The sequence below is a fragment of the Manacus vitellinus genome, unplaced genomic scaffold, assembly GCF_001715985.3.
Source record: "Manacus vitellinus isolate BGI_N305 unplaced genomic scaffold, ASM171598v3 scaffold_85_pilon, whole genome shotgun sequence".
NCBI classification, from domain to species: domain Eukaryota; kingdom Metazoa; phylum Chordata; class Aves; order Passeriformes; family Pipridae; genus Manacus; species Manacus vitellinus.
Window position 1 is genome coordinate 794,682 of NW_021940845.1, and position 138,670 is coordinate 933,351.

At 53.1% G+C, this 138,670-nt stretch overlaps 7 protein-coding genes across 9 annotated transcripts in view; 3 read left to right on the top strand and 4 right to left on the bottom strand.

Moving 5' to 3' along the window:
• The window catches only part of CHMP4B (charged multivesicular body protein 4B), a 21,699-nt gene extending 18,804 nt beyond the window's left edge, over positions 1-2,895 (bottom strand). The window contains exon 1 of the mRNA XM_008921096.3: positions 2,457-2,895. Within this exon, the coding sequence (XP_008919344.3) occupies positions 2,457-2,895 (439 nt within the window). The remainder of the gene's footprint in view (positions 1-2,456) is intronic.
• Positions 2,896-7,296: 4,401 nt separating this feature from the next.
• Positions 7,297-25,743, bottom strand: ZNF341 (zinc finger protein 341). The gene is given in 16 exon segments (XM_008921100.3): positions 7,297-8,239; positions 8,241-8,374; positions 9,877-9,947; positions 10,721-10,832; positions 11,759-11,891; positions 13,787-13,883; positions 15,757-15,965; positions 16,966-17,159; positions 18,049-18,239; positions 19,283-19,367; positions 20,562-20,757; positions 22,005-22,165; positions 22,168-22,237; positions 23,133-23,285; positions 24,381-24,568; positions 25,635-25,743. Coding segments are annotated over 16 exon segments (2,481 nt in total). The 3' UTR covers positions 7,297-7,861.
• A 4,265-nt stretch (positions 25,744-30,008) lies between these two features.
• PXMP4 (peroxisomal membrane protein 4) lies at positions 30,009-37,279 on the top strand. The gene is made up of 4 exons (XM_018085687.2): positions 30,009-30,125; positions 30,468-30,530; positions 31,085-31,283; positions 32,338-37,279. The coding sequence occupies exons 1-4, from the start codon at positions 30,010-30,012 to the stop codon at positions 32,599-32,601; spliced, it is 642 nt and encodes a 213-aa protein (XP_017941176.1). The 5' UTR covers position 30,009; the 3' UTR covers positions 32,602-37,279.
• A 5,485-nt stretch (positions 37,280-42,764) lies between these two features.
• E2F1 (E2F transcription factor 1) lies at positions 42,765-46,195 on the top strand (the record flags this gene model as incomplete). The annotated part of the gene is made up of 6 exons (XM_018085674.2): positions 42,765-42,861; positions 43,405-43,624; positions 44,038-44,190; positions 44,315-44,429; positions 44,527-44,731; positions 44,968-46,195. Coding segments are annotated over 6 exons (1,035 nt in total), but the record flags the coding sequence as incomplete, so codon positions are not given.
• A 5,478-nt stretch (positions 46,196-51,673) lies between these two features.
• Positions 51,674-77,802, top strand: NECAB3 (N-terminal EF-hand calcium binding protein 3). Of its 2 annotated transcripts, XM_018085691.2 has the most exons (13): positions 51,674-51,767; positions 56,338-56,362; positions 57,344-57,452; positions 63,414-63,439; positions 63,755-63,852; positions 72,082-72,218; positions 72,394-72,515; positions 72,921-73,000; positions 73,353-73,406; positions 73,984-74,096; positions 75,661-75,738; positions 76,016-76,107; positions 76,931-77,801. In XM_018085691.2, the coding sequence occupies exons 1-13, from the start codon at positions 51,678-51,680 to the stop codon at positions 76,957-76,959; spliced, it is 1,053 nt and encodes a 350-aa protein (XP_017941180.2). In that variant the 5' UTR covers positions 51,674-51,677; the 3' UTR covers positions 76,960-77,801. The 2 variants fall into 2 exon arrangements, with proteins under 2 accessions (XP_017941180.2, XP_029820801.1); XM_029964941.1 differs by lacking the exons at positions 51,674-51,767; positions 56,338-56,362; positions 57,344-57,452; positions 63,414-63,439; positions 63,755-63,852 and adding an exon at positions 69,697-71,060 and having other exon boundaries at positions 76,931-77,802.
• ACTL10 (actin like 10) lies at positions 69,658-71,885 on the bottom strand. Its single transcript, XM_018085690.2, has 2 exons — positions 71,755-71,885; positions 69,658-70,944 (listed from the first exon to the last, which is right to left on the bottom strand). Exon 2 carries the CDS (start codon positions 70,902-70,904, stop codon positions 69,786-69,788), a length of 1,119 nt encoding a protein of 372 aa, XP_017941179.1. The 5' UTR covers positions 70,905-70,944; positions 71,755-71,885; the 3' UTR covers positions 69,658-69,785.
• A 1,445-nt stretch (positions 77,803-79,247) lies between the features above and the next one.
• On the bottom strand, positions 79,248-117,056 carry CBFA2T2 (CBFA2/RUNX1 partner transcriptional co-repressor 2). 2 transcript variants are annotated; one of them, XM_018085689.2, is made up of 11 exons: positions 116,719-117,056; positions 94,968-95,111; positions 91,596-91,837; positions 89,872-89,961; positions 88,979-89,160; positions 88,125-88,378; positions 87,389-87,474; positions 85,842-86,034; positions 84,388-84,456; positions 83,917-84,107; positions 79,248-82,029 (listed from the first exon to the last, which is right to left on the bottom strand). In XM_018085689.2, exons 2-11 carry the CDS (start codon positions 95,083-95,085, stop codon positions 81,742-81,744), a joined length of 1,713 nt encoding a protein of 570 aa, XP_017941178.1. In that variant the 5' UTR covers positions 95,086-95,111; positions 116,719-117,056; the 3' UTR covers positions 79,248-81,741. The 2 variants fall into 2 exon arrangements, with proteins under 2 accessions (XP_017941178.1, XP_017941177.1); XM_018085688.2 differs by lacking the exon at positions 116,719-117,056 and adding an exon at positions 100,120-100,197.
• Positions 117,057-138,670: the final 21,614 nt, after the last annotated feature.

The following is a 138,670-nucleotide window of genomic DNA, read 5'->3' on the forward strand; positions in this document are numbered from 1 at the left end:
ATTTCCCAAGGTGGCTTTAAGCTTCCAGGTAAGCTCCCTGCCCCACTGTGTATTCCTCTGCTGGCTTTCCCACAGCAGCTTCCATTAACATCAGCATAACTGTCCAGCTGGGATCACACCATCCACAGGAGATCCTGCAGGAACAGCAGGGACACACAGGATCTCCCCAGTGAAATGATTAAATCTACTAAGAAAGATTAAATCTACCAGAGAACTAAGAAAGCTTAAGGATTCTTCAAGTTGTATTAAAACAAACAAACAAAAACCCCAACAAAAACCTCGAGTTAATCAGCTTTCTTTTAGTTTTACTTAAAACATTTCAACCATGTGGAAATATTTCCATTAAAAATACAGGCTTTTACATATAAACTCAACATATTTATTTTCACTTAAATTATAGATTTAAAGTGGTTTTGCATAAAAATCACGAAGCTTATGGATTATAAAACAGCCTGAAGTCAGAGAGGAAAATATCCAAACAACGGGATATAAAAAAAATGCACCAGCTCAGCTGCTGACTGACAACTTGAACCCAGAATAGCTGAGCAGTGCCTTAGTGTGTCTGAGGGGAACTCACTTTCCAGCGAGCCACAGACAACTGGCTGCCTTTAGTAACAGCCCAAATGGGGACAGTTTCCAGAAATGGAAAAAAAGAGGTTTCATTTTCCACCAGAAAACCATCCCAGCCCTTCTCCCTTTCCCAGCTCCTTAATTACTCCTCAGGATTGTGTTCTCCTGCAAGCCCTCAATTAGTCTGACCCACAATCCTGCTGGTGAATGGGCAGGTTTTTCTCCTTCCTCCACCTCCGAGGAAATTTAATCCCTCCCCTCCCCTAAGTTCTGAAGGGCAGCAGAGAGGGAGGGATGGCATTACAGTGGAGTCAAAGACCTGAGCAGAAACCAGTAGAAAGAGAAATTAGGAAGTTAAACAGGACCAGCGTGAGCCAGAAGGTGAAGAAACTGCAAAAGATGAGGAAAGTTAGAAAAAGATAAATTTTACTTCTCCTTTTAAGCTCACTACCAAACTAGGCAAGAAACACAGCAGGAACTCACTTATTAGAACTGTTGCAATAAGTATGATTTAGAAGTGACTTAGCTAAGAAGGGAGAAACGCCGAGGGAGCACCATGTCCTGGAGTCTGAGAGGAGGCTCGAAGTGCTGTGTTTGCAGCTCCCTGTACCACGGGCAGAGCCCCTCCTGCTCCAGCCCCGCTGCTACACGGCACAGAAAGGGACACGTCCACACAGAAATCAGGATGTGCTTCCCTGAAAACGTGGCTTTTAGCGGTAAAAACAAGCAAGAAGCTTGTTTTGAGAGCACTGGAATAGGTTAACAGGACAACTGCCTTATCTCCAGGCTGACAGACACACCGAGCACCGCCTGAAAGACAGCCAGACCTGCCCAGGGAAACACCAGTTCCTAACATCCATTTATAAACTTCAGGAGTGTGTGTGGAAGAGCTTCTTGGAGTGGGCGGAGGGGTGGGGATAAACCCCAAACACACGGTGTTTTCAAAGGAATGAACATTTCCATGAGAACACAAGACAAAACAAAGCACAAGCCCAACCCCAGTTCTTCTCAGAAGAGGGAATATGAACTTGCCTGTTTTCAAGAAACCCTTTTAATGGTGACTAATTTTGGCATCTTTTCATCTCATGGACAACAAATAATAACATGCACATTAAAGCCACAACTGGCCTCCCCAACACGCTCAGAACTTTTGATAAAAGCTGACAACAGTGAACACATATATTTAACCAAACCCTCACACTTAAGCAGGGATTTGGTGGAGAGTTTTGTCTGTTAGAATTAAAAAACACCACCGTGGTAAATCAGGGCCTGATTCCCAGGCGATGCCCTGTTTTTCCAGTATATTTCCCTGACCTCTCCCCGAAGTGAGGCGCACATGGGACGGGAAGGGAACACCACAGAGGGGCCGGGCACTGTTCTGACCTCAGAATCACGAGGGAGTGACGCGACAGCCACACGGGACATCCCCACGGGGAAAGGGGAGGTGTCCCCCCTTCCCCGGTGGGGAAAACCCCGGCACAAACCCCGCGGGGAGGGGCAGGACAGCCCGGAGAGGGGGAAATGACCTGTCAAATAATGGTAATAAGCTGAAAAACAAAGGCAAAAGGTAGGAAATAAGAGACGTTAGGGTAAAAAATAAGGGCACTAGGGTAGGAAAAAAAGGTCCAAGGATAGAAAATAAAGATATCAGGGTAGAAGATAAAGGTATTAGGGTAGAAAATAAAGGCACTCAAGTAGGAAATAAAAGTATTAGGGGAGAAAATAAAGGCCCTGGAGTGGGAAATAAAGGCATTAGGGTAGGAAATAAAGGCACTGCGGTGGGAAGCTCGGCAGCCCGGCTGTGTCTGTGCCGTGCAGGCCCCGCCCCGGCCCTCCCGACCTGTTGCCCAGCTCAGGCCCGGCCCGGCGCAGCCCCCCCCGCTCACCGCGCTTGTTCTTGGTGCCGTGCTTGCGGGCGGCCGCCAGCTCCTGCTCGATCTTCTTCTCCAGGAACTCCTGCTTCTTGCTCAGCATCTCCTCCGTGTCGCGGAGTCGCTGGATCGCCTCCTGCGGGGAAGGGCCCTTCCCGCCGCCCCTTCCCGCCGGCGCCCGTCCCGAAACAGCTTCCCCAGGAGCCCCGACCATGGCTGCGCGGGGCCGGCCGAGGCCGGTTGCAGCTGCGGTGCCGCTCCCGCCGCTCGCGCTTCCTCTACGACGCACCACGACCCGAGGCACCGGGAGGCCGCCGCCGGGCGCCCGCGCCCGCCCGCCTCGCCCACGCCGCTCCCGGCGCGCGCGCCATACAACTCCCGGCGTGCCTTTGCGCCCGCCCGCGCAGCGCCCGCCGCCGCCGCCTCCGCGCGCGGGTGCGTGCCGCGGAAGCATTGGAGGCTCGGCGCGGCGGCCGCGCGGGCACGCCGGAATAGGCGGAGTCCCGCCGAGCGGAAACGCGCAGCGGCTGCGGGCGAGTGGACGTCAGAGCGGGTGGTGCACGTCACGGGGCCGGGAGAAGGGCGGGCCGCGGGCTGAGCGGGGACAGCCGCGGAGTGAGGGGAGTGGAGGGGGAGCGAGGCGAGCACCCCCGCTGCCGGTGGGGCTCGCGCCCGGGAGCCCCTCCACCGGGCAGGGACGGTGGAGGGGGCTGACACCACAGCAGGGGCTCACGGCGCCCGGGGGGACCCGGCTCAGGTGGAGGGTCATGGAATGGTTCGGGTTGGAAAAGGGCTCTGAGGTCACCGAGTCCACCCTGTGCCCGATCCCCGCCTTGTCCCCCAGCCCAGAGCGCTGAGTGCCACGGCCAGTCACTCCTGGGACACCTCCAGGGATGGGGACTCCACGACGTCCCTAGGCAGCTCCTTCCAATGCCTGACCACCCCTTCCCGGAAGAAATTTTCCCTGATATCCAACCTAAACCTCCCCTGGCACAGCTGGAGGCTCTTTCCTCTCCTCCTGTCCCTTGTTCCCTGGGAGCAGAGCCCGACTTCCCCCGGCTCCCTCCTCCTGTCAGGGGGTTGCAGAGCCAGAAGGTCCCCCCTGAGCCTCCTTTTCTCCAGGCTGAGCCCCCCCAGCTCCCTCAGCTGCTCCAGCCCCTTGCCCAGCTCCGTCCCCTTCCCTGGACATGCTTTAAGTGACCAAGAAGTGACCGGTGCCAGAGCTGGGAGCCAGGAGTGGGCTGGGTGTGATTCCTGGACAAACCCCTCCTTCTCTAGCTCCATCCTCACTGCTGGAGTGACCCCCCCCTCAGGCACAGCCACCTCCGGTGGCGAGATCGTGTACGGGAAAATTTATCCTTTTAAACTTCCCTTTCTAACTTGCCACCTGTCCCAAAGCAGTTCTTCAATCCAGGGGTATTGTTGCCTCATTGGTGGTGACTATTTGTGAGCTCATTTCCTGGACACTTGAGTCACTCCCTCCGAGCTGGGGAGGCAGCACAGTCATATTTCCATGCTGGAATCCATAATTTCACAGTACCTGTAGACAAAGTCCCAGGAGAAAATTGAGGTGCCTGGTGCCAAGATTTCCTGGATACTTTCGAATTCTGCTCCTTTGTGCTTGGCCTCAACCACCTGGAAGAGTGATAAACCCCCATCTCCAGTCAGCGGGGTTGTGAAAACAAGTTAATTAGTAACACACTTGGACAATAACACTGTTTGCCACTGGAAATGGCCCAAGGAAATCAATCTGGAGCAGGGCTGGAGTAGTTGGTGCTCTGTACAACAGGCTGGAATATACACACCACAGGGAAAAGAGGAAAAATGAACCAAACAAATGCTTGCCGGGCAACAGAGGGTTTTCCCAGCCAGGAGTAAGAGGGAAAAGCACTGCAAGGGAAGTAAAAGGAGCTTCCCACGTACCAGGTGGGAGTTCAGCAGCAGAGCTGTGTAAGGGCTCCTGCCTTGGTCCACCTTGGTAACATTGCCATTGAAGATAGGTGGGAAAGGCAAATAAATACACAGGAGAATCCCACTGAGGCTGATGGAATCACTCCCAGGGCAGGAAAGCTCCCAGCTGACAGCATGGGAGGCTGAGCAGGGTAAGGAAGAGCTTTTACCTGCCTGTTTCTCACTCTCACACAAGCATCTGCTGCCAGCGAGCACCACGGACCTCTGCTCTGCTCCAGTGCTCCCAGGGGATGGCTTTGGCTCTGGAACTTCCAGAAAATGGCAAGATGCTTCTGCTGGTGGGTTTGTAAAGAAAACAGCTGTTCCCAGGACACACGATGGAACCAACCCTGTGGAAAGGTGCTGGGGGGAAAACCAGTGCCCTGAGCAGCTTCGATCCACCTCGGCCCACGCTGCAGCTGAGCAGTGGGCAGGGCTCTTCCAAGGAAACAGAAACAAAGGGGAAATTCTGGGCAGAATTCTTCCCTCCAGGGAGTAGAAGAGCTTGTAGATATCTCAGTTCATGCCAGGTTTGCAGGAGCTGAAGCAACTGGACAAGACTAGGACAGGGAGGAAAATCAGTGCAAGGTTTAGTCTGAGAGGACAATCGTACGCCCAAGATAAAACTTGTTTTGGTTCAACACCACCCCACATGCAAACATGCATCCACCAGCCAGGGTGGCATCTTTGAGTCCCACAGTCATGTTAAGGACACTTCCCAGTCTTGTATTCCTCAACAGTCGCATCCTGGCTGTTTTGTGGCTCTGCTCCCACCCTCTGAATTACACTCAGTGTAGCCAGTGCAGACCAGGTTCCAGCATCCCACTGAGCCTGCGCCGAGCTGGGGGAAAGCAGGATTTGGGAAGGGAAGGCCAGGCCTCCAGACAGTGCCACCATCGTCATCTCAAAATAAACCCGACTGCAGAGACCACATAATGACATGTACAGAGTGGTACAGAGGGAAGGGGAATAGGAAAAGTATATTTAGCAAACTGTTTCCTGATACTGATCCCCTCGTGGGAGAGCTGAGTGCTTAAAACAAACACTGTGGGTAAATAAACTCTGCCCTTCAAGGCAGGCAGGAAGTTTCACAGCACCACAGACACACCCAAGCAGGAAGGGCCACCTGGATGTCCCCAGCCAGCCAGCTCCTCCCCAGCACGTCTGCTCAGAGCAGGATACTCTGAGCAGTTTGGTACTGGGGTCTCCCAGCCTCTCCTTTATTTGACCACCCATGGTGGACTTTTCTTCATATCAAATCAGAAGTTAGAATCATGGAATGGTTTGGGTTGGAAGGGACCTCAAAAATCATCCAGTGCCACCCCCTGCCATGGGCAGGGACACCTTCCACTAGCCCAGGTTGCTCCAAGCCCCATCCAACCTGGCCTTGGACACTTCCAGGGATGGGGCAGCCACAGCTTCTCTGGGCAACCTGTGCCAGGGCCTCCCCACCCTCACAGGGGAGAATTTCTTCCCAATATCCTACCTAACCCTACCCTCCTTCTGCTTAAGGCCATTCTCCCTTGTCCCATCACTCCAAGCCTTTATGAGAAGTCCCTCTCCAGCTTTCTTGTAAGCTCCTTCAGGTGCTGCAATTTGCCACATTCCAACGTGTCCCTGTCACCTCTGGTCCATCCCTGTGCACCTCTGGAGCTTGGCTTCATCTTCTCCACCCCATCCTGTGAGGCAGCAGCAAGACCTCTCCTTAACCTCTTGTAAACCCTCAGCAACCCCTTCTCCAGCCTCCTCCTGTAAGCCCTGAGCTCCATTTCCTCACAGGCAACAACAGCTGGAGGTGCAGAAACACGACAAAAAAAAGTCAAATGAGCAAAAAATGAGTTAGGAAAGTGAGGGAGTGAAGTGCTGGCAGGACCCATCCTGAAGGGAACTGTGTGACAGTGTCCCAGGAGTGACAGTGTAACCCATCATTAGACATCCCAGCCTGGGAGCACAGGAACACCAGGAGACACACGATGGGTACTGCCCTCTGCAAGCTGCTATTTTTGAGATTTAAAGTTTTTAAGATTTAAGCAAGGAGACAAGAAAAGCACCCTGAGGTCAAGCAAGGGCTGGAGCTCAGGCAGGCTGCAGGGTCAGCCCAGTCAGACCAGTTGGCTCCAGTGGCCAAACACCCACCATTTCCCAGAGAGGAAGGTTGGGATTCCACAGCCAGCATTTCAGTACCCAGGACTGACTGAACCCACACTCTGGATAAACAGGCTGGAAATACAGCACTTTGCATCCACAGACAGCTGAGCATCTCATTACACAGATTTACCAGGGGGAAGCCCAGCTCAGCTCACCCACACATGGAGCGGGGAGAAAGCATCCCAGGAGGACCTGGAGGCAGCAGCAATGTGCAGGTCTGGGTCAAGTTCCCTTCCCCAACAGCCAGTGCATCCTGTGGCAGCCTAAAAATGGAGGCTGAGGGCAGCACAGGAGGAGCCTGGCAGGGCAGTGAGACTTTGGGAGACTCCTACTTGGGAAATCAGAGAAGAATCCAAGTGGATAAGGGAATTGTCCCAGTCATACCAGACTTTCTTGCTGTTTAACCACACGAACTCCCCAGTGAATTTGCTGACAACTGGCCCACAGGACTGAGCTAAGGGAAGGTGGAGGCTGGGAAGCAGCTGACAGAGCTTCTTTGCAGCACCTGGCCCAGAGCTGACACTGCAACACCAGCTTCTGGATGCATCACAGGTTTCCTGGACAGGTCACCTCACCCAGGCCACTGTACACAGGGGTCAGGTTTAACTGTTCCCAGGGATTGGCTCACTGATGCCAAAGGCACTCAGAGATCCTTGGATATGTGGACAAACCATGAACAAAACACTGTGGAGAGAAGAGCAACCTGAGAGAAGAGCCAACACACACATGTGCTCCCACACAGACTCCACAGGGCACGTGAGGTCCAGGGTGTTTATAACTCGTGTGGTACAAACACGGTGATCTTTCTACTGAGAGACACAGAGAGAAGATACCAGACACAAGTCTACCAGGGTATTTCTGAACAGTGTTCCCAAAGGATCTCAGGATGAACTCGCTTCCACTAGGAAGGATCAATTGCTTGCTCTCAGAAGGGCCACCCAAATACTGGGCAATACAGCTTTTAGGCCAGAAAAACCACAGATGGGACAGGCTGTGATTTGCAAAGCCACCAGATTTCAGCAGCTCTGTGTGTTGCAGGTTTGCACGCTCCTTCTTCTTACCCTGATTCAGGGATCTTTGTCTTTCTTGCCCTAAGCAGACCCGTGATGCAGAGGGACAAGAAATAATGGAGCTGCCTTCTTCAGTGCCTCGTAGCCACCAGTGGCTTCCAAGCAGTCCTCTGCTCCAGGATGGGAAGACTCAGTGGAGATGAAAGTCATCCTCTCCCATATCCATCTACCTCCCCACCAGAGCTTTGGTCTTTTTCACTGGGATAGATTTGAGCACCGAGTCCAACAGCCACACAGTGGCTCTGGGCACGGTCACTCGGTGCTCTGGATGTACACAGGGACAGCCAGCATGGTGCAGGGCCCGTCCGAGCCCGCCTGCAGCTCTGCCAGGGCCAGGTTGGATGCCATGCTGTTGGGCTGCCCGGCGACAAGGTCCGAGTCAGCAGCTCCTGACCCCCCGACCACGATGGACAGGACAGCATCTGACTCCTGGAAGGGCTCTTTGTCGGGGCCCCCCTCGGGGGGGCTCTCCCCGGCAGCGCCGCCGTCCTTCAGCTCGGCCAGCCCGGGCAGGGCCAGGCCCGCCTTGCGCCCCCCCCGTGCCACCCGCTTCTTCTGGGGCTTCCTGAGCTGCAGGTGTCCTTGTCCTTGGGGCGAGCCCAGCCGGCACTTGTGGTCCTTCATGTACTTGGTGGCGGGTGAAGCCCTTGCTGCAGGTGGGGCAGCGGTACTTGTAGTTGCCGGTGTGGGAGCGCTGGTGCTCCACCATGTGGGCGCGGCGGCTGAAGGACTTGTTACAGTACTGGCACTTGTGGATCTTCATCCCTGCACAGGACAGAGCTGCGTTAGAGACCCTCCAGGGCAGAGCTTCACCTCCTCTCCGAGGAGATGTTCCTTGGTGAATGGGAGGAGATGTCGTGCCAGGCAAATTTGCAGGCAGAAAAGGGTGGGTGGCTACAGCTTAAATGGCTGTGTTTAACTATTGTTTGTAGAATCAGAGAATATCCTGAGCTGGAAGGGACCCACAGGGATCATCCAGTCCAAATCCTGGCCCTGCACAGACACCCCAACAATCCCACCCTCTCCCTGAGAGCATTGTCCAAACCCTCCTGGAGCTCTGGCAGCCTTGGGGCTGTGCCCACTGCCCTGGGGAGCCTGGTCAGTGCCAACCACCCTCTGGGGGAAGAACCTTTTCCTGAGATCCAACCTGAGCCTGCCCTGACACAGCTCCAGCCATTCCCTTGGGTCCTGTCACTGCTCACAGAGATCAGTGCCTGCCTCTGCACTGCCCCTCAGGAGGAAGCTGCTGACTGCAAATAAACATTCACAAAATCACAGAATCAACTGAGTTGGAAAAGACCTGACAGATCATCCAGTCCAACCCTTGATCCAACCCCACTGTGGTTCCCAGCCCATGGCACTGATGCCACATCCAGTCTCACCTTAAACACCTCCAGTGAATCCACCCCCTCCCTGGGCAGCCCATTCCAATGCCTGATCACCCTCTCTGTAAAGAATTCCCTCCTAATGTCCAACCTAAACCTCCCCTGGCACAGCATCAGACCATGCCCTCGTCTCACTGCTGGTTCCTGGGAGAAGATACCAACCCCCACCTAGCTCCCCCCTCCTGTCAGGGAGTTGTAGAGAGTATTCTTGCCTCAAAGAAGAGGATTAAAATACCAGAAAAACATGTCAGGTAATTGTGGTGAAAATGCAAAATAATCTTAAGGTATTATTTTCTCTAAGTGTATTTGGTAAGTAAAGAAATTTTCACTTTTTTTTCCTTCCAAATTATGGGAATGTGCAGTCTGAAACAACCCATAACTGCACTGTCAGCACATCCCATCTGATCCCACTCTGCAGGGCTTTGGGAACAAGGAAAGACTTTATTTTTACCCCAAGAGACAAAAGTCTGAATGTTCCCTAGGGCACAGGAATAAATGATTTGTCCTTATTAGGAGTGGGAACATCATTTTTGGAACACAGAGAGAAGGGAAACAAATCCCAAATCCTTTTGCATGTGAGATGGGACTAGGGAGGAGTGGACAGAGCACTCTGGATATTGATTTGACAGCAAACACACTGAGCAATCAGCTAGCTCTTTTTCAGAGTTTCACCAGCAGGACCTGCCTACATATTGTCTTAGAAAACAGCCCAAAGCTTAGACATAGTCCTAAATACAAGCTCACTTAAACAGGCCTGCAACAACACAGAGAAAAAAAAATCTAAAGCTAATTATTTATTCTTCTTTCTCAGGCTGACTCCTTCCATCACATGCTCCTGCAGCACCACAGCAAATCCCAGTCCCTGCATTCCCAACCCCTTACCTGAATGGGACAGAATGTGAGCCTTCAGCTTGTCAGGCCTGTTGAACTCTTTATTGCAGCCCGTGTGGCTTCTGCAACAACAACAAATGCTGGTGAGCAGCATGAATGGGCTGGGGGTCGATGTATAAACAGATCCTGGACCAAAAACAGATCCATGACCCTTCTCCTTAGCAACACCCAGATGGCTCCCTCAGCAGGAGCTCAGCTCCCAGCCTTTCTGGGGAGGAACAAGGAATAAGCAGGCTGCTACAGGGACACATGGCTTTTCCTCTATTACACACAGTCTGTGTCTCACTATAAATGCTCCTAAAACCAGCAGGTTCAAGATCCCAGCTGGAGACAGAAGTACTTTGGAAGGAGCTACAAGGTGGCTGGAGCAGGGAGAAGCCCATCAAACTTGGTTATCTCAGAAGGCCCATGGCTGTGCCATGGATTTGGATGTGTACCTTCCAAACCTGGGTTTTTCTGGCTCTCACATAAGGTTCTATACTGCCAAGTGCCTTTGGAGAAGTGGCAGCTGGGGAGAGCCCATCATTCAGGCACCCCTGTGCTCCATGGTCAATAATGCTCCTTCTCTGCCCTGGTGCTCCCCAGGTGCTCCCCAAAGCTTCCCATGAAGGCAGGTGTTATTTTGCAGGGCTGATGAACTGGGATGAAATGATGTGATCCCACGGGATGACAACGACAAAGAACTCCTGGGTTCCCAACTCAAAAGCCCGGAGCATTCCCACCTCCCCAAGAAGCAGTGGGTTGGAAGGTGCCTCAGTGTACCCTGGGGTACCTGCAGGAGACATCCCTTCCACCCCAAGCCCTATCCCAACCATGCTGGAGACCCACTACGTACGAGAAGGGACATTTGTACTTCTTGAAGGGCTCGTGGATCAGCATGTGCCGCTTGAGCTTGTCCTTGCGGTTGAAGGCGGCGTCGCACACCGAGCACTTGAAGGGCTTCTCACCTGGGCAAGAGAGGGGCCGAGAGTCAGGGACGGTCCAGCCACACAGGACAGGATCCACCATGGTGGCTGTGCCCAATATAAACTTCCCCAAACTTCCCTGCCCGATGGGTACAATCCATGCTGCACATTGCTCCTGCTCTCCAGGGCCAAATTCCACAGTTCTGCAACCACAGGAAGGGGGGGGAGCCGTAAAACCTATATTATATAAGTTTCTAGTATAGCTTGTTACTACCTTTGTACAAAATTCCTAAAATGCTCTTTATCATTCTTTGTTAAGAGCTTCGATAGAATGAGGTAAAGGGTTTTTCTATCTGTGAAAATGTACTGAGAAAGAGATGTACTGAGAATGAGTAGCTCCAGTCAGAGCTACTCAGGAGCCTTGAAACCACTCCAGAAGGCATGATACGGTGTCTAAGGAGATGAGGAAGAGGAAGAGAAGATGAAAATGGGGTCTTTTTGGGACCTCCGACTCAGATTCAGGAGGCATGCTGGGGGTGTGGTGAGGGCAGGGATATGGAAGGGACAGTTTTGGAATTGGGTGTAACAGATGAGGTGATGTCCAAATATTGTAATTAGATCCTGAATATTGTAATTAGATGACAGTATAAACTTGTAAAGCCTGTGCAACTCAGTGTGTGCAAAATATTCCTGTGCACCCTCGGTGCCATTATAAAGGAGTGCTTTTTGCCTTTTAATACTCAAAAATGCTCCAGAGAATTATTTCTCCTACTCTAAGGCATCGGGGGAGGCCACCTGTGTGTCCCACTTCTAACTGGAGTGGTACTGGGCATGGGGCTGAGGCAAAACCACACACGTCCTGAACTCACATTCCTACAAATGACTCGGAGTTATTCCCGTTATCAGGAAAAGAGCCAGGGGCACAGGGGCACAGAGAGGACAAGCACTGGGAGCTGTGGGAGCTGTACCCGAGTGGATGTGGGCGTGCAGCTTGAGGTAGTGCTCCCGACGGAAGAACTTCTTGCAGATCTGGCACTTGAACTTGCTGCCCCCGCCGTGCGTGGGGATGTGGCGGCGCAGGTACCTCTCGCAGGGGAACACCTGGGAACACACAGGAGCAAGGCTGAGCCAGCAGGACACCCCTGACATCACTCAGCTGGCACTGCCAAGGGAGGTGTAGCCTGTGGAGAAAACATAAGAATCATAGAATCCCCGTTGGGAGGGACCTTAAGGATCAGACAGTCCCACCCCCTGCCATGGGCAGGGACACCTTCCACTGTCCCAGGTTGCTCCAAGCCCTGTCCAACCTGGCCTTGGACACTTCCAGGGATGGGGTAGCCACAGCTTCTCTGGGCAACCTGAGCAGAAAACTCAAGGTGACTGCTTTCTCAGGAAGGATGCGCTGAGAAAACCTTCAGGATTGTATAAGGAAAACACAGATACAGTGCTAAAAACAAACTAACAAATAAAACCCCAAAACAGAAAACAAACAAAAAACCAAACCAAAACAACGAACAAAGCAACCCCCCCCCCCAAAAAAAAAAAACAACAAAAAAAACCCAAAACAAACCAACAAAACAAACCCCCCCAAAAAACCAAACAAAAAACCCCAAAACCAAAACACTAAAAAACCCAAAGCCAAAACTTTCTTATCCTTAAGAAACACATAATCTGATACCTTGCTGTTAATTTTGTACTACCACAGTGCTGAGAACCAGCATTCCAGATGGATGCCCAGTCCCCCAGCCAAGCCAGCACTAGATGTGCTGGGCAATGACCCCCTGTAATTATTACCTTCCCACCCAGTTAACCTCCCTTTCTGCTTCCTCATAATCTGTTACCAAAGATTCCCATTCATGGTCTTTATAAAGCCAGGAAGAATGGCTCCTTTGGCTAATGGGGATACTGGAAACAGCCAGCTGAGGGAATTCCTAATGAACGTGCTGCAAGCACACCTGAGGGGAGCAAAGGAAAACTTCAGAGTTCTGGCACCTAGACTGTGCTCTCAGATCTCTAGAAAACAGCAAGATTAGTATGAATTCAAACAGAAGTAAAAAATACTGCTGCAGGTAATGGGCTCTCAAACCCATCTGCTGCGTGCTGACAGTCCCAGCTGGGCTCAGAAGGGCACCTGTCACCTGGCTGAGGAAGTGAGAGAAGACAGGTAAGAAAGATGGGTTACTAACCATGGCAGGAGTGTGTTTCCCCTTCCTGAGCTACCTCAGTACAGAGTGGTCACTCCTTTGAGATTGTCCCTGCCCCCACTGCAGGATTTTCATTTCCTTTGCTATAAACAGAGGAGCAAGGGTCCAAATTTTAGTCTGGATTTCAAAAAATAATTCATCAGAATTCAAGCCCCACAAAGTTCTGCCCCTCAAACTCCCTCAGGGGCTGTGCTGATGAGAATATTTCCAGCCAAAACCTACCCAGGCATCATTCCACTCCCAGTCCCATCACTCAGACAGGTTTCTCTTTGCCAAGGACCACAGAGCACTCATCCAAAAAAGAGAAGAACGAGGGGGAACTCAGAGACTTGTGTGGCAATGGGAGATGAGGATAGCAATGGAGGTGTAGGAGCTCCCACAGGACTTGGAGCTTTCAGTGCCCAACCCTTCCAGCCAGATATAGCCCAGAATGATAGGTCAGACTTCCCAAAACCAGCCTTGCTCCTCCTGGTACACTTGCTTTTAAGCAGTAAGGACAGCAGCCTAGTGTCCTGTGTTGCTGTGGGAATAAGGGAGCTGCCCTGACAAATCCTGTTCAGTAAACAGGACCCAGGAGAAAAGCCAACACTGCAGGGAGGAACATACTCTGTGTGAGGCCAGAGAACTGGAGGCCAGGGGTGCAACCACCTCTGTCCCCTGGAAAGCAGCTTGTGGGCACCTGCCAGTCCATACTGAGGTAGAAAGGGAGAAGAAAGGGAGCTGAGGGTTCCTGCCCCCTCAGAGCCCCTGCCAGGTGTCCAGGCCTGGCTCAGGGAGGGATCACCCACCCACCTTCTGGCAGTGAGGGCAGGGGAAGTTGTGCGTTGCCGTCTGCAGATGGTGCTCCAGGGCTTCCGGGGTGGAGTATTTATTGACACACTTCACACACCTGGATGGGGAGAGAAAGGACAGAGCCTGTGAGCAAGGCTCCTCAGCAAACCCCACACCACTGCCCAGCCCAGCCACCTTCCAGGGTGATCCCTGACAGGGTTGGTTTGGTACAGAAAATAATCTCTCAGGTGCTCTGAAACCTCAGCAACCCACATGCCAGCTCACACTCACACTCAGCACCCTTCAGAGGGGGAGATGCTGGAAAACTGGGTGGAGAAGCCTTTAAATTCCAATGCTCTTCCACACAGACTGCCATGGGCACATATTCCACACTGCTTCCTCGTGGAGACAAGCCCTAAATACTGACTTCACCTTACCCAAAACACCTCCTTCCACCTTCACTGCTTCCATTTTTATTGCTCCGGTGAAGGAGCTGAGAGGGAGGGTACAGGATGACAGGGTTGACATATCCTGGCAGTATTTCAGCTGGAGAGCTCTGCCAAAGCTGACAGAGAGAAGCACCACCAGCAATGGGAACAGAGGCACTCACAGGGTGTACCCTTCTCCTTAGGTCAGACTAACACCTCCTCAAACAGAAGCAGGGCTCTAATCTCAAGGATCCCCACTAGCAAGCTGCAGGATGAAACTCCATAGTGCAAGGATAACTAGAAACCATGGACTATGCAAGAAGTAGCAGATATTTATTCCATGAAGCTCCTAGGTCACTTCAGTATCTTCTGGGCTTCCTAGTCTTCCTGAACATCTCTACAGGCATTTCAAAAGTTCCAGGGAGGTTTTTCTAGGAGTTCTCACCCAGAAGTAGAAATGCTTCCCAGGGAACAGACCCTTTTGCAGCAAAGGATAGATTTTTTTGGGGCACAGCTTCTACAGCCCATACTCCCTTTGCTGCAGGTGTTAAAGAACCACAGAAAACAAGCTGAGAAGGGGCTTCCCTGGGTCTCTGACCCAGCCAAGAGCAGGTTCATCTGTGCCCATCTTACTCTTGACTGGTGATAAAAGGACTTGCAGTGACAGGATCTTCCCACATAATCAATCCCAGCCTTTCACTGTTGTTCCAAAAGCATTCACTGAATCCCACAATCAACCAGGTTGGAAAAGACCTCTGAGATCATCAAGTCCAACCTATGACCCAACACCACCTGGCCTACTAAACCATGGCACTAAGAGCCATATCCAGTCTCTTCTTGAAAACCTCCAGGGATGGTGAATCCACCCCCTCCCTGGGCAGCCCATTCCAATGGCTGAACACTCTGTAAAGAATTTCTTCCTAATGTCCAACCTAAACCTCCCCTGGCACAGCTTAAGGACGTGCCCTCTTGTCCCACTGCTGGGAGACTGACCCTCATCTGGCTACAACCTCCTGTCAGGGAGTTGTAGAGAGTGAGGAGGTCTCCCCTGAGCCTCCTCCTCTCCAGGCTGAGCCTCCTCCTCTCCAGGCTGAGCCTCCTCCTCTCCAGGCTGAGCCTCCTCCTCTCCAGGCTGAGCCCCCCCAGCTCCCTCAGCCTCTCCTCACAGCACTTGTGCTCCAGTCCCTTCCCCAGCCTCGCTGCTCTTCCCTGGCCCTGCTCCAGCCCCTCCATGTCCTTCCTGAGCTGAGGGCCCAGAGCTGGACACAGCACTCCAGGGGTGGCCTCACCAGTGCTGAGTCCAGGGGCAGAATCACAGGAGCCCTGCTCCTGCTGCCACCCTGTTCCTGAGCCAGCCCAGGATCCATTGGCCTTCTCGGCCACACATTCCAAGTGCTTGGCCCTAGCAACCAGCTGGAGGGGCCCCCCACTTGCCATCTGGGTGCCCAAAAGAACCACAGCCACTAATCACACAGGGCCCCCTCTTCCCTCTAAGGTCCCCACCAAACACACTCTGCACCCACTCACTCCTACAAGCCTTGTGAGCACCGATTGCTACTGTACTTGTACACGGCCACGTCCTTCTTGGGGCTGTGCTGGGGCAGCAGGCTGTGTGAGTACTGGTGGACACCCAGCTCGTACAGGGAGGGGAAGTCCTTGCTGCAGAGGTGGCAGCGGTAGCTCAGCTCCTCCTGGTGGCTCTTGATGTGCTCAAGGAAGGACTCCAGCTTCTGGAAGGTCTGAGCACAGGTCTTCACCACGCACTTGTACACCTGGGAGAAGGGAGAGTGGCTGGAGCAGCACAACATGGAAACAGCCAGGGAAAACCTTCTGCCAACAGGCAGAGTGGCCTTCCTTTTTGGGAAGAAATATGGACTCTCAGGGCACTCCCCTGAGAAAGCAAGGCGGGACAAAGGGGTGTTGGTGTGAGGGCCTGAAACCGCTCAGGCAGGTGAGACCACAACACCCCAGTAGTGACTGTCCCACAACACCTGCACTGAAAACTTTGGACTTCATAGAGTTATCAAATCAGTAAGGCCGGAAAAGACCTCCAAGACCATCGAGTCCAACCTCTGACAGATCACCACCTTGTCAACTAAACCACAGCACTAAGTGTCATGTCCAGTTGTTTGCTGAACACTTTCAGGGATGGCGACTCCCCCACTTCCTGAACAGCCCATTCCAATGCCTGACAGCCCTTTCTGGGAAGAAATTCTTCCTGATGTCCAACCTGAACCTCCCCTGGGCTATCCTAAACCACCTGGCACAGCTTGAGACCATTTTCTCTCATCCTGTCCCTTGTTGCCTGGGAGCAGAGCCTGACCCACCCGGCTCCACCCTCCTGTCAGGGAGTTATAGAGAGCCAGAACGTCCCCCCTGAGCCTCCTTTTCTCCAGGCTGAGCCCTCCCAGCTCCCTCAGCCCCCCCTCATATGACTGAGTCTCCAGACCCTTCCCCAGCATCGTTGCCCTTCTCTGGACACACTCCAGCCCCTCTATGTCTTTCTTTAAGTGAGTGGCCCAGAACTAGACACACTTCACTTCTTTGCTTCTTTTCTAGCCACCCAAACCTGCTTGGTTGACTTCTCACTCAGCAGGGTGGAGGCAGAGGAGCTTTTCAAAGCTGTCCAGATCACACAGCTACAACCCTGAGGGCTGAGCTGCATGGGAAGCACTGGCAGCTTTACAGAGCAAGAGGCTCAGGACAGACCCTGGTGCGCTATATGATGCCCATCCCAACCTCACCACCCCACAGGGCACCCTCTGTCCCTACCTGCTCATTCTTGTGCTGTGTCATGTGTGATTTGAGCTGGAAATAGGTGTTGAACTTGCTGGGGCAGAACTGGCACTGGTAAGAGCTGTCGATCAAGACAACCTGCTTGGCCTCCAGCTTGCCTGCCTCGCTGTCCTCCAAGGGGCTCAGCTCTTGGGGTGGTAGCATGGGGTTCCTCGAGGGCTGAGGCAAACCTGCAGAAGGGGAGAAAGTCACACCCTGACATGAGACAGCTCTGAAGGCTGCTCTGAGGGCCAGGTCAGGCCAGGCTCCTCCTCCCTTTCAAAGACAGATTCTTTAGATCTCAATAACAGGGTGGTTTTAAATTTGTCAAGAGATACATCAGGGCTCTGACTACCGTGTCTTCCTCTCCTTAACCAGTTCCCTTTTTCCATGGATATAACTGTGCTTTGTGGAGCAGTCAGAGAACAGGCCTCTACCAGTGAACCAGAGCCAGATTTACTCCCATTCCAGTAGAAGACAGGAGGTTAAGATCCAGCCAGCTCAGTCCATGATGTCTGCAGAGGGCAGTTCCAGTGAGGCCTTGTCTTAGACATGACATTGTCACTGCCCTTACTCCCCTACCAGGACTGGGGCCACCAGCAGAGAGGGCATCCAGACACCACCAAGGAGCTCTTCTCTGCCTCAGGTATTTTCAGGTGGCTGCTGTGGCAGATCCAGCCCAGGCATAACATGCATGTTGCAATCAAGCAAGGGCACTGGGCTACCTTAAACCACTGGGTTGTCTAGCCCCTAGACCAGAGCTGTCAGAGGTGGCTCATGCATCTGCCAGGGAGTGAGAAGGGGAAGACACTTTGTCCTGTCTGCATGCACATACTGGCACAGAGTTTGGAGTCACTGTCTCCACCAGCACTGAATCCACCATGGCTCGGGGTACAAAAGGATGCACCTGCCAGCTAGACCTGAGCAAATGAAACTTGCTTAGTGTGAGCTGCTAAACCCCACCCAGGACTGCACACAGCACACACACCTCCCCTCCCTCCCCGTGTGGAGGTGCAGGGCCCTGCAGCCTCCCCAAATCATTGCCCTGCCCCACGCTCATGCCACCCCCAGACAGCAAACCTGTGTTCTCCTCGTCCTCTGGCTGGTTGGGATTCAAGGCCATGACCTGCACTGTGATGGAGTTGCGGGAGATGGTGCAGCCCAGCCCTGGAGGCCACACTTTGTGGGTCTGCATGTGCTTCTTCACGTTGGACTTCTGGGCAAAGGCTCGGCCACACACGATACACTGGAAGGGCTTCTCACCTGTGTGGCTGAAAGCAGAAGGCACCAAATCAGCAGCTGGTGGAGACAGGAGGCAGCCCCCAGGCAGGGCCTGTGGTGGGCTGGCTGCTGCAGGACAGTGCTGGGCACTCAGCTTGGCACATCACACCTGGGCCAGCCAAACAAGGGCTTTGAGACCTCATTCACCAGAGTAGGTGGACTGTGAGAGGCCTGGTGAAACCAGCCAGACAAAACACTTGTGGTCTGGGGATGACGAGGGGTCAAAGGAAGAAGTGGGAGAGGAAAAGAGCTCTGCAGCAACATCAAGACATTCACTGTCAGGGTCTCTGCACAGATCTTGGGGACCCCCATCACTTTCTCAGGGGTACAAGCCTTTCCTTCCCTGCCACCCTTCCTTCCCCTGCACACATCTCTTCTAGCTTGCAGACATCTCATCTCCCTGAATTTGCTCTCTCCTGTCCAGGGCAGAAAGGTCTTTCTACCCTGCCCTTCTGCTTCAGGAGAAAGACTGGACTCCAGCACATGCAGTACATCACGTGAAGAGTCCAGGCTGGGTAGGGGTACAAGCCCACCACTTGTTCCCTCTCATCTGTTCTGAGTCCAGCAGACTCTGCTGGGGGAAACTGAAGATTTCAGCTGCCTCCTGCCAAAGAAAAGCTCTCTTATAAGAGCTCCCTGTATAAACACTGAGCTTGGCTTGGTTTGCTAACACCAGCAAACACCAAACACAAGGGCTACAGCTTGCTAGGGAGGCACAGAAAAGGGAAGGGCATGGGCAAGCAGTGGAGATGCTGCTGCTCAGGTGATCAGGTGACAAGGCTGTCAAAGTCTCATCAGTGAGGGAAACAAGCCTCCAGTCCCACCACATCATCAGCACGAAGGTTATATCCATGATGCAGTCTTCACCCCAGTCACTGGGGAGGAGTCCTGGAATGAGAAGGATGAAGAATCCCCTCCCATTGCAGCATAGATTCTGGGGCATGACAAACTGGACTGCACAGACTCCCTCAGCAGAACTGTGCCCAGCTCCACGCCAGCCACCCTGCTGTGTCCAGGTCAGTGGCACTGTTACCTTCTGATGTGCTGCTGCAGGTCAAAGTTCTTGGTGAAGGCCTTGTCACAGTAAGTGCATTTCAGCTTGGAGGACTTGGGTTTACCTGCAAGCAAGAACACAGACAAGAATGAGACCACATGGCACAGCCCTGTCCCCACTGTGTCACAGGGCTCTCACCCCCAGACATGACTACTCAGGACCAAGAAAGGGCTTATGAAAAGGTAGGATCTGCCTGGCCAGACTAGGGAGAGGTTATGGGCACAAACATACATTTAACAAAGCCTGAGCCAACTCTAGTAGCACTAAGGAGTGTAGGCTGGTGGGGCAGGGCATCCCCCTCAGGCATTAACCACTCCCTTTCCACAGACCCTTCTGTGCTACAGAGCACACACTTCAAAGGCATGTTGGGCATTGGGAAAGACACAGGATTAGAGAGAGGAAGGGCCCCAGCTCTGTCTCTGCTGTGAACTCACCAGGTTAGCCATCAGCCAGAGCACATGCACATTCCTCCCTTCCAGAAGGTCAGTCAGTCACATCTTCTATCTACTCTGATGGGGTCTAAACACGCGGGGAACAGCAGAACTGTGGGCTGCTCTAGAAATTCTGGACTGAACTGCAGCATGCATGGCCATTCTCACCTCTGCAAACAAGGTTAAACCCTAGGATCTGTATGGTTGTAACTCCAGAGGCCCAGCCTTCCTGGGGACAAAGGCCACGTGCCTTTCCTCTACCTCACACCTGGGAGCTCCTGTGTCACCCAGCTGGGTGTGCTTGGACACCAACAACGGGTCAGCCTTGGCTCTGGGGCTCCTCCATCCTGGGACAGGGCACACTCCTGTCCTGCCTCACCTGGGGACAGGTGTGTTTTCTTTGTTGACACACACAAGAGGGATGGGCCTCCTCAGCCCTTGGAAAGAGAGTGTCTGGGGCCAGGCCACATCCAGCCCACCAGCCCTGTGGCTGGACAGTCTTCTTGGGGTAGAACGAGCTGTAACACCTTACTTGGCAGATGTGCCCACTTCAGGTGTGATGCAGTAACCTCGTAGCTGCAGAGACTTGGCACAGGTTTGCCCATGCAGCAGCACAGTGACAGTCCTTCCACGTGCACACACGGGTGACAGGCAAGAAGCACATCCACGCTTGGAGCTGCTTTTGGCAGTTTCATGCAGGGAATCCTGTTCCTCCCTCAGAGCTGCACAGCCAGTGCCACCCCTCGGGGCCTGGTGAGCCCGTGGCTCAGCAGCCCCCTCCAGGACAAGCAGGGCGAGTGCAGGGCAGGTGCTGTGAGGACACTCACCTTCCTGCAGCCCGCTCTCGTTTTTGCAGCGTCGAGTTTTGGCAGCAGCAGGGGAATCAAAACCAACCATGGGACCTCCTCCTGTGCTGGTCAGGGCAGTGGGAGCACTGGTACTCTTGGACTTGAACCCCTGCTTCCCAGGGCTGTACACGGGGGGAGAGGGGTACACGGGACTCTCCACACACTGGCTTGGTACCTGTGACAGGGAAATTCATCAGTGGGACAGGTTTGCTACACAGAATTATCCTGTGCCCCAACCTCCATCTCCAGCAACATCAGGCTATTAATCTGGTTGAGTTTTCTGCCCTCTGCCAAACTGGATCAAATTTCCAGTTCACCAGCCCAACAATGTGTCTCTAACCAAAGGTAGCACCTTGCACAGTGTTCCTGCTGAACATCAAAAAGCATCCAGCAGTTATTACAGCAGGAAGAGTACAGCAAAGAAACACTAAAATGAGCTGTCTAGTCCCTCACCTATAAGAGCTTCTTATCCCTCTGGAGCAGGTTACCAGGATTACTGCTGACCCAGTGGCAGGGATCTCCAGTGACCCCAGACATGCATTTCCAGACCCTGTTGCCTGCCCTGGCAGGACTGAATAAGGAAAGGAAGGCACAAGGAAACTCCAGGTGGCAAAGCACAACTGTTTGTGTCAGCACCAAGGTTAGAAAAGGACACTTAGATACAGAGGCATCAGTCTGGGGTGATGTGGTTTGAGGGTGTTCCTGCTGCCCACCCTGATAAATTAACATATCCAACATCCCCATCCACTTCTGACCACTGGCACTTCCAGATCAGATGCCAGCTACAAAGATAAGGATGACAAACCTCAGCTACACCCAGTAGTTTCTGTTGTGAATGGCAATACAAATGTGGAGACTGCAAACAGCTGACCCACCAAGGCACCACTCTGCCTGTGCCTTTCTTTAGGAAAACCCACCTTGTCAAGCTCACTGAGATTCAGACTGAATTTTTCTCTCCACATAAGCCTGCAGTGTGCAGGGTGGTGCTCTGTACCTCTCTGGGAGGTGAGATCCCTCCTCTCAGCTCCCCCTCACTCCCAACACCTGCAGGTATTCTTCAACTACAACAAACACTCAGGTCTCCTAAGCCTGTGCTGGCCAAGTCTCTGTCCCTCTTAGCTGTTTCTCCTCAGAATCCCCACCATCTTGCTGACACCCTTCTGTTTGGTACCTTCTCCCAGAGGAAGTAAACATTGTCAAACAACCTAACACATCTTCCTACACTCTAATTCCACATTCCTGAAGGCCACGTTGGACAGGGCTCAGAGCAACCTGGTCTAGTGGAAGGTGTCCCTGCCCATGGTGGTGGCGGGTGGAATGAGATGACACTTAAGGTCCCTTCCAGCTCATGATTTCTAGCCCGGGTGACTCCCGAGCAGCCTCGCTTGTCAGAAGAGGACGGATCCCTGGGGGCAGCCTTACCTCCATGGGCGGGTAGGGCTGCATGCCCAGCGTCTGGATCTCCACCGTGCTGGCTGGTGCCATGGGAGGAGGGGCACTGTACACTTCCACCACGCCAGTGGTGCCCCCGGGCTGCCCCGGAGCCCCCAGGCTCGGGGGGGATGGCGGGGGCTGAGGAGGGGCGGCGGCGGGGGAGGCGGCGGCGGGGGGGGCTGGGACAGGTATCCAGCCCCGGCGTGCATACTCATGCTGCTCTGCAACCAGACAGGGAGAGACACACAACACCTTCAAAGTGCAGCAGTCAGGAGCTGGAGGGGCTGCTCCCTCACACACCTTCCCAATCCCAGTTCAGAACAGCACCTGCTGGTGCCTCGGCACAACACAGCGTGTCCAGCTCCAGGCTGGAGCAGATTGTGCTGGAGGCTTGGCATGACCTACAGGTACACACTGTCTCCTCCAAAATCCAAGGGCTTTTATTGCTTTGTTTTTAAAGCTTTTAATCCTTCCTGTTACAAGGAAGATTTTCAGAGCCATGGAAAGTGTAGACAGCCTGGGGAGAGCCTAACCACAGGAGGAAGGGAATCCCTGGAGCAAACTGACAAGGGTCTGGAAGCCAATCATTATATAGGGCCTCAACAAAAACTGGAGAGACCACGTTACAAAGATCTGATCAGCCAGCAACGAGCAGGTTTGCCAACAACACCAAAGTGTGGGGTGTGGTTGACACACTGGAGGAAGGCACAGGGCACCCAGAGGGACCTGGAGAGGCTTGAGAGGTGTGTCTCTGTGAATCTCATGAAGTTCAACAAGGCCAAGTGCAAAGTGCTGCACCTGGGTCAGGGCAATCCCAAGCAGAAGTACAGGCTGAGGGAGAATGGACTGAGAGCGGCCCTGAGGGCAAAAGGACTTTGGGGGTGTTGGTGGATGAAAAGCCAAACATGACCTGGCCATGAGCACTTGCAACCCTGAAAGCCAACTGTGTCCTGGGCTGCATCCCCAGCAGTGGGGCAGCACCCCTGGAAGTGTTTAAGGCCAGGCTGGATGGGGCTTGGAGCAGCCTGGTCTAGTGGAAGGTGTCCCTGCCCATGCAGGGGGTTGGAACTGGATGAGCTTTAAGCAAGACTCCCTGGGCCCACATGTGCCCCTTACCTGCACCGGGGGCTGCACTGCAGGCATGGGCTGGTCCAAGGATGCAAAAGCAGACATGGCTGACATCAGCACCTCATCACTGACCAAGATGTTCCCCTGCACCAGGGTCTGGATCAAAGGTGATGGGGGAACAGTGATGTATGTAGAGATTTGCTGAAAGGGAAAAAGGATGCACTGTTGGGCAGCAACAGGACAAAATGATAACCAAAAAAAGATGACGCTGCTTCTTGCTGAACCTCAGTGTCCCTGCTCTCACAGCCTCTGGTCAGCAGTGAGCCACAGTAATTATCTGCAGCTTCCTGCTGAGCCCGTGGGAGTTTCTAGCCATAACAACAAAGCAGCTTCAGAAACGTTCTTCAGAAAGGAGGCAAAGAATACCACAGCAGCTGGTGAAAGTGGCCACTAGCTACAATTCAAATCAGGGGTTATTAAACAAGATATGCAGGACAAACTCCTCACAGACAAGTTCAGGCCTCTCCTGGGTGCTTGCCCCAGCTCAGGAAGGTGGAGAGCTGAGGGAGGCTGCTCTGATTGCAGATGGTGAACATTCTCATCTCTTTGGACTGGACTCAGATTATAGGAGGGGAGGGTGCCTGTCACAGTTTTTGGGGTGGAAACAACCTGTGTTTGCAGCCCTGGGAAGAAGCCATATCCACTGGGACTATGTTAACTTGAAAAAAGCAGTTGGTTTGAAAGCATTTTGGAAACCATCACAATTGCAGGCACAGTACATGCCCTGCAGTAGGGAATCACTCTGGAGAATTCTCTGTGGAAGGAGTTACTCCAGAGAGGACATTCCCTCAATGCTCATCACACTACATTATGTGGGTTTATTTCTGGAATCTTTATTTCCAGCCATGATGATGATGTGGGCTTATGTGTAGGAATGTGAGAGGAGGGATGAAGCTGCTCTCTTCTTCTGCCCATGAGCCAGACTAAAGCCCAGGGGACAGCAGGAGCCATGGCCACCTGAGTACTGTGCAGTGTGACACTGGGGCTCTTCAGCACAGCCAGGAGATGAAACCCCTCCTGTCCTGAAAAAGGGCTGTCAGACCCTCATGCTGGAGGACACCTCGCTGCAGGGGACCTCACTTCAACCACACGGTGAGAAGCCAACAGGACCACAACTGAGCCTCCTAGAAAAGAGGTCAGTCACGAGGCACCACTGGATCTAAAAGCCTCACCCCAGTGTCCCTCCCTCCCAGAATCCCAGCAGCAGGGCAGAGGGGCTCTGCCTGCACTCGGTACCTGCCGGCCGGCGCTGGGAGCCTGCGGCACCGAGGTGATGGACGGGCTGTACGCGCTGTTGGTGGCCAGAGACACTGTGGACAGGGACGGGGCACTGCCCTGGCACTGCTCCCTCTTGTGGGTCATGAAGGCAGGCAGAGAGTTGAACTGCTTCTTGCACTTCCCACAGAGGAACACGTCTTCGTCATCTGCAAGGAAGAGGGTCAGATCACTGCTCCAGGCCTTCTCCTGCTACACCCAACAACCACAATGTGGGAAAACTGGCACCTTTTGGATCTCAGCACCTCAAGGACATCATCATCCAGAGAGATCAGCTGCAAGGGCCAAGCTGTCCCTCCTCCCCAGTCCCAAGCTCTCCCTAAAGACAACTGATGTGATTGAGCCCATCTCAGCCCTGCTCCCACATACAAAACCCACCGTCTCCCTGGGACACACTGAATCCCACTGTCTGTCTTCTCACCCCAAAGACAGGAACAACCAACCCAGCCTTGCTCCTGAAGCACCCTCTGCTTTTTAGTCAAAGCAGCTTCTTCCAAAGCACCGACATTCTGCTGGCTGAGGCAGATTTTATTACTCAGGTTGCACAAAGGAAGAGAAGTAACTTGGATCAGGCACAGACTCACTGTCAGCTTGTCCTAAAGCCACCCTTCCGTGGGACTGATGGTTTTTGGCACCTCTGCTTGACACCCAAAGCAGAAAGAAGACAACCCAGTTACACGTCCTAGCTGAAATCTGCAGCCTTAGCAAAGCACACACCACTTGTAAACGATCCAGTTGGACTCACAAGGCTGTTTCTCCTGATTCACAGCCTGAAGCAGAACGTTCCTGGGGACACAGACTGTAAATCCTCTGGAGGATAACTTGGTGTCCACCCAGCCAGTCCTAGTCAAGCACTGTGAGTACCCATGTGCACATAAATGACCAGTTCCCACATTCACTCACACAGATGAGATACTCAAGGGCTGGAGTATCCCCAGGGGATAAGGAATGGCTAATTGAATAAAAAATGCGAACAGTAACAAGTAGTGGTGGAGACAGTGGCTTCTCCCTCCCTCTGTGACTTTATTGGAAGCACATGGTCAAGTCTGTTGTCATGACCATCTCCAAAAGCTCTCTCAGGCACTTGCCCCTTCCTCCTGCTCTGGTCCTGCTGAGGGCTTCCAACACTTGTAGCAGCCCCTACACATCCAGCTGTTCTGGGATGTGCAGCACTCCCACCCCTCTCCTCTCTCTCCCAGTGCCACCAGGACTCACCCATGGGCTGGATGGCACTGGAGGAGTTGACATTTTGAGCCGATGGATCCGTCACACCTCCTTGACCATCCAGTAAGGACTGCACAGCCAGCACTGTCTGATTATCCATTCCTGAAAGGAGACACAAACACGGATGGTGAATTGAACACAGCCAAACATGGAGTGCTTGGGCACTGGGAGCTTGCTCCCAGGTCATGGAGGGAAGCAACTCTGCAGCTGCTGCTCTCTCCTCCCACAGAGCCACTCTCACCTTCTCACCCTCTACTCCACAGCATCAACTATCACACCACAGCAACGCTCCCACCTGCCTCCATAACTCCTTTGGCACAGGAAGAAAAGGGAAGAAGGGCAAGAAAAGCCAAAAGAGGGCTTGGTTTGCTCCAGAGAGGAAGGATGTTTACAACCAGAGCTAAAAAGCAGGTATTGGGATGTCACAGAGCAGCAGTCTGGGTGGATCTGCCTGGGGACACAGCGTGATACAGCACAGACAAAATCCTTGTGTGCAGCAACTCCCTCAGCAGCAGTGCTAGAAATGCCTCCCTGTTTTCAAAGGCAGCATTCCCGGATCTGACCAGACCCAGGGCACACACCCCCCGTCAGATCTGTTGTCAGAATCAGCTTACTCACTTTGGCACAAACATTTTTCACTACAGCTAAAATGTTCTAAAATATTCCAGACAAATACAGGAGATGGGGACTGCTCATCTGGGGAGACAACCTGGCCAGCAGCATGTGACCAGTGGATTAAGCCTGAGACACTCTTTCTTTATAGAAATCAGATGTAAAGGACAATCTGATTTGGGGATTTTTATGCTCCACTCCTCCCTGCCATTCCTTTATGACAAGGAACCCACAAATAAAACAAATGGCATGGCAGGGTTGTATGTGATACCTTGTGGATTAAGGGAGAGAAGACAAGTGGGGGGTTCTTCAGTTGCTTTTCATTTTTCTTCATGGTCTTTGCAAACTAAAACTGCAAAGCTCTGAGCTCAGAACTATGTGCCCCAGTAAAAGCAATTCTGTTGCTCTGATTATTCCCAAGCAGGGAGGTGCAGACCATTCCTGAGGTGAGGACTGTTCCTGAGAAGAGAACAGCACCAGGAAGGACAGTGGAACAACGTAGCAGAGCCCAGCACAAGGGACCAGCACAGCAGGAGAACCCACCACTCCAAGTTCCTCTCGTAATTCTAAAATTTCTCCTGAACAACTGGGATGTTACCTTCTTGATGGGGAGTGCCCATATAATCTGCAGCCTGTTAAAGATACCCTAAAAACTTGTTTCTCTGGCATTTCCAGTGTGAAGCAAGTAAATGAGACTCTGTGAACACCTTTTCCATCGTTTCACTGAGGAGAGGTCACAAATACTGCTGATGTTCCTGGCAGGGAGCAGAGCACAGTCCTCCAAGGGCACAAGCAGCTACTGGAAAGCAGCAGATCCCACAACATCTCACACTACCACAAAATTCCCACCATGCCTATGGGAAGCCTTTCACATAAATCACAGGGAGGCACAGCAAAGCTGCAGGTCCAGTTCTGCAAGCCTTGGCTTGCCTGGAGAGCTGGAGCCAGCCCTGCAGGTCAGCCCCGCCGGGAGAACACCGCTGGAATGCTCCTGGAGGATCCCAAGCCTTGCTCCACAATACACCTCCTCTAATAACCCCTGGGCAGCTGCCAGGGCAGCACTGCAGGCTCCTGCTGCAACAGCCACACCAGAGAGCGAAATGGAGCAGCCCTTCTCCAGCAGAAATAAGCTAAAAGGAAAAGAAGGATCGAAAACTCAGCTTAAGTACAGAGTGGGGATAATGGGGATAATTAAGAAGTTCGTGCCAGGGGTGCCACTCTTGATGGGCCTGGCACTGGACAATTGGGTTTCTCTCTGGCACACAGTCAGATCTTCCAAAGAAAAAAGCCAAAAGACTTGATCCCCTTAAGAGGAAGAAGCTTGAGGAGAGGCCAAGACCTGAAGACAATGATGCAGCAAGACTGTCAATGCTGCACTCAGCCTCTTGATGGGGAAAAGAGGCCCAGGACAAGAGAAATATGCTGCCCTCATTTATTTGGCAATTCAGGCAAATGCCCCCAGAGTCCCTGTTTCACAGGGTAACTGCACAACACCACACTTCCCAGAGGGAAACCCCCGAGGTCAAGGTTAGTAACCCACGAACACAAGCTGGCAGTTACTTGGTTAAGCAGATGCTGTTCTCAGCCACCCACAGACTTCCAGGAGAAACCTTTGGATGGAGCCTGCCCTGCCTGCAGCCAGCACCAGTATGCATCATGAAACTTAAAAAACCCAGCCACTTCTCTCCTGGCACAGCAGGAGCTGAGGTGCCCAGAGCCTGACAACAGCAGGGTGATTTGGGGAAGCTAGGATAAAAGTACAGGACTACTGATTTGTGCTTTTTTTTTTTTTCCCTTTCAAATTCCTCTCAGCTCGAGGTGAAACAAGAGTGTCCATTTCACCCAGGTGCTACTTTTCCATCATGCATTGACCCTTCTCTGCTGACACCAGCACCAGGTGCTTTGGTGACAGGTGAAGATGCCCCTGTGCCCCACAGCCTGCTCTCAGCATCCACACAAATGCCAAGTCACCATCTACTTGTAATCACATCAACAAGAGAAAACAAACAAGCTCAGACACCAAAAGCTGCTAAAATTTGCTAAAAGGTTTTGCTCTCCTGAATTCTGTGAGGAAATTCACACCACGAGGAGCTGATTGCAGTGAGGAAACAGGGACCTGATTCTGCACAGGGTGCTGCCAAATGCACCAAGTAACCTCACAAAACAGAGAAATATATCTTCTCTGCTCCTCTCTCTGCTGCTGCGATCACAGGGGATGTCTGAAAGCGTGGGTGACAATCATGATGCCAGGCCTTCCACGTCAGCTGTGCCCCCACATAAGGGAAAATACATCTGTAATCCAGATTAAGAAATCAATGCCTGGGAAATAGTTTTTCCCCAAACAGGCTCAGACTGGCACAGCTTGACACGTCCAGGAGTCCCCCTGGGATGGCCCCTGCCTGTGACAGTGTCCCAGTGCCAAACTGAGATGAATTTGAGCACAACCCATTCACCCACACAATGGGCGTTGTCTGGGCTGTGCAGAGGGCACAGACACCTCCAAAATACACATGCAGGGGCCATCACTCCCTGGGCACCATCCCTGGGGCTGGCAGGGAGCGTGGCACAGCAGTGTGAGCCCTGGGCTGAGGGGAGGATGGGGGACCCCAGCACGCTGGGCACAGCGACAGGGGGCAACGGAAGGGGGAGAGGCACACGAGTCACACGGTGCCCTGGGGATTGGGGATCCTGTTTCCTGGGCACAGAGGGGAGGGTGGTGGGAGTGCCCCGATGTGCAGGGCAGAGGGGCAGGGAGGGCAAGGGGTGCATTGGGGCATCGGGCACAGGGACAGGGATGGGATGGGGTGCCCTGGAGCGCTGGGCACAGGGACAGCGATGGGATGGGACGGTGTGCCTCGCGGTATCGGGCCCTGGGGCAGGGAGGGGCTGAGGTGCACAGCGTCCGTGGCCAACGAGGGCTACCCGGAGCACAGGGCACAGGGATGGGCAGTGCGGGCATGTCTCGGCGCACAGGCAGGAGGTGGCACCGGGCCGGGGGTCCGGAGGTGGCAGGGACACGGCAGGGAGCAGGGCAAACGGGGATGCCCGGGCTGCGGCGGGGGCTGCGGGCGGGGCTGCGCGCCGTCCCCTGCCGCGGGAGCGCGGGGCACAGCCGGGGCTGCCGGGAGCCGCCCCCACGCCGCGGCCGGGCCCGGGGCTGCGGGGCGCCCCGCCCGCGTCCCCCCGCCCTCGCGGCGGCAGCGCCGGGCAGCGGGAGCTCGGGGGGCGCCGGGGGTCCGCAGCCCGCGGGTGCCGGCGCGGCCCCGGCGCCGGCCCCGTTACCCTCCAGCGCCTCGAAGATCGCCTGCGCCATCCTTGGAGCGGCGCGGGAGCGGCCGCGCCGCCCCAGGGGGCGCCCATCCGCCCCGCAACGCGCCCTCAGCGCGGGAGGGGCGGAGGCGCCCCGGCCGCTGGTTTTGGGAGGGAAGGAGCGTTTAACTCGGTGCCGCCGCTACAGCCCGCGGAGAAACTGGGCCAGGCACCGCGTCGCGGGCTGCCCCCGCCCCGCCAGGCCCCGCCGCGACCCCCGCGCCATGACCGGGGATGCCGGGCCGGGCCCTCACGCACCACAGGGAGAGGGTGCGGGAACACATGCGCGGCGCTCATTGGCTACCGGGCGGGCGCTCCCGCGCCAATGACGGTTGAGATGGCGCATCCGCGGTGATGGACAGGCGGAGCAGCCTAATGGGCGCGGCGGGCCGGGGCGCGGCCCCGGAAGCGGCAAGGTGGCGGGGTGCCAAATGGCCGCGGGGCCATGGCGGGTGGGGATGGTCCGCTACGCGCTCTGCTCCGCGCCGCCAACAAGCTCCTGCAGCAGCGCCGCTACCATGCCGCGCTCGCTGTCATCAAGGGCTTCCGCAACGGCGCCGTGTGAGTGCTGGGCCCCTGGGGTGCCTGGGGTATCGGCCCAGCCCGGGCTGTGCGGAGGCCGGGGATGCGGTGGGGGGGGTACGAGGGAGGTTGTTCCGCCTCTCTCAGCTGCCGTCGGGGTGGTTTTAACTGGTTTTGGGGTCTCCTTTGGGCCTGGTTCGCTGTGGTGTGTGTGCTCTTCCCCCTGGGGCTGGGCTCCTCCCGGTTTGTTGTGCTGCTGCTGCTGGGTCGGCTTGAAAGTAATATATATTTGTTAAATAACGTCTTTAATCTGTCAGAATAGCAACACAATTATTTCGTAGTATAATGCAAAAACTCTGAAGTGTCTGTCTGCTCTTGCAGCTATGGAGCCAAAATCCGTGCCCCTCATGCCCTGGTGATGACTTTCCTGTTCAAGAGCGGAAGGTACAGGCCCTAATTCTTGCTTTTTTTCCGTCACTGCTTAGAATGTTTTCACTCCAGCTGTCTCTTTTTCATGTTTCCAGGGGTTTTAAAAAGAAGAAACGTACGTGAGCCGTGGTTGAGCCTGCTCTATTAGTGAAGCACACACAAATATACATAGTTGGGGGGAGTTAACTGCTCATAGGGTGGTTGGTGAGGACCAGTGGATAGGGGAGGAATTAGAAGATGCCAACAGCAGTGCTCTGCTCCCATGGAAATATGGTAACCTAGAGTAGAGCAGAGCACGTTGTGGCTTTCTCTGCTCATGCCAGAGGTTTGCATTTAGGCAAAAATTTTAAAAAAAGGACTGTTTGACTGTTCAGAGAATGAGACAGAGGTACAGTCTGCACTCTGTGCTCTGATTTGGGGATCAGAGGTGAGGGGATTTCTCCTCCCTCACAAGATATTCCGCGGGCTGCCCAAGCTGTCAGTGTAGGTGAGGGGTGTAGTGACCAGGCTGAGTTGAGTGCAGGGGTCGTGCCTTTTCCCTCTCCTAATTGTCTGTTCCTTTTCTTCAGTTTGAGGGAGAAGCTGAAGGCCATTGCTCAGGCCACCTACGCCCACTCCCGGAACTTGGCCTACTTCGTCTTCACCTACAAGGGGCTCATGGCAGCACAGTCCCGCCTGCAGGGGAAGAAAATCCCATTCCATGCTTTCCTTGCAGCCTGCATTGGGGGCTGGCTGGTGTTTGGTGAGAACAATCCCATCAACAGCCAGGTAAATGCACTCGCTGGAAGTTTCTTTGACCAGGAAAAACAGCAAGTGTGCCAGGAAGTGGTTGGTGGCTTGTTCCAGGCGGTTCTGACCGTGCAGCAATTACTCTTATATCATGTTCTTTGCACAGATTCTTGTTTTGCCTGCTCTGCACTCCAGTCCCAGAGGTGGTTGTGTCCCTCCATGAGCAGTTGGAGTGCTAAAAGCTCAGATTTACCTTCAGAGCTGCACTGAATTCCTAGGGAGGCAGGCAGGTGATCCAAAGCTTTTGGGTTATCCCAGCTGTTGCCTGAGCTGTGGTCACTGACTCTGCTCCTGGTCTGCCCATTGCAGGGTTAAACCCTTGAATCTGAGTGCTGTGAGTGTGGAACATGATCAGTTACTGAGCTTCACTGAACTAAACTGGTTAAACTGACAAGGAGTTGGACTTTGATGATCCTTGTGGGTCCCTTCCAACTCAGAATATTCTGGGACAACTAAACAGGTTACACTGACAAAAGCTGCTCAGGGGACACTGGAGTTAAAGCTGGTTCTTAACACACAGTCACAGATTAATGACTAAAACACAGAGATGCAGATTAGTCCAGAGTGTTCTTGAGCCTGGTTTTAGCTGTGTCCAGGCTCCTGAGTTCAGATCTGCTTGGCAGGTGAACAGAGCTGCTCTGGGTCTATTCTGAGGTGGCATTAACTGAGCAAAGAAAAGTTTGTGCAACTGCCAAGATGTGTTGCATCAAGTTTAACTTGTCAATTGCTGAATTAGAGCAGCAGCAGAGAAGCAGGACTTCGAGGATGCAGAGAAGACAACAAACACTTGTGGTTTTACAGACTGTTGGTGTGTGAACCACAGCCTGTTTGCTTTTAAGTCGGGTGAATCGCTCCCGCCCCTCTCGGGTGGATTATGGCTTCTGAATCTCAGCCTGGCTGCTGTGTGAGCTCAGCTTAGCCTGGCTGCTGTGTGAGCTCAGCTTAGCCTGGCTGCTGTGTGAGCTCAGCTTAGCCTGGCTGCTGTGTGAGCTCAGGCTGCTCACCCAAAGCTCTCTGGGTTTCTCCCCTGCAGATCATCATGTACCTGCTGTCCCGGATCCTGTTCGGCCTGTCCCGGCTGGCTGTGGAGAAGGGCTACATCCCACAGCCCAAGCAGGATCCCTTCCCCCTCGTGGCTGCCCTGGTGTGGGGGACAGTGCTGTGGCTCTTTGAGTACCACAGAGAGACTCTGCAGCCCTCCCTGCAGTCCTCCATGACCTACCTGTACGAGGACAGTGAGGTGTGGCACGACCTGTCTGACTTCCTCCTTTACAACAAAAGGACAGACAGCAAGTAGGTGCTTCCCTGCAAAGCACCTTTGGATGGGATGGGACCTCTGGGCAGCTGAGGGGAAAAGGTTATTCTGTTGCTCTTGACCTGGGATTTTTTAAATTAACATCTATCAAGCAGAGTTGCCTCTTGTATCCTGGCCAAAATGTTCTGATTAGTCTCTTGGCTCTGTTTAGAGCAAGTAAACACCCCACAGAAACTGTCTGCAGAAACGCACACCCCACAGAAACCTGCTGCAGTCTTTTTTAAGAGGCCTTTTTTTCCCCTCTGTGTTTGGGTTTGGGGTTTTCTGGGTATTGTTTTTTAAGAAACTAAATATAACTTATAAAGAGACAGCCTGACAGTAAGTGGAGAGTATGAAAACATGTTTTAGGGCTCACCTGAATGCTCACAAGTGTTTTTTCTCTGTGCTGCTGTGCTCACCGTGGTGTGGTGGGAGTGGGGGACATCATGAAAGCAGGGATGTTATTTTTTCATTGCTGTGGATGGCTGGAAATCCTGCTTAAACTGTTACAAGGACACATTACAAGTTGTGTGCTCCTTGAGAGAGTTTATCTGGACCTTTCCCTCTGGGAGACAATAAAATATTTGAGAATAAAACTGTTAAGATTGTCTTGTACAAGCCTGGTAAATCATGCTTGGCAGGACTATTTTTGCTCAGTTTCTCCCATGCACTTGGGCTGAATCTGTGCCTCTGCAAAGTGCACTAATTAATACCTTGTAATTATTTTAAACTTACTTGTAAAGTTTTTAAAAGCTGCTTGAACTAAATACCAAAATCAGTTATGCAACTTGGGCTCCTCTGCAAACAGGCCGGGGCGTGTTCCCGCCCTCAGATCTCACACTGAGCTTTGAAAAGGCACTTTTATTTTGGGGGAAGGCACACATGGGTTTCTCTTAGGGCCAGGATCTGCCCTCCACAGGAGTGGCAGGGGTTGGCTGTAATCAAATTGGAATGTACCTGTAGTTTGTGCAGGTTTGCTGCTGAGCCAGGTTGAGGCCATGGATGAATGTATGAGTGACTCTTAAAACTGCTGAGCCCCAGGATGGTGCAGCACACCCTGGGCTGTAGCAGAAGATTGACTAAACAACTGAGAAAGCACAAAAACTGCTTTAAAATTAAATTAATAAATTCAAGCTGTTAATACACTGCCATATGACACTACACGGTTCACTCGATGATGTGCATTCAGATAATTCCTGACGCACTGGTTTGATGTGGTGAAGTTTCCAAGGGAGTCATTAAGTTCCCTGTTCCCTTTTGGCTTGGCTGGGACTGTTTTGTTTGCTCTCCCTGTGTCCATTTGCTTGTTCCTGAGCTGCTCATGTCATTGCATAATCGTGCTGATGCTGTTTTCATCATGTTTTGAACTCTCTTTACCTTCCAGGCTCTGGCAATTTGTCCTATGCAAAGGTACAACTGAAACAGTACATTGAACTTCAGGTGGCTTCTGAGTAGAAAAAAATTCCCAATTTCTTCTTAAGTGATTTTTCCTTGTCCTCCTAAACTGTTTTGTTACTCTTATGCATATTCAGAGTGCTGCTTTATTTTTTGTCTTCCCACTTTTCTTTGAGCTTGTGCCATGCAAACCCCTGATTGTACATGGTGTCCAAAAAACAAGATACTTCTTTGCCATAATAACTGTCTGAGGTACCTTTAACTCCTAGTTTCACCTGCTATTACAGTCTGGACTAAATACTTCAATTGGAACATTAATCAGCATTTAATCAGACCCCAGGAAAGTTATAAAAGTCAGGAATTGGGTTTGTTTCTTTGTGGTTAAATATTTTTCTTGGCATAGATAAGCTTAAAGATTCAGATACAGAAAAACTACTGAAGCTACAGATCAGGTCTGACTCCTTTATAAACATCTTTATTTGCTGGGTAGCTGAAGCATCACGATTTTCCTGTCAGAAGCCTCAGTGTTGTTCCAAATGAGAACATTTGTATTCTGCTAATATTGCTGAATTCCTCCAAGCTTTGATGGGATTTCAGAAAACCCTTCCACAACCTGACAGCTGTGGCTTGGGAATTTCTCTCTAAAACTATTAGACTCACAAATCCTTGACCGTGTGTAATTGTTGCAGCCAGAGATGGCACGGGGCTGGTTCCGTGAGAAGTTTTTAATCTCGTTTCATTTGTAGCTGGTGTTTTCTTCCTCTGAGAAAGGCTTGTGATTCCCTTAGAGGGCGAAATGATTTCCTTTTGCTAGTAGTTGTAGCACTGCAACCGAGTGGCTGCTGCTGAAGTTCTGAAGGACAAGTGGCCTGTCCTTTGTACCCAGACGTAGAGTCTGCGCTCTCTGGAAGGTGAATCCGAGCCAATACCCAGTTTACAGGATCAACCTGGCAGCAGCGACTGTGTCACTGGCTCAAAGAAACACCCTTTTTCTCCTGGGAACGTCCCCCCAGTCTCACTTTGCGAGCACACTGTGCCCCAGCCTCCAGCCATCTGCACTGGAGCCCCAGGAAGCAGCTGCCATCCCTGTCCCTGCCTGCCCAGCCGGGCGCTGGGACCGTTGGTGTTCCCGCTGGGCCGGGGGCAGGACGTTAAGCTGCAAGTCACTGCTTTCCCCAGGGAAGCAATTGGAACAGCTCCTTAATGACATCAGCCCCCAGTGCTGTCCCTGGGACCAGATAGCTGGGGATGAGCCCCTTCTGCCGCCAAGGTGTCGGAACAATGCGGGCGTGTAGTAGGGAAGTGAACTAGAAGTAATTTGTCTGAGTCAGACTTTTGGGATACGTAAGTTACACTCCCTGCCCTCCCCCAGGGCATTGTGTGGGGAGTTGAGCCCCCTGTTTGGGTTCCTTTTTTTATTAGCATTAAAACTAGGAGAAATAAAGAGACAGTTGGGAAGCCACCTGCGAATCAGCCAAGTGCTTAAGGATCACAAAGAAATGCCATTTTCTCCCCCCCACCCCCAGCCCTGACTGGTTTTGAATTTTAAGATGAACATGGGTTTGTTTGTCTACACCAGTTTATTTTCTCCTGTTATTTCTTCTTTGACACCTGGCTTATGCTGAGTGTCTCTAAAGAGGAGCAGAGTGTCTCAATCTTAGCTCAGTTCATAAAAAATTAGGATTACTGGATAAAAGTAATGTTTAAAATGATACTTCTTCAGATTTTAAGCCTCTTTTAGAGGCAGTTTTAAAGGTTAATGAATCAAACTGATCAAAAGTTTTCAGCAAGCCTGAGCTTCTCAAGCAGGCTGACTATCCTGAGCTATTAATCATTTATTTTATGGAGGAACAAAGCAGGCTCGGGGTTGTTTACTGATGCTGCCTGCTGCCCTGGCATACCCACTGTGCTTCCCTTCCCTTTGGAGGACACGTTGTGTACTGGTGCTGGCTCTCAGGATGGCTGGAGAACCATTTCCGGGACAATTACATTATTTAACAAAGGTGAAAATTAAATGGGTGCCTGACATTTGGGTTAGCTAAGGTTTTCTGTGCTGTGTTTGATCCTGTCAGCTAAGGGGAGTGCATTTCTGAAAGGAAAGCCTGTGCTTGTCCAATAAGTGCCACAGAGAATCCCTTGAAAAGGTGTGAGCCTGTGTTTGTAGCATGACAACAATAACCAGATAAATGTCCATGTTCAGGACAGGTGTCATAGAATCATGGAATGGTTTGAGTTGGAAGGGACATTAAATATCTACTCCAACTCCCTGCCCTGGGCAGGGACACCTTCCACTAGCCCAGGTTGCTCCAAGCCCTGTCCAACCTGGCCTTTGGACACTTCCAGGGATGGGGCAGCCACAGCTTCTCTGGGCAACCTGGTCAGGGTGGAGAGGCTGCAGAAGAGCTTTGATGTCAGTGCTGTGAGACTTCCTTGCCCTGGTAGAATAGATCAAAGCTCTGCTTTAGACCAGGTTGGGTGTGGGTGGAAATGCAGGGATGATCCCTGGCTTGTGAAAGAGAGCCAAGCCAGGCATCCATGGGGACCCCCATGACCCCCTGTGCACACTGAGCTTGTGGAGTGACCAGAACCCTGTGGAGATACCCTCACACAGGAGAAACTCCTGGGATTCCAACTGATTTTCACTGCATCAGCACAAATGTGACCTTTGGATAATACCCTGAGCCCTGTGCTGCTTCCTATTGCTCAGGTTGTGTTTGTGTTCCTGGCTCGTGCCAACCTGAGCAGAATGTGTTTTCTGATGCTGCTTTTGAAATCCAGCAGATAAGGAGGGGGAGGGAAAATAAGGCATAATGTCTGTCTGCCACTGTTAATGTTTCAGGGGTGCTAATCTTGAATTGTCAACCTGTGTGTTCGTTCCAGATTGTTGGAAGAGGTAACTTTTTTCTTTGCTTAGAAGAATTTTCATCTGTCCCTGGTGATGAGGAAAGGAGAAAAGCAAATTAAAAGCTCTCTAATACAAGTATTATTACCTCTCTTTTTGGCATATAATTTGTGCTCACAATTGCTGTGTAATCCAAGCCCTGATTTTCTGATGGTGTAGAATAAAGTTATAAACTCAGGTAACTTGTATGACACTGATCAAAATGCTTGTAGGAATATCTCAGTTTTTGGTTTTAAAACATGCAAAAGAGGGGGCAGTGTGTTGTTGATGTAGCTCTGTCTACTCTGAATTGATTTCTTATGTGGATTTTATCTGTATAATCACTCTTTGAATATTACAATACCATGCTTTCTATAAGAATAAAAAACCCTAATTTTTGGTGGGTGTTTTTACTGTCATCATTATTAAGCTAAAATATATGAAGTGATGCTTGATTATTGCGTGTCTCTGGTCCTGTATGTAGAAGAGCAATGCATGAGGTGCATTTTTGGCATCACTTTTGCTCCTGTGTTACCAGCATTGACCACACATTCAGATTTACCTCCTGCAACGCTGGCTGGGATAAGGATGCCAACTGCAGGAACAAATTGGGGTGGCTGTCATCCCTTACCAAACACTCCTCTTTGGGGCAGGAGCCTGTGGCAGGACCCTCTGCCAGAGCAGGGCACAGGTACAGGGCACTGGGCACGAGGTTGTACCTGGTCTGCCCCTCAGATAAAATAGGGACCTACACAAATATGGAAAATAAGGATGTGTGTGGGTGATCTCACTGCTTCTTCCAAGCTGTAAAGGTAACTGCTATGGGAGTGGGGATGAAGCAATCCCTGTGTGAGGAGCTCCCTATGGATGGCACAGGCAGGGGAAGGAGGTCCCTCTTGCCAGGGGAGCACTGAGTGTCTGTAAGACAAAAGCTCCTGCTTTGTAGCTGCTTTGTGCCTGTGAGAAGCCAAATTAACACCCTCAAATTGATGCCAGTCCTGCCTTGAAGTGATTTTTTAGCTCCTCACAAAGCATCACACTCTGTCTGAGCTCCTCTTCTGCTCCCGGTGAAGCTCTGAGTCACCTACAGGTTTTGCTCTGACTCTTCACCTGCTTTTTGGGTTCCCAGTTCCAGTGACCGTGCTCTGAGCCTTCTGGGAAGGGAACTTGGGCTGCTTTGTCACTAGAGCTGAGTAGAAGCTGAAGCACAGAAGGCAACATCAAGGGGTATGTTCCCAAATTACTCCTTGATGACTCCCAAGAAGCACTTCAGCCTCTCCATTCCTCCACAAGGCTTGAGTGAAGGAAATGGAAGAGCTCTGTGGAATGGAGTGGCTTTTAGCCATGGGGCTGGGAAGTGTGTGTTTGTACTGCTCTGCCTCACACAGGCTGGGACAAAATTGTCCTGTTTGGGTGTGAAGAGCAGAGTGGGGGGTGAATGAGCTCTGTGCCCCTGTTGCTTCCACTGAAAGACTCCATGGATTGGTGTGAGCTCTGATAACAGATGCCATCCTATGAGAGGAGGAACTAACACTGCTGAGTCTGTTGTGCCCAGCATCCAAGAGAGTAGCTGGTGTAGTCATCTGTAAACAATGCAAGGGAATAGGCAGTTCCTGGCTCTTGGGACTGGGCTCTAGGAGGAGACACCTTAGCCAGGGATGCTGTCCTTCTGCCACAAGCAAGCTTAGATACTCTAGGTAATTTGTGCTACCAGAAAATCGCTTTGGTTCCTGTAGGACAAAGGCAATGGCTCAGGTGGTGGAGCATGGAGCAAGAACAGGTGAGCGGGTGAGGTCAGGACAGAACTGGGGGGCTCTGGGCTTTCCCCAGCTGTCTGTCCCCTCTGCAGTGAGGTCTCCAGGGCCTCTTGTGCTGAGAGCTGCACCCTCATGGGAACAAATCAAAGCACTGGGAACAGGAGCATTGGCAGGAGAGCCTGGGAGAAGCCCTGCTGCAATCATTCCATGTGACAGCTCAGCACACTCCATGTGGGAACTGCTGAAGACAGGACCAACCAACTGCGATGACAAGGACAGTAAATGTGTTCCTGGGACACCCACATGCTACACTTAACTGAGCACAGGGATGTAGGTTTGCATCCTGCCTGCTCCTGCTGCCAGGACATGATTTTCCATGGCACCAGCTCTGGCTCCACCTGCAGCCCTGCTCCACATTTTTCTATCCATGCAGAGACCAGCAGACACCCCTTGACCTGCGTCCACCCCAGCGTGCAGGGCAGCCAAACCCACCCAAACTCAGGGACTGTGGTGGGGTAAATCCTGTTGTGGTACAAACTGTCCAAACATCCTTCCTGATCCTCTCCAGGACCAAGTGTGACCGTGGAGACAGGGCTTTATCTGCGTGCAGCACCCGGCAGACAGCTAATCTCGGGAGCACGTCTGCACTCCTTAGCGGGGCTGGCGAGGCCGGGGGGAGGCTGCAGCTGTGCAGGAGACGGGATTCATCTGCTTCCCCTCATATACATGCAAGGAAAGCCCCTGCCCGTCCCTCTCCCGCCAGCGTTCGCCTTTCATTTGTCTCCACAGCCGCCCTTTTTCGCGCCACTGAAAGCCCTGGAGAAGTTGCAGCGCAGCCAAGCAGCTCCGGGGAGAGGGGGCAGAGCTGCTGCCCCCCCGGATAAGCTCCCGCATGAATTAGGGGAGGACCCAGCCTTTGTGAGCGGAGCGGGAGCAGCTGGTGCAGCAGCTGTGTCCCAAACCCCGCTGCAGCCCAGGAAGCGCCTGGCTGGGGCTCCCCGGGGATGGGGAAGGCACTGCCAGCCATGCGCTCCCGCCAGGCTGCTGGGGCTGCCTTTTCTCCCCCTCCCCAGATGGAAGAAGCATTAACTGTGTGCAAACATCTGGTCTAACTGTTGCTTGTGCATCACGGTAATGATGATACTGCAGTGGAAGGGCTCTGGAGAGCGGGCCCTGGAATATTAGAGGGGCCAAGTGTTAATTAACTGTATTAATTTCCTGTAAGCAAGGCAGCGTTTCCATTTGCTCTCTGCTGATGAAGAAATGAGGCACAGCGAGCTGATGTGATTGGTCACGGCCATGCAATATGTTCCTGGTGTATTTAAGGATGTGGGGATCCGGGGAAATCACGGCACTGACAGTCCTCGGGGGAATTACAGCCACTGCCAAAGTATCCAGCAGAAAATCCTTTGAAGCCAGAAACCTGTTAGGCCGGAGCAGGGGCACTGCATGTCAGGATTTGCTCTGCAGCACAGGAGTTAATTCAGCCCTGGGAATGCCTCCTGCATCCCACGCACTGCTGGAAAAAACACCCCATCTCCTCATCCAGGGCAGGTCAGGGGCGGCAGCAGGGCCGGGGTGGGAGCCAGCACTGGCCCACAGCCCTGCCTGGCAGCACCAAGGGGTTGGGGGTCACTGTGCTCCACCAGGAGGCCCCCTGGGGACCTGTGGGGCAGCTTTTGGGGGGCACAGAGGGGTTAAACCCTGGGCTCGGCTCAGAGGGGCTTTGGGTGCCTGGCTGAGACCCCCTCACTCCACACTTCCCTCACGAGCTTCAACATCTCTGGGCCCTGCAAAAGGTCTAATCTTTAAGTGCTTTTTAGGTTATTTTAATAGCAGGATGTATTTTTTTTTCATTTTTAATTCTGCCTTCTCATGCAGAGGGGGGTTATCGGTGTCCTGCAGGCAGCAGATACCGGCGGTGGGAGCCGCCTGTGCCTGTCTGGGGCCGGACTATCATCCCTCCCAGCATATGGGGCCACTCCCGGCCCCGTCTGCCACCCCTCTGTCCCTGCCCCTCCCCGATCGCGCTGTCCCACGGCCAGGGATCGCTCCGGGCACGGCCAAGTGCGGGCTGTGCTCCCAGCAGAGCTTTCCCTCCGTGCTGCCCTGCAAGGGGTTATCAAGGAGCGCTGCAGGAGCCGCCGAGATCCACAGCTGGTGGGTGTTTGGAAACACAGAATGCCGTGAATCACCCGGCAAACGGACAGAGCAGATTGCGGCATCCCAGGCTTTCCATGCGAGCCGGACCCCTGGAACAGTGTCAGAGCCTCCAGGCTTCCCGATAGCCTCGCCTGGAGTCTCGGGGTTGTGCTTTTAACGAGGGAGAGGAATAACACTGAGCTCATCTCTGCACGGGCTGGGGTCACCCCTGGGGAAAGGGGACACAAAGGGATAGCCCGCAAAGCCCAACCCCCCCCCGTGTGCCACCAGTGCTACCCGAGGGTGGGGCAAGCGGTACGAACTTCGCTGTGGGTGTGTGCCGGTGCCCTCCCGGGCCATCCGGAGCGGGGAACGGCCGTGCCCGCAGCCGGAAGCCCGTCAGCCCGGGAGGGACCGGCTCTGCCCGAGGCTTTCCCATGGCTGGGAAAAGCAGGAGTGGCCAGGGCCGGTTGGGAGCGGGGAATCCGCGGGGGGACACAGGGTGGGCACATGGCAGGAACACATGGGGGGACAAAAGGGGGACACACACGAGGGGCACAGGGTGGGCATATGAGAGACACACAAGAGGGGACGCGAGAGGAGACACGGGGAGCACAAGGATGGGACACAAGAAGGGGACACAAGAAGGGGACACAAGGGAGGGGACCCCCACCCCACCCCGCCCCGCCCGCTCCGCACCCACGCGGCGCCCCCCCGCGTCCCCGGGCCGCGCTCCATTGTCCGCGCCCCGGCGCTGACGTCGCCGATTTGGCCGCTGTCAGCGCGGCCCCCCGCCCGCCACATGGGGGCGCGCGGCCATCCGGCCGCCGCCCCGCCGGGCCGCAGCCAATGGAGGCGCGCTCTCCGCCCCCGCCACGCCGGGGCGCAGCCAAAATGGGCGGGCGCGGGGCGGCTCGGCGCTTTTTCGCGGCAAAAAGTGATTTGGCGCGCAAAGGCGCGCCGGCCGGCGCGCCGAGACAGCGGCGGGCACGGCGGAGCCGCGGCTGGGATTTGCAGCCGGGGCTGGAGCCGGAGCGCGAGCGCCCCGCGGGGCCCGCCATGGGGCCCGCGCTCAGCCCGCGCCCTGCCCGCCGCCGCCGCCGCCGCCCCGGCGGCCACCGGCTGCCATGTGAGCCATGGCGGCGGCGGGCGGGCGGCGGGGCTGGTCGGCGCTGTGGGCAGCGCCTCCCCGCACCTCCTCATCGTCTTCCGCGCTGCCGCCGCCGAGGGAGCCCGTCGGGCGCGGCGGCAGGCCACCCGATACCGCACTCCTGCTCTTCGCCACCCGCCGCGGCCCGCCCGCCCCGCGCCGCGCCGACGGCCGCCGCTGGGCCGCCCGCCGGTAACCCCCGCGAGGGACGGGGGGGCGGTGGGCGGGCGGGGGCTGCGGGGACCGGGCGGTGTTGCTGGGCCGTGCAAGTATTGGCCGCTTCGCAGCGGCTGGGTTACCGACCGTGCCGCTGTAAGCCGGCTGTACACCGAGCTGGGCTATTTACCAGGCCGAGCTGTATAGCGAGCCGTGCGATACCGAGCTGGGCTGTATAGCGAGCCGTGCTGTACACCGAACCGGGCCGGGCCGTGCTGCTCCCTGCTCTGCCCCGTGCTGTGCCATATGTCACGCCCTTGGCTCCGTGCCAGGCCGTTTTCGGCCGTGCCCTCCGTACAAGCAGGGGGCCGTAGCCACGCAGCACCTGCCGCGCGCCGGCCCCTGCCCCGCTGCCGCTCCGGAAGCCGCAGGGCCCGGGCGCTATTGGGCCGTGCTTTGCCTCCCCCCGCCGCGGCCTGCGGCCGGCCGTTATTGGGGCGCTCCTCAAGCCTGGCGGGGCCCCCGCGACGGGGTACGCCCCCCATTCCCCCGCTGGCGTGCGTGGCAGCCGCGGAGCTGCTCTTGTCAGTCCCTTCCTGCCGGGCCTCCGTGACCCTGGGGCGATCCCTCGGGTCACATTCCATGACCAGTGGGATGGTCGCTGCCCCTCTGATGGCCCCATCCCTTGCAGGTGAAGAGGAAGCTGAACTTGGAGACAGATCACCAGTACATAGCAGAGAGCCTGCCGGTGGTCCGGGGCAAGGCCAGGAACCCTGCTAAAGGTACTGCTCCTCCTGCCCCCCCTTGACAGCCCAGCCCAGAGCAGGGGTGCTGCTGCCCCACTCAGCTCCCACAGGCAGCTTCTTCCTTTTCCTTCATGTCAGTTTGTTCCTGGGGCTGACCTCTTTCTGTCCACTGTCCACAGCTGCTGCTGTCCCCTGGGCTGGTGACATAGTTGTCCTACCCAGCTGCTGGGCACCACACCTGCTCCATCCCTCCCTGTGGGGTGGAGCTGTAGCTGCCAGCATGGGGTGGGTGCAGTGTCCCCGGGGGACCTTCTGTTATCTCCCCCCTGAGCCCTGCCTGGCACAGCTGAGTTTGTGGTCAGGATGGAGCACAGGTGTCAGAGCCTGTGCCAGGTCCTGCAGCATCCTTCCCGCGGAGGGTTTGGGGAGCTCACCCCATTGCCCTGAGAAAGCACATTTGTTTTGGGGTGCCGGTCCTGGTCCCTGGTGCATGAGCCACCTGCAAGCATGGGGGGAGTTTTGGGACCTCTCAGCTCTAGCCTTGTGGCTAAAATCACACTTGTCCTCGGTGGCTGGCAGGGGCAAAGTCTCCTGGAGAGAAGTCCCGCTATGAAACCTCCCTGAACCTCACCACCAAGCGCTTCCTGGAGCTCCTGAGCCAGTCACCTGATGGCGTGGTGGATCTCAACTGGGCAGCCGAGGTCCTGAAGGTGCAGAAGAGGCGCATCTACGACATCACCAATGTCCTGGAGGGCATTCAGCTCATCACCAAGAAATCTAAGAACCACATCCAGTGGCTGTATGTCCCTTGGCTGGGCTCATGGGGCTGTGTCTGGGCTGGGAGGGCCGTCTGGGCCAGGCTCAGGGTAGAGCAGGGTCTTAGCAGGGTGGAGAAGTTCAAAGCAGGGTCACCAGAGCATCTGCTCACGGGTCAAGTGGTGGCTCCCTGTGGAAGGGCTGTGCTCAGTGGCAGGTGGCTCCTGAGCAGGCAAAACAGGAATACCAACACTGCGAGTCCCCCTCGGGCTCCCCAAGTCATCCCAGGGAGCGGGGGGGCTGCATCCAGGCTCGGGGAATGGACCCCAGGGCTGTGCCCTACCGGGAAATCCAGACAAGGCTGATTCCCTGGGTGTGGGGTGGGATGTAGCCTGGCCTGGGTGGGGCCAGAGGGAGCTGTGGGGTCTGGCTCCTGACGGACACGGTGCTCCCCAGGGGCAGCCAGGCCACCGTGGGAGCGCCCGGCCGGCACCGGCTGCTGGAGAAGGAGCTGCGGGAGCTGCAGGCGGCCGAGAGGCAGCTGGACGAGCTCATCCAGATGTGCACGGTGCAGCTGCGCCTGCTCACCGAGGACCCCGCCAACCAGCAATATCCTTTGTTATGGGATGGGACTGGCTGGGTGGGGGGATGTGGGTGAGCCCCCGGGGTGGGCCTGGCTGGCTGCGGTCCCTGCAGGGAATGATCCCTGGGTTTGCTCCTTGACCCGCCCCACCGCAGCCTATGTGACCTGCCAGGATCTCCGCAGCATCGTGGACCCCTCGGAGCAGATGGTGATGGTTATCAAAGCCCCCCCAGAGACCCAGCTGCAGGTCTCAGACCCAGCAGAGGTGAGTTGGGGTCACCCTCTGACCCCTCTGCACAGCCCAGTGCTCCCTGGGCATCCCTGCACCTCCTTGTCTCACTCCTCTCTCCTCTCTTCCCCAGGCTTTCCAGGTCTCCATGCGAAGCACTCAGGGCCCCATCGACGTCTTCCTCTGCCCCGAGGACAGCTCAGGGGTCTGCAGCCCTGTCAAGAGCCCCTTCAAAGCCTCCACAGAGGACTCATCTCCCAGGTGTTCACAGTCCAGAGCCTCCCCACTCCTCCATCCCACCCAGGATGTGAACATGCCACTGCTTCCTGGAGAGCAAGGTGGGGCTGGGGACAGGGATGTTGATGTGATGTCACATGTGATGTCACATGTGATGTGGTGGCTCTGGCTGTGTTTGTAGCTGTCAGCACAAGCAAGTAGCTGGGATGGTGCTTGGGCACCCCAGCAAGGCAGGGAGGTGGGAACAACTGGGTTCTCCATAGCCTATAAAATGGTTTTTTGGGGGGGTTTATTTGGCAACTTCTGTGGGATTTACAGCTGTTTCCCATCCCCACAGAAGCGCTGCTGCCAGGGACAAGCACACTGCCCAGCAAGGTGGAGGAGGTGAGCCTGTCACCTCTGGCCTCCATGGACATTCTCCTGGAGCAGAGCAGGGAGGACTTGGCGGGTTTCTTGGCCGATGAGTTCATCAACCTGTCGCCGCCGCAGGCGCAGGACTATCACTTCGGGCTGGAGGAGGGCGAGGGCATCAGCGAGCTCTTCGACTGCAACTTTGGGGACTTCACCCCCTTGGACTTCTGAAGCTCTGCCCAGGTGCTCGGGGGAGCTGCCAGGCGAGGGGGGCAGCCCTGGCAGGGCGGGCAGGGCAGGCGGCCCCTCTGGCTGCAGCGCCCGCCGCTCCTCTCCCATCCCCTTTTTGCAATATTTTCTTCTCCCTCCAGACCCCCCAGCCAGGCGGGGGGCCAGTGGCATCCTCAGCTCCAGCCCCACAAGGGGGGATGCCAGGATGGGGTTCCCATCTCGGGGGACCCCTCCCACAGGGCCCTGGTCACGGGGGAACTGCCCAGGGCAGCCCCCCAGGAGCCCATTCCAGAGCTTTAAGCAGTCCTGTGTATAGATTTGATTAATTTATTATTGTCCCCTGGGGACAGCGTTTCATTTCCATGGGGGTTTGGGGGGGGCTGTACAGCAGAGTGAGGGTGCTGAGAGGGTTTGTTTTGCTGGAAGGGGGTGGTGGAGATGTGGGGGGTGCTGGGTCAGGGCTGTCCCCCCTGTGTGGGGAGCTGCCCATAGCCTGGCTGAGCATGGGGTATTTATTTATTATTTATGGCGTGTGGGAGCTCTCCCAGGACATGGAGGGGGCAGGAATGAGCAGGAGGTCACCGGGGCCTTGCCAGCACATCCTGGCTTTGCTCATGTCCAAAATGAGACTGGCAAGGCCACGGCTGTGGCAGTGGCTGCAGGAGGGGGGACGGGGCTGGATGGGGCTGGTGGCCCCGGGACCATGGGCTTGTCCCCTTAGGGGACACAGAGGTGTCCCAGGGAGTGCATCTCTGCAGGTAAGGACCCAACGCTGTCTCCAGGCTTTTCTTCCCCTCCCTGTGCAGCCTTTCAGCCTTTCAGCTCTGTCTCCCCATCCCCAGGCCACTGGGAGGGGAGGGGAGGAGAGGGGGGTCCTGGGGTCCCCCCGGGCCAGGCTGGAGACGCACTTTCACTTTTACTGCCATTTAATAAGCTTGTGTTCCTCTAAGCTTCGTGTTTAATAAAGGTTTCTACTGACTCTGCTCTTCGGCTGTGCTGAGGTGCCTGGGGGTTTTAGGAGTGATGGGGCCCCTGGTTGAGAAACAAAGTGGTTTGGCGTGATTTTTTGGGGGGTTTTGCCGTTTCAAACTTGAAATGCATGACCAGGTCCATCCATGTCTGGGGCTGCAGGAGGTGCTTTGGTCCTTGGGGGTTTTTTTCCCCCCTTCAACTCCACACACTCCCATGTGTGGGGTGGGAGCTGGGGCTGATCCTGCCCCCACTGCTTCTCCAAAGAGGTTGTGCTGCAGGGGGATGTGGTGATGGGTCTGCATGAGGATTGCTTTTCTTTTTGGCAGTCCCTGTCCCCACTTGGCTGTTCTCCTGCCTGGCCCCCTCCCTGCCTTCCCCCTGGTTTTGGGGCAGCATTTGCATGGAGAGGGTCCCTGGCTGTAGCACCTGCACTGGGAAGAGTGTGGCCAGAGCATGGGGCCAGTGTGAAACCAGTCCATGCATCCACCATGCCAGCAGGCTCCCTGTGACTTCCCAGCTTCCCCTGTTTGCCCCAGCACCTCTTGGTGCTGCCTAAAGGCACGTGCTGGCACCAATTCCTGGCCCAAAGTTCAAGCTCCCTGTGTCCAGCTCACTGGCAGCCCTGACCCTGCATGCCCCAATCCTCTCTGCACCACACTGTGACTGAGGGACATTGGGGGCACTCAGGGAGGGAGGTTTGGAGTTCCCAAGGACCCCCTGCCAGCCTGGAGCGGGCTCAGGGGGGCCATGGCCACCACCCCATGTTTGTGTGCTTGTTCCCCTCCTGCCCAGCCTCCTGCCTGGTTTGCCTTTAAACAGCCTGATAAATATTTCAGCCTGACCATGTTGTGTAAGCTCACCCTGCTCCTGTGCCAGCAGGTAGCGAGAACACAGGCTCTGACCAGGCTGCTGCTGGGTGCTGGGTGGCACAGCCTGGCCTCTTGTCTGCATCCTTGTGCCTCTGTTTCCACATCTGGGCACAGTCCCTGGCTCACTGTGCTGCCACTGGGTTGTTTTTTCAGCTGGACACGTGTGGATCGTGGTGTGCAGGTGTAGGTGCCAAACCCTATGGCTCAGCTTCCTGCACCCTCCCCTTTCCCAGCTCTCTAGAGCTGGGCAGCAGGGCCAGCCAGGCCCTGGCACCCCCAAACTAGTGCCCAGGAGGGCAGTGGCACACACAGCTTGTCTTGAGTGACCCCTCTGTCTGAGAGGGAGGAGCTCGTGTTTGTTGTCACATTGTCACCACATCAAATGGGGCTTTTCCAGGCAAACTGGAAGAACATTCCCATTGTTCTGATCCGTGGGGCTCCTACCCCTCAGAGCCAGGGCAGGAGGATGGGGTGGCAGGTGGGTGGGCATGGGCTCTGGTCCCTGCCTGCTGTTTCCTTCATTACAGAGTCAATGTTTGTCACCTTGGGGTGACAGGTGCTGCAGGGTTTCCTGCAGGGTGCCCAGCTCAGGCATATGCCAACTCCTCCTCATCCACCCCTCCTTCTCTTGTTTAGTTCCACTGTGGTGGAGGGTGATGGTGGTCTGAAATGCTGCCCAAAGAGGAGAGACCCTGGCACAGGGAGTGGCTTTCATGGGAACCATCAGGCTCAGGGAGAGGAGAGAGGACTCACACCAACATCCTGAGCTCCACGGGGCTGTTCCTGTGCCCATCCAACCCCCCCACCAGCAGCACAGCTTTTCCCTTTTCCCCTGAGCAAAGGCAAACCTGTGATGACGTTCACCATCACATTCCCTTCATAGCAAACCTCCTGGGATGCTGGGCCCTCGGGATTCCTGGTCCCCATGGAAGCAGCCCCCAGCAGGGACAGGAGTGTGTCCCGCTGCCGCAGCCCATCTCTGAGGGATGCACTGGCAGCTCCACGTGAGCCACAGAACCACAAAAATAACCACTCTGCCTCCCAGGGATGATTCATGATGCAGCTGAAGGGCTTCCCTCCTGCTATTTCGGATCACTGGAGAAGGAGCTGATGATAGCTGGTTTGGAAGAGCACATGGCAGCTTTGGGAAGCGGCCCCAGGCACTGCCTGGTTTTATTTATCTGCTCCACAGATGCTTTTCTTTGTCAGGCGAAGCCAACACGGTCCAGGAGATGAGAATCCTGCACACATCCTGGTTGCTCCATGGGCTCTCAGCTCCTGTTTGCTCCTAGCTCCCATTCCCAGGCAGTGTTGCCCCACAGGGATCATGTCCATCCAGCCCTGGGCAGCTCCATTGGCACTGGCAAATGCTGTGCAGGATGTGGCCGTGGTGCTGATCCCAGGCAGCCATGGAGTCTCCTGCCCCTGTGCCGTGAGGTTTGGACTTGGGGGAGTCAGGAGAGCCCCTCAGTGGGATGAGCTCTGGGACAGTCTGGCAGTGGCTGGGGGGCAGAATTAGATGCCCCCCACAAGGGGTTTGTACCTTTAACCTAATCCCCCCCAGAGGGTCCGGGCAGGTTTTGGGGTCTCTCTAGGCAGGGATGTCTTGCCCCTGCCAGTGCTGATGCTGCCTGCCCCACCTCTGCATCCTGCCCCAAACTTCCATATTTCCACTCTCAAACATCTCCCGTGTTTCTTCCATGAGGAAGGAACTTGAGGAGGCCAAACACAGCATTGTTTATTCCTGGAATTCTGGTGAGTGGGTGCTTCCCTTAATTCCAGCCTGTTGTGGTCCTGGAGAGAAGAGCAGAGCCCTGATGTCCCCCTCAGCTGGAGCCATGTCCCCATTCCCAGCTGTGGCTTTCGGGGTGCTCTGGAAGCACCTGTGGAAGGAGCTGGGAGCATCAGCTCCCTCCTGCCACTGGCAATTTTGCCCTGGACTTTGCTTTCCCTCATTACCCAGCTACTCCTTCCCACACAGGAACTCATGCTGACCCTGAGGCATCCCGATGGGGACAGAGAATGGATTTTAGCAAACAGGAGTGTGGGAAGGCCCTCTCAGGCTTTGCTTTGATCCGTGACAGAGCCCCACCATCACACAAACCTTCCCACACTCCCTGGTGAGGTGATCCCTGTTCCTGCTGTGTCTCCTGCCTGTGTTTTTTTCCTTTTGCTTTTTTGGTTGGATTTGATGACCACACTCAAGAGCTCCAGTCCTTGGACCTCTTTCTGCCTCCCTGGGGTGGGGAGAGCCCTGTGCTGTGTGGGTGAGTGCACGTGCCCTCCAGAGCCCTTGGATACCCCCCCATCAGGACCCAGGTGTGCTTTTTCCACCTCTTTTCCCTTGCACACACCTGGAACAGCTGGGAGATGGTAAAAATAGCTGCGATGCATCCTGCAGCTGCTCCAGGCTCAGCTTGGAGCCTCTTATCCCTGAGGGAGGAGGAGATGAGCAAACTCCATGTGCCGCAGCTCAGCCGTGTTGGGATGGGGAAGCATCTTGGATTTGAGATCTGGGTTAAGCAGAGCTGAGCTCAGCAAACAGGATGTTGCTGAGAGCTCCATGTGGAAGCAGAGGTGGTGCTCATGGAGGCAAAGCTTGCCTGGGATTTTCCATCTGAACAAAACCGGTTCATGTCCCTCTCTCTGTAAGTAAAATCCTGGAATGCTCCAAGAGGGAGAGGGAGCAGCCCCAAGAAGTCCCTGCACATTGTGTACCCCGGGAGCGTGTGAAGCTCTGCCCAGCCATGGCTTTATCTGGTTTATTTATCTAATTATCTGTTTCTTATTTGGGAAAACCCCTGAGGACAGTCTGGGATATGGATATGGATGTCTGTCTTATTCCTCTCTGCATGCACAGGCCTCCGGGTGTCAGGCAGGGACGGAGGCAGCTCCTGCTTCCTCCTCCTCCTCCACAATCAGTATATGCCACACTGGAGGGAAGCAGCAGGGAGCAAAGGCTGCCTGGCACCGTGGGCATTGAAGGAAGGCATTTGGAGCCACCCTGCTTGTCAAGGGACCACCCCAGGGCCACTACAACCACAGTGGGACCACCCGTGGTCAAACTGAGGCCAAGTCAGGGCCAGCTGGGGAAAACAGGGCTTTCCCAGGACCAAGTGTCCACACTGGGACAACATGTGGCCAAACTGGGACCACCAGTGGCCAAACTGGGACAAACAAGAGATATGTTAGGGCCAACCATGGCCACACTGTGACCACCCATGGTCAAACCAGGGCAGCTCCAGGGCCAACTGGGGCAACCAGGGCTACCCTGGGGTCAAAAGCAACCACACTGAGACCACTTTTGGCCAAAATGGGACCAACTGGGCAAGCCAGGGCTGCCCTGAGGCCACCAGCAACCACACTGGGATCTCCCATGGCCAAAATGGGACCAACTGGGGCTATATTGGGGTGTCCATGGCTTAATCCTGGAGCCAACAGTGACCACACCAGGACCACTCATGGCCAAACTAGAATGTCCCCAGGGCCAACTGGGGCACCCAGGGCTACACTGGGGCCAACAGTGACCACACTGGGACCACCCTTGGCCACTCTGGGACCAACTGGCCCAGCACTGGGACAACCAGGGCTATCCTGGGGCCAACACTGGGATAACCTGTGGTCAAACTGGGACCAACTGGGGCACTCGGGGATGGTCACACAGCCCACGGGTGGGACCACGGTGGGCTTTACTGGAGTCAACCGGAGGCACCGCCGGGTCCAACTGGGATCCAACTGGGATCCGACTGGGATCCAACTGGGATCCCCCTGCGGCAGCCCGGACACCGGGACCCAGCCCCGCCCCCCTCCGCCATCCGCAGTGGTGGCCCTGGGTGCCAATCACGGCCCGTGGCCAATCGGGTGGCGGCGGGGGCGGTCCCGCAGCGCAGCCAAAGTTGCCTGGCGGCGGCGGAGCCACTCGGCTGAGTCGGGATCTGCCGCACGAGTCCGTCCCTCCGCACCGCACCGAACATCCTTCGGCACCGCGTCCACCCCTCCGCTGCTGCACCGCATCCATCTCTCCGCTTGCCGCACCCGCATCCATCCCTCCGTTGCTGCACCGCATCCATCTCTCCGGCACCGCATCCCTGCCTCCGGCACCACACCGCGTCCGTCCCCTCGGTACCACATCGTGTCCGTCCCTCCGGCACCGCATCCATCCATCCCTCCGGCACCGCATCCGTTCCTCCGGCACCGCATCGCGTCCATCCCTTTGGTACCGCATCCATCCCTCCAGCACCGCACCACGTCCAGCCCTCCGGTACCGCACTGCATCCACCCCTAGGGCACCGCACCGCGTCCGTCCCTACGGCACCGCACCGCATCCATCCCTACGGTACCGCGCCCTACGGCAGCGCGCCGTGCCCCACGGTACCGCTCCCGCACCGCACCCATACCTACGGTACCGCCCCGCACCGTGCCTCCGGTACCGCATCGCACCGCACCGCTCTCCCTACGGCAGCGCACACTGCCCTTCGGTGCCCTCGGCAGCGCAGGCCGCCCCCATCCCTACGGTACCGCACCGCAGCTCACGGTACGCGCCGTGCCGGTGCCCTCCGGTACCACCGTGCCCTCCGGTCCCGCACCGTGCCGGAGCCGGCGCACGCTCGCGCCGGCGGGACGCATGATGTCCTGTGCTGAGCTGCTGGCCGTGTGCCTGCTCTCCGCGAGCGCGGCCCCGCGCCCCTCCGCCAGCCGCCCCATCTTCCACGACGTGGAGTACGCGGGCCGGCTCCCCGCCACCCCCCGCGCCCCCCCGGGCCGCCGTGCCTCCCCTCGGGGGTGGGTGTCAGGGGGAGATTCTTTCCCGCCCCTTCCCGGAGGAACCGGCCCCAAGGATGCTCCAGCCTGGAGCTGCGCATCGAGGTGTGGAGTCGTGATGGCTTAAATAATGGTGTCGTGTCCTTCTGATGAATTATGGGCCTCCGGGTGGCTGGAAACAGCCCACGCCTCATCCAGAGCTGGCTGTCGTGACTCCCGGAGCGGAGCTGCGCGTGTCTGGCAGGAAGGTTCCGTGGAGCTGCTCGCAGCCGTGGGATCCAACAGGCAGAGCGCTGCCTGCTGCAGCCCCCGGGCGCAGCTCCCGTCCCTGCCCGCTCCCGACGCGCCGGGAGGTGTGGAGGAGGATGCTCCGTGCAGGTTGGGGGTCGACCGGGCATCCCAGCAGCTGTGAGTGGCCGGGGGAGTTCAGACGCAGAGAAGGGCTGTCTGCGTGTCCAGAGGTGCTGGCACAGTGCCTCCTGTCACACCGCGTCCCCTCCAGCCCGCTGTGCTCCTGGGAGGGGGAGCCGCGTGCCCTGGGGCCAAGGCTGCATCCCTGGCCATCTCCCAGGGTGAGAGCCCACCTCTGGAGCACATCCGAGGTGCTCAGCCCTCCTGCCCCTGCCTGTCTGCTGTGACCTGGGTCGGGGGGACAGTGCCCAAATCTCCCCGATGGGCCGCTAGCCCTTGCTGTTCCCATGTGTCCGACACCACTGCGGTCTAAATCCAACCCCGTGGAGCCAAGGAGATGTGTGAGTGGAGGTGCTGCCCCTGCCCAGCTGCAGGACCGAGGAGAAGAAAGCCAGCAGGGGGTAAGGATGAGGGTTGGTGGTGCCCCAGCACCTGCCCAGCCCAGGTCAGTGCCAGCTGTCATCCCCCAGCTGTCATCCCCCAGCTGTCATCCCCCAGCTGTCATTCCCCAGCTGTCATCTCCATGTTGTCCCAATCCAGCCTCACCCCCATGTCCCAGTTCATCCCAGAGGAGGGGAACGATAGATCTCAGGCAGCACTTTAGGAATATGAGTGCCATGCCTGATCTGGTCCAAGACCTCCTGGCATCTCCCTGGTGCCACTGGGAAGCAGGGCTCCCTCTGTCAGGGTGGTGCTTGAAGCTTCCAGCTGGGAGTCAGGGCCTCTCTCCTGCCTGGGGGGATTTTGGGCTGGAAGGCTCTCCAGCCAGCATCATTACCACGCTAATTACTTGGCTGAGGGAAGATGGGCTGGAGGGGGTGGGTGATGACAGCTGTGTTCCAGCTCAGCTCCTCAGGGCACTCGCTCAGTCCCACATCTATCCCTCAGGGTGTCATCAAGGCAATTAAAATGGGAAATGTTAACAACTCTAGCAGCTGCTTTCCGGTTCTGACGGCTTCTCTTCCTCATCCCCGTGGCTTTCTTTGCTCCCACCTCAGCTCCAGAGCTTGGCAGGGCGAGTTTAATATCTCCACTTTTGGCTCTGGGTGGTTGGCTGGTGTCCAGCTGCCCCCCAGGCTTGTTGGGGTGAGCATCAACAAGGAAGGACTGCCCACCACAGATTCCAGGTGGCAGCTGCTGCTTCCCCTCGGACCTGCCTGTAGATGGCCTGCCTTTGGGAGAGGTGAGGAGGAGGAGGAGGAGGAGAAGGAGGAGGAGGACTTTGCCCGAGACTCCTCACTGCAGGCACGGCATAAACTGCAGAGCTGCCATCGCTGCTGTTCCCCTGTGCAGCATCTCAAGCCCTGGGGAGGTCTGTCCCCCAGGCTGGTACCCGGGGCTCCTCACTGCTCTCCCGGGATACGGGAGGCTCAGGAAGGACGCCGTTCACCGGCAGTGCCTGGTGCAGCTGCCTTAGCCTGCACACGGTGTCACCGGGGTGACTGTCCCCTCCCCGGCAGTCACTGTGTCCCTGCCTGCCTGTCCAGCAGCCACCGTTGCTCCCAGCCCTGCAGGCAGGGAGAAGTCCTATAATGTCCCTCCTTCCTGAGGTGTGTAGGGGGTTCATCTCCCACATAAGTGCCGTTTCAGTTCTTCCATCAGGCACCGAGCAGGGCTGTGGCTGCTCGGACCCAACCCCAGGAGCTGGGGGCCAAAGGAACATTGTGGGCTCCAGGCAGTGCCAGTCCAGGCTGCCAGTACTCCCTGAGGCAAGTGAGGGATTGCCTGTAGGGCCTCTTCAACAGTCAACACAGACCTGATCCCATTCCCAGCCTGGCTTTGCATCACTTTTCCCTGGCTTCGTTCCAGGGCTGCTGCCCACAGGGGAAGCAACGCTTACCTGCCATTGCTGAGCTCATGCCTGTGCCCGGGGAGGGGGCAGGATTTACCCTGTGGAGTGTGGAAGTGGCTCTGCACTGTTTGTGCTTGGCTAGAGTTGGATCCTGTGTCATGCACAGGATCCATTGGTGTTTTCCAACATGAGCAGCGCTCGCTGAGACACCTCTGCAGCTGGGTCGGCCAGGGATGGGCTCACTGGTGATAGTGAGCAGCCCTGCCATTCCTGGGGGCCATGGAGCAGGTGTGGCCTTGCCTTGTGGGGCTCTCACAGCTCCCTGCTTTGCGCCATATTAAAATAAATCGCTTCAAGCAGCTGATGCCATACGTGCACTGGCAGTGCTTGTGTAACACATCACTCACCTGAGTGTGAGGGAGAAGCATCCACTCCGTCTGCTGAGGCTCCTGCTAAATCCATGATGGGCTCATCCTGGATTAGAGACCTTCTCATCTCCATGGATTCCCCCCCAGAACCATGTTCTCCCTCATAGTCTGCACACAGACTCCTATGAGCAAGGCCAGGAATGTTTGGCCTCACCTGAGTCTGCATTTGTTAAGTGCCTGGGTGACACTTGACTGTCTCTGGGATGAGCTAACTGGCCTCGGTGACATCTGGAGCCATGAGATGTCAATGCATGAGCCATGTGTCTCCCTGATGACACAGAGCCCTGCAGAATGAAGCTTTTCCCTTGATGGAAAGTGTCATTCCCATGGCAGGACATGTGGGACCCACCGGTGCTGCCCCTGCAGCCAGGGAGCCCTGGAATGTGTGACCCTGCAGGTGGGAGACCCCACAAGGAACCCGTTAGCCTGGAGAAAATTTTGCTTTAAAATCCAGAGAAATCTCTTCTGTTTGGAAGCTGCAGGTTCCCATCTCAGCTCCAAAGTGCATCCAGCGAGTTCTGTGGGGTGCTCAGGGAGCGCCTGCCCTGCTTTCCTGCAAGGGAAGGCAGGAATAGCAGGATGGAATCCCAGAGGGATGGTTACCTAATGCTGGTCAGTCCAAGGCAGCCTCTGTTTCCTACTCCCCCTCGGGCCCCCTCCTGGCTCCCCCTCAGGTCAAGAGGAGCTCACTTTGTTCAGAAGAGCATCCTCCAGGGAGGGGTCCCTGCTCCAGCAGGAGGTGTCCCTGCTCCTGGTTTCATGCAGGGAAGGACCAGGGAGCTCCCTGCTGGGACCAGCAGCAGAAAAGCCTCTTCCCAGTCACAAGCCAGTGGCTTAGGAATGAGCAGTGCAGGTTTTCCTGGGCAGCTCTCTCTTTACCTCAGAGCAGTTTTCCAGGGAGATTTTGGTGGCTGGATCTCAGAACACACAGCAGAGCTGTTGGTGAGCCTCGCAGAAGGAAGGAGCCTGGGGCAGTGATGCCTCTGCCTGCTGCTCTGTGGGGATGTGTGGACAAGAATATAGAAGTCTTCTTTCTCCTTTTCCTGCCCTTTTTCATTCCTGATCTTTCTTCAGACCTGTGGATTTCTACATCACCCAGGATGATATAAAGGAAAGAGTTGCCACACACACAACTTTCAGTCGTTGGCTCCATTAGGCTGTGCTGGCCAAAACCTTTTAATGTTTGGGTCTGAGAAGATGTTCTGAGGCTTTGGAAATGATGCCATTCCTCACTAGAGTCAGCCCCAGACCTTCAATAATTATTGGTGAAACAGATCCTGGCAGGGATGAGCAACCCCAGCTCTCTCCTGCGTCCTGGGCAGAAGCCTCGTGGTTGGGAACCCGCATTGAGGCCCTGAATTGAGGTCTCCCACTGTGCTCTGTGTCAGAATTAGTTACAGATTAATTGACTCATTAATAATTAATTACAGCATGTGTGCACATGGAGATGTTGCAGGCAGGACTGTTGTGAGGGGTGGTTTGGAAGGCAGGGCAGGAGCTGCTCCTCGGTGCAGGCGGTCGGAGTGTTGGCGATGCCCTAAGTGCTTCCGTACGGAGCGGTTTTATACCTAATGTTCTTTCATTTAAAGGCTCTGAAAAATTAAACATCTGCCATCACAAGGGTGTAGCAAAGCCCTCTCTGCTTCGCCTCCCTCCGTGTTCTCTAAGAGAAGCTCACTGTGAGTGCCGGGCTCGCATTAGAGGCAAGAAATGGGTTTAATCACTGGCAAAGGGCAATTTCCCGGAGCAGCCTGTGCAGTCCTGGCAGCAGGGGCTTCTCCATGGCTCCCTGGGCTCCAGGAGGTGGTTTCCCGTGGTGCTGAGTGCTGCCCAGCTCATCTGCCCTTCTCTCCCCACTGCCACACTGAGCTCTGTTGTATTTTCTCTTGCAGATTTTCCGGCGAGCCGACAAGAACGGTGAGTGCTTTGTTCCTGCTGCTGCCTCCCCCTCCCTGCCTGCCTCGGGGTGAAGCAGTGTGGCTCGTTCCCACTGAGAGGTTTGGCTGAAAGAGTGAGGGAGGATAAGGGCAAGCAGCGCTCTGGCTGCAAGGAAAATGCTTTTCTGCTTTGCCTGGAGCAAGGGCCCTGGCCAGGGGCAGGGGAGTGGGCTCTGCCAGTTCACCATCCATGCACCACGCAGGACAGAGCCCTTTCCAAGCCCTTCTCCTGCCTATGTGCTCATGATTTCTCCTCTGTGCTGCTGACAGCGACAAGGGATGGCAAAGCAGCCCAGGCCCAGGGGTCACCAGGCTTCTGCTCCATCCCTTGTGGGATTGATTCAACCTCTGTACTCAGTCCAGGGTTTTACAGGTGACTCTGTGTCTGGGTAACCCTGGAGCCTCTGGCACTTGGGCATTAGGCTCTGTTACCCAGCTTTTAATGCAGCACCAATAAACCAAGAGGTCCAAAATCGCAAGTTGTTTCTCAGAGCTCTCTTGAGCTCTTTTCCTTTGTGGTAGCTCCAGGAACCGCTTTTGTTGGAGATCAAAATGCAGCCCAGGAGCTGAAGTCCTCCACAGAGAGGAAGGGAAAAGCTCTAGAGTCGATGGAGAGATTTTCTTACCATAAAAACCCGCGCTGTTTGTAATGGACTCTCTCCTTGCACAGTCATCTAACACAGTGCCTGCATGCATTTCTGAAACCACTGCACTGGGCTCTTTGGGAAGGTGCTGAAATCCCCACCTGAAATTCCAGCAGCAGTGCCCCTGCTTGCCAACACTCCTGGGCTTTGGCTGGGATGGTGGGACATGCTTTCAGTGAGATATCTGCTCTAATTATCATGCACAACACTCCCAGCTGTCCCACATTCCCGGTGCAGCGGCTGCTGGGAGGACCTTGGGGCCTGGATGCTGCTTTGTGCCGATACATAATTACTCTCCCCGTTTTATTTAAATGCAGATGATGGGAAGCTGTCATTCGAGGAGTTCAAGAACTATTTCGCTGATGGGATCCTGAGCTCGGAGGAGCTGTGGGAGTTGTTCAGTGGCATTGACAGGCGTCACTCAGAGTAAGTCCCACGGTGGCACCGAGGAGATGAAGGAGAATATAAACCTGCTGGAGTGCAGATGGAGGGCGTCTGGGGGCGGGTGTGATAAATAGTCAGGGTGAGATCAACCCACCTCTTGCAACACGCAGATGTTAAAACCCATTGGACACCGTTGGTGAAGAGGGGGGTCAGACATTTTGAGAACAGTCAGCAGATTTACTGTAGTTCCATGAAGCAAAGCAACCATCTAAGATGACATTACTGTAGTTTGAAAAATGTATTCCAGAAATACCCAGCTCGTGGAGCAGGTTGTGTGTCTGCAGGAGCGTGTGGTGGTGTGAGGACAAGGCACAGACTGTGCAGAGTTTGCCACTGCTGACACAGGGAGCTGCTTTTCACTTACATAAGAGCTGCTTTCCAACACAAGTGGGCCTGGTGCATGGAACTGGGAATTTAGGGCAGCTGCTTTTAAAAAAAGAAACCCCCAACAGGAGAAGGAACTGTGTTTAGCCCTGGTCTGCTCCTGACTGGTGCTGTCCAGAGCAGTCTGTTGGGCTGGGCAAGGTTTCTCATCCCAGTGTTTTGGACACCAGTGTGGCCTCACTGGGATCCCTCTGCCCGGCTGTCTGCTATGGGTGAGTGTGTTCTGGCACTGGGAGAAACTGGGTGTTCATGAATTGCATGTCTGGGGTCTGTTCAAACACTGGGGTGCTGCTGGGGGAGAAGGGGCTGCAGGTTCCTCCTGGTCTTTGGCTCTGGCTGGTGCCACTTCCCCAGCTCCCCAGGAAGCACCTCCTGCACCTCTGACACCCTTGGCCAGGGCAGTATCTCCATCAGGGAGAGAAAACTTGAGCAGCCTGAGCTGCACACACTGGTCCCAGGGCTTTGCAGGGAGCCAGGGCAGTGGCACGGAAGGCCCTTGTCACACTGAATTCCACCAAGCCACTGACAGAGGATACCCAGAGGTCCCCACATCATCCCCCTGGGACTGGGGCAGTGGGGGTGATGGACTCCTGATGGTGTTGGAGTGGTGGGTTTATCTGGTGCTCCCACTTTGGTGATGGGGCAGAGAAGTGGGCTGGTGTGGGTGGCTCTGGTGCTGCTTTCTTTGGAGCCTGGCTGCCCATTGCTGCCTGTCCTGCTGGTTGGACTTGTGGATGTGGGCAGCAGGACATGTCTCCTGAAAATAGCTCTGTTTGGGCTGTGATCCCAGGAAGTTAGCAGTAAGCTGTTCCCTCTCCTCTGGGAATACTCCTTTCCTCTTGCTGCACTTTGGGGTGACCTTGGAGCCATCCTGTCCAGTACTGCTGGAAAACACGGGGAGCAGCGGAGCCAGGAGACTTCACTGAGCCCTGACCTGAACAGGGGAGACCTCCTGGCTTCCCACTGCTTCCAGACTGGGCTTATCCCACGTGTGTGGAGCAGCTGAGCAGGGCCATGGCTGCAGTGGTGCTCCTGAGAGCTCCTCGCCGTGAGGATGGTGCCGTAGCCATGGCAACGTGGCAGTTGCAGCATCGAGCTGGTGACACCTATTAGCGGGGCATGAGCCTCGGCTCTTTGTTCTCTTCCTCTCATAAGGAGCAGAAGGGACCCTCAGACAGAGCTCTTTCCAAATTCCTGCACTCGGTGGCTTCAAGCCAACGTAGGAGACACCGTTTTTGGGATGTGTGGGGGCACTTGCTCCTCTCTGCAGCCTCTGGTGTCATGGGAAGGCTGTGCTGGTGCCCTGCTGTCCCCGTGGTGGGGGGCTGGACAGCCCCTCTCCTCTGGGCTTGGCTTGCACTTGCAAAACTTAGTGTTTTAGAGAGCTGGCTGAAATTTTCTGCCAGATTCAAGGGTTATTACCTGAGGTAATAAAGTATTAGAAAGCTGAAAAGCAGCTACAAGCCCTACAGACATACCTGGCGTGCTTCTTTTGTGTCCTGTAGCTTTTGTGGCAATGGGAAGGTCTCACCCTTCATCCAGCTGGTGGATTTGGTGTTATGTTTGTCAGGTCTAGGCTGAAATTTGTGTTTCCTTGTCCATGTCAGCCTGACCTGAGGACAGACAGTAACAGAGACCTTTATATCCAGGCCTTTTCCATGTCTGGCACTGCCCAGAGCTGTCCTGACCTCCTCACCCATCTCTGTGAACCTGCAGCTGCTCTGGGCCCCAGAGGTGACATCTGGGAAGAGAAGAGAGTTCAGAGGTCTTCCACGTTACTTGTTCTCTTTCCAGAGAGCCCACAGCACCATGTTCTCCCCTCCTCCACTTCCCACCCACCTGGTGCTGAGGTGGGACGCTGTGATCTGTGAGTCAGGCACCTCTGTAGGGTTCACTTCAGATTTTACCTTCCCACAGGAGGCTTTTTTTTGTTCTGCATTTCTGAAAATTGTCGCATTTCGGCTTAAAATATCCCCCTGCTTTAATTCTGTGACATTCAAGGGTTTATGTGGAAACCAAGTTCAGCTCTTGGTGGCAGTTTGGTGCAACACCTGGGACCACTGTTTGGTTTAGCTCGTTGGGAAGCTCCACACCAGCCCTGGCAGTGGCACGGGAGGATTCATCTTCCTGGACAGCTGCATTTTCATCCACTCAAACGTCTGGGTGAGAAGGGACTAATGTTTTTGGAGGGCTGAGAGAGCTCCATAGCTGCAGAAGCATCTGGGGAGGTGTGGTTTGCTCTCTGCAGCCCAGCTGGGTGGGAGGAAGCAGATCCCAGGGTCTCATCAGGACAACTTAATGGGGAGTTGGTTACAAAGGGCTTTGGGCTGAAGGCTGTGGTGCTGCAGAGGTTGCTGCTCTTTGCAGGACATTGTGAAACCTGCCAAGGGAAGTGCTGTGTGGACCTTACATGTCCTGCATCTGTTGGGGAAATTTGGAAAAATAAGGTCTGGAAAATCCTTCTTTCCATGAGGGTGTTCAGGAACTGGGTGCAGGCAGCCCAGAGCCTCTGATCTTGAGCCAGAAGTGAAAGAGGTGGCAGTGCTGACCTGGTGGCTCTTAAAGTGGAAATAACCTCAAGCCTGTGGTACTGTGGAAAAAAAGGGATTTAAATGGACTTCCCTCCCCTCTCTTTACTCAGAGCTGCAGCATCTGCCAGTCTCTGAGTGATGGAGAGTGACTGAAACACTCTGTGTTGCACTGAAAAGGTTTGGAAACCTGATCTGTGATGGCAGAGGGGGTTCCCAACATGATAAACGAGGAAAATAAAACAAAATCCTGTCTGCTTTTCAGCAGCTGATTGCTGTTTTCTTGCATAAATTCCAGGCACATTCTGACAAAATCCCAACAGCATAATGATGACAAGATCCTTCATCATCAGTTCAAGCTTAATTACAGTTAATCAGTGGTTTGAGCACAGTCAAAATACAGTTATGGGAGATGTGGAGAGTCTCAGGATGAGTGCTTTGGAGGCAGAGGATGGCTCTTCTCTTGGAGTGGGAGTGGGGATGGCAGAGAGGAGCAGGAAAAACCTGCTGCCCCCTGCAGCCCTGCAGGGTTTGATGTTCAGGGTCTTCCCATGAGCTCCTCCTGATTTCTGGGGTGAATTAGCTCTGGTAGCACGAAAATGGCACCACCAGTCCTGTGCTTTGCTTGCTGTGCTCTGTCTTGCCCCTGGCTGTGCCCTGGGGGCTGCTGCAGGATGCAGAAGGTGGGAAGAGATTCCCATGCAGGGTTGATGCTGGAGCAGGCTGCCTCAGGAAGGGAAGGGAGCAGATCTTCCCCTGGACAACTCCCAGGGGGCTGATTTTTGCCACAAGATCTCATCGACTGGTTCAGTGTTCAGCTGTTCAGTGCTTTAGTGATTGATTAGCCAGTGCTTATTTTTAAGCAGCAAACAGAGAAGATAAAAAGAGTTATTAACAACCCCTGGCCTCTCCTCAGAAGCCACGAGGTGGGTGTTGGTTGCAGCTCTTGGTCACACCTCACTGGAGCCGTGGTGGGAACTGGGCAGTGGCTTGAGCTGGTGGCTCCTTCTTCCTGGTGGAACCATTCCCAGCCCCAGGTCCTCACTGGGGACAGATGCAAATGCCTGGGTAATGTGTGCATGAGGTGTTTCACTGGCTATTTTGTTATCCCATCTCCGTACATCCCCTCTGCAGTGATTTTTTTCCCCATCTCTGGCATGGGTGGCTGCAGTCACTGCCCTGGGGCACAGGGCTGACAGGCTGTGCCCTGGGTGCTGCTGTGCCAAGGCTCCTGCAGCACTGCAGCAGCTCTGCAGGCTCCAGGCAGCTTTCAGGAGCGAGTGGAAAAATGAAGAAGGAGCAAAAAAACGTTTTTCCAATGTAAATTGGTGCTTCAAACCTCAGTCACTCCATCTGGCAGAGCTGGGATGGGATCAGCAAAGTTTTAATGGAGTGCAGTGGGCAGAAGAAGGGGCTGTGGTTTTGCAGATTTATCTGGATTGTGTCTCGAGGGAAACACTGTTTTTTTAATCCACTTTAAAAAGCTGCCTGCAGTGCCAGGTCAGTGCCCTGCCTAAATCAGCTCCTGTGTGTTTAAAATAGCTGAGCCAAATCACAGCCTCACACTGCCCCTCTCTGCTGCTACAGAGGCACCCAATGCAGTTACCAGAGCAGAGGGGGCTGCAGTCCCACTGCCCTGGCTCTGCCATGGGTCACACCAAAATATTTTCATGCTTTGAAGGACTGCCTGTTATTGAAGGACACTAAGTGGACCCCCAGAAGAAACAGGGAGACAGAAACCAGCCTTGGATACCTGGAGGAAAAGCTATAGGAAGATTTTGCTTGAATCATTTCACCTGTTCACATGGCATTTTGGACATTTCACACACCCTCCTCTCATTTTGCCCTGTGAGCAGTGTCAGAGGGGGGACAGGACCATGTGGCCTTGGTTTCACATCCCCTGGTCAGCAGCACTGCAGCTGTCCTTGTGCTTGGAGCCCAGCAAACTCCAGGTATCACCAGTTCCTCCACGTGGGACAGCACTTAAACGATTGAAAAACACTTCAAAAACACTTAAACCCCTCTCTTTTGTGCTCTTTCCCACTTCCCCAATCAGGATTAAAAACGGTTGTAATCGTTTAGGGGATTTTGAGGCAGCACAATGCCTTGAGCAGAGGCTGATTTGAATAATTGACACCCTGGGACATGTCCCTGCAGGCTCTGGGTGATGCCAGATATGTGAGCAGCTCTGTCTCTGTGGCTTTGCAGACCTGAGCAGATCTGACAGCATCATGCAAACCCTTGGTTCTGCTTGACATCCCTTCCCAAAAACCTGTGGCTGTTTCTGGGTGTCTCCTCCTCCCTCTCCACCCCAGCAGCACCTTTATCATCCGCAGGAGGGACGTGCCCAAGCCCTGCAGGGGTGCCAGCGTGGATTCTGCAGTGCAGTGCCCTCTGTTAGTGAAAAGGGGTGAGGGTCTGGTCCCTGCTTCCAGGTTTTTGGAGGCAGATTCCTGCTTTACTGGCCTTCATGGCAGGAAGAACCCTCCTCACGGGCTGTGAAACCATCCATCCCCTGCCCTGGGAGCCTGCAGGCAGCTCCACATCCCCTGGGCTCTGAAGGCAGGGAAGGGGAGGGGGTCTGGTACCAAGGGGCAGCTGTGGGGGAGGACCTGGGCGGGGTCAAGGGAGACACAAGGAGAGAGCCCTGGCTTGGTGCTTCCCACTTTTGGGGGAAGAGGTTGGGTTGAAGAAGCAGCTACTGGGCTCAGAAGTGGGGTTGCCAGCCCAGGGGTGTGGGGAGCCTCCATCCTGGCCCCATCCTGCTGTCACAGACACTTTCCCACCACACTCCAGCTCCAGAGGATGCTGGAGCAGCTTTGCTTGCTCCTTCAGCCCCTGAAGCCCTGCCTGGGTGCTCTGAGCTGCTGGCTCTGAACTTGTGCAGCTTCTTATTTTTCTAATGTACCTTCTGAAAATACATGGAATGAGCAGTAAATCCCCTGGGACTCAAGACAAGCCCTCAAGACCCTGCTCATCATACCTGTTTCTCCCTGTTATCTGACAAGAGCCTGTTTTTCTGTTTTTGCAGTAACGTGGACACAGAGAAGTTGTGTGGTAAGTCAAGGGGTATTCCTACCCTGGAGGGCTCCCTCTCCTGAAGGTCTGTGGGGGGATTTGTGTGTGTCTGACCTAGGCAGGACTGGGCAGTCAGGTGGCAATGCCAGTCCCTGTTCCTGAAGCCCAGCTCTGAGGGTGTCTGTGCTTTTCCCAAGGGGATGGGGAAGGAATCTTCATCTCAGTCCAAGTGGGAGCATGACTGGAGAGAGGGGGGAATGTCCCCCTGCAGCACTGGGCTGTGGGAAGAAGGGGCAGGGCAGGCAGAGATGGAGGTGCTCAGGTACCTCACCATGGTCTTCTCTCCTGCTTCAGATTATTTCTCGGGATATCTGGGAGAATACAGGAATGTGCTGTCTGCCCTTGAAACCCTCAATGCTGCTGTGCTGGCTGCCATGGACAAAACCAAGCTGGTAAGGAGGGGGCCATGGGAGGGCAGCAGGGTGAAACAGAAGCTGTGGTGATCTTAGCTGCTTGCTTAGTGTTAAATGTGGGGTTTGGAGGCAGCAAATGTGGTACCTCCCAAATCAAAGGGGGGCCTGTGCGTGCTTGGGGAGGGCTGCAGCTGCACAGCCTGGAGGAGGGGAAGGGTAAATCTAGTGCCTTTGTGCTCTGGAGACATTATCTTCCTCCTCATGGGGCTCTGGTAGTGGCTGTTCCAGCAGCTCCTTGCAGGGTCCTGCCTGCAGCCACTGTTTGTGGGGGCATCGCTGATAATCTGTGTTGAGTTCTGAGCCAAAACAAGGTGTTTTCCACAAAGCAGTGTGCTGAAAAATGGGGACTGCAGGGTCGAGAGCCTGCTCTGGAGGGACCCCAGCAGCCCGTGCTCGGCACAGCCTGTGCTCACAGCCACAAACCCCGGCACTGGAGAGGGGCAGGGGCCGCTGCAGCAGCAGCAGCACTGCCTGGGAACAGCCAGGCTACAGGGACAGCTAGGAAATGCTGCAATTCAGTGACTCCCAGCCTGCTGCAGAGTTCATCCCTGCTGGGAATGCTCTCCCTCTCCCTGCAGCTTGTGCTGATGGGAAGCAGATTGGAGGCTGCTAATTAGGGCAAGCAGCCTCTTGCTCTGAGCCCCCCGCCCGTGTGTCAGAGGGCTGTGGTGCCCAGCTAAAGACAGCTGGGAAAAGCAGTGGCCATTGCTGGAAGGACCTTTCTCGGTGACCAGCAGCCCCCTTTGCCCCTGAAATGTATTAAATGTGCTTGGGGCTGATGCTGTGTTACCTCCTTGGGAAGGGCCAGCCCTTTCCTTCCCTTCAGTGCAGTGGGTTGATGCTTGGTTGGAAGGGAATGAAGGGCATCATCCACTGACCTGTTGATCTGCCAGAGAGGCAAAGGGGGATCTGTCCCACAGTCTTCACAGTGGTGTTTGTGCCTCTGTAGTGTCAGTCCTTCTCTCTGAGTTTTCCTCTGCCCAGACCCAGACTCAGCAGTGTCTCCCTGTACCTTGAGAAATTTCATACCAGGAGAGGGAATCACTGGAAAATGCATTTTCCCTTTGGTTCAGCTGCCCTGCCCCCTTTACAGTTAACTGCAAGTCCAGAGGGAGAGAAGGAATCCTCTCCAGAGAGCTATGCTTTATATCAATTCTTCTCTGTTCTGGTTTTCTGTGTGTAATGAATGTGTATATTCATGTGTTTCTCCAAAGGGCAGCACAGTCACTGTCTGCTTCACAGTATTGGTGTGATGCATTCATTCACTTCATAGTTTCTGGTGCCACTGGTGTTCCCTGGAAAGGAGAAGCAGGTTCTCCCTGCTGGAACAGATTTTTATGGACTCGCTTTTCCACCCGTTTGGATCTGCCCAGAGCTGGGGCAGCCCAGTGTTCACAGCACTGCTCTCACCCAGGGGAGATCTGTGCTGATCAGGTGTTCTGAGCTCCTGAGTGCCCTGATGCAGACACTGACCCTCCTGGGAATTATCTCCCTGCTCTCTCCTGGTCTGCTGGGCTCTGCTTTGGGGAGAAGGAAGGAAGGGAGGATGCTCTGACCCTGTGGGCAGAGCTCTTGCAGAGCTGTGGGACCCCTGCCATTCTAGAGGCTGCCAGAGATGATAAATGCTGCCTTCTTACCTGCTGTGACCTGAATATATTCCCAGATTTGTATTTCCAGAACTGGACTCGAGCTTGAGTTACTATGGGATGAGTGGCTTTATTCAGCTGGATTTTGGGCAGAACTCCCCTCTCTGTGAGCCAGGGGTGGGGACAGAGAGCAGAGACTTCCCATATTACACCTGCCCCTTGTTCCTGTTGATTCACTGCTGTGATACCCCGGGCTGAGGTCTGAGAGCCCCACTTGGGCAGAGAGACCACCCCATGGAAGAGCCAGGTGAATCCTTCCCAGGGAGCTGCTTGTGCTGGAGCTGCAGCCACAGTGCTCTGAGGAGACTGGAAGTGACCTGCCTGCTCCAAAAACCCTCCCCACAGAGCTCTGCCTCCAGATCAGGGCTGTGCAGGCAGCAGATGTTCTTCCCAGGCTGTATTTAAGAGGACTTCACATGACTCCTGAGCAGGCAGTGATGTCCAGACTGGCTGGAAGAAGGGGAAGGGGATTTCTGACTCGTGCTGGGTCTCACCAGCTGAGCCACAGCATCTCTTGCTCAGGGCATTATCCATCTCCAGTTTCTTGCTGCTGCTGCCACAAGATTTCTCACCCCTGCATCCCCCAGGTACTTCCCCACAGCTGTAAACAGGCTCATGTAAATAAAACCCTACTTTACAACCAGGAAAAGTCTCAGAGATCCTGAGATGTCTCATTGGCACAAGAAACAGAGCCTGGGGGATGTGCTGGCCTTGCTCAGGCCATGCCAGGGCCATGAGCTGCAGCAAGGAAGGAAATAAGGAAAGCAAAGCTTGGAGGGAGTATTCTGCAGCTCTGGATTTGGGAGCTGTGGTGCCAAAAACCCTTTTAGTGTGGAGGATTCCCACCTCTGTGGGCCAGGATCCCTGGCATGGATCAATGTCATGTCTCCACAGCTGTCCCCTGGCTGGCAGGCTCCTGGATCTGCTGCCATGCCCCTTGTCAGCTGCAGGATAAATGCTGGGATAAAGCAGGAGAAATGCAAGCTGGGTTTGTCCTCGCTGTGGGACTGCAGGACTCTGTGTGTGTGTGGGCAGTAAAGCTGCTCTTGGCCACTTTTATGTGCCTGCAGGTTGGCAGGAGGAAACCAAATCATTAGGGGTCCCCAGGCTTCCATCCTCCCTCACTGGGCTGGTAGAAGCATGGTAAAGAAAAGAGGGTTTTTCTCCAAATCCTGTAATTCCCACTTATATTTGTAGAGTATAACTTGCTGGCTGTGCTGTAGTGTGCTAATGACACCTTGTTTTGTGGCTGAACTTCACGTTTGCAATAGAACAGCAGTAGAGTAGGAAGTGAACTGTGGAAATACCTTGGGAAACAGCCTGATGTTTCTCCCAGGGGGCCTGTATGCTAAAATCTTTCCATTCTCCAGTCTGCAAACACTGCAAACCAGCCCATAAATGCCTCTCCAAGCCAGGCGCTATTATTTCTCCTTTGGCAGGAACGTGACCACCTGTTCCATTCTGTCCTGAGCTTAACTATCATCGTAAGAAACTAATAAAACCTCTCAAAAGCAGCATTATAGCAGCTCCTGGCAACCTGGGGATTTTCATCTGGGTAAAGAGAGCTGAAATACCAGCCCATGACCAGAATTCCATGTCTCCTGCTTGCTGGGTTATTTCCTCTGTGACTCCTATCCATGGGGCTTCCCTGTGGGCAGAAAACGCTGTGCTTGGTGAGCCAGAGCACATTTTCATTGAACCTCTGTTTACAGAGGGTTTGACCCACGTGGGGCAGCTCCTGATGAGAGGATTTTGCTTGTTTGCCCCCAGATGAGGAGTGCAAGGAGGGCTGGGCAACTGGCCTGAAGCAGAGGTGTGTTTTTCAGTTGATTCCCTCGCCTGGCATGACATTTTTCAAGCTGAATTTGGGTGAAGCAGCATCTGGGGCTCTCTGCAGGGATGGTTATTTCCATCCTTCCCTCCAGCACGTTCCCCTGGGTGTGCTGTGTGTGACAGGGTGAGAGACAGGAGGCAGCTGCTCATCCTGTGGGTGCTGACGTGTCCACGTGGGACCCTCCAGGGCTGAGTCCCCTCCAAGCACAGCGTGCCCCAGGCTGGCAGCTGGGTTTTGGGGGGTGGCACCTCAGGCTGATGCCTGTGCCTGTGTGTTTGGGGTGCAAGGACTGCACTGGGGGAGCTGTGGGGCTCGGGGCAGGCTCGAGGTGCCCCCCCCAGCTGTGATGTCAGTGGGAGCAGCGCCTGCCCCTGCTGTAAAACTCCATCCACCCACATCATCCAGGAGGGACACGAGGCTTGGGCCCCCTCAGGGTGAAAGCTGAGAGCATGGAGGGTGCTGGAAGGTTTGCTTGGTGCTTCTCCCTGCACCTGGCCCTTGGAAGGGGTGTGATGTGCTGGGGGAGAAGCATCCAAAGCCCATGTAAGGTGAAGATCCATAGGCCAAGGCTGGGGGGGGTGCTGGGAAGGACACCTTGGAGGTGGGAACACACCTCATTCACCTGTGGAGGCTGTGGAGGCTGCTTGCTGGTGGAAGTGCCCTCTGTGCTGCCAGGGAGGTGACAGTATTTGGATTTGGATGCTCCTGGAGTGACAGAGACTGTGCCAGGCCATGTGGGGGGTGAACAATGGATCCTCTGTGCTCCTCTTCACCTGCTTTCTCAGGTGTGTCCTGGGGAGATTGGAGTGTTGGTTGTTCCCTCATAAGCAGGGACTGTGTGTCTGGGCTGGCAGGAGCTGGGCAAGCACAGATAAGTGGTGCTGTCAGGGATTTTGGTTCCTGCCCCCCTTGAGAGTGGGGAGGGGAAGGGCTGGGCAGGGGTCCCCAGCCCTGTGCTCTCCATTGCTGGGGCTGTGGGGAAGGAAGTCTTGTGGGATCAGGTGGGATGCTTGGTTGGGGAGAGCCTGGAGATGCAGAGCTGGAGCTCAGCTTCCCATGGCTGCATCGTGTCGGCTCTGCTGCCATCCTCCTCCTCTGGCAGGAAAATGGGATTCATTTTCCAGCAGGGATGAAAACCCCCCTGGCTGCTCTGCCTACCGTGGTGCTGGGGGGTGGCTGGGGCCTTCCTTTGCCACCTCCAGCACGAGCCCAGGGCAGTGCTCAGAGGATGAGTATCCTCTCCACTTTCTCCACTCACCTTCCCATCCCAGCCAGCCACAGCTGTGCCCAGTTGGATGCAGCTCCTGGACCAGGCTGGTGGCTTGGCTGTGGCGCAGAACAACCAGAAAACCACGAGGGGCTCAAGGCCTTCCCCACTCTTCCCCTCCTTTGGCAGCAGCAATGGAAGGGTTATGTCCACATGCTTCTGTACAGAGCTTCTGGAATTCCAGATCCTCAGTGTGTTGGAGAGAAACACAGTAGGAATCGGAAATATTTGACCCGAGTAATGTGGTGGCATTGCTGGACATTCTTTTGGACATGGCTCATGGAGCTCGGGGGGGTGAAGGCAGCCTGGCTCTGGGGCTGTGCCTTGGGGTCACATGAGGACACCCCAGGGAAGGCAGAGGGGATGCTGGTCTGTCTCCTTGTCTTGTCAAGGAGAGGGGTTGACCTCTCCTGGTGGATGCTTCTGTGGAGCAACCAGCCCTCCTGCATCATGTGGAGACTCCTTCCCACTGCAGTCCCGCCTGTGTCCCTTGAGGAGCTGGAATGGGTCTGGCTGTAGGGAAGGGAGCTGCTGTGACAGCTGGGCTGTGCTCCCCAGCTGCTCCCCCCTGCAACTTCCAATCCTTTTCTAATCATCTGCTGAGCTGAGTCAGTTCACTGAAGCAGCAGCAAAGCCAGGTGAGGAAATGCCTGTTCAGGGAGCTGAATGGGCTCCCTGAAGCACCAAATGACCTTTATACCAAAATTACAAGGAGCGAGTTCAGTTCCCTGGTTTTCAGCTCATCTCCATACCCAACCCTGAGCTGCTTCAGTGCTGGGATCTGGAATTACCTACTGTAGTAAAGTGGCTGCAGTGCAGGCACCATGTGGACCTTCCCCTCCTCGGCTCCTTCCTCCCATCCCTGTGGCTCCCCACAGACCTCAGGGGTCCTGCTGTGCTGACAGCTGGAGCAGCCTTGTTCCCTGTGCTGGCAGCTGCACTTCCATTAGGAAAGGACAGCTCTGATGCCATGGATGGGCACGGAAATAACCCAGAGTGTCAATGAGAAGCAGTTTGTTCCTTTTGGAGAGCTTTAATTGACTTTGCACCCCTGTAGCAGCGCGGGAGCTGCCCTCGGTCGCTGCTGCCGCAGCTCTGCCCGGAGCAAGGTGGTATTTTGGAGTCCCTCCTCCTGTAGCTTGACGGTAGGATGGCTGCCATCCATCTACTGGAATTTGGTGTGCACATACTCAGCTCCATGCTCCTGGTACTCGCCCTTTGTCATCCACGCACGCTGGAAGGACGTGAGAGACGCTGCCATGGAGCCCCCCAGCCAGGCCGCCGTGCCCCTCTCCGGGCTCGCCAGGACATCGATCTGGACGCCCGTGCCTTGGGAAAGGAGGTTCAACCCTAAGCACATCCTCTCTGGGAAGCCAGGAAACATGGAGGAGCCACCTGAGAGCACGATGTTGCCCAGCACGTCCCTCCTGGCATGGTCGGGCACCGTCTGGAGGCTCTGCCAGGCCAGCTGGTGCAGCCCGGGGCAGCCGTGCTGGAGCAGCTTGGGCTGGAAGAGCGGCTCCGGGCAGCAGAACCGCTCCTTGCCCAGGGTTATCCAGCGCCCATCTGGCGTCTGGAATCGGGCTGGATGATGGCAACCTTGGTCCTGGAGGTCCCTTTCATAGTCCAGGGAGACGTAGCAGCACTGCTTCTTCAGCTGGGACAGCGTCTTCCTGGTCAGGGCGTGCAGCGCCGCGGGCTGGTTGGGGCTCTCCAGCAGCAGCTGGTGCAGGTGGCTGGAGAGGAGCTCCCCGGCCACCCCCAGGCGCTGGGTGCCCTTCCTCAGGGTCTGGCCCAGGCAGACGGTGGTGACGTGGGACACTCCCGCCCCGGCCTCCACGGCCAGCCCGGTGACTCTGCCGTGGGCGCAGAGGGACAGGAACCCGGTGTTGGCCATGTGCAGGGCTGGCACCCCGAAGCTCTCGAAAAGCACCTCGGCTGCCTTTACCCTGTCGGTGGCAGGGCAGGACGGGGACTCAGCCAGGAGCACCGGGTGTTCCTCTGGTGGAACTCTGAGGCTGCAGGAGAAGAGGTGGCCCCACAGGCTCTTCATGCCATCCCAATCCTCAACGATGCCGTGCTGGAGCGGGCAGGACCTGGCTGCTGCGGCGAAGCCTTCCGTGCTTCCCGTGGCAGTGGGATGCTGCTGGCTGTCCCTCCTGGGGCCTGCACTGCAGGGGTGCAGCAGCACAGTCCTTAGAACAAACTGGGGCTGCCTCTGCCCCGCAAAGCCACCCCGGGTGAAGCTGCTGCCGCTGTCGATGATGACTGCAGGCTTCAGCATGGCTGGCACTCCGGAGGGATGCCGGGGAGGGAGGAAGAGCCTGCAGCGGGACAAGAGGGGTCTCGTGAAGCCAAACCAGGCCCAAGTACCTGCTCTACAAGGGAGAGCAGCTCAGCCCCACTGCAGGACAGCAGTGCCTGCTCTAGAAGTGTCTGGGTACGTGTCTCAGCCTTTCCTCCTGTCTCCTCGCTCCATGTCTCGCTGAGTATCCCTCCTTGGGTACCTTGTCTCCCTCCCTGGGGGCCTGGAGATTTTCTGGCAGTGCAAGGACAGAATTTCAGGTGGTTTTAAGGAAGCAAGGGAAAACTGGACAGGAGATTCGAGTGGTTGGACCGAATCCAGGGCTGTATCCAAAGGAGTGTGCCCAGGAGGTCAAAGGAGGTGATTCTCCCCTGGTGCTCACTCCGCAGCTCTGATCCAGAAGGACAGTGGTGGGGAATGGGCACACAGACCCATATTCCTCCTGGACACCCCTCCAGTGCCAGGGGGCAGGTGGGCTGGGGCTCACAGGGGCTGTCACTCACTTGTACTCGACGAGTGACATGGGGAAGGTCTGTGGGGTGACCCTGAACACCAGCACATGTCAGACATTCATCACGGAACCTCCCGTGGGAGCAGAGGGGCTTGGCGGTGTCTTCCCAGGGAGAGAGGGCATGAAGCCAGCCCCTATCCTGGCCTGCCAGTGGTGAGGGATCCCTGGAAGGGGCTTCCTGCACCTGGGGGATCGCCGTGGGGTCCCAGCCTTGTCCCAAGAGCCCTGGTGTGAGCAGAGCCGTGTGTGAACGAGTGAGCACGAGGGATGTTCTGCCAGCCCTGGAACCCTCCCTGAAGCTGGGGACAGTCCCTTTACCTTGTGGCTTGTGTCCATCTGCTCTCCTCCACGGCTCCCGGAGCTGAGAGTGCTGGGGCCAGGGCTGAGACTGCTGGGGCCGGGACTGAGGGTCCTTTGGCTGGAGTGCAGATGGAACCGTGCCTGTGTTCCCTGTTGTGATCTCACAGGCAGTTGCCCAGAGGGTTCTTCTGCCCTATAGTGTCACTTTTTTTTCTGAAATAACTAAACATTTGATTGACATCCACCTCTTTGAGTTTATTTAAGGGCCAACCCCTTCCAGCTGTGGCTCTGCTCCCCCCGCATGGAGTCAGAGGTGCCTGACATATCCTCTCCTCTTCCCCACAGAGGTATGAGACCTCCTCGAAGATAGAGCAGTTCCTGACCCGATTCCTGCTTCGGGAAACCATGCACCAGCTGCAGTCCCTGCAGGCATCCCTGGAGTGTGCTGTGGACACCGTGGAGGAGCAGGCAGGACGGGAGAGGTAATGGGGTGGGACGTGCTGGTCCTTCCCAGCCCCGCTCGTGGGAGTGCAGGATGGGGCAGGGTCTCCCTGGGAGGGACATCCCAGAGCAGGATCTGCCCTTTCCAAGCCTGCTGTGAAGCTGATCCCTCTGGGAATGACTTCAACCCCTTGTTCTGCATTTTTTTCCTTCCAGAAAGGACATAAAAAAACCTGAGACTTCAGTTGGCCTGAGGTCGGGGAGACGGTGTGGGCGCAGAGGACAGAAAAACATCTGTCTGTCTCCAACAGACCCCTATTCTGGGATGCTGACAACAGGTACCTGCAGCCTGGTGTCCCTGGTGTCCCTGGGGTTGGTCTGTGCCCCCCTGAAGCCTGGAATGGGTGTGGGATCAGCACAGAATCAATAAGGTTGGAAAAGACCTCTATGATCGAGTCCAACCATTATCCCAGCACTGCCAAGGCCACCATTAAACCATGTCCCCAAGTACCACATCTACAGTATCCCTGGGCAGCTCTGGGATGGAGCCTGGAGCATCTCACCAAGATGCCAGCTTCTGTGGGGTGTTGTATCCCTTGGGCAGTAGGAGAAGTTTCAGCAGAAATATCAGGTTTTTGGTTTAAATCAGAAGTTTTTAGAAGATCTGTGGTTTTCTGGGAGTTGAGCAAGCTTTTGCAATGACAAAATTGAGGGGTTTTTTTTTGGTGCCCTTTGCTGTGCAGGTGTTTGTGTCGAGGACAACAGCCAGTGGATGGCTCAGATCAACAGGCTCCAGCAGCTCATCGAGAAGCTGGAATGCAAGGTGTGTGGCCAAGGAGAGCTGCTGGGGGCTGCTCCACATGGCCAGGTCGGTGCTGGGACCTCTCCCTGTGCCAGCACCCCCCATATTCGGTCCTGGCATCGTCACAGAGCTCCACCCACTCACCAGACCCAGACTTGCAGTCTCCAGATCCACCCTTCTCCTCTCAGCTCTGCTGACCCTCCCATGGTCCTGCTGATCTGACAAGTCAGTCAGGACCCACCAACCCCACAGGTCATATGCCTGTCCTCCCCCAAGGACCCCAGGAACATCTCCTGTCCCCTGAGCTGGGCTGTGGGTTCCCAGGTTTGCCTTGTTGCAGTAACTCTGATTTTCCTCGTGGTGTTGAATGCAGAGCCCACGCCTGGAGCCGCTGAAGGAGGAATCCATGTGCAAAGGACAAGATGCAGTAAGTCCCTGTCCTGCTGCTCCTTGTTTGTAGGTAACCCAGAATATGCACAGATCCCCCCTCACACAGCTCCTGTGCCCCGAGACTGGGTGAGCTCTGCCTGTGGGCTGACAAGGAGTCTGCAGCCTGGTGATGGAGCAGGGTGGGATTCAGGGCTGTGAGCTGGGTGTGGGACCATGCCCAGGACAAATGCAGCTCCCTCAGGCCCCTGAAAGCCCTGGGCAGTGCCCACAGCCAGCCCAGAGGAAGGTGATGCTCTCTTGTGAGTGCCCAAATCCCCCAGGTGTGCTCCGTGCACAGCCCAGGTGGAGGGATCCCCAAGGCCCTTTCTGCTGTGGGGAGGACACTGGGAACTGCAGCAGGACCCCACCACCAGGGGATGGAGCATCTCCTATTGGTGCAGTCCTTGGTGTAAAGGCAACCTGCCCAGGTGGGAAGAAGCCACTTCATGTCACCGTGGTGCCAGTCCCACTGCGGTGCTGTGCTTGCTTGGCACCGCCGTGTCCCGCAGCAGGGTGGGAGCAGGGAGGGCAGGAGGGGACAGGCCAGTCCCTGATGCCCTTCTGTCCCTTGGCAGCACATCCTGGTGGCCAAGAGGCAGATCTCAGTGGCCACGAGCAGCATCGAGGAGTTCCGGCAGGCGTTCCGCTCCTACACCGAGGGCACCGCCGGGCACAGCAGCTGCCTGCAGTAAGTGGGGGGGTCTGTGGGGTGGTTTGTGGGGTGGCTCCTCCAGAAATGGAGGCTTTAATATGGCACCTTTAGGGGGGACAGAAGGGTTTTTGTGGAGTGTTTCGTGTGCTGGTCGGTGCAAGGGTGGGTTCAGCACGCAGGGGTTGGACCTTGCAGAGAGGGTGAGTGTGTCATGGCTGCAGCACTGTCCCTGCCTGCAGTACTGTCCCAGCTCCTGCTGCAGGTATTCCCAGTAAGAACCAGTGTCTGGGAAGGAGGGGGTGGGTTTTATGCCAGCAGGAATGGCACGTGCGTGTAAGTGAGTGCATGAACTCCTCCAGCACTGAGGGACTCGAAAGCAATGGAAAGGTCAAGGGCAGAGCTCATGCAGAGCGTTGATTTATGGACAGTGTGTGTGGGAAGCAGCTGTAAGCACCTGAAGCTGACCCCGTGTGAGGCCAAGGCTGCCCCCAGCACTGCTCCAGGGCTCTGCCTGCAGGGACACATCACTGCCAGCCTGTCCCTGAGATGCCACAGCTGCTCCCTGAGCGGCACTTCCCTTCTCCCGTGGGAGATTTCAAGCTGCTTTCAGCAGGGAATGTTCATGCTGTTCCCATTTAAAGCGTCGTTTTTCAGCTCTTCAGTTTCAGCAGCATAAATGCACGTTTTCAGTCCAAACAAAAGGAAGACGCTCGTTGTGACACATGTGACGGGGAGAATGGGAGTTCTTTTCTATGGAATTGATGGGCTTTTTTGTCATGAGAGCTATTTGTGGAGACAACAGGGTGGCGTGTCACGGGCAGGCTCTCCATGTGAGTGGAAAGCTGGAGCCAAGCCCAGGGAGACTCCACAGTCCTGGCTCACTCCAGGGAATTGCAAAGCCCATCATGGCCCCTCAGGGGGATGCAACCTCAGAGCTGCTGGGGGAGTTGTTTGCTGTCCCCCCAGAGCTTGGCCCCCTCCAGCAGCCCTTGGCAGCAGCTGGAGGAAAGGCTCATCCTCAGCTGGAATTGCTGCTGCTGCAGCCGAGTGCAGCTGGTTCCCTCAGCCCTGCACCCCAAGCCTTGTGCTCTCACCCCCCTCCTGCTGCCCCCCATCTTCCCAAAGGCTGGAGGCCCAGTCTGTTCCTATGGCAGGAGGGAGTGTGGGGAGCATCACTGGGGCAATGGCATCGCTCTGGGAGCAGCAGGCTGTGGGTTCATGCTGTGAGCTCAGCTCCTGCCCTTGTGCCTCAGTTTCCCTCCATGTGAATGGTGACACCTCCTCCAAAGGGCTGGAAGGATGAGCTGTGCCAGTGCTGGGGATATGTGGAAATAATAAAACACTGACAGTGCTGATTCCTGAGCAGCAGTGAAGACCAGTTTAAAAGCGTTCAAGCTCCTCTGCCGCCTGGACACAGGAGCTGTGAGGCAGGATTTGGGTTTGGAATCCCCTGGAGCTGTTTGCTCCAGCAGCCACGAACTGGATGCATTCAAACTGTGCTTTGGAGGCCTCGTGGAGAGACTGATGTGCCCGGGCTGGGGGGGCACACGTGGCTGTGCCAGCACCCGGCCTCAGCTCAGGGTCACTCCTGTCCCCACAGTGTCTCTGCCTGCAAGCTGACAGACGAGGCCTGCTTCATCCTGTACGAGTTCTGGCAGGACGTGACCTCGTGGAGAAGGTGGGAGCTCTCCGTGGGCAGGGCTGGGGCCGGAGGCTGGGGGGGGCTCAAAGGGGTTTCCTCTCGGGGCTCCCCCTCCTTGCCCAGCCTGTCCTGCTGCTGGCACTGCTCACAGCTGTGAATGCTGCTCAGAACACCCTCATGTGCACCCCGGGGCTGTTGGCAGCATAAGAGTGTGCCTGGTGCAGCAGCAGCCCTGTCCCCATGCGTGGACAGGGATCCTGGCACCAGAGGCTGCACCCCCTGCACCCCTCTGACCCTGCTCCCTGTTTTACAGCCACTTGCAGTCCAGCTGCAGCAAGACTTTCCAGCAGTCCATCATCAGCTTGCTGGAGTCCCCGGAGCTGCTGACCACCATGCTCTTCCCAGGTGAGGGGGTCCCCAGTGCCACGCTGTGCCCCGGGTGTGCTGCAGAGGGCAGGAGCAGTGCAGGAACAGGCACAGGGACTCCCTCCAGAGCAGAAGATTGGTTTGGGGTGATCTAAATCGGGTTTTTCAAGCCAGGGTGAGACCCACTGTCCCCGGCAGGTTTGGTTGTGTGAGCTGGTGGTGCTGCAGGGTCTGTCCCCTGCCCAGGGATGCTCTTTGGCCAGGACAGCCAAGCAGCAGGGGCACTTCACAGGTAGCAGATAAGCTGGGCCCTGCCTCAAATACACCTGGTGCCTTGTTTTGGTTTTCACCTGAGCCCTGAACCTGTTCTGCAAAGCTCTGGTGCTCTTGGGTCAGTCCCAGTGGCTGCATCCAGGCTCAGCCCAGTGCTGAGAGAGAGGAGAGGCCAACACAGGGAATGTGCACATTCCTGTGGTACCAATAGAAATGTGACCAGATGTGGGAACTGGGGTCCACATTAAGCCCCAGTTTATTTTCAGGGATCACATTCAGGTCTTGTGTAAAATAATATAAAACATGGATTAATTTGGTCTGAACCCTCTGCTGCCAGCACTGCTCCTGACCTGCCAGTCCCACTGCCCACATTCCCAGTGCTCTCCTGCAGAAGCTGCCACAGCTCAAGGGGGATCACCCACCTCCAGGCCATCCCATGGCTGCGCTCCCTGCCCTGGGAGGGGGGGTGGGTGCTTTAGGGCCAGATGCCAGGGACCTGCAGGGCCAGGACCCCCATCCCTGCCACCCTACATCCCTCTCCTGTTTAACACTGCCCTCACATCCCTGACCCCTCTCCCTCTCTCCCCAGCTTCCTGGTGGATCATGAACAACAACTGACCCAGGCAGACACCTCAGGACACCGTCAGCATGCGGGAGGACACGGAGCCCTCGGCACAGCCCTCGCCTTCCCTCATGTTCCTCCTCTCCCTGTCCCTCACCCCCTCCTGCTGCCCAGCAGGGCTGCCTGCCCTTGGCCCTGCCAGTGTTTCACCCCTGCTATTCTCCTGTTAATTTACTTATTTATTTCCACCCCAAGACAGTCTCTGAGCTGCCTGGCGAGAGCGGAGCACTCCCTGAGTGCTGGGGGGAGCCGTGTTTGGGGGTGACACCCTGGCCCTTGGGGGACCACTGGTCTGGTTGCTGTGTCCCCTCAGCCCCTCCTGCACTCCAGCTCCTCTTCCTCCCGGTTCTAAGGGCTGCCCAAGGCTCCATGGGGTGTTGGGATGGGCAGGGGGACATGGCTGGGGCCAGCTGTGACATCCCTGTGCCCTGCCCACCAGAGCCACCCTGGGCCAGCAGCACCTCTGCCCAGGGAGCCAGGTGGCCTCCTATGGATTGTGAATAAGTGTTTTATAGGGAAAAAAGTATTTAATGAACTATTTCTGGCAAGGTGTGCCTGATCAGGCCCTGACACGCTGGCAGCCTGTGCAGCCACTGCAGTGGCCTTGAGACTGACCTTGTGTGCCCCAGCTGTGCCCAAGGCTGTGCCCGTCTCCAGCACACCCTGCTCCTCAGGGAGACAGCATGGATCCAGCCCCAGCACATCCCAGTCCCTGGGGAGGCCAGAGGGGCTCCAGTCCCAGCACGTCCCTGGGAAGGCCAGTGTGGCTCTGTCTCTGTTGCTTCATGAGTTCACATAAACAGGCATTAGCACCAGGCAGTGCTGCCAGAGAGGCTGTAGCTGAGTTAATGGTGATGGGCACCATGGGGAGGGGGCATGGGTCGTGCTCGTGGTCCTGTTGTTGGTGCTGGAGCAGCAAATCCCTCACTGAGCTGGGGTGAAATGCATCATCACAAACAGTGTGGAGTGTGGGGAGAAGGGCACATGGGGCAGGCAGGGACTCCGGGGACTCTTGGCATGGAGGACAGCACTGTCCTTGCACCCCTGTCTGCCCCCAGCACCCACGTGGGTCACCACAGGTGCCTGCACCCTCAGCACCCTCAGGGTTGTTACCACCCCTCAACCTCTTTTCCCTGGTGCTGCTCCACCAGAAATACTAATTTTGACTGTTTCTTCCCCAATCCCTGCAGGCAATAAGTAAAATCCGTGGCTGAAGGGGCAGTGAGTGCAGCTCCATCCTGGGGACACCTCACACACACTGTGCTGGGTGGGTCTGACACAGTGTCAGCCCCTGCCCTGGTACCATGGAGTGACAACACAGAGGGGCTTGCTGGGTTTGGGGTGCTTGTTTTGCCCCAGCAGAAGCTTTCTAGGGCAACCCCTGGGTTTGAGATATGGGGGTGACACTGCTGATGTCCAGAAATGGGATCAGGGAAGCTCCTCATTGGAGGGGAGGAACAGCAGCTCAGACATGCACCAACAAACCCTGTCCTACGTCCCAGGGCTGACTCAGGAACCAAACCACAAATGCTCCTCCCCGTTCCCTGGGGACCCATCCTCCAAGTGCCCAGTTACACACCCTGTTACTGATAACTGCTGACTGCCCTGGCCAAAACCATGGTCACAGGGCAGGGGAGGCAGCTCCATTGCCAAGGGCCACCTTCCCCCCCTGGGAGTTACACACAAGGGCCACAGTGGGGCCATGGGCCATTGGTAAAGGGACAGGGCACAGCCAGGGTGGGTTAGAGATGGGTACCCAGAGCATCCACAAAGGGCACAGCTGCAGCAGGCACTGATCTGGGATTCTTGAGCTGCCTCCCCAGCCCCACGTGGGGTTTGCCCCTCAGGTTTGGGCTTCTTCACCACTGGATTACTGTTTGCAGGAGCCTGGAGAGCAAAATCCTCAGATTAGGCCAACATGTGTGCAGGGGGCTGGGGGCACAGGGCTGGCACTGCCAGCCAGCTGTGACAGCACCAACCCTGCAGGCTGGTCTGTGCTCAAAAAAAAAAAGTAAGTTCAAAAAAGCTCAGAAAAGAACACACTTAACCAGGAACTCCAACATCACTGAGTATGGGATTGAACTCCAGCTCTGTTCCCAGGCTTTGCTCGGGCTCCCCACAGCACCTGCAGCAGCATCACCACTGCAGGGGAGGCAGCTTTTGTCCCTGCAGGTCCCCAGCCAAGGTCATGGCCTAGTAGCATCTCCCAGAAAAACCCAACAACAACCTAAGCACTGCAGAAAACACCTCTGCCCCTTCCCACAGAGAAGGGGGAGCTGGAGGATGAATATAGTCTTTTTATTGACTACTTTTGAGTAGAACAAACTAAATACATCTGTAACAGTTTGGGTTCCTTTATACAGGACATTAAATAAGTTATGCACAGGAATGAAGTAACAAATTTCTATTACAGAATTAAATGTCAAAAAAAACCCAAACAGAAACCTCAACCCAATGTCTTCCCATGTCCCAAGTTCACATTTATCATTCCATGTTTTTTTTAAAAAAAACCAAACAAAAAAAAACGAAAAAAAAGAAGCAATCATTCTAATCATGACTGTTAGTATTCCATTCATTTACACTGGAGTTAATTTTAATACACAGCCATCAACATTGCATGAGAATTATGGAAGACAATCTATTTACAAGCAACTCCTTCCAGCTCTGCCCTGCCCTCCCTTCCCATCCCACCTTGGCACAGTTGGCCCCCACTGACCCACAGTGTCGGGTCTGTGGGTGAGGATGGGATGTCACAAGCACATAACTTACCTGAGGCTGCTCCAAATGTGCCCCTTAGGGCAGGAAAACCCTTCAGCCCTGGCTAAGTGGGGGTGCCAGGGCAGCCCCTTGCCCTGGTGCTCTCACAAGCCCCAAGTGCTGCTCCTCCCCACTGAGGCATCTTCTCCATGCCATGGATTTGGGCACAGCAAACACGGACAGAGCTGCGTTCTGGGATCCTTGTGAGGGCCACCTGGGGCTCCCTGGCCACCTCCACCTGCCCCAGGTTGGGTGACACCTCTGGGCTGCTGCAGGTCAGGGTGGCTCCAGTGCCTCCCCCCACTGGGGGCTGCCTCAATCCCAGTGGCTGTGCTGGGCTCCCATGCCAAGGGCTCTCCCAGCACCGACTCCTGGGGACACGGGGGATACACTCCCCTCTGCCACTCCCAACCCATCTTCAACACCAGCCACGGTGGCTTTTTTGCATAACAAAACCTTGCAGACACACCATCACCCATCCTATCCCCCAACAGCAGCTTCCCAAAGAGCTTTCCCCAGGAGCCAGGGTTGGTGCAGCGGGGTCTCCCGCGAGCTCCGTCACGATTCATTACAGCTCCATTTTTCACCTCCAATCCAGAAAGTGATCAAAAATAATTTGGGAATTACTCGCCTCATTGGGCTCCAGCCCAGCAATTGCACACACACAGTCACGGAAACACGGCTTTGCTGAATAGGTGGATTTCCAGAGCCTGTTTGTGCGACTGTGGGAATTTGGAGCAGCTCCCAGAGGGCACACGCCCATCCCTCCCACGGGCTGCACCACTGCTGACCTCTGTGAGGCATCCAAGAGCAGCCCTGCTGTGCCCTGGGACAGCCCTGCTGCAGGTCTGTGTTAATCATTGCCCTGAATCCCTCCAGTGCCTCCTTCCACTCCACAGCAGGGAACCTCCAAGTGACAGATCTCCCCAGGCTGATCACAGCATCCCCTCGCTCTCAGCCTGCATTTTTGGGATGGTCTCCAAAGGCTGGACGAGGCAGATCCCGGGCATCTCCCGATGCAGCACCACAGGAGACTCCCAGGGCTGGGGGGGGGAGAAGTGACACAGGACACCAAGTCCTTCCTGTCTTTTAGCAGTTTGGCCGATGTGTGCAGAGAGCACAGGCTGTAAATCACCCCCTTGCACCCCGTGAGGATCCCTGGGCTCAAAAACAACAGCAGGAACTCACAAACCAACAGCTTCTAGGCAGTGAAAAAAACCCCAACGCTTTCTGCACACCCAAACAGCCCCCAGGTGGAAAGGGCAGCTGCTCCCAACCCAGATCTGCTCTGCACGTGTTACCTCAGCACAGGTCCCACCCAGGAAGCACAAAAACCGTCTGTCCCACCACAGAATGGGATGAAATCCAGGCCATCCCACAGTACTTCCCCAGCACTGACATTCGGTTTAAAGCAGACAAATCCTCTCCTCCCCCTCTGCAGCCATCAGATGCCAAGCTGCAGGCAGAAGCAGCGGGCTCAGCTTTTGCCACGGCACTAGAGGATGGGATGCTCCTGCTGGGGAATTGGCTCCGGTCTGTTCACAGCAACAACTGGCTGGCACGGCCACCTGAGGCACCACTGCTGGGAGTAAGGAAAAAAACAGAGGGATATTATGGAAGAAAGGTGGCTGAAGGAGGCAGCTCAGACACCTCAGGAAGCCTGAGCACGCCACAAGCATGGGGCTCCCTACTTGGGCACCACACGCTCAGCATCTCCCGTGTGTGCCAGCACTCTCCCACAGTCCAGGTCCCCCGAGTGGGTGCCCAATGTTCCCCAGGTCCTGAAGATGCTCTGGTGCCCCCCCAGAGAGGGGCAGGGAGCTGCTGTGGGCAAGGCTTGTCCCAGTTCATGAGCCATAAAGGAAAAGGCAGGATGAGATGGCAAAGCCAGAGTGTCAGCGCTCCGAGGAGACGGCGCGATGGGTCAAACGTGTCAAGTGGTAACAGTTGTTGTGGGGTTTTTTTTCAGCTTAAAAAAAACTCATGAAACTAATCAAATAGAGAGAGCCAACACCTCCCTCCTAGAGCCCGTTTGTATCTATTGCTGTCACAGACGCTGGGGTGGAGGAGCGGGAGGTGGTCGCCGAAGTCTTCTCAAGGGCCGGGCTGGGGACGCCGTCGAGGCTCTTGGCACCTGCTGCCACCCGGCCCGTGGGCAGAGCCAGGGACTTGCTCTGGCCATGCAGGCCTTGGCCACAGATCCGGTGGTGCCTCTCCCAGTCCTTGTGCTGGCAGAAGGAGCCGCAGTACCGGGCGATGTTGCAGCCGCTGCACGTCTCGCTGGCTTTGCGACCGCAGTTCCAGCAGCTCTGCAAGACCAAAGACACCACACTTGAAAGGGGTTTAGTTTCCAAGAGCTGCAGGATGCTGCTGACTCAGCTCTGGAGGGGACTGTCCATCCCCTCTGACCCAGATCTGGTAATATTAAAATGAGCAATCCATTAATTCCTGCCATTTCACAGCTCTTTGCCAACGGTTCTAACCCCTGCTCCTCTTCTCTGTCCAAAGCTGCTGTCACACTGCTCCGGTCACATCCTCTCCCCTAGATCCACCCAAATGCAGAGAGGAAACAGCAAGCAAAGACTGAAGAACATGCTGCAGATGCTGCTGTTGGGTCTTTTTATTTCCTGTTTGAAGCAGCTCTATTTTGGTATCGCTCCCAGCCAAGCGCTCTCCGCTGGGATTACGACATGCTGCACAGGCACCATTTGCTCCGCGCCCTGCCTAGCTGCACAAGGGGTTGGGACAGGCCAATTTGGAAAAGAGAAAGCTCATCTGAAAGCCTCCCAGCCAGGTGGAAGCACTGCCAGAGCCCGAGCTTCAATCTGGAAGCAGAGCAAAGCCCCTCTGGCTGCCGGGAGAGGAGTCAGCTGGTGGGCTCCTGGTGTGCCACCGCTTCCCTCGGAGCGCGGGGCAAAGGGCCAGCGCCGGAGCGCCGGCTGCAGCTGCTCCGAGGAGGGGAGCTGGTGCATCAGCTTCCCTGCAGCTGGATCCAGGCACAGCAAACACATACTGGGGAGGGCGAGCTCAGCTGTGGGAACGCAGCGTTCATCAGAGCCAGCTTGCTCTGATCCTGCCCAACGGGGCACCTTTGTGGGGGCACTGCTGCTGCGACCCCCGGCAAAGAGCTGGGCAAGCAGGGAAGTGGGGTGGTGGGAGATGCTGGGCTGTGCCAGGCAGCCCTGTTGTGGGGAAGGGCAGCAAGATTCCCCACTCACAGGGTCTGCACTGGAGCCGCCAGCTCCTGATGATCATTTACAGTCTGGCAGCAAAGCACCAAAGAGAGTGGGTTGTGAGCGAGCTGCTCCAGAGCCAGCACATCCCCAAGGCTCCTCCACTCCAGGAGAAGAAGGACCTGAGACCAAAAAGCTCCTACACCAAAGGCTGTGGTAACTCTTGGAAAAGTGGGTCACTGCTTCACAGCTGTTTACACTTGAACTGTTTTTAAACTGTGTTGCAAAGGTTACATGATGTGCCAGAACACAGGACAGCTTTTAGAGACGTGCTCTGGGGCTTGCACAGGGGGTGCTCGACAGCTCCCAAGGTCCCACACTGCTTCCCAGCATGGCTGGAGGAGGAGGAGGACACTCCTCTGGTATTCCCCTACAGAGAAATCACTGCTTGTCTCATTCCTCCTGTGGCTTACTGAGCAGTTCCACCCACTCCCATCACGTGTTTATTGACCGGTGCATTCAACAGCTAAACAGAGAGCTGCATCCACCAGCATCACTTTCTCTTTGCTTCCACACCTCTCTCAATCCCACAAAACCCCTGGTCATTACACTGGGCTCAGCTCAGGGTCCCCAGCAGTACCTTCATGTGGCTGTTGCACACACACACACAGGTGTTGCAGACACTGTTTAGGCTGATTCCGTGCCAGCAAAATCAAAAGCAGAAGGGACTTTTTATGATATCAGTGCATTCCTTTAGTTATTGATCAGAGAGAAACTTCTAAAAGGAAAAAGTGCACAAGCCCAGGGCTGGACAGGGCTTGGAGCAACCTGGTCTAGTGGGAGTTGTCCCTGCCCATGGCAGGAGGTTTGAAACAAGATGATCTTTAAGGTCCCTTCCAACCCAAACCATTGTGCGCTCTATGATTCCACGACAAGGGATGGGGGACCTGCAGGCTCTGAGCCACCATCGGGCAGGGCCTGGAAGGAAAGCCCCTTCCTGGGGACGTCCCCTGGCCACGTTACCTCCGTGGACTCCTCCTGCTCGTTGATCACCAGGAAGGCGTCCTCGGTGGCCTGGCGCTTGGCGTCGGCGATGGTCTGCTCCATGCGCGCCCGCTCCGAGGCGATCATCTCGAACGCCTTCTGCTCCGCCTCCGCCACCGCCTTCTGCACCTCCGACATGGCCTGGCGCTTCACCTCGTTCACAGCTTCTTCTGGAAGGACAGAGCGGCGTCACCCCCCTGCCCGAGGAGCGGGACGAGCCTCCCAGACAAAAAGAGGGAGCGGCCAGGCCAGGCTCAGTCCCACGGGATCCCCAGTGGCACCACAGAGGAGCAGAGCCCTTTGGAAGGCCCAGGGCGGGGATGTTGGCAGCCAGATGTGCACATCCTGGGGCGTTCCTGCAGCTGGCCTGCTGCTGTTTCTGCACAGCATCTGTGTTTACCCCAGGCGATCCGGCAGAATCCCTGGCCGAGGTCACCAGCAAACACTCACCAGCTTTTTTCCAAATCTCCTCAGTGACGTAGCCCGTTCCCGACCTGCTGCTGAACTCCCGCAGTGAATCTGTTGGAATAAGGGACACAGGGAAAGGTTGGCAAAGCCTCATCTCCCCCACCTGCTGCTTACATGCCCAGAGGTACCTCGGGACATCAGGGGGCAGGGTAGGACTGACCAGCTAAAACTCAAAGCAGAGGGTTCCGAGGGTTAAAGCCATTCCTCAAACACTCAGACGACAAATTACAACGTTTAATTAGCACCTTGCATAATTTATGACATTATATAACCTGTTTCCATCTCCTGGTACTCTATAGCAACAGGTAATACTTATAAATATATGTCATTCAACATCTGCACTGTCCAGAGACCCTGAGCACCAGCAGTTTACATCAAGCACAGCACTTCCCACTCCCTGGGCAATTCAGAGGCTTGAACTGATGGACAAACTGTCCCCAAAGACACCTGGGGATGCTGCTTGATGTTTAACTGCACCTTCTCACAAGAGCAATGGAGCTTGAAAATTATCCCTAGGTCCCATGAGTGGAAAAGCATCAAAAGCATTCCAAATTTATATTAAAATATATTACCTTTAACAATATGGAGCTGTAAGTGTATTAGTCATGATATACTTAAATATAGAAGGGCTAAAAGCTGGCTGTACCCTTCAGGCTGTCACACACGCCCAGCCACTCCATGCTGACAGCTGGAGCCATGGGCACTAGAATTTCTTGCAGGAGGATTCACTCTTTAGTTTGTACACAAACAAGTGGAATACATATCAAATTGACATCTATTCTTGTTAGAAAAAATCCATTTTTACTACTGAATGATCACAGCTTTTTTTTTTTTTCCCCAGGACTTGATTTACAGCATATTTGTTAGGATGGAAATTAGAATTACATCCAAATAAACCAACTCATCATTTTAGACTTGTTTTTTGTATAGGGTCAAACCGCTGCACACTGGAGGGGAAAACTAGTCAGCTTGAATAAAGTTAAGTTGACTCATGGTACAAAAATAGAATTAAGGTAGTTATTATACTTACAAAAGTCTTTGGTATTTTTAGAATAAGTAGACCTTGACGTTTAGAATCCTTTAGGCAAGAAGGACTGGAGGGGGAAGAGAGGCAGAGCCAAACACCTCTCCTGCCTTTTCACCCCCAGGTTTCTCAGCTTTGGCTGTGTTTGGTCAGTAAACATGGCTCTGTGACAAGGAAGAGAGACTCTTCTCTGCCATAAGAAATGGTGCCTTTAGATGCAAACAAGTGTTGCTTCCAGGAGCTCACTCAGGAGCTTCCACATATCCAACGACCTGCCCCTCCTCAAAGCTCTGAGAACAGTTATGCGCTGCTTAATTTGCATTACAATTCGAACATATTATTACCGTATCCCTTATGCCTAACGTATCTCTGTGCTAATTAAGAACACCCACTCAGGAGGGGCCGGACTCACCGCTGCCCACGGAGTCGGAGCTGCCAGGGCTGTGCCGGGAGAGCAGCTCCGCGCCCGCCTTGCGCGGCTCCGCCGTCTCGCTGCAGCGCCGCTTCCAGTAGTTGAGCTCCTCGCGGTCGGCCTCCTGGCAGCGCCGCAGCACGGCCATGGAGCGCCGCGTCTTCTCCACCATCTCCATGATGCAGTTCAGCGCCTGCGGGACAACGCGGCGCTCTCAAGGTCCCGCTCGCCGGGTCGTTTCCCTTCCCTGGCGGTGGGACACGGGGGGAACGGCCCGGAGCTGTGTCAGGGCAGGGTCAGGGTGGATCTCAGGGAAAGGTTCTTCCCCCAGAGGGTGGTTGGCACTGAACAGGCTCCCCGGGGCAGTGGGCACGGCCCCAAGGCTGCCAGAGCTCAAGAGGCGTTTGGATGATCCTCTGGGGCACAGGGGGTGACTCTTAGGGATGGGCCTGTGCAGGGCCAGGAGCTGGATTCAATGGTCCTTGTGGGTCCTTTCCAAGTCAGCATATTCTGTGATCCCAAATGTCTCAGAGGTGCCATGGAGAGACCACCCAAGGCAGATGAGACAGCAGGGAGGCAATTTTGGTATCTGGGATGATGCAGGACTCAGACAGGGTGCCACAGCCAGGGATGCAGCACCAGGTGGGGAGGAGGAGGTCACACCTGCACCCTAAGGCCTTGGTCACCACAGAGAGTGGCTAAACACCTCCAGGCCATCCTCCTGAAGGTAGAGGGGAAAACCCCACCACTTTCCTCTGGGAATAGGGTGTCCATGCAAGGGTTGGCTGTGAACCTGGTGCCAGCTCTCTACAGCCACAGCTAACTCCAAATACTCAGGTATAGGGCCTCTGCTCCACCCCAACCCCATCCCCTCCAAAAAAACCATTAGCTTTAGATCATGATATGTCCCTGCATTTATGATCAAAGCTGAATTTCAATCCCATCTCTTTGAGGGAAACGCTCCAGGGAAGTGCTTGGAAGAGCAGCCTTGCTCAGAAGGAAAAAGCTCAGCTTAAAGTCCACCAGAAGCACCAAGTCTTGCTGTCAGTGCCTTGTTGTGGCCCATAAAAAGCTGGCATCTCAGAAAAGAAAGTATTTAAAACAATAATGATGGGTTTACTCATTTTTAATGTCCATATCCTGATGGCATATAGCACATCTACATGCTTGTTGGTCCCATGCTAGCCAGGGCTGTGGCAGGAAAGACCAAAAAGCCAAGGGACCTTGTGAGACCTGGGGACAAGGCCAGGTTTGTTCGCTCAGACAGCCATGGCTGTGATCTGCAGGAAAAGCTTTCCAGCTCCAGACACTTCATCCACACTGATTTTGGCTTCCCCTGACCATGGGGAGAGAAAACCTGCCAAGGAAGTGCTACAGCTCCTATCCACCCTCCCCACCATCCACCTTCTTGTGGCAGCTCGTTCCTCTACCAGCCACCAGGAGAGCCTGGATATAGTGCCAACAACAAGGAAATCACAAGCTGGAGCAGGTGGAACAACGGCTTGCTGCATCCCACAGAGCTTCCCACACCTCCTGCCACTACTTACATGATCGAGATGCTTCCACTCGTCAGCCCATTCCCTCTCTGTTAAGCGGTGATCCACCAGCTCGTCCTGGTACCCTCCATTCAAACCTGCAACAAGCCACAGACAGAGAGGGATTCGATGGACCAACTGTTTGCAGTGCTCCAAGGGACAATGAAAGAGCTCTACTTCCAGCTCCATACAGCTGGGATCTTAAAACACATCTCAGGGCGGTGGTTCTACAGGGGCAATTCCATGCTGGTGCTTTTTCATCCCTGTCTGTGTCACTGTCTGGAAAGTGCTACAATCCACTTGTGGCTCTGGCTCTGACCTGCCTGTGGAGCTGGTTCCTTTGTTATAAACAAGAGAGCTCAGAGCTTGTGATTCAGGCTGTCCTGCTGGAAAAACAGCATGTTGGAAAAACAGCAACCCACACACCTAAGGGATAAACGGGGCAGGGGGTCAGGCCCTGCTCTCCTGATCTTGGAAACGTTACTTTTACTTCCCCACCCTACTGGGTTGGCTACACTCAACTCACACACCAGATCCTTCCTCCTCATCCTCAGCGGCTCCAGTCCTCACACATATACAGGGAAATACAAACTTTCAATCTTCCTGTTTTTAACTTTCCATGGCGAGTTGTTTCCTCTGAATTCCCTGCAAAAACTCTGCTGAGGACGTGCCCAGCACTACACAGCTTGGGGTGGCCGAGCGGGGACCGACACCAGAGCTCAACAAAGAGCCCTCCAGTCTCTCTCACCAAGCCCTCCGTGCCTGTCCCGGATCTCTCTGTGCTCCAACATCTTGCTGGGGTCCCTGTAGAGGTGGGAGGTGGCGATATCTTCCAAGGTGTAGTGCTGGAGGGGTGGCGGGGTGGGGTGGAACTGCCCGCTGGGGTTCATCAGGGGGATGGTGAGGGCAGGGCTGTGCCGGGGCGCGGGGCTGATGGTGCACACCCTCTTGGCCGGGGGCTCTGTCGACAGTGGTTCCCTCTCAAAGCTGCTGTCTTCCCTCCTGCAACCACACCAGCACGGACAGGCCTTCGTTAGCATCCCAAAACACACTCAGAAAGATGCAGTTTTTGAATCAGCAGAGTCTGGGCAGCGATGATTTCACCAGGGGGTTAATGCAGGGAGCTCAAACAAACACACTCAATTTGTGAAGCGACGCACAGAGTGACCCTGTCAAAGGAAAGGCTCAGGATGCCCGAGTGTTGTGATTCATCTTTCTGAGCATGACCAAATTAAAATTTCACAGTTTTTATGAATTTGAGGCATGCTCCACATAATTACATAACAACTTTTATCTTGGAATAAAAAGTGGTGAAAATGAACCACATCCTTCTCCCAGCCCTGCCAGTGCCTCCATTTACTGCTGGGGTGGTGGAAAACCGCTCAGCTCTCCAGCTCTGGCTTTTCAATGCTACCCAAAAGTCCCTCTGGGACAGAACCCGCCTGAAAGAGGAACACAACCTGAATTCACAGTGCAGGAGCAGCAGCCATTGGTGTCTTTTTACAGCCAGAATAGTTGTTGGGAGTGATAAGACCCTGGATGCTGCTTGAAAATGAAAACCACGACTTCAACGACTTAGAGAACGACAACAGCTGTTTTTACCTGTCTGGACTGTGCCTCTTCCCGTTGCCGTTCACCTCGATGAGCAGCTCGGAGGAGTCGGCGGGGGACGTGGTGTTGGTGTTGAGCAGGATGTGCTCGTGCTGTGCCAGGTACTGGGAAGGTGTCTGCTTGGCAGCGCGGGCACAGTGCAGCAGCTCCCGCTGCAGCAGTGGGAGGTTGGCCTGGAAAACAAGCACGGGTCTGGATTACAGAGGGGGCAGGAGTTTCCAGCCCTTCCAGAAGGTTTGCTCTTCTTCATTAATACCTCAGAGCAGTAATGCCTGTGCCCCCCCCTCAGGATCCTCCAGCTCCTGGTGTCTGCACTGACAGGCTCACCTGTATTTTCCCAGGAACTGAGGATGGTCTGATATCGGTGCACCCAAAACCCAAGTGTCACAGGAATCACTTTGTGCTGCCACCATCTAGTTACCCAGAGAGGTTGTGGACTCCCCATCCCTGAAGGTGATCAAGACCAGGCTGGAAGGGGCTTGGAACAACCTGGTCACGTGGAAGGTGTCCCTGCCCATGGCAGGGGAGTTGGAACCAGATGAGCTTTAAGGTCGCTTCCAACCCAAACCACGCTGTGATTCTGCAATCTGCACACCCCAGACATGCTCCATGTGCCAGCACTTCAAATATTCTAGATCTGAGCTGCCACATGGAGCTTGGTTTGTCTCCTTTATCCCCAGCACACAAGCAGACATAAGTGGCACACATTCCAGCTTGCCGCGAGCCAGTCCCACATGGCCACCACCGCGGTCTGTGCAGTCTGTCTTGGACCTTAACAAAACCGCTGTGGTGCTTGCAAGGAGAGCTTTCCCAGCAATGTCACGCTGCCAAGCAGCACAGGCTGGCACACGGAGCACCAGCAAGCCCCAGCAGCTCCCTGTCACCTTCAGAAAGGGGATCACAAACGGCCGCAGGGGGAAGTTCGTCGCCTCTTGCAGCTTGCAGTGAAACTCCTCAATTGTCACCGTCGAGTTCTGAGAAAAGAAATTAAGAGATGAAATGACAATTTGTTCTTATTTTTAGACATATGGGAAACAGCTCCAAAGGAACAGAACCGGGAGGGTGATTGCATCTGCCACGACAGGGCTGGCAGTGTTTGCATCGGATCCTGCCGAGCGCGGCCAAAAAGGCTCAGGCCAGCGGAGCAGGAACGCTGCACCCGGAGAGGGGTGGGAACTGCCTGGCCCAGCATCCTCCCAGCTCTGGGGCTGGGAGGGTAGAGGTTGGCTCTGGGAGGCAGCACAACCCAGCTGGCATCTCCTGCATGCTGGCCCAGTGGCCTGGGGCAGGCTGCAGGGAGCCAGTGATCCCAGTTGCTCAGAGCTGCACGCTCTCCTTCCTTCCAGCTCTCCTCCTCTAACCTAAGGACCATCCATGAAGTCTCCATCAGCTCACCATGATCCTCCCCTGGCCCAGCCCTGCACCCCCTGGGGCTGTTCAGGCTGGGGGCTCCCTGGGACAAGCAGCATTTAGTAACCTGCTTGTACAAAGGTCATCCCTGCAGCAATTACCACAATCCAGGATGGACCTGGACAGCTTATCATTTCCTCTCCAATAGGGTAAGCTAAGATACTACCCATGGAAGTATCTATGCTATATAAATGAGCAGCAGCTCAAGCACTGAGAAGGCTCCTGAGGACATGGACAGACCCACATTTGCAGCCCATTCCAACCTTGGAAGCAGAAATGCTCCAGGCTGCTGCAGTCTAGTGACCTTCACTGCATGCTGAGCCTCAAAAGAAATGTGCCAAAAAGCAGAGATCAGCTCAGGAGCCCCACTGGGTGCCCCATGGGACCGAAGCCGGCCAGGCTGTGTGGTGCTGGGCTCCAGGGCCTCAGCCCAAGGTCAAAGAATCCTAGAATAGTTTGGGTTGGAAGTGACCTCAAAGCTCATCTTGTTCCAACCCCCTGCCATGGGCAGGGACACCTTCCACTAGCCCAGGTTGCTCCAAGCCCCGTCCAACCTGGCCTTGGACACTTCCAGGGATGGGGCAGCCACAGCTTCTCTGGGCAACCTGTGCCAGGGCCTCCCCACCCTCCCAGGGAAGAATTTCTTCCTAATATCCAATCTAAACCTACTCTCAGTTTAAAGCTATTCCTCCCTTGTCCTATCACTCCACACCCTTGTAAAGCACGTAGAGCATAATGTCTAACACACTGCACAGCATTTCTCTCAGTCTGTATAACTGCAAATACTGGGTACAACTCCACAGCTACACCCATTCATTGGGGTTGGAAGGGTGTTCTCATGGCAGGGGGTTGGAATGAGATGATCTTTAAGGTCCCTTCCAAGCCAAATCATCCTGTGATTCTATGATTTACAGAAAAGCTTTGTGCAAATCCTTCCAGGTTTCCTCAAGACTAGCTGCACACGAGGCTCACATCAAAGCCACTGGACAAACAGCTTTTTGAAACCCACTAGAGATAAGAAAAAAGAAGTCAGCAAGTTTCCCAGAAAGCACAAACACGACAGTCTTGCTCAGCCCCCAGCTCTGCTTGCAAAGACACAGAGAACATTGTGGGATGGGGGGCACGTGCTGGCTGCTGAGATCCCATGGCCAAAGTGCTCTGGGAAAATCCAGGCAGCCTGGGCTGGTGCAGGACTTACCACCAGTGCCAGGACGAGGGTCCGGACCTTCTCCCCGATCTCCGGTGAGATGTCGTTGCCAAACTGCTGCAGGGTGGTGAGGAAGCGCTTCAGCTTGCTGAGCTGCCGGGCACCACACGTGGCTGGGAGCTGCTGGTTTGTCAGCGAGGAGGAGGACGAGGAGGAAGGGCCGTTGCTGAACCTCTGGGGCGGGGATGGTGCTCCATTCAGCGTCGGGGGGGAATGGTTGATTCCGTTGGGCACTGCAAACGGGAGGAGGAAGCAACACTGAGCATCAGGTGGGCACATCCCTGTGGTCTGGTGCTTTCCACTCAGGATGGCAGCTCAGGTGCCTCCACCTCACCCCAAGGGGTGCTGACAGATCCTGCCCCAGCCACCCGTCCCCAGGGATTTACAGGGAATTTCGCAAACACTGTTGTTTTTAACAACCTGGTCCCATCTGCAGCTTTGCCTCCTGTAAGTGGTGAGCACGTCAAAACAGACTGAAGGGCTGGAAGTCTGGGAACTCAGCAAGGGATTAGAATAAACTGTTGACATCCCTGGGCTGTGGTTGTGCAATCCCGAGTCCTGCCTGATGAGCAGCTGTGCACCAGGGCCCCAACTTGGTATAAACCCAGGATTTCAGAGGTGAAAAGCACATCATTGGAAATATAGTTGTTGCTGATCCACTGGGTTATCCTTAAAAGCCCAGCCCTGAATCCCTTATGGATGTAAGTGCTGACAAAGAGGCCACAAGCTGTAAAAACCATTGCAAGAGAAGCCCTGATGCCACCCAGCAGCATTGCCTTTGGCCCGTGGGAGGAGCAGCAATTTGAAAAAAAAAAAAAAAGAAAAAAAAGAAAAGCCAAAACTTCCACTGCAGCTTCACGAGGATCATATCAAATCGTGCTGAACCCAGTGAGGGGTTTTTCAGAGAAGACAGGAGGCACTGGAACAGTTAAACCACTCTGGGGCACACCAGGGCCAGAGGCTGGAAAGGCTGCACACACCTGGACCTTAGTGGTGAGCACAGGAGGGAAACTTAACCAGAGTCAGTTAAGATGCAAGGAAAGATAAGGCTACTGAGACCATCAAAGGGGGTTCCTCCTAACCAAGGGCTGACAGGTTCTTTGGGGGATAACAAAAACGTGGCCTTTCATAGACTGAGAAATGACAAGGTGAAGGTGAAGGTGAAAGCCAGGATTGAGAGGATGGAGGTGCAAAGGCAAAGCGAGCTCATGCCTTTTGTTATGGAGAAAAGCAACCTGGAAAACTGTGCACACTGGCTTCCCCAAAGTGGCAAAGGTACAAGGATGTCAGGGAGTACCCACAGGGTTAGTTAGCATGGAGTACCAGAAAAACCAGAGCTATGTGAAAGGCAAGGCCTCTGACAATTACCCATGAAGACATTTATTTCCCAATAAAAGTGTTATAAATAGGAGGGAAGCTGCCCAGAGAAGCTCCCCTCAAACAGCCAAGGGCTGTGCAGCCCCACGCTCTCCGACAGCCACAGCTGAGGCGCTTTCCCCCTTCTCTATTTCACTTCCTCTTATTCTTTCAGATGAAAACCTGAGGAGAGCAGTGGGCTCTATTTATACCCTGGGAGAAGCAGGGGCTGGGCAGTCCCTGGGGGCTGCGGGGGGCCCTTGGGAGAGGCTGCCAAGGGAGTAGGGGACATTGCCAGCGCGGGGTGACCCCCGGAGCGGAGGAGCCGGGCCAGGGCTGTCGTTACACGCAGCCCCCGGAACCGCTCCCCGTCTTGGGGCTCACCCCTCCTGACCCCCTGCCAACGGCGTCACCGCAGGGCAGCTGGCAGTTATCTGATCCTGCACATCACCAGGAGCTGCTCCACCACAGCCCTCACAGCCGGGCTGGGACCTGCCTTTCCAGGTGAGAAGACTGAAGCACTGAAGCGAACGAGGCGGCGTCCCCAGACCAGGGGGATTACTGGTGTGGGGAGAGGAGGATGATAAACTCCTGGGAACAAAGTCATCCTCTCTCAGGCTACACCTAAATTCTGCCTTAGGTCCTCAAAAGTCACAAGGTTTTGCTGCTTCTCCAACTCTTTGTTAGCGATCCACAGGTAGGCAAGGCTTTGTTCCAACGTGCTCCTCTCACCTGCCCAAGCTGTGGGCTTTGACAGGGCAAGACACACACTCACTGACTCTGACCAAGCCCCTCTGGTGCAACTGAGAAATAAAAAAGCAAGAACGAACTTCTCCACAGGTCGCAGCTCTCATCTGTCTTGGAAAGAGGCAATTAAGTCATCTGCAATCAGCAGATTCAGGTTTCTTGGCCCTTAACAGCATGCCAAGCATCCTCATTGGAAAAATTAATTTCTGTCACTTTGCTAATGGTCTTTTTCTGCCTGAGCAAAAGGAGAGCCATTAAAAATCCCTCAGCACATAAAGATGGGGACAATGTGTCTGGCGGGATAACCCAGTGATTAGTGCTGTTGCCAGCATCACGCAGTACATCAGTGTGTGTCCTCCAAGAGGCTGGATTGTAAATCCCCGAATCCCACTGCCAGTGTGGAACTGTGAGATAGCCCAGACGCTGTCATGGACAGCAGAGCAATGCAGAGCCAGCTAGGGAACACTCTGTGCAGGGAAAAAGGGGCAAGAAGGGCCTGGAAAATATGTACACGCCATGTGCAGGGGTCAGATAACTCCACGACCAACAAAGTAAAGCAGCTTTGCTACCAAATGATGCTTTTAAAAAGACATTAAATGGCCTAAATGTTGGCTAAGGGAGGAAAACAGAGGCTGTACAAAAAGGCTGGAGGTTCATCCCATCTGTGGATCACCTCTAAGCAACACCCTGCTAGAAAAAGTGGGTGCAAGGCTGTGCTGTGGCTGGGCAGGATCAGGATCGACCGTGGCTTAACAGGAAAGATTATACAGAGAAGATGGAGAAAAGAGAATCTGGATGGACAGCAAGGAATTTTCAAGGCTGGGAAATTAAAAAAAAAAAAGAAAAACTTTCTAATCGCAGCTGCAGGAATGCTGTCTGCAAAGTGAGATACAGCAGAGTGGGAATTAACTCCCCCAGAAGATAGAGTGAAAAGCCCAGCACTTGGCTTGTTTGAAGCCGACCTGATAAAAGACTTCAATTTCTTAAGGAGTTTATGGTGGAAATCAAAGCTGCACCTGCAAAGAGAAGGACTCAAGGCAGCACCAGGAGCAAGATAGGAGCAGGCAGGGGGGCAGAGGGGGAATACAGACATCCTTCTTGCATCGCAGAACAGCAGGAAAGCCCCAGTCCCACCTTCCTAACAGCAGCAACCCACAGCTAATGCTAACAGCTGAGACACCCCCAGTGAGTGCTCTGAGCACAGCCTTCCCTCCTGGCTAGAGCTAATCCCTGGGAAAAGCACAGCTACTGGGGCCTTACGTGCAGTCGGAGTGAAGGACACGGGCCGGGGTCCGCCGGGGTTCACGGGGGGCAGCGGCGGCATGTTGGGAGGAGAGGACCTGGACTGGATCTTCACTTCCACGGGCGATCCGGGCATCACTGGCACCCTCTTCTCACCAGCAACTGTACCAAGAGAAGGTGGCAAGGCTTAGTGACAGTCAGGGACACGCACTTCCCCGCCCAGCACACGAGCAGTCGCACGGGGGAAGATAAGAGGCGGGAGGGAAGGCACACAAGGTTCCCACAAGGTTCCCACAAGGTTCCCACAAGGTTCCCACACTGCTCCATGTGGCCCTGAGCTGCTGCAGGAAAGAGGCAGGATTTGGTCCCGAGCTGGGACAGGTACCCTGGGTCCATGCTCACGGTGTCCATGCCCACCACTCCAGTCTCCTGACAGCATCTTCTCACCCCTCATGCCTGAAGATGCTTCTTCAAAGTATTTCTGCACATTTGCTTCACTTTGCCCCCATTTAAGATCCCCCTGAGACTCCCCAGATGTGCCTACATGCTCCTCACCAGCACGGAGCCTCTCCAGAGGGATCACAACCTCTCAGAGCCATGCAACAGGTAACCTGGATTTGTGCTGTGCCAGCAAGGGACCAGAATGGGCCTGGGGTTGCAGAGCTGAACTGACATCAGCCATTCACACCCTCTCCCTTGCGTGCAGTCTCTAGGGTCTGACACATCACCTCACACTGTGGCTTCCCTTCCAGCCTCTGAGGGACATCCCAGCTCAGGGGAACAGTGTGACCACACTCCCAGCTCTGGTGGCTGGGATCAGCTTCACAAGACATCCTTGGATGAAAACAAGAGAAAAAGGAGGAAATATGTGTTTAAGCAAGTCTTGGGGTTCTGGGGGACATTTTTTTTTTTTGGAGGGGTGTGTTTCGGGGTATTTTTTTGTTCTTTAAATCCAGACAACTCAGCAGAAAAAGCCTAAAGATCTCCACAGCACAGCTCCTGTGGGAGCCAACCCCATTCCAGGGGTGCTCTGTATCGCACTGCCAGTGTCTCCAGTGTCCCTGATCCCAACAAATCATCCCTCTGAGATCGTGGTCTCCACTCCCTGCTCCTGGAGCTGCCCCTCGCCTCGTTCAATTAGCTCACTAACGAGCTGTGACCGTGCCCCTGAACGGGAACACCACGGGGTGTTCCCAGCACATCCACCTGCACCCCAGCTCAGGCAGGGAGGGAGGTGCAGACACTCAACTTCCACCCCTCTGGTGATGCACGCTGGGCTCCGGACAGCTACAGTCTGATTTGTAACCCACAGTTATAACCCAGTATCTGTCAGCTGTAAGAAATTCAGCTTTCCAGTCCTGGCAGAGCGATTAAATGCTGCATTCCCATAAAGCACTGAATACATGGCAAACTCGTGCGCTGAAACACAACCACAAAAGCTGCTACTTCAACTCCCAACAACAAAAACGCTGCTTTGGAGAGCAGAGAAAACACAAACTGGCACCTGAGCCCTCGTGCTGCTGCCTGGGATCTGCTCTGTCAGCCCCCAGCACCTGCTCTGCCACCGAGCTGCCTCATTTATTCTCCTTATGGCAAGTCGTGGGGAATGCCAGAGAGGTAACAAATGAACTTTGTCATTCCTAACGTGGTTTTTTTTTTGTTCTTTGCAGGAAGGGGAAGCAGAGATGATACACACTGAAAACCCATGTTTTCCTGCCCTGTCAGTGCAGGTAGAATAACAGGGGTAGTGGGTCTGGAATTGCTGTAAGAGCCACATCCCAGAACGTTTGTGTCTTCATTTGTCTAAGCCTGCTTTCAAAAAGAAAGGAAAAAATTCTAAGCTTTTCTTTCATGACGTGGGGAGATAGTGAAGCCATAGGAAACTACTGCTAACATATAACCCCCATATTAATGCCACATTGCAAACCACTATTCATATACATTTGGTCCAACTTTCATACAATTGAACCTTTAAGTGCAAACTCTTCCTGTCATTCCTGTGCATGAATATGATGTTCCAATGAACAACCATGTTGCTAAATGACCTATATTTTTCAATCAAAACAGCACTAATTGTGCCTATCCAGCACTCAGTGTTAGCTGCCTGATGACCACTCAGGGACCCACTGCCACCCTCCTGCCTCCTCTGATCTTCTTCCCATGAAAACCCCTTTTCCAGGTGTACGTGGCCAACATGATATTGCCATGCCTTAGAGAGAAACAGCATGAAACTAATCCTTAAGTTTTCTCCTCCTTCCTCCTGAAATGCTCCAAGGGCACATTACAAAAGCAGAACTAATTTGGTTAATTTACGGGGGGGGGAATAAATTTCAAAAGGAGTTTACAGCCCAAAAATAAAACCAGCTACTGTGTGAGACACCAAAACCAAAGCCCACAAGAAGCCAACACCTTCTTTTCCAAGCCCACTCCGACAGACAAGAAGCAAAGAGGATTGTTAAATTTAAAAGCTTCCTGCTAATGACCTGGGGTATCTATAAATGCAGATAAAAAACATCTTTCTAAAGCTCCCCATTTTTAGCCTAAACACATCCATTTAATGAGAATCATGTGAGCAAACCAGACTGTGACCAAGGGCTTGAGTCAGCCTTGAGTTGACCTGGGGCTAAAAATGAGCCAGGGAGCTGATCCCTGGGGAAACGCTGCCTTCCCGGCCTCATTCTTCCGATTTCACCACTCAGAAATATTTCCTGGCTCACCAACAGCAACATTTCAGTGCTGCCTCCAGATGTGCAGGGAGGATGCTGAGATGCTCCTCCAAATGTCTCCAAGTCACTCCACCGTGTCACTTAGCTGACTCCTAAAGAGTCAAATGCTGTCACAGATTTTGGATGATGCTCTAGGAAGAATAAGTCTTGTCAATGACTGAATACACCAAGTGTCACAGCAGGACACCTGCCCAAACTGGAAATGTTGGGCTGTTTTCCTTCAAAAACCCCTTCCAAACCCCACCTGGGTTAGAAACACTCACAATGCTGTCGCCACTTTCCAAGCAGTGCCTGCAGGAGCAGATCCAACCTGTTCATGGCACAATACTTTTGCTGCCGAGCTGCCAAACGCCAAAGCTTTGCAGTGACACGTGCTCAGCTTTGCAGCAGGCCCTGCCCAGGTTAACCAGGGAAAGAGGCAGCAGTGACAGGGCCACCCAGGCGGGTGGGAGAGCTGCCTTCCCAGCCTGGAACGCTGGAGATCCACACGGGAAGGCGATTCAACCGGAGTGAAACAAACCCCGATCGTGACGGTGCTGCTTCAGTCTTGGCTTGATGCAAGAATTCCGTCTTCTCCAAATGGTGGTGGAGCTGCAGAGCAGATTTCACAGCGCCGAGTTCCAGATTTCAGATGCTCGAGCTGCCAGCTGGGCACGGACAGCTGCAGGCACAGCCCACTCTGTGCTCCTGCCCTACATACTCGTGTGTCCCATTTAAGGAGCCCAGGTGTGCAAGGGACTAGAAAGCCCCAGAGCTCTGACTACACCTGGAAGCCTTCCCCCCCGCCGTGACATGCTGCAAAGCCCCTGTTTCATGTGCCCCCACGCCACCCTATTTCCTTCCCTGCTCCAGTTCTCCTCCCGGCGTAACAAAATTAAAAAGGAACATATGTCAAGATTAAGTTCAGCCGACGGTTTTCCTTCCTGGAGAGGAGAAAGAGCAAAGGGAGACAACAGGACAAGATGCCAGGAGAAAACCTGGGGTCTTGACTGACCCTCAGGGAAGTCCCACTCCTGCAGCCCAAGGGACTAAGGCTCCAGCTCTCCAACACCACAGCACATTTCAGAGGGGGCAGTTTCAACACACACTTGAGACAGATTTCATTCTATTTATCTTCTTCAAGAACTTTACCACCTATGGTGTTTAGCACAAAGAGAGCGTTGCTGTGACAGGTAACCTATGACAAACAGCCAGCATTTGCTTGCACTGTAAACTCTATAAAGAAGCTGCTTTATTAATCTCTTCATGCCTGTGGGTTTGAGAAAACGGAAAAGGCACAAGAAAATAAAAAGTGATAAGTTAGGGAGTATCACAAGTACACTGGAATTCAAATTAATCCTTTAATTCCTTTGGCAGTTAAAGAATAGACTAAGCCATGAAAAAGAAACAAAAACACTGCATGAGGAGAACTGGATGTTACCTTCCCTCAAAAAGCAAGATAACCAGAAAAGAGCGATAGGAATAACCCTGGGGGCAGATGGACACAAACGGTCTCCTCCCCATCCTCTTCCCAAAGTCCAAAACACAGTTCCAACAGCCGGCAAGATAACACCAGGGTGTTCCACCCTGCTCAAGAGAAAGCCTTGACCCAGCTCCCATGGCAGAGCTGTGAATTTGCCAAGATCAAGGGAAGAGAGGAAGAGCCACTGCTCCAGTGCAGAAAACATGGGTGCTTTATATGAATTTGCACTGCAGTGTCTGCACAATTTAATCCAGTCACCTCTGCACATGGAGTGTGTACAGGTTTTAAACCCTGCTATTAGCAGTCCAGCCTTTCCTCCTCCCCCTGGGACAGGGATTTAAAGTCCGTGGCTGGGTGTCTGGAGTGCCTGTACAGCAGGAATACTGACATCTTCAAGCCATTCCTGATGCAGGGGTAGGATTCCCCTTGGTTCCCCCGCACCAGAGTTAAGGAGGAAGGAGGAACCTGCCTGCCCTGGGAGCAGTTTTGTAGCTCCTGTTTATAAATAAGCTGCACAGAGCCAGAAATGCATCTCACCAATCCATCTGCTGGACTAGAGCACTCCTGGCTTTTTGCAGAAGTCAAAACATGAAACATCTTGGAAGAAATAAGAGAAAACCACGAGACAGCCCTGCAACTATGCCCAGGTAAGGTTTGCTTTTCTTTTTGGCAACTTCAGAACAGAGAGCAGACTCAAAATCAGACCTCGTCAAAGCAGCTCTGACCACTAAGTGTTCATATTTGAAAACCTGTAAACTGACAAAGTTTTGGGTTTGGCTGATATTTTTGAGGGAAAGCCTGTGTACAAGAGTCTGCCCAGTAGTTCAGAGTCTCAGGAGCAAAAGCATGCAACGGTTTCAGACAGAAAGAAGAGGTTTAATCCGAGCAGATGTTTTTGCCTTTCATCTAGAACAGGCAGAATATGCTCATAACCTAAAATGCCACTCCTCACCTCAAAAAATTAGAAGCCCCAAATTCATACCTGCCTCTTGAGAGCAAGGGACTGGAGAACTGTCCCAGTAACAGCAACCAAGGTTAAATCCAGCAGGAGAAATCCTCTGGTCACCCATGATTCAGTCAGGTCTGAGCTTGTTCCGGAGCCAAGGGACAGACAGAATCCTGCAAGGGCAATTCAGCCCATTCCAAAACATTAATCAGAACAAGGGAGATAAGCCACGCTCCGGCCACACCTCTCTTTCCACGGCCCAACCACCTCAGATGACCACTTGGACTAGAGGCATGAATTATACATCACCTACACGTCAGCAAGATGGACATTTTCTAGCAACAGCCCCTGGAACCAGAGGCTTCTTTCCCCTACTGCTCACGTGGATCAGACTCCCTGGTTTATGACAAAGCAACGCCAAGTTTGGCTAAATGGACAGGGAGGAAAGAGGCAAACCAAGGAAGGACAGACCTCAGTGGCTGGCAGGACCCTGCCTATATCCTAGGACAGCTCTTTGCACATGGCAGACGGGGCTGGACTGGATGACCTTTAAAGGTCCCTTCTGACCCAAACTCCAATTCCATAACCAGCTCAACAGATCCCCTGGAGAAAAGCCAGGGAAAGGGCCCCAAGGCACCCACTGCAGCCCCAACACATACCCCCCCGAGAAGGACGGGCTGCAGTTGGCTCCTCACAGGGCTCCCTGTTGATAGTCTGAATGCAAACGAGAGGCAGCATCAGTGTAACCTGACCTGATAATGTAAATAGGGTGAAATGAAATATGGTTCGCCACCTCCCCAGCTTTGGCGAATGTTTATTTTGAATAACATGCTTATCTGCTCCAACTGCTCACCATCTGTTTTCAGTCTCCACCAAGCTAATATTTTTCACATTTAGGAACTGAGAAATGGGAAGAATTACATTTAAATTTTATTAACATCTTTCCTGCGCTCCAAGGTTGCCTTTCCCTCCCCTTGACGGCTCTAAGCCATCTGTAGAGCACCTTTGCAGTTCTCCAAGGCATGCAGATGAGAGGTGATCTACATGCAAAGCAAGGGTATCATTACTCAGGCTTCCAGAAGATGCCATTTACTGCTTCTCCACCGCAGTCCCTCCCTCACCTGCTTCCAGACAGCTTCCCCCGAGCCCAAACTGAAACCACATCGTCAAGGAAAGAGCCAATATTTTATCTTTTTGCAGCATCACCACATCAAAAAGTGATGGAGGGGGAAGACTGAAGATAAGCATCAGCAACAAGGCAGCCAATACAGCAGCCTTAGGAAAAAAAAGGATGATTGGGTCCATCCCAATTTGGAAGAGAGTGAGACACTGGGAGGTTTGCAGTCAAGATGACATTTCTATACAAATATTGACATTTATTTGCATGTAGGGGGGGTTTATACAGGTTTCCCCTTGCTCCAGTCAATAAATGATAATTTACAACCAGAAATGGGATAAAGTTGCATAAACAGGTCACCAGCAAGGGCTGGTCCAACAAAGTCCTTCTCCATCCTTCTCCCTCCACACTGAGCTGGCCAAGATGATACTACAGCATCTGTTGCAGTGGGTAACTTATGTTAACTGTGCTGATACTTCCTCCCCCAAATGTGATCAGACTATTTTTAGCCTGTTCAGCTCGGGTTTGTAGCACATCTCGGCTCCTGAGCTGTAAGATGCTGTGGGAGCAGGAGAGCCTTGCATCACACAGGAGGGAGCTGCTGAGCCTGGGAGAGGCATTTTATAAATCAAAAATAAACGCTTGTATCTCCATTGCCATCTAGTCCTCTCCCACACACAGCTGTTTCACTTTAAATCTCAATTCAACGTGAAACTCAGATAGAAGAACTTGAAAGAGCAAAGTATGTTATCGTTCACAACCAGTCCAGAAAGCAGTTAATAAGGGAAATAAGATTAATAATTTATTCCTGAAGGCAGACTGCAGATCTTTATCCATCTTGCCCTTCAGTGGTTTTTATGAAATCCTATTAACGTGCCTGGCTCTACAAACTCATCAGTAGCACAGGTTGGACTCGGGAGCAGTTCCCACCCAGACAACACGGATGGAGCCCCAGCTCTGCCTGCACTGTGGCTGTGCTGGACACATCAGCACAAGCCCACCTGCATGACATTCCTGCCCTCCTTAGCTCTGGTTTCCTCTTGTGCCATGGATTTGTACCAGGGCCAGCGGTGCAAACCTGTGGATGCAGGATTCATCCCACGGACTCTCACACCCAACAGCCCCCCGAGCAGGGTGCACATCAAGTGCCCCTGTTCTGGTCATCTTGCTTCTACAAGAACACAAACCACCTTGGTGTGGTATCCCCCACTCTCCTGCTCTCTTTTCCAGGAAGGAGCCAGGGAATAGTTACCCAGACCACGAAAGCCACCCTAAAAACCATTCACACATGGTGCAGCAGCCACCTGGGAGCTGTTGCTTCTCTAACCAAAATGCTGCAGCCATTCCCTTCCTGCACCACTAGCATCCATCCAAAGAAGTTTTGGGGACCCCAGTTCATCCCTTGATGTCCATGGCAGCAGCTTTTGCTCATCACTGTCTCAAAGGGATGCAGTGAGCTCTGCCAGGGAGCCTGTGATGGATGCCCCAGGGCACAGAACCCTCCTCATCCTCACCAACTGCTTGCTCTGCCCCCATCAGGGACAGCCACCCTGAAGGGAGGGATATACTCCTGGAATACAGCCCAGCAGAATATATTCCCGGAAACCAAAGCCTACAACGTGGCCAGCCTTGCAATTTTAAGATGGGAAGCATTTTGGGGATTGAGGGGAGTGATCCTCCCTCCCCAAACCACCCCTCTGGCTGCTCAGCCCCCTTTGGCCGGGATTTTAACCCAGGACAAGGCAGTTATTCAGCAAAGCCAGAGATGCTAACTAATTCATTTGCCTGGTTACTGCTGAAGTATTTTTGGTATTTTTTCATTAATTCATTGTTCCATTCAATGCTGTTTTGGTTTTTTTTTTTTAAAATCACCCACTCCTGTAACAATATTAAGAAATATTTACTCCTCCGCACTATTTACTTTTCGGGTTAAAGCACTCCGAATGAAAAACGAAAAGCAGTCGCGGATATCAAACAGGCAGTTATCACAATCACGGGGAAAAATCAGTTCTTAAAAAGCCTCAGCCTGCTGCACTGCTCTCCAAAAGCCTCCAAACTCGGAGCGGAGCGACGGCGGCGGGAGCAAACTTTCCAGATGGGAACATCTGTGTCTCGTTTGCCTCAGGGAAGAAAACACCAGGAAGATAAATGGCTCCCGAGTCCGGCGGAGCCCAGACACAACACGCACAAAGGGATACCATTGAGAAAGACTTGGAGCAGCAGTCTGCTATCAAAGATTAATTTTTTTTTTTTTTATTTAATGGTTATTTCGTGGGGCTCTCCTACATATGGAGAAACGATAAGTCAGGGCAAAAAAAAAAAAAAAAAGAGTTTGAGTTTCTCTTCACAGTAAATTCTGTCCGTGGTGAAAGCAAGAAGTGAGTTAATCGTGCTTATATGAATTAAAAGCGAAATAAAATGAAAGCAGCGCAGCGCTTTTACTGTCTCAGCTACTTTTTAGATAGGAAAAGTCATTTAAAAAGTTGGCTTTAAGGGGTTACCCCTAAAAGGTTGGAAATTGCTCCCTGCCCAGAGCAGGAAGGCCATGGATGGGGCCATTTGCCCCTCTAGGGTCCAGAGAGTGAACACCAAGTTTACACCAGAGAGTGAGAAGTGATCCAACAAGTGGGAAACACATGGCAGAATGACCAAGCCTCCCCTGGCAATGCCAGCACCAAACTTACTGACATTCCTTAAACTCTGTCACAGTTTAGGGACCACGTTCCCAAAGGTGGGCAGGCATACAACCCACAGGTTATATAGAACAACTGAGCACTGTAATTTTGGGAGTGGAAATCTGCTTTCCATCCTGCCTAGGCTAAACACCGTAGAGTAAATAAGGCTGGAACTTTTGTACCTGTAAAATTTTGGGAGGTCCAAAAGAGGGAAAACACAGCAAAACAAGCTTTAACTTGCAGAAAGCATTTTCCACCTTAACAGAGGCTTCGAGACAGCCTTCAGGACATGATTTTATCTAGCCCTCATAAATCCTTTTAAAACTTGGATTGCTGGCCATTTAACAAGCAGCTCCACCCTTCTCCTGCTCTCCAGATGAAACACATTCCCACTGGGCTCCATTTTGTTCCCTCTCTCTTCAACCCAGCAGTACCAGCAAAGCGGTGGCAGAGCCCGGGGAGCTGTGGTTAATTGGCATCCTCTAATTACTAATTAGCTCCAAGGGGCTCCCCACAGCTCAGAATGGTAATAGGAATGCATCCACTCACTTAAAGGGGCTTTGGAAATGCGGAGCTGCTGGCCAGGCTCCTTGGAATGACCCAGGAAACCACCACAGCTCCCCATGGAGGAGCCAACATGGGGCCACCAGCACTGCAGCCCTGGCTGGGCTTCTCTGGTCACAGGAGAGGTTCTGGAGGAGCCTTGGGGAGGCTACAGGGTTGTCTCACCCAAGGGAAGCATTCCCAGAGGAATCTGGCTGCTGTGCAGCTTCTCCTGCACAAGTCTCTCGTACGGATGCTGCAGTTAGAGGGGCACGAGCAGCGCTTGCTGCTTCAAATCCACCAGCAAGACCTTGGTAGAAGAGATTTAAGCCACAAATTCATCTCACCACCACCCCAGTAACTCCACCTGAGAGCCTGGGACCCCGAGCCTCCTCACTGCCTCACTTTATCCTTTCACAGAAGAGTTGAGTGAAGGGCAATCTGCAAAGGGCACATTCCAGCAGGAGCAGCGCTGCAGCATCGCTGGAGCTGCACACGCAGCCAGGCCACAGCTCCAACACTGCAGCACTGCCCTCCTCCAAAACACCCAGGTGAGCACTGCAGGCCCAGCATTCCCATGGCTTCCCCAGGACACACCCTGCCCAGGGGATTTTTGCTGGGTCCTGCTGTGAGCCTGGTGCAGCCCTGGGAGCTGGGGAAAACCAGCAGTGATGGTTTGTTCTGAGACACCGAGCGAGCCACCCTTCTTTTTCACCGCCTGGTGTTCTACATCCCAGCTCGTAGTTTCAGTAGGAAAAGTAAAGTCGTGGAAGAGGAGGAAACTTTCAGAAGATGCTGAGAAAGATGCCGATTCTGGATCAGCGCTGTGAGCTCCTTTCCTTCAAGGCTTCCCACCAGCATCCTACTCTGCTCACTGCAGGATGAATCCCTCTCCAGGGGCAACCACTTCAGGAGTTTGAGAGAAAAGCATCACATCAAGCAGAGTCCATTGCACCTCCTAATGCATTTTTAACCCCAAGCAGCTGAGGATGTTGTGATGCCCGTGCTGCAGTGCCAGGAGAGCTCAGACCCCAACCCCACACTCCTGGGACTTTGGGTCCTGCCCACCCCTGCCCCTCTGCTCCTTTTTTGCTGCTGGGAATCCGTTTGGCCACACACAGCACCAGTTCCTACAGGGATATGTAAGGGTTGTTTGTCTGTACAGAAGCTCCCACAGATTGTTAGGAGGACAGCACGGTTTACTCAAGTTTTGTGTCATCAGAGAACCCAGAAATCCTTCAGCCACAGGAGCAAGAGGAAAACACAAGTCTCCTTCAGCAGAGACAGCCCTTGTCTGTGCAAGCTTGTTCTTTTCCCTGGGTATCCTTGAGATCAGACTGGACCTTCACAGTGATCCTGCCTCACCTGCCTCGCTGGGAGCAACAAACATGGATATTGTCCATGACCTGGACAGGTCCTCATTCCCTGCACTACTCCAGAGGTGAGTACAGACACACTCCAGGAATCCTACGTAGGGCAGAGCCAGCCCAGAGCACCTCAGAAGTTCAGACAATGCAGGGAAAAGGAGAACAGCCTGAAAATCATTAAATCTTTTAAAATAAAGGATGATTTCAAACCAACCACAAATTCCCCTTTAAGTTATCCAGTAACTGAATATTAAAAACTTAAAACGTGGTTATTAAAGATGTATAGAGGAGGTTTAAGTCAGAAGCTTTAAAACAACTATTTAAGATACATCCCTCTCACGGTCCTCCATCCTCCAAGCTCTGCTGCTTGATGATTTGGTTCCCACCACTATAAATCAACCTTAAAAACCACCACTGACCTTGAAAAATACCCAGTACTGAGCAAATCTGGATTTCTCAAGAGCACCATGAATGCTGCTGAGCACAAGGGGATCTGGAGCTAATGAGAACCAGCAGATCTGGGGTCTGTGGGTGAGGGTATTCAGTGAGCAGAGAGTACTCCAAGTGAGTAATACAGGAACTGGGATAAAAAAGTCTCTGCATACAAGGCAGACCCAAAGCACCACTACCAGTAACTGTAAATAATGTCAATTAAAAAAAGCAAAGTCATTCCTTAAAGAAGTGAGAAAATCTCAAGACAGAAAACCACATTTAATCCATAACAGCCAGCATGACCGCAGAGAAGCACAAATAACACCAAGGACACCCAAAACTATTAAAAAAGCCTAAATTAAACTAGAAAAAAACCCCAAAACTGTTTGTTAAGCACAGAACAGGTACAAGTCCTGACCATCTGGAGAAGGAAGCAGTCCAGAAGCTCCCAGGCAGAAGGGCCAGTTTAGATGAAAACAAGGGTCATTTTTGCAAAAACAAAACAAAAAGTAAATCCAACGCAAAACAAACCACTAACCAAGTTCTACCACAATCCCAGTATGAAGCAATCAAGGAAGGATACAGAAAAACATCCCCCTTGGGTCCCTGAAGTCATATCATTTGGTCTCTTTTCCAAATATAAAGCAGAGTCCAAGAGGAAGTCTCCCTTCTCTGGATGGAGGCTGCAGAGCAGGAGCTCCCTCACTGCCAGCCAGCTCCAGGGCTGGAGTGCCACCAGACTTTACCCAAAACTGGGCAGTTCATCCAAGAAATCAAGGAGAAACTTGGAAGAGATTTGGAAAAGTCCTTTCCATCTCCATTATTTACAACTTCCCAATGTCCATGTCTGTCAGTGTCTGCAGGAGGGGGCAGAGGATGGACCAGGCTCTGCTCGGGGGGCCCAGCAATGGCACAGGAGGAACGGGCAGGAACTGATGCCCAGAAAGCTCCACCTGGACATGAGGAAGAACCTCTTTGCTGGGCAGTGACTGAGCTCTGAACAGAGACCAGAGACGGTGTGGAGACTCCTCACTGGAGATATTCCAGAACCCTCTGGACACAATCCTGTGCCATGTGCTCTGGGGTGACCCTGCTGGAGCAGGGAGGTGGGACCAGATACCCCAGTGTGGTCCCTTCTAACCTGACCCACTCTGGGATTCTGTGACAAGTGTCCCTCACCCCACAGCTACAGTGGCTTTCCCACATCAGCCCTGGCACTGTGCTGGCAGTGCTGCACACACCAACACCTGTCTCACTGCCCTGTCAATGCTCCTGAGGCAGCCAAGGCTCACTAATCACTCCCTAACTCCCAACAGCTCTGTGGAGAGCACACTTCATTCACTTGGGCGCTAAGAGCACTAACTGCTGCCCAGCTCACAGTCCCTCCCGATCGATGGCACACACAGGAGCCCTGCCAAGACGACAATTCTGCCTCTTAAAAACGCTCCTCACGCCACCACACAAATTGCTCTTCCTCTTCTCTCCAAACCTGGCCCGCATGTGGAAAGTTTTCCACCGTCCCACAGGGCTGGAAGCACAGGAAGAACACTTTTAGGGGTGGGTTTTGGAGGGGTGTAGGAGCTCGATGATGCAGAGGGGCCTCTACACACCTGTAGCACCACAGGCCAGCACAGACAGGACAGATGTTAAAGCTCACTGCTTAGAATCACCAGTTTGGGCTGGAAGGGACTTTAAAGCTCATCTCATTCCACCCCCCTGTCATGGGCAGGGACACCTTCCACTAGCCCAGGTTGCTCTGAGCCCTGTCCAACCTGGCCTGGGACACTTCCAGGGAGGGGGCAGCCACAGCTTCTTGGTCTGTTCAGTGAACACCCCCAGCAGAGATGGACACACAGCAGCAACAGACTCTGCTGTGCCTCCCTCCCCTCCCTCCTGTGGGCAGTGGAGGTGGAGATTTTCCATGGATAAGCTCTGGAGATCCAGTGATCCACAGGGACCGCAGAGGGAAGGTTGGCTCAGCTGCTGCTGTGCTTGCTTTCAAACCATCCCACTGCAACACAGCAGTGGGACAAGCAGACAAGACTTTTCCAACTTGTCATTCTTAGGGTTGTCCTCAGCTAGTTACCAGTAACTCGCATTAACCTGCCCCCCATCAACTGGAGCACAGGGGAAAGACAAAAATTAGGTTAACCAAAAAGCTCAACCACCAAAATTGCAAGACCAGGGAATGAAAAACCCCACCAAAGCCCCAAGTTTGTCTGAAACTGCTGTTTTCCTCCTCTGGTCACAGCAAAGCTTGTGACACAGTGCCTATAAATTTCCTCTAATGATGCAGCAGTGAGGCAGAGCCCCATCTGTGCTTGGGCACAGGTGAGACTTTTCACTATCGTGTAAGTGCAGGCTGCCTTCCAATTACACTCACCAGCCCATTAGGCAAATTAGATTTGCATGCGAGAGGATAACTAGAAAAATCAAGAAATAGACCCTGAAGGAAAATACATTTTATAAGCTACATGTCCCTGGGAAGATGTGGACGCTGAGTTTGCTGCTCAGCCCAGGACTGCATTGGATGTTCATGGTGTTCAGGCTTCTCTCAGTGCTGGCATGGGTTTGGGGACAGACTCTCCACCACACAGAACTGAAGCCAGACAAAGACATCTGCGTTCTCTGCATCCCACCTCCCTCAAAAGATGCCCACTTCTGCGGGGCTTTGCACCATTTGCTGGTTCTGCCCTGCAGTTTGCTTGATAAAGAGATTAAAGTATTTCTGGCCCCAGAGAATTTAAATTGATTCCACCTGGGTTTCAATAATATACCACTAAACTACAGAATTATTTCCAGCACCTTAAGCAGGTCCACAGGCACATGATACCCAGTGGTGTGGGATTACACCAGTGTCTCATGTCACTGAGGACATTCATGTGGACTGAACAGTTCTGCTCAGGTTATCCTAAAGAATTAATCTGCCTGCACCCACTTTTTTTTTCCTGGTGAGTGTATGCAAAACAGAGACAACCTAGCTCATCTCCTAGAATCCAGATGGCACTTGCAAACCTTGTCTGTGTATCAAATGTTGTTTTTTAGATCAAGTGTCCCTGGTTGACAACACAGAACTTCACGATGCTATCTTTAGAGAGGCTTCTCTGCAAAGAAACACCCTTTGAGCATACGTTACAGGAATATGCTAATGTGGCAGGGGGTTTTCAGAGGACACAAATGGATCTGTTCCTGGGAGCTCAGACACCCCAGAACAAGCTGAGCCTGGTTGAAGATGAAGGGTCACCAAGCCCCTAAAGAAAAGATGCATCAACAAGTTAAAAATCGCAGAGAGAGGTTAAGTTACATCATTGGAGAGGTACAGGATGAGTTCACAGCAAGTCCACTCACGAGAATGCTGCTTACCAAAAAACCCAGCTAAAGGAGTGAGAGCAGCTCAAAACAGACAGCAAAATCTGACACTTTCCATTCCTTGATTTCTCTTACAGGTTTAGAGATTCTCACCCTATTTCCTGTTCAGTTAAATGCAGGGGTCTGATAATAAACCAATGGTTTTCTTCCTCAAGGTCTTAATTTCCTCCTCCAGATTTCATGTGAAGATAAAAGCAGCACATGCGAAGTAACTTCTTTCTTTAAAAATAGACCAGTAATAAAGAACAAAACTCTACAAAACTTTCAGTTTCACACGTTCCTGAGATGGTCACATTACCCTCAAAGAAAAAAAATCAGTAGTAGTCGCTAGAAAAAATACCACTACCCCCTCAAAAACACTCACCCCGAGTTGTTTTCTATGCTCCTCAAACACAAGAACAAGAATCATTATCTGCATGTGAAAAAGCATGAAAAAAAAAAAAAGCCCTGACCTGTGCACACTCCCCACCAAGCAGCAAAATGACATTCCAAAAGCCAGGAAAAGACAAAGAAGGCTGCAGAAACAGGTTATGATACAGCTCAGCCCCGGGATCAGAAGGTGACACCAACAGCAGTGAGGTGGCAGAAATAACCCCTCGCGCCCGCTGCTGAAAAGAACATTTCAGAACAGTGACATCAGGTAAAGCAGCAGCTTTTGAAAAAAGAAAGTGATCCAGGAGGTAGCTCCTTCCATATTGCAGGCGCTCACAGTAAACACCATATGGTCTGTTAATTTAATTAGGGAGAAGAAACCCCCTAAGTTTGAGATTTGACTTTGAAGGGTCTAAACCAAGTCTGAGGAAAATCGTGCAAGATATTCCATTAGGCTGCCTTGCTACCTTCACCCACCTTCTGACCCGACTGACCTGTGGCTCTCCCCACACTGCACAGCACCCCCAAGAACCAGACCTTTTGAGAAGTGCACAGCCTTCCTGGCTGCACCTGCACGGATACTTCCCAGGCAGATCTGGGTGGTCCACACTGGGCAGCCAAGCCAGGAGAGCTCTGTATCAGGAAGGAAGTGTGTGCAGTAAATAAGCCAAGTACTTCAGCTAAACACATCTTCTCAGACAGCAACCAGAGTTTTTATTCTTAATCCTCACAAACCACACTGGCAGGTCCCACTTGTAAAAGAGAGGAGGGAGCTCACGGTAGGGGCCAACCTGGCAAATGCCAGAGGACCCATGCTGAGAGACAGTCTCAGGACAAGTCCATTCCCCATCTGTGAGTTCACATTCACAACACAGAGGTCAACCAACCCCAAAGACCTGAGCAAAGACTCACTTCAGTGCCTACTTCCAGACCAGCCAGAGGGACTCTGCCCAAAAGGGGTTGCAGTTGCCGAATAAAAAGTCATTTCCATTCTGACTGTGTCTGCCATGTCTTGCTCTGAGGACAGATGAGCACATCTAGGATCATTTCTACCTAGAGGTTTGCTTATGTGTATCTGTACCACAGTGGGACACTGCAGCACCTCTGTCACACCAGAGTGCCCTGCAGCTCTCAGCACGTGCTGCCTGGGACTTCCCAGTGCATTACCAGAAGGAACAAGACAGATCCCATGGAAGTGGCTGCTGAGGGACCATCAAGAATGCTAAGACACAAAACCCACTGGAACAGCCCTGTGGAACAGCCTCACAAGCTGTAACAGCTGAGGCTTGGGGGGTTTTGATGGGCTTCACCTTCAGCAGCCTGCTGAGGCCCAGACAGCAGCAGGCAACACCTCAGTCAAGTAGCTCCAAGGACCATCATCCCCCCACAAGCTCCTCTGTCAGGAGCCACCAGAACAACCCTTGTCACCATACCCAAACTCATTTTGGGGGGCCCAGCGTTCCACAAGGGAAGCACAACGTTTCTCCACAGAGCTGTGCACTGCGACCACGCGCCCTCCAGACCCGCACAGGGCTTTGCCACCCAAGCTCTTTGGGCAGGAGCACGGAGGGAGGCTCTGCCCAATGCCACTCTCCTCCATCCCTGCCTGGCACAAAGTAGGTCAGGGCTGCATGGGCTGGTCCCCACGTCACAGGACACGACCCACCTGCAGGGCAGGCTCATTTCCAAGTCCTAGGTAGGGCACCCAGAGATGCTTCTCTCCCTCCCTCCCTCTCTCCTCTTACCAACTGCAGCATTTCTCGCCTCGAGGCAAACCCAGACTGCTCCATGGCACTCTGCCAGAGTACCCCACAAAATATTTTGGGGTTTCATGGAACCTGCTGCCCTGCAGACAAATCACACCAGGCGAAAAATCACATCGTTCCTAGAATTTTGTAGCCTCAGTTGGCACCCAGTTTCTCTCTGGCTCCTCTCAACAGCTGACAACACTCACAAATTAACAGCCCACTTGTTCAATTATTTTTTCCTTTTCTATCCAGACGCAGGTTGGGATCTGTGTGTCCCTTTAATAGGTGTGCCACAGCAACATGCCAGTTTCCCATTTTCTAGTAAAAAAAAAAAACAAACCCAAACATCTAAAGCCCGGCAGACTTCTTCCTGCTAGCAAGGAAACCTCCTCTGAGGACACTGCAAAGATTTAATTTACTACCAATTGCCCTCTGGTTATTTTACATTTATGGGGTGGGGTATGAAGAAAGGAAGAAAGCAGAGGGAGGGTGTAATTAGCTTTGCCTGTAAAATGTTCATCCCAGTTGTAACAGCAACTGGAGCCTATCGGGGGCTTAACAGATTTCAGGGTTTTGTTCCTTGCAAGAGCTGAAGTGTCTGTGTGGGGTGTGTAGGGGGGAATAAAAAAGGGGGGAAAAATATATATTAAAAAAAAAATTAAAAAAAAAAATCAATAAGTGGATCCTACTCCTTGCCACAACCCCATATGGAAGTAATCAAGCACAAGGGTGGCAGCTGGGGCCAATAACAGTCACCTGCAGTTGAGGGACGTGGGGGTTTCGGATGGGTTTTTAATGCTAATTTCCTGGAGGAACAATGCGGGAGCGGCAGCCGAGGGCGGATGAATAGGGACCAGCGGGAACAATGGCTGCACCTGGCGCTGGGAGCAGCGGCTCCGGGCCGGCACGCGGCGGCAGCGCCCGCACATCTGTTCCCGCACAATGCCCCGCTCCCCCCGCAGCATCCCGAGCGACACCGCCCCGCCCGCATCCACGGCCCGCCGGGCAGCAACAGGTCTGACTGTTCCGGGGCTGCAGCATGGCCTTCCTCCTCCTCCTCCTCCTCCTCCTCTCAATGCTTTTGGGGCTTTCTCGGTTTTGTCTCTTTTTGTTTTGTTTGTTTGTTTTTTTTCCGGTGAAAGAGATGTCTTCGGAAGGGGTGGTTACGCAGCAGCATCCCACCGGCGGGCTGTGGCGTCCTGTTGCTGCAAGGAAAAAAACTGGCTCCTGGTTTTGTTGTTTCTGTAGGACCAGGGAGTAACCGAGCAGCACATCTGCAAGTCTTGGCTCTTCTCAGTGGTCTTCTGGCCACCTGTGACTGTCCTCCTCCCACAGCACAAGCCCTGCTGTGGCCACGAGAGACGGGGATCCTGCGGCCAGGAGCGCGCCAAGGAAATTCAATACGCATTATTCTGAAACCTTAAGCTTGGCTTACGAAAATGCCACTGCCCAGCCCAATAAAAGGCATGATAGTTACACTTTAAAATGCTTTGAAACCTCTGAAATCGCTATTGTCCTGTCGGACATAAGCTGCTGACACACAAAGCGGTGCTAAGGTCAAGGTCCTGCCTCAGAAAATTGCTTGCAGACCCAGGCACTGAACCCAAGCCTCTCCATGCTGCACTTTAACTGTGGGACCATCGCTCACCAGCTCTTCCTGGCTGCTGCTCCTGCTCCAAACAAAGGTTTTTCCAGCCGTTCCCCGAACGCTGCATGAATTAAGACAGTCTCCATCGTTAAAATAAAAGTTGAACGGGCTCCCAGAGACCTGCAGTGACGCTGCCCCCAGGGACTGCTCTGGAGTGTCTGTCGAAACACATTTCATACCTAGCTCCTAACAAGCAATCAGATATGGAAACAGTCACTAAATAAAGGCAAGCTTACAGTCCAGCCCAGAACAAGTATGGATAAGCCAGCTCTTATAACAGGAAAAAACCCAACAGGCAACACATTACGACCATCTCCTGCTCAGACGTAAGAACTAGCCAGCATTGCCTTAAATTTGCTGCATATGCCCAAATCCTCAAATCACTGTATTCAGCTCTCCAGCTATACTATAAACATCACACATACCCATCAAACAAATCTTGTTTTTTGTCCAAACCTTAAAAAAAACAGAGCTGGAAAAAACAAGAGGCCACCTGGCTCACCCATCCCATTCCATAACCGTGGGAGAGCGCTGCCTCCTGCTAAATGCTGCTGGTGCTTACTGCATTTATGGGTCAGTTTGAGGACCAAAGAGCTGGTTGCCTTGAAAACTCAGTCAAACCACACAAACCTGTCAAACCAGTGATAACCTCAACGAGCCAAAATCCACCATGGGTGACACGTGACAAAGCTCTGTAAAGCAGCAGTAAAATAACCTGGGACTCACACTCGGCAGGACAGATGAGGCAACATTAAGAGAAACCCTTCTCTCTCAGGGACACTGCTCCTGTAAGACCAAGAGGAATAAGACAAAAGGAAAACCAAACCCAAGAGCCTGACCCAGGGTTCACGTGAGAAAAGCTCCCTTGGTTTCACAGCTCTGGCGGGTTTGAACAAGCCTCTGCAACACCAGCAGATGCAAGTTGCAAAAATAGCAGCATCTTGGAAGTAAGCAGGGGCTGTGGCTCCAGTCCCTGGGCAGAGCAGAGCCCGACTTGGCAGCACTGGTTTGGCCTTTTCACTATTAAATGGAGTTTCTGCTCTTTTCCTTGGGGCATTCCCTGTGTAATAGAGTTCTCAGATTAACGATTTATTCTCCCTGCCTTTAGCAATTCTGCTCCTTCCTCAAACCTTTCAAATCCTTCCCTTGGCTTAACTGCACTTTCCTGTTGGCAGTATTTGCTCAAACTGCCTTTGCTTTACCCCTTTTTCCTTGTTTCTTATACTGGAGTCTCTTAGTTTTGCGTTATCTGTGCGTTTCTCTAACTGCTGGATGTGCTGGGGTAGGGTTCCCTGGCTGAGGAGGACACACAGTCATTTAGATGAAGCCCAGGTAGTTCCAAAAAAAATCAGACTAAACATCTTTTCCACATTAATAGCGAAAATCATGTCATCCAGCAGACAACTGTGAAAAAACAAGGTGCCTTCACTTGGATGTCCTATACCATTTCTATAAAATTATTACGACTGGCCGCCGAGTTTCCGGCCTCCCTCTTTCCCAAAACACAATCACCTCTCCCACCTAAGCACACAGCTCGTCAGGCACCCCAAATCCTTTCCAAAAATGAAGGAACCTGAGAAAAAAAAAACAAACAAAAAACAAAGTTTCCTGCAGGGCTTGAGCAAGACTTCAGCAAAGGAGTTGTTTAATGGCCAAACGCGCTGCCCTGATGCCGGCGAAACTTCATCAGAGCCCTGCAAGGAGACCACAGGAGCAGATGCTCCAACATGCTGCACTGCCTCCACAAATTCGGGAAGCCTCCAGGAGAGCTGCAGCAGAGGAGCACAGCCCTTTGCTTTTAGGTATCATCACACTCTTGTCTGGCTTTGCTGGACACTTTTTGGGTTTCTACCTCCTTTGTGCTGGTGCACTTTGAGACGCTGAAGTTGAAGAGCGCTGGGCAGCACATGCTCCTTCTGCCTCCTCTCTGGGGACAGCAAGGGACACACAGGAGGTGTTTCTTGTGTCTGCAGAAGCAGATTTTATATATATATATATATATATGTTAGTTTTATTTTTAAAGCCTATACCCAAATGCTTGCATGCTGCAGGAGAAGAAAAATGTTAAGGTGGCCCACAGAGTGGCTGAGCACAGAGCTGCAGCCCATGCACCCAGCCAGGGAACCTGGCCAGGCTCTCCCCTGGGAAACCCTGTCATCTGGCACACTTAAAAACTAACCTGGACAAAGCAACACCAACGGGAATCATCCTGCACCAGACAGCCTAGCAAATGTTTTCTCTTTTTCCAGCCTGACAGCAAGCGATGCTCAGCCACATTTCAGCTCCCCAAACTTTGAGTGCTGATTTTGGTGCATCTCCCGTGGCGGGGAAGGATTTCTCCAGCACATAAAAGGGACTGGGAGTATTGCTGCACGGGAGCTGAGTGCTGCAGGAGGGAGAAAAAGCTGGTAATATTTTGGGGAGTACGCCCTGGGGCAGCAGCTCAGCAAACATGGAACAGAAGTATCTTTACAAGAAGCTACACAGAGGGTTGGAGGAGCAATTTCAACTGCTGAACCTTCCCAAAAGACAGGGAGGGGGGGAAAAGAGCAGGTTTAAACTAAATACACAGGATCCAGGGATTACAAGAGAAAAACAGAAAATACAGCAGTCTGCAGCCCGACGTGAAAATATACAGGGGGAGGTCTGTGCTGGTATCACAAAATTGATCCGTGAGATTTAGATGCTGGGAGCATCAGTTGCTGCTCAAGGAGCGCAAAGACAAAAAGGGAGCAGCCTCTGCCACAATGCAGAGAAGCCCTGAAAACACGGGGAAAATTAAGGAAATTTGGGAGCCAATGGAAGAAATCCACCTCTGCAGATTTACCCCCCCCTCTCCGAGCTTCAATACCAGCATGCAGAAACCAGAGTGAGGCTGGGCACAGCAAAAAAACCCACATTCTGCTAAAACACACAAAACCCTTCCTGCTTTGCCATTTCCCCAGAAAACGCTGAATCCCAGCCCTCTGCTCACGGAGGAGGGGTTGGGGGGGGGTAGGAAAAAAAAAAAATAATAACCATTCCATAGCAACACGGAACAAGCTGTACCGCAGCTCTCCTCAGAGAGAGTTTAGTGTTTTTTCAGCTGCAGAATCCTCGCTTGCAGCCGCTCGGCTATTGAAGTTTTCCCCAGCACAGCCACTGCAGAGGAGCGAGGCAGGCAAAGCGCTGCGGCCGCCGCCGCTCCCACCCCTCTCCCTCTACCTGCTCCCAAGGTTGAGGGTCCCCCCAGCCCGCCGGCAAAACACACGTCGCTCCTCAAACCTTGCCGGCGGCACAAGGGCTGAGCATCCCCCCCGAGCATCCCCTGGATGAGCTGAGCCTAACGCAGCGCTGTTCAAAAATAAACCCGGCTATCGCTTACCCTAACCCGGCGAGGTTGCAAGGATCCAGCTGCTGTTGAATACACCTAGTTTCTTTGAAACAGAAAGAAAAGCGCTCTTCCTCCTCCTCCTCCTCGGCTCGTGATCTTCGAGCGCAGCCGGAGCCCAGCCTGCCTTCTCCTTTCATTAGCTGGACATGTGTCAGGTCCCGCACATCTGCGATTTCTCACTGCCTGGAGCCGCCTGTCCGATTCCAGGGAAACACAGATGGATCCCAGATGGGAAGGTCCTGCCAAACAGACCAGCTCTCCACCTTGCCAGAATACCCAGCTCAGAGGCAACACACCCTCGGCTCCCTGCCTGCTCCCTGCCTGTGCCGCGCTGCTGCCAGGCTGCTCGCCAGCTGATGTCACCAGGCACACACCTACCAGCGCCTCGCAGCCCGCCTGACATTAACTTGTTAAATACACGTAATTTGTTTATGGCCGGCAATAGCAGCGGAGGCAGCGGCGGCAGGAAAAGAGGCTTCGCCGACCGACACCGGCGCTGCCACCCTCCCAAAAACCAGCTCTGCCTTACGCGGCGCCGGGGGTACATCTCCGCTCAGACCTCGGCTTTGAAATCCGGATAGAGCTGTTGGCTAAACCAGAGGATTAATTTTCTGAAGGTTTTCCCCACGCACGTAAATCTTCGCTGTAAACTCCCCCCACTCCAACAAGCCCAGCGCCAGAGTTTGCAGCGCTGGAAAAGCTGGCATGTGTTAGCAATTAGAAGCAACAACAAGATAACAAGATACTGATGTTGCAAGGGTACCAAAAGCAGACTGGAAAATTCAAAGGAAGGGCAATTAAATGTGTAACGTATTACTGGGATCGAAGAGGAAGTGTTAAAGGAAAATGTAAATCCGAAATGCGGAGCAAACTCCACCAGGACCAGGGAGCAGGGAGGGAGGCTCGGGGCAGGAACCCACGGGGCACAGCCTCATCTGACCATTTCCCCCTCCCATTAATGCACAGACTGCATGGCTGATGGCTCTGCCACCTCCGAACCCCCCGGTAATCCCGAATAGCCGCTCCCCGAGGTGTGGTGCGAACAACAGATATTAACTGGAGGCCCCTGACTAATCCCATCAGCCCAGCACCATTCACCCCGAGCCGGGCGCTGGGCAAACACGCATTTACACAGCAGCGTCCCTGGCTGCCGGCTGTGCTGCCCCCAGAAGGGGCAACCACCCCTCCGGTTCTTGCCCAAAAACCATCCTCCTCCCAGCTCCCATAAAACCACCCCAGGAGGACAAGCTACATTCACGTTTTGCTTGCAGACCGTGCACAGACACATCTTAAGATCTCGGCAGGGATTGTGAATCCAATCCACACAGCTGAGCAGGTTCAGCTCTTGCTGTCCTTCCCAAATCTTTGCAGGCAACACTGCCTCTCCCTCCAGCTACTTTTTGGAGAACCAGGGACCTCTGTCCTTTCCCTCTGTCCTTTCCCAGGGCAGCAAACTAAGAGCCCAAGCTGAGGGATGCTGACTTTTCAGAAGTCCAGAAATCACACGTGCCAAATTCTCCATAGTTGGTGTAGGCATGACAGGATATTTACTCATTCACAGACAGAAAATTCTTCTTTTTATGAAATTCCCAGTGCTCTGGCAGGCTACTGCTAACTGCCAAGCCAGGTCCATAAACCTTCTAGAGGTACTGCCCCCCCGCATCCCACCTAACCCTTCACCCTCTGCTTCTCTGCTGCTTATTCCTAATTAGTTTAAGGTACCTCTGCATCCCTCTGGGAGGGGAAAAGGCTGTAAAGGGAGAAAAGTGCTTTAAAGGAAGTATTAAAAAGCATTCTACGAGCAGGCATGGCATGAACACAAGGGCCACAATCTCCTGCAAAAGACAGGCCTCCCAGTATAGGATGGTGGGTGATAACTGGGGGAGCATTTTGGAAGGGTCTCCGGTCTGCTGTAGGACCACATGAAGCTGCTGATTCCTTGGCTGGCTGCAGGCAGAGGGGGCACAGGTTTACAGCAACTCTCCCACCTCCAAACTTAACCCAAGACCAGCAATTTCACACGCTTCAGTTGAAAAAAAAAAAAAGTGAATCACATTCAAGTATCAGCACATGGATACCTAGAGCATCCCACCAGGTGATGCTCAGGCAGCAAAGTGGGTTGGGAACAGGCATCCACTTCTTGCTGCACCTCAGGCCCTGCTGGTGGGGCTGCTGGCAAGGCAAGTCAATAAAACACTTAACTGCAGAAAGTTCAGCTCGCTGGGGCTTCTGACACTTCTGATGGAGGTTGCGCAAAATACTGAAGCTCTCAATATTTCATAAGCTGAGATGGAAAAATCATCTCTAAATTACACAGACAATGAAGGGAGACACAACCCAAAGCAGCTCCACCAGCACCAGAACTAATAAAGTTATTTTCCTATGGAACTTGCATCTCATGAGCGGCTCCCCGGCGCCTCGCACTGTGAGGTCCCCAACAGGAGCCCTCCCCGGCCGGGGTCGTGCCGACAGCACAGGCTCTTATGTGGATTCTCTGATGTCTTATAAGAAGCAAGCTCATGTTGCAGCTTTGTCCCCAGTGGAGATGGTACCAGGCAGATGGATGCAGCCCTGTGCTCAAGGCATTAAGCATTCAGCATCAGACACGGCTGTGCCCTGTCCAGCCCTGTCCCAACGTTGCCAAACCAGCCTGAAAACAGCCAGGGAATTCAAAAGCTGACTCTGGTCTCAGTGAGACAGAGGGGTGAATGCTGGATGGCAAACAGAAGGTGCTCAAGAGATGCAGCCTGTCAGCTGGCAGCTCTCTGGGTCAAAGTCATCCCAGAAAGCCCTCTCAGAAGGTACACAGGACAGCCTGGGGTTTGGGGGCTTTATGTGAGATAGGTAACTAGCACCTGGTGTTCCCTCAACTTCTTTTTTAATCATATTTTAACTTGAGGACCTGACCAGCTTGTAACGTTTCACTTCACACAAACAAAAGCAGTCCCCAACTATGACAACTGGGTTTTAACTATCCTTTGTCAACCCACGGTCAAATAAATCTTTTCCCTATTTTTACAACTTACAGTAGTTTGAAATGTCGAAAACTTACACTATTCCAAGTACTTCGAGCACAAGTTCCAGTGATGTGACTTTATAAACCTTAATGAAAATGGTTCACACTCTTTGCCACGGTGTCCACAGCCCAATGTCAACCAAAAACCCAACATCCCCAGGGGAATACATCCCCACTTCTGGGGGAGCAGGAATATGCCAGACCTCGTGGCTCAGAACAAGGAAGATGCACGTGTGGTTTTGGGCCCTCAAGGCCTAAAAACTAAAGGTGGGGTCACCGGGGTGCTCTGAGTAGAAGCCATTGCAAAACCTCCTTTGAAAGGCTCGTGGATTGTGTCTTACACATGACCCATGTGCCTCAGCTCATCCAAAACATGAGCCACCCCTCAAATGAGACAGATCCATGGAGCCACAGGCAAGCACACCACTGCCAGCTGGTCTCTCCAGGAACACCAACACGGCAGCTCCAGTTTCTTCAAAGTGAGCCAGGAGAAAGCATCCCAGAAACCATGTCCTGCTCAGCCACCACCTTTACAAACAGAGCTCGTGGAAAGCAGAGGCAACTCACTAAGAGAAGACAGTGAGACACAGAGTCACAGAATGGTTTGGGTTGGAAGGGACCTTAAAGCTCATCCCGTTACATCCCCCTGCCCGTGACCTTGAACACTTCCAGGGATGGAGAGTCCACTTATCTACTGACCCCAAGCAGCACCTCACTGTAACCAAAAGGCTTCCCTGCTCCCCAAATACGCATTAAACCCCATTTTGTAGCCCAGACATCACCAGCACAGCGGAAGGAAGCAGGACTGCAGGCAGCACGGGGCAAACCGCTTTCCCCAGCTCGCCATGCTAATCTGCTTCTGCTTTCTTCTCCTGGGAATGTTCCATGGAAAGAACGATGCAAACAAAGTTTGAACACTGGGAGCTATTGATACCTGCTGCTCAGTGTGGTTTCTGAGGAAAGCGAGGAAATCTGAAGAATTTTTCCAGTTTCCAGTGGAATTTTTATGCCTATCACAGCCCATTGCCACAGCAAAGCACAAGAGACCCAAACTGCTTCTGATTTCTCTGCTATTCCACACATATTTCATGATGTGCCTCGGCTTTATTTTCTGCCTGCTGTGTTCTTGCCTCGGAAAGAAGCTTCACTTGAAATCACAGCAACCCTGGAAAGCCTTGGCTTCTCAAGCTGACCACTTTCCATCACACAGGAAAATAAATTCAAATGCACCGAGGCAGCCAAAGCCATTTATCAGGTTAAGTAGGAACTGTAAATTCATGCTAACTGGAATCTGATGGAAACCAATTGGGATCCTCCTACTCCTCCAGGCTCAGGTCTGGCAGGAAAGTCAAACATTTTATTGCCTTCTTTATGCCTTACAAGTCAGTGGAGCCAAGAAGGGACTGCTCCCTTTGAAGGGATGCTGGTGGGGTTGCAGGGGAGACTGGCTGACTTGAGTTCAAGCTCAGCAGACAAACGTGAAACCCCCCCAAAACAGAGATTAGACCTCTCCATTCTTGGCAAATATATCACATTTAACAAACATCCTCTTTTCAATACATCCATTATTTGAATTAGCACATGGCAGATTATGTTAACCAGCTTAATTTGTCATAGAATCATAGAACTGTTTGGGTTGGAAGGGACCTTGAAACTCATCTCATTCCACCCCCTGCCATGGGCAGGGACACCTTCCATTAGACCAGGTTGTTCCAAGCCCCATCCAACCTCAACACCTTCACAGGGAAGAATTTCTTCCCAATATCTCATCTATCCTGCCCTCTGTCAGTTTAAAGCCATTCCCCCTTGTCCTGTCACTCCAGGCCTTTGTTCAACGTCCCTCCCCAGCTCTCTTGGAGCCCCTTTAGGCACTGGAAGGGACTCTAAGGTCTCCCTGGACCTTCTCTTTTCCAGGCTGAACACCCCCAGCTCCTTCAGCCTGTCTCCAGAGCAGAGAGGCTCCATCTCTCAAGGAAATATAATTATACTGCCTCCTTCAGGAGTGAACATAAGCAGTGTTTGGCTTTTGTGCCATTTCAATACTGCCCAGAGAAGGGAAAAACCATATTAAAAGTTGGTCTTAACTAAGCTGGCAGAATTTTACACCCAGAACAACTACAAAGAGACATTGCAAAAAAACCCAACAAAAAACCAACCCAGGTACAATTTAAGGAAGTTACTGAAATTTTACTTCTGGACACCCATTAAGGATGGGGGGGACACATGTCACCTAAGCAGACTCTGCCTTATTCCTGTGACCATAAAGTAAAGAAAAACCAGGCAGTAACTGACATCCTGTCCAAAAACATTCCCCCCAGAACAACAAACCAATTCCTAAATCTAACACCCTTGCTCTGATTAGAAATTCAAGCTTCTGTAGCTGTCACGGGTATTTAAACTAAACACAAAAATATGGAAAAAATGAGTAATCCTATTTGGAGAGAGTAAAATCCAGCCTGCAGAGGATTAATTCTAGTCCAACAGCTCTGCAGCTTGACAGTATTTTCCAGATCAATAGCAGTGCTGTTTGATTACAGAGATTTGTTAAAATACACACATCCACTCCCCTCCAATTGTCATTTCAGTGATGTTCATCTTTAAATGCCCAACACCCTGATCAGGATCATCATGGGAAGCTGTGCTGATGGAGCTTCACTGCAGCTCTCAGGCACCTCTCTACAATTTTGGAAAACCCAATTACCTGCCTGGATCTGACACTTTTGCCCAAGTCCTTGCAGGGCCATCCTCTTTAGCCCGTGTTTATGGTGCAGACAAGCTGTGGAAGCAGAAATCCTCCCTTTTGCAGGTGAGAAAATGGGCCTTGAGAGCTGTGTCCTAGATCAGACACCCTACTCCGGGCTCTGAGTACTCCCTACCACCTCCCATATGGAAGGTATTGAACAGTTAGGAAAGCACAGCTTAAAGCTTATCAAAGCAGGACTCTTCAGCTGAACTTGTGTTTTGGGCCTTGTCCCAGAAAGGACAATCAAAATGTGAGCAAGAAAATGTAAGTGATGGATCCCAAGCCCTTTCCCCACAGCAGGGTCATCATGCACCCAGTTTGCTTCCAGCACTTCCCTCCATCGGTGACTTCCCTGCTACAGCCTCTGGCTTTTCCTTCTTTATCTTGGGCTCCTTTAACAGAAGCCTTTTCCCCCAATTTCATCCCAAGTTTCCCTCCCCTCCAGTCCCTGGGACTGCTCATCTCTGAGGGCTGCTGGGCCTCTGCTCCTTGCCTGGTCCTTCAGAAGAGGAAGGTGGTACCTCCCCACCACACAGCCACCAAGAGAGGGGTGTTTCCTCATTAATTAGCTGTCACTAACCTTGATTAAAAATATCCCAATTTCTCACCCACACCACAGCCTGCCCATAAGTCGCTTTAAAAAAATAAAATCCTCATCTGTTTTGTTCATTAAACCCACTAAAACCACCAGCCCAGGATTTTTAAGGAGGGCTTCCCAGCAGCATCCCAGTTTGTTGGCTTTGCAGGTTTAGCACTGAACAGGATTCCCCTTCCTTCCAGCCTCAAAGAACCACAACCCCAGTTTAAAACATGCTTTTTTAGGGTTGTTGCTTTTTTTTTTTTTTTAAATTCATTTTTCAACCATTGCTCTTTGCACAGCCCATCCTTGCCAGCTCCCTCTCCTGCTTTCCGCTGACCCTTTGGACCTAACGCTGGGTTTGGGAAAGGGAGGGGGGGGGTGAAAAAAAAAAAAAAAAAAAAGGAAAAAGAAAAAAAAAAAGAAAGAACCCAGCACAGCCCTTTGCGCCTGGCCCCGGCATTCCAGCGCTCCGCTCCCGGCTCCACCAAGTCTGATTTAGTAGCACTGCTGGGAGCTATTAGTTTACGAAAGAACCAGCACGCCCACCCAGGCACAGGCGGCTGCGAGAGGCTCCCCTTACACCGCTGCCATGTGCCTCCCTCCTGCCCGGGGCTCTCGCAAAGGCTGTGCTTTGGCTGGGGCAGGGAGCCAAGGGAAAACCAGCCTGGAAAACCAGCCTGGAAAACCAGCCTGGAAAACCAGCCTGGAAAACCAGCCTGGAAAACCAGCCTGGAAAACCAGCCTGGAAAACCAGCCGGGCGGCGAGCGAGGGGAGCGCAGAGGTCAGCAGGAGAGGGCTGGATATCGTCCACATCCCGGTGCTGCCGCAGGAGAAACGATTCATTAATGGGATGCTTATTAAGAGAGTTCAGCCTCCATCCAGACCTTCCTTTTTATCCTGCCCGTTGTTGCTCCTTGTTTCCATGGTCTGTAACCACTTCTTCCTTTCAATCTCTTTTCTAACCTCTTTTTTCGCTTCCTTTCTCCACACTCTGCTCCCACCACCTCCCGGCCTCTCACCTGTCTCCATCCCTTCCCCAACAGCACAGAGATTCCCCAGCATTCCCAACAGCTGATCCCGAAGATCAGCACACTCATCCCAGCTGCTCTAAGTCCACAGTATCTGCCGAGCAAGCTCAGCCACCTGCTCAGGTGTCTGCTACCTGTCCTTGCTACCTACCCAGAAATAAAGCATACCTCAGCCTCCCAAAAACACACAGCCTGGTCTCCTAATACCTGCCAGCTCATTATCCCAAATGGTTTGGATGTAGGTGAGTTAACTCCCCAAAACAAGATCAGCTCTGCGGTGGAAGAGGCAGGGGGAAAGGAAAGGAGAAAACAAGCAGTGAAGCATCGTTTTGGAATCATCAGGGGTTTTGAGATTCTCCAACTGGCTTTTATTAGGATTGCATCCATATTTTGGTGCCTAAAGGGGAAAAAAAATAAAGGGAAGGACTCATTTCCAGAGGTGCAGAGCAACCAGCAGGTTTCCTTCCGTGCCTCTGGAGCATTTGGATGCAGCTCAAGGAGGAGCAGGCACAGTGAATGAGGACCTGAAATTTTATTACCTTCCTCTCCTGACGGAAGCAGAGCCTATTTGCAGATTTACAGCTCGTGTTAACAGGAAACTCACATTTACAAGTTTCCTGGAAAAAAAAGGCAGCATTCCTGTCCTACGGGATAGCTCGGTGGGGACACTGGCTCACGGGGGAGTTCTCAGATGGGTATGAGAGGCAGGAATGAGTTTCAGCCATGTAAAACATCCAGACAAAAAGATAAAGCTATGAAAAACGAAAAAATAAAAAATTGAAGACCAGAAAGAAAACAGTAATTCAGCAATTTGGTGGAAAATGCACAGCAAGACAGCACAGCCACGTCTGGAAAAATACTTTTGCAGCATCTGGGATTCACACTTCAAAGAAGCAAAAGAATTTTAAGAGGATGAAAAGCCATATTCCGGCTAACATGAATTTTTCTCCCCTGGTCCAACTCTCTTGTCATTCCCATTACACTGTTCCTCCAAGAGTCACAGCCAAGCTCAGCCCACAGTCCCACTGGAGTGGGCCCTTCCCTCTCGACAAGGGCACACGTGGGACCATAATGGTGTCTGGTGGTGCTGCTGGATGCACCAGGACCTGCCAGGATCCACCCTTCCCCCTGAACTCACCCCCAGATCAAGCTGAGGACACCATTTGCTGCCTTCAGCAAGCAGGAGCCCTGGGCCTAAAACAGCCCTACCTTGTGACACTTGGACTTAAAATCATCTCCTTCCATATGGCTATTAAAAAAACCCACCAAAACCAAACAAAAAACCCCAATATTCTTTCCAGAATTACACAAAACAAGAAGACATCAGGACAGCCAAAGGTCAAGCAGCCAGTGCTCTACCAGGATGCCAAAGACCAGACTCAAATCAGTAAATATTTATTTAGGCCATGCTGTATAATTTAGTAAAGACAAATATGGAGCGCCTAAGAGTTGTTTCTGATCTCCTGAGAACATTCTGGTCCCAAGGAAAGTCTTAACAAATGGACATTTTCCAAGAGAAGAATGATTCAATCACAGGACCCTTCTGAAACAACCTTATTTAACAAAACATAACACGTACAGAAAATCAGGTCTCAGAAAACCATACCCACCTTCTCCTGAGAGAAACAGCTGAGCAAGACCAGGCTGACAGAGCACTCAGCCCACCCAGCCTTACAACCTTTCAGGTTTAACATGCAGAAGCTGAAGAGGGAACTCACAACTGCTGCCTCAGGTCCCTCCAACACCACCACAGCTGTTCCCAACCCTTCCAGCCATAGCTGCCTCAGCACAGCTTTAGGGTGACCCACCTCACCCAGAGCTGTGAGGTGGGTGTCCAAGCTCTTTCCACACCAACCCAGCAGCACTAACAACAAAACTCCCTGTGGAGTCAGAGAGATGGGGAGCAGAGAGTCATGCAAACTTCCCCAAACTTATTTTTCCACCTTAAGTCCTTAGCAAGAAACCATTTCTAAGGAGCAGCCTGCCCTGGATCCAAGCATTTCACACCCAGGTGCCACCATCCCTGTGCAAGGGGATGGAAGCTCAAAGAGATTTTGCAATAGGCTGAAAGCACTGAGAGTATCACATCAAAGAAGTCAGGTATCTCCTACCCCACACACTGGTTGTACATGTTCAGACAACTTCAAGAGCCAGAAGAAGCCAACCATCTGTATGTTGAAGTTAATTAACATACACAGAAAAGAACCCAAACCTCAGATTTACTAAACTTGAAACTTCAAAAGTCATCAAAATCTTGATTTTCTACACCTTAAGTTATTAAAAAAAAATTCTTGGGGGGAAGGAACAAGAAAGAAACATTTTAATTTAAGAGAACAGCAATAAAAACCTGAAGCAGGAGATGAAAAAGAGAGATTCACCAGCAAAGCTTCTCCGAAGTGGGGTAGGAGTTGATGGCAGGGGCGGTTAAACAGCAGCGTTCTGGAGAGAGCTGATTTGATTTGGCTGTTGCTACTGAGAAAAAAAAAAACCAAAAAAACTAAAACAGCTTGAGCATACATCTACTTCCTCTTCATTTCATTAATTCTACCCAGAGCCGTGGCTGAGGTGAAGCCAAGTTTATTGCCTGTGATCCTGCTTTGGGGTGTCCTCTGCCCAGGTGAACGAGCACCTCCGGGGCTGCTCTTAACTCTTCCCAGCTGTGTTTTGCTGAACGGCTCCACCTGCTCCTGCAGATGGAGCAGCTGCAGTTAAAGGCAAACACCTGGCCAGGCACAGCCCTGCCCCGTGTTGCAGGGGGAGATCAGAGTTACAGCAGCTCCTGCCTTACTCAAGGCCCTGTCAGTATTTAGGTTGTAAATGCCGTGTTTGTGGTTAATAATCTGCCTGCTTTGAGCCCGTGGGACCTGAAAAGCTCAGCTGGGCAGCCTTTCAACAAAAAGGAGCCCCTGAAGGTGTGAAGATGAGTGACAGATCCACCACTGGTCCTTCTCAGAGCAGACCACCATGAGATGCCCCAGCCATTGTACACTCACACAACAGCTTTGGGTGGCACCAACCCCACCAGCACAACAGCTGCAGCTGTGCCCAGGCACCCTGATGGGTTCCAGGCTGGCAGGATGCTCCAGTTGGGATAGGGGAAGGAAGACCATCCTGCTGTTCACTGCTGATGTCTGACCCGATGCTCCAAGCTACAGCGTGAGTACTCGGGATTTTACTTCTCCAGAAAAACAGATGACAAACACTTATCCTATAGGGAATGTCATTATCAGCAGAGCAAGAGAAGCACTAAAACTGGTTTTTGAGGGATTTTTACAGCAGTCATGTCAAATAACACCTCTCGAGTTTAAAACTGCAGTCTGGGCAGGCTTCTAGTCCAACAGTTCATTCTTCTTGGAGACTCCTCACCACAAAGCAGCAGTGTAATATATCTACCAGGTTAGCAGTGCTGCTTCAGCATTTCTCTGCACCATTTTCCTGCAGGTCCTTGGTCAATGATGGTAATATTTATATTAGGAACACAAAAGTATGTAACTATGTGTCTACAGGCTGTAGAGGCAGATAGTGCACTAAAAAAAACCTGCAAACCCACTTCCCAATCGGCTCCAAATGTCTGGAAACTACAGCATCAGTTGAAGAAGCTATTTGTTACTTAGCAGTGATTTTTAGATGACTTGAACTGAATTCAGACTTGTAGTCATACTGGGAAAAAAAAAATCCATGAGATGTGCTTGAGGCCAGGCTGGATTGGGCTCTGAGCAACTGGGTCTCATGGAAGGTGTCCCTGCCCGGGGCAGGGGCCTGGAATAGGATGAGTTTTAAGATCCCTTCCAACCCAAACCATTCTGTGATTCTACATAATAAACTTTTGGAAAAAAGGAGATAATTTGAGGGTTACATTAGACCTTGCAAAGCCAAACTGACAGGAATTAGTTCCAGAAAGCCTGCAGGATCAGCTTCTATTGACTATGGAACATCCTTATGCAAATTGAAAGGCTTTCCTGCCTGATTGTTTCGGCACATGGAAAAGCTGCAAGTTCACTCCCTAAGGTTCATGCCAACAACAGAGGCTGTTAAATGCCAGGACAAGTCTCAGAGATGGGATGTTTGAATGGTAGGAAGTGCTGGAGGTGCAGCCTGCTACAATTCTTCTGTGTGTTCAGGAGTCAAGTCAAATCAAGCAGACATTTGTAAAAGCTCCTCTTGGGTCCCTTTTCCAAACACCTGCATCCCTGTGTCTCCTGGGAACTCGGCCTCTCCCCTTTCTCAGCACATCTCTGCAGGCAGGAAAAGTCCATTAGGAAAGTGGAGTGTGGCTGTCTTCCTCACCCATGCAGAGCAGCTAATCACAAAAGGATAATCCTGCTTTAATGAGGAAACTATAGGAATTTTGCTAAAGCATATAAATTTTATAAAAGCCCTACTACAACATTCCTTAGTCTCTGGGACTGGACGAGCAACCTCTGAAATGAATTTTGCATGTGCCTGTCTCAAGCTGTGGAAGGTTAACACGTGGCAGGGAGAGCAAACTGCTCTCTCTTGTTTGCAAGACACCATAAAATCTGTAACAGCACTGGAGACACACTTCCCATGCCTCCAGACATCTGCATGCCACCCTTCCAACAAAATGCCTCATCCTCTGCCTGCCGGAGGAGCCAGAGGACATCACAGTCTCCAGCTCATCCAACTCCATCTCTCCGACTCACAGCACACTTCCCAAAATGGGAATGGCCATGATATGGCTGACCTGCCCCCAGACAGTGGATCAAAAGCTCCAGCTGATTTCACACAGCCCAGTGAAGAGCTGGGAGATGGCAAGAACTGAGTCAAAGCCAAACTGTGTTGGAGTGCGGCTGCTGAGCTCCAAGATGAACCTTCTAGCCTCTGCCAAGCTGAGAATCTCTGTCAGGTTTTGTACTAAAAAAAAATTATTAGATTTGAAAAAAATTCCTCATTACAACTTAGGGGTAGAAATCCACTCTGTGCCCGTGGTACAGAAATCCTCAGACACTTTTTTCCTGACCTCACAAGACCTTGCTCCAGCACCAGAGAAGAACCCAGTGAATTGACATTTCAACACTTTCTTTTACCCTCAAGTACAAACACACAACTGCTGAGAAAGAACAGTGATGCTCTGACCTGACACAGCCAGTCGTGTCGAGGGATAATTCCTGCACTGTATCAGTGACTGGAATTACCAGAGCCTTGCCAACAGCTTAATGAGATGGAAACTCGCGCTCCCACTGCCAGAATTTGTTTGTTGGGCTATAAACTATTTGGATGCCCTGAATATTTTGCTTCTGTTGTTATAAAACAGGTGTGAAGAGGTGCATCTCCATTCAGGGGGCTGCTGCTGGGAGCAGCACAGCCACTTGGATGGGATCATCAGTGACAGATTGAGATTCCTGGTGCGCTGCACGTGCACAGGGAGATCTGTCCACCAGCTCCTCCTCGCCTTGGCTTTCACCAAAAGGGGCTCTGGAAACTGAGGCAATTCTTATGGACACATACACAAGAAAAAGCAGAGATCCTGTGCCAGCCAAACCACCTTGTTTGGGACCTGTGAAACCAAAGGCAACAATTCCTGCATCCACAAGATCCTAGTCTTTGATGCTCAGCTGTCCTTACACCACCAGGACAGTCCTCAGCACTGATGGAGGAACAAGGAGATGTGGTGAACAATGTTCAGGAGAAGTGATGAAGTCTACAAATGTTTGTTTTTTTTTTTTTGTGAATGTATTTCACCATAAAAACATAACAAATTTCATTTCATTAACTTTATCTCAAACTTAGCTTTCTTAATTAGAGGTATAGGGCTCGAGGGAAACTGCTGTAATTATTAAATGGGAAATAAAACCTGATGAACACAGTAGCTGCAGGGACTGAAGACTTTACATTTAAATTAAACTCATAGCAGTTTAAAATCTAAGATCTAAAAATCACCTGCTCAACAGTTTGTGGGCTCTGATAGTTATTTACCCATTCACATGCACAAAGAGGTTTTATTTTCCCTCACTACACAGGGGAAAAAAAAAAGGTTTGTTCCCTGAGACAAATATATTCAAGAAGAAAATGGTCAGACAAGTGCCTGGGAACATTTTCAGAGTACTGCAGTGCAAAACAAGTGCAAGGCCAAGATTATTCCTTCCTAAAAAGATTCCATAAAATTAACTTCTTGGTGCAGACAAAGAGGTAAGACTGAGATTTCACAGAAAAAATCATCCCCTGGGGAGAAAAAAGGCCGACCAGTGTATTCTGGAATGTGGAAACTCAGGTGGACCAAGGGCAGTAACCTGGAGTCAGGTGTTTGCAGCATGGGGTAAACAAACAGCAGTAAATGGATGTAGGTGATCCACCCAAAATTCCATTTTGTTTGATGTTGATTTGCAGTCCCTGATAGCCCACAGTCAGGTTTACAAGCTGTGAACACACCACTGCATGTTTCTGTAAATTCTTGCTGCCCTTTTCTGTGAACAGCTGCACAGGTGAGAGGTGGCTTGGCTCCCAAGAGATGGATGCACAGATGAGAGCAGAGAACAGGCCAAGGATCTGTTCCTGCCCCTGTGCTTCTCCATCCCATAGCCCTAAACCATTCCAGCTCTGTGAAGGTCCTGGGGATGCCCTCCCAGATCTGCTAAACTAGTTTGCTTCAGGGTCACCACAAATTTGCCCAATATTTTTCTGGAAACCGTCCTCAAGATTGCTGCCTTTTCTCTCCATTTCTAAGCAGATCTGACAAGAAAAACCCCAACCACTGCAGAATGACAGAATTATCAAGGTTGGAAGAGACCTTCAGGATCGTCTAGTTCAACTGTCAACTCAGCACCACCCTTATCACCCCTAAACCATATCCCCAACTGCCACATCCAGGTGCCTCTTGAACACTTCCAGAGGCAGTGACTTCACTACCTCCCTGGGCAACTTCTTCCAATGCCTGACCACTCTTTCAGTGAAATATCTTTTGTAATATCTGATCTAAACCTCCTCTGGTGCAACTTGAGGCCACTTCCTCTTGTCTTTTCACAACCTCCTTTCAGGGAGCTGTAGAGAGCGAAAGTCTAACTGGTTCAGGGAAGTGGAGGGCTCCATAAAAAGGATGTCAAATTTAACACAGTTTCCATCTGTGAATATGGAGATAGAGAAGGGATTAGGGAAAAAAGGAAGCTAGAAACCTAGATGCATCTGCTTGTCCACACCCCCAACCCTGGCACAAGCACGGACACACACTCAAACGCGCCCAGGTGCAAACAGGAGGAAGGTGTTCAGGTGACACAAGTGACCTCAAGCTAAGCTCAAAGGTTTTTAGTACTTCCTGAGCTGTGATGGTTTAGCAGTGGGAATGCCTCCCTGAAAGAACGTTCCTGAAGATGGAAGATGACACAGTTTCACGGCACAACGTAAAGTACAGCGCGTCTCGTTACCCGCCGCGGACGGTGATCCATCAGCATCTGTAGCGCGAAGAGGGGAGCAAACAGCAGAAGGGAAAGCAAAGTGCTAGAAAGAATTTCTGGCTCGAATTTGCTGCTTTAAATCTCCGTGTGAACGCGGGCTGTGTGCTGCAGAACGCCACGCTCACACCGTGAAAGCAAAATGGGTACAAGGCTCCCATCCAACTCGGATTTAATGGCAGGGAAGACGGATCCGCTCTTTGAGAAAAATCCCAATTGTTGATTTCTATTTTGTCTGGCGATGGAGCACAGTATTCCTCCTTCCTTCCTGCCAAAAGCAGTGGAAGTATGATGTACTTTAAAGTAATTACAGTAGCTCATCCCAGAAGTGGCTGCATTTCAAACGAGGTAGGAGATACACAAGTGGGGAGCGGCTGCTCCCTGATGAATGTTGAACCTGCCTTCAGACCTGGGGATTAAAAGGTGCTCTCCAAAACAAACCACCACATTTGCTTCCAGATTACCTGTCCAGTTTGTCTCCCTTTGGTCTGTCTAACCCTGCTGTACCTCCATGCTATGGCTGGCAAATCCAGGGCAGCACAGCCCAACGTGGCATCCATGGGCAGGAGCTGCCTTCCTACAAAGAGGCTTGGCTTAATCCAGTTTGGTTTTTTTTTTCAATTGGTGTCTCTCTGACTCCTCAGTAAAACTGGCAAACCCAGTTTTAAAACTGTGCCAACCCAGTACCCCTCTAAACATTGCAGTATGCCTGGAAATGTTCAGTATTCTCATTATCAGGAGAACAGCCATAATTATCCAAATAAAACTATTACTATACTGAGCCGTGGATCATAAATAGAACTTAATGGATTTTATTACATCCCAGGAAGCAAGAGCTACAGAAGGAAAAGTATTGCTAAATGTGCCTTGCTACTACCTATCAATTTCTCCTCAACACTCAGCACTTAAGAAGTACCCAAAGAAACACACTGCTCCCACTGCATAACTATTGCAAATTCCCCTCTGAGTTCTTCCCCTTTAGCCAGCTCGCAGGGCACGTTTCAGCAGCTGAAAATTAAAGGGTCACAATATTGAGCCTTCAGGTATCAAGTTCACAATGGAAATAGCAGCTGACACAGAAAGGGCTCCGCTGAGCCCGAGGGTGATAATTCTGTTGCCTCGGAGCTGGAAGCAGCTCCCTTACACAAAGTTTGTTATTTAACTCAGCGAGAAATGAAAGAAAATGCCACAGCCATGGATTTATTCCTTACACAGCCTCTTGCAAATCACAATCCAAACTGGAGACAGGCTAACAGTGAGAGTCTTTAACTCTGGCTGCAGCATCCTCTTAAATCCAAACAGCTCCCCGTCAAGTGCTGGTGAATGGAGCACGAAGGATGTTTGTCCTTTAAGCCCATGCAAGCTCTTCTACTGGAGCCCAACTTCCAGGACACTTCACAGGTGACAAACACAACTAGGTGCCTCCAGTCCAACAGCAAGTGATGACAAATCCAGGATGTCCAACAGCCACCGGCCCCATGGAGAAGGGCAGGAACAAGGAGCGCCCTGGGAAGCCAGCCAGGTATGCCTGCCTCCCATTTCCCCTCCTCACATCACCCAGGAAGAGCCATCTTGCCACCCCTGGGGATGTCCCAGCTGGCCCTGCTGGGATGTGACAGCCCAGGCCCGCTGCTGTCTCCCAAACATGCCTTTACTCTCCTGAGAGCCTCCCACGTCTTATCTGGCTGCCTTATCTGGCTGGCTGTTCCCAAAGGTCTGTCTCCAAGTCCAGCTAAAACCACTTTAAGCTCTTTTAGGCCAACAATTCCTGAAATTTTGGCAGGGGAGCAGGGAAGGCAGAGCCCCACGGTGGGGTCCCCCCTCGCTGTCCTGCCAGGATGGGTATGGAAAGCTCCTCCTGCACCCCACTCTGGAGATGCCGTAAACAGGACCTGGCACGGGAATGGATGTAGAGTTTACAGAGATGCCTTGCTTCAAGCAAATTTGCCTCTCAACACATGGCCAAACTCTCACGCAATAAATTAACTATTTGGCAGCCACCGAACTAGCGCTGGAGCCAAACCAATTAGGGTTTAATGTGATCCCAATTTCCTATTTCTGAGACGGGGGTCGGGGAGGCAGGGAGGGGGAGAAGGGGGAAGGGGGAGGGAGGGAGGGAGAGAGAGAGAGCAAAGTAAATCCCCTCCTGGTTTATAAATCCTTGCCAGTCATCCCAGATAAACCTGTCACCCGGAGCTCTAAATCTGCCTTTGCACTCGCGTGCTCCGAGGGACACGATGGGAAGAGGCGCGTCGGACGCAGCCAGGCTGGCTCCCCACATGTGTTTTCCATACTTGGGAAATTCAATCATTTAAAAAATATTTACCAAGCTTTGTCTCTAATTAGAAAAACATGACGACGGATAAAGGCGAGTTATTGTTTCTAAACCAGAAATGTCAGGAGGTCCTGGTGATGTCAGAGGACGAACCCCCATCCCCGACCCGCGGACGCGCTGCCGGGGCCCCAAAAGTTCCGAAGGGTTGGGTTTTTTTTTTTCCATCTCCCCTCAAAGTTCAGCAGCTTCACAGTCACAATTCAACAGTGGCTTCTTGGCCCCCAACAAAGCTAATCAGGGAGGAGGAGGGGAGGACCCTGAATTTCTGTTAAACGGGGTGTTTTAATGCAAACGAGTCTGCACAGCAGGGGAGGAACAGAGGAGCCATTTGACTCCTTTGTGTTTTAACATCCTGACTCCGGTACCTCCCCTGCACAAGCAATTACCTGCCCTCACCTAAGATAAGCAAATTAATCTCACCTGCACCTGGAAATGCCGCAGGCTGAGATATCCCCAGCCTTTAAAGAGGTGTTAAATTAAGTTTCTGCTTAGCCGAGACCCAGGAAAATGCTTGCTCTCAGCCACAAAATATTGCAGCCCACAACACTCCCCTAAGAAAAGGAAGCTGTCCGTGCTCCAGGCAGACAACCACGAGCTCTGCCTGCCCAGGACCATACAGCTGGACCCCACACCACAGCCCCTCTTCCCCCTCCGTTTGATCAAACACCTCCAGCCAGATCCCGAGAGGCTCCGCAGGCAGGATGCGCAGCTCAGAGGCACAAAGCAAATATTTGCTGGCTAACAAACGGAAGATAGCTGGGATTGTAATGAGTTATCAGGCTCACCCGTGTGCTCACCACTGCTGTTCAGGTGACTGAAGAGGCTTTGCTGGCCAGGTGGGCATCAGGCAGGGTCCCTGGAGTGGCTCCTCAGCGCTGCCAAGCTGTCGCCTGCCACCAGCCCAGTCCCACCGGTGCCAGTGCTCAACCCGACCATCCCTCACCAGTCCTTAGCCAGACCACCCTACCCTCACATACAGCCTTCCTGTTTTCTTTCCTTCAGGATTTGGTACCTCCTGCTGCCTCCTGTTAGAAAAGGCGGGATAAAACGCCCAGTTTTATATCACCTGGGAGTGTCCCAGGCGATATATTCGGAGGAACTTCCTGCTACAGCAACCAGGTGCACCAGAGATCATGAGGATTAAAAAATACAGATAACCAGGAAGAAGCTGCTATTGATGTGAACCAACCAGTGTGTCTGTCAAGCCCACTTGGGGAAAAGCAGTAGTAAGTTTGCGAGCATTCACTAAGTATTTGTCTGATTATTTTATTTCTACAGAAAAACAGGCTAATGCTACGTTTTCCATTCAAAACCATACCTGTGATGAGAGAATTCTCTACTATTTTTGAAATATTTTTCAACAAGCTTCAAAGTGTCACTTATGGACCTAAAGTCAAGCCAAGAGCATGCCATTTATCTTCTGAAAATACCCCTGCAACCCAAGGCTGAGGGCTATTAGCAACAACTATCTTAAATACCAACATAAATCTACACTGGAGAAAACCCCTGCCCGAACAGTCTGATCCTTTAAATCACACCAAGACTGCAAAGCATGTCTTTGAGGAAAACATATGTGCAGATTCTGACCTCAAAGTCCAATTGCCAGAAAAGTTACTACCCGTAGAAGTTAGCGCTGCTCTCTCTAGAAAAACATGAAATGGAGTAAAGGTTGTTTTAGCTGAGCTCTAAGGTCAGGGTCGATTAACTTGGAGTGCACAAATACAGCCAAAATGATGTCCAGGACACCTCTGCAGCTGAATCAAACACGTGGGATGTGGCAGGGAGAGATGGGAAGGTGACAGGGACACAGGAAAAGTTTTATGCCCCAGGCACTGGCAGCACAAGTGCCCTCAGAAGGTGGTTTTCAGTCTGGAAGAGTTCCCAGTAAACTGCCTGTTTGGGTGGAAACCCTTCCCCTGGGACTTTCTACATGAGACTGGGAGAGACAGATTCACTCCTCACCTTTGTGAGTTTTACAGCCACCTCCTTCCTCTGAAGGGGAAGGGTTTACCTCTGATTCTTGCCAGCAAAAAGGAAACCCCAGCAGTCCTCCCCCCATCCCCACTGGTTCATGGCAGCCTCTCCAGGTAGCTGTGATGCCTTGGCAGCTCAGGCCAATGGAAAGGACTCAACTCGCTGTTCCACTCCAGTCCTGCCTTTAACAGAGTCAACTCCATGAGCTCTACCTGAAGTACAAGCTCTTTTCTATCCTCAGAGAAGCTGCAAATCAAAAAACTCTTTTTTCTTTTCTCTGACTGCTTTAAAAAGTGAATTTATTTCGCTCTCCTGAACACTGGCACAAGGGAAGAGCAACACCTTAAGCCTTTTATTTTACAGCATATGAAAATCAAGACTAAGTCCCCAAATGATCCATTTTAATTTCTGCCCATTGGAAATATCTATGTAAGAAAAGCATATTCATGAGAGTCAGTGTGTGCCTTAAATTAATATGGAACATCCCAAAGTTTCAAAGCAGTCCCACATTTCTTCTTTCTTTCCTGATTATTAGTTTCACACTGAGCACTGATCCATTTCTCTGTAACACACGCCCAAAGAAATCAAAAGCCTCCTGACACTGCCAGGATCTGTGTTTATAATACAGCAGAAATCACTGGGCAGATAACCAAGGCAATACAGATAATTTGTGCTTATAAAAGTTAGGAGTCTACAGCTGATTATTCACTTTCTTGAGACCAAAGATAAAACCCAACAGTGTTCTTGGGCAGACACCAGGCCCAAGAACTAAGTGATGTCTTGTGCCAGCATTCAGCCTGTCCAATAGCTGGCAGGGACACCTTCCACTAGCCCAGGTTGCTCCAAGCCCCATCCAACCTGGCCTTGGACACTTCCAGGGATGGGGCAGCCACAGCTTCTCTGGGCAACCTGTGCCAGGGCCTCCCCACCCTCACAGGGAAGTGTTTCTTCTCAATATCAGATTGCAAAACTGAGCAGTCACATACACATCCAGACGTTCCTGCCACAATCCAATAAAATATTCAAACCACTTGCCCAGTGTTGCAGAAAGTGTCACAGCTGAGAGAAGAACCGGTTTGACATACCCACCCTGAAGCTGTGATGGAGGGACAAAATCCCTCTCTCCCTTAGCTTCAATTATTTTTAGCAGGATTTCAAAGGTCTGTCTCTCCTCCCAGTGCTCAGTCTAAGAGAAACAGGAAATCTGACCAGTCTCTCTGTACATCATCAGGATGCACCGTGAGCAGACACGCTGGGTGGCATTTGTTTCATCTAAGTCCTCGCTGCCAAAGCCTAAGCCAGCTCCTGAACTCCCCTTGCAGTCAATGAAAAAGCCCAGGCACCTCCAGTGTGTCATTTGTCTCCATCCAAAGAGACGTGTCCACGACTGGAATCACCCTCAGAAGCGCCTGTTTCTCCAATGTGACTTCAGAGGGAGCTTGGAGAAAGATCAGGCACAGAGGGCTGACTTTGGACAGCGGGGTTAAAGCAGATGATCTCACACCAGCTCCTTCTGTGGGGCCTTTTCTTCAAGGCTGACAAAATGAAGAGCCCTCCCTGGCAGCCAGGTTAGGAGCCGGGTTCCAGGGCTCTCCAGATCCACATGGATGTGGCACAGCTTGCCCACTGCTGTGCCCTCCTCCTGCCACAGCCATCTGGGCCCCCCGGCTGTGTCAAGTCCACATGCTCTGGCAGACTAATATTTGGAACTGCCTTAAGGGGTAACAACCTCATCCCAAACGTCTCCACACACCTTGCACAAAGCAGCACAATAAAGTATAAAACCACCCTCTGCAACTTCTGTAACTTGGTAATTCCTTCTCCATATTGAGAATGCAGCTTCCAGGGTGGTTTCCACGTTAGCATCAGTAACTATCATACCTTGCTTCCCTATGAGCAATCACACTTCGTTTTAAAATCCCCTCATTTCCCGAGCTTTAGGATGTGCTTTTAACTGCTTTTCTTCCTTCCCTGACCTATGACTTACCCACAGAGTCATCTGGAGGCTGTGATCCAGCCTGTGCATAAATGGCCCATCCAGGCTGTCAGCCTGGACAGTCACTACCCACAGACACCACGGACCTCACTCCTCATCCTGGAGTGGCTCACCCTCCATTCCAAATTGTGGACAAACAATATGGATGCATATGTGGATAAACAATAAAGAGATGAGGAAAACGCTCAGGAGGCTGATATGGTGAGAGGCACAGACCTCACTCCTCATCCTGGAGTGGCTCACCCTCCATTCCAAATTGTGGACAAACAATATGGATGCATATGTGGATAAACAATAAAGAGATGAGGAAAACGCTCAGGAGGCTGATATGGTGAGAGGCACAGACTGACTGTGTGCTGTGCTCCTTGGCAGCAGCACCAACCTCGCGGCTTTCAGAGAGCACAGACCTGGCAACAGACCTCCTGCTCTGGGAAATTAAGGAAAATGGAGCTGGAGATATTCACCTTCCCTGCCCCAGGCAGGAGAGGATGCTGCAAGGGACGGGATTCATGTACACAGGATTCACACGCACACAGGTCACTGCCCATCCGAGTGCCTTTGGATGGTGGACGAAAAAACACTCGTGTCTCAGCTCTGCCGTGGATATTTGACTGTGGCACGACCCACTGGGACATGGACGTGCTTTAGTGGTGGGCTTGGAATGTGGGAAGCACCAGGAAGGGAGCAAAACCACTTTGGTCACAACACCTGAGATCTGGCACTGCCAAAACTCCCAGCCTGCGATGGTGACCCCTGTTCCCAGACACCAAACCCCTGTTCCCGAACACCAAACCCCTGTTCCCAGTCACTAGATCCCTATTCCCGGTCACCAAATCCCTGTTCTCAGCCACCAAACCCCTGTTC

Bases quoted from the DNA above. Each gene is read 5' to 3' on its own strand.
- PXMP4 (XM_018085687.2), top strand. From the start codon at position 30,010: ATGGCGGGTGGGGATGGTCCGCTACGCGCTCTGCTCCGCGCCGCCAAC. The intron at 30,126-30,467 runs GTGAGTGCTGGG...CTGCTCTTGCAG, and splicing joins GGCTTCCGCAACGGCGCCGT to CTATGGAGCCAAAATCCGTG. The intron at 31,284-32,337 runs GTAAATGCACTC...TCTCCCCTGCAG, and splicing joins ACAATCCCATCAACAGCCAG to ATCATCATGTACCTGCTGTC.
- NECAB3 (XM_018085691.2), top strand. From the start codon at position 51,678: ATGATGTCCTGTGCTGAGCTGCTGGCCGTGTGCCTGCTCTCCGCGAGC. The intron at 57,453-63,413 runs GTAAGTCCCACG...CTGTTTTTGCAG, and splicing joins ATTGACAGGCGTCACTCAGA to TAACGTGGACACAGAGAAGT. The intron at 74,097-75,660 runs GTAAGTGGGGGG...CTGTCCCCACAG, and splicing joins GGGCACAGCAGCTGCCTGCA to TGTCTCTGCCTGCAAGCTGA.
- CBFA2T2 (XM_018085689.2), bottom strand. From the start codon at position 95,085: ATGCCCGGATCGCCCGTGGAAGTGAAGATCCAGTCCAGGTCCTCTCCT. The intron at 91,838-94,967 runs GTAAGGCCCCAG...TCCCGTTTGCAG, and splicing joins GTCCTTCACTCCGACTGCAC to TGCCCAACGGAATCAACCAT. The intron at 89,161-89,871 runs GTGACAGGGAGC...CTTGTTTTCCAG, and splicing joins TTGTGATCCCCTTTCTGAAG to GCCAACCTCCCACTGCTGCA.
- ACTL10 (XM_018085690.2), bottom strand. From the start codon at position 70,904: ATGCTGAAGCCTGCAGTCATCATCGACAGCGGCAGCAGCTTCACCCGG.